Source organism: Stomoxys calcitrans, chromosome 3 (genome assembly GCF_963082655.1).
Source record: "Stomoxys calcitrans chromosome 3, idStoCalc2.1, whole genome shotgun sequence".
Taxonomy (NCBI): domain Eukaryota; kingdom Metazoa; phylum Arthropoda; class Insecta; order Diptera; family Muscidae; genus Stomoxys; species Stomoxys calcitrans.
In genome coordinates, this window is record NC_081554.1 from 17,837,110 (window position 1) to 17,950,736 (window position 113,627).

Here is a 113,627-nt window from a genome sequence, read left to right on the forward strand (position 1 = left end):
TTAAATTAAATTAAATTAAATTAAATTAAGTTAAATTAAATTAAATTAAATTAAATTAAATTAAATTAAATTAAATTAAATTAAATTAAATTAAATTAAATTAAATTAAATTAAATTAAATTAAATTAAATTAAATTAAATTAAATTAAATTAAATTAAATTAAATTAAATTAAATTAAATTAAATTAAATTAAATTAAATTAAATTAAATTAAATTAAATTAAATTAAATTAAATTAAATTAAATTAAATTAAATTAAATTAAATTAAATTAAATTAAATTAAATTAAATTAAATTAAATTAAATTAAATTAAATTAAATTAAATTAAATTAAATTAAATTAAATTAAATTAAATTAAATTAAATTAAATTAAATTAAATTAAATTAAATTAAATTAAATTAAATTAAATTAAATTAAATTAAATTAAATTAAATTAAATTAAATTAAATTAAATTAAATTAAATTAAATTAAATTAAATTAAATTAAATTAAATTAAATTAAATTAAATTAAATTAAATTAAATTAAATTAAATTAAATTAAATTAAATTAAATTAAATTAAATTAAATTAAATTAAATTAAATTAAATTAAATTAAATTAAATTAAATTAAATTAAATTAAATTAAATTAAATTAAATTAAATTAAATTAAATTAAATTAAATTAAATTAAATTAAATTAAATTAAATTAAATTAAATTAAATTAAATTAAATTAAATTAAATTAAATTAAATTAAATTAAATTAAATTAAATTAAATTAAATTAAATTAAATTAAATTAAATTAAATTAAATTAAATTAAATTAAATTAAATTAAATTAAATTAAATTAAATTAAATTAAATTAAATTAAATTAAATTAAATTAAATTAAATTAAATTAAATTAAATTAAATTAAATTAAATTAAATTAAATTAAATTAAATTAAATTAAATTAAATTAAATTAAATTAAATTAAATTAAATTAAATTAAATTAAATTAAATTAAATTAAATTAAATTAAATTAAATTAAATTAAATTAAATTAAATTAAATTAAATTAAATTAAATTAAATTAAATTAAATTAAATTAAATTAAATTAAATTAAATTAAATTAAATTAAATTAAATTAAATTAAATTAAATTAAATTAAATTAAATTAAATTAAATTAAATTAAATTAAATTAAATTAAATTAAATTAAATTAAATTAAATTAAATTAAATTAAATTAAATTAAATTAAATTAAATAAAAAAATTAAATAAAAACAAAATAAAAAAATAAAATTAAACAAAAAAATAAAATAAAATAAAACCTAAAAATAAAAAAATAAAATAAAATAAAATAAAATGTAAAAAATTAAATTCTTAATTTCTAATTTCTTTAACACCTACATAAGGTTATAGACTGATTCATATCTTACTTGGCACTGTTGTTAATATCTACTATCTTAAACACCTACAGGAAGCAATTCTCATCCAAATACATCAAAAATTCATGGGGGATTTCTTTAAAAGAAAACACCCACTTTCAAGTCATTTCTTGCAAATGTGGCCACCTCACAAGTATGGCTATAGTTAGTTAACCATCAGAGCGCCAATGGTCTCTTGACAGTTTAGTTTGCTGTCGGAATGTGTTTCAGTTTTGATTTTAATCGAGTAAGTTAAACTTTAAAAGCACAAACCCTTTAAGGCTTTAGTCGTTGGCAATAGCTCGCTTGAGACGGTTGTGTTAGCGCTTAGTTTTGCGGTACGTGTTTAACTTGAATAAACAAATAGACGAACGAACGGTAGACTTAGTTCAAAAATATATTCATACTCTTGAGTTATGAGTATAGCGAGCGAGCGACGGACGGAAACAAATCAGCAGTTTTTAATTAATCAAAACGATAGAAGCGCGCGCGATTATTCACTTGCTCACTCAATAGAATAAAAAACAATAACAAAAGAAAAAAGGCAAAAAATCAAAGAAAAAATAAAAAAGCAAAAAAAAGAGAAAAAACAAAACCAGAAGTGCTTTCAATCAATTCCATAGCAATTAAAGAATGATAAAAATTGTTGGCACTTTTTTTTTTGTATTGTTGCTTGGTTTAAAAATCAAAATAGGAAATTAGCATAAAAGTGCTTAAATTGAAATAATTAACAAGTATTTCTTTAGTTGTTCTTGTTGTATGAAACAAATTGGCAAGTGTTTTTTGTTTTGTCTTCAAGTAGCGGCACATGCGTTCAAAACATAGAAATCATTAACAAAAAAAGTTTGTGTTCTAAGTCTTTTGTTTTGCGTAGAGCATTTCGCTTTTGAAATAAAAAGTGCTTACCCAAGAAATATGCAAAAAAATTGAAAATTTTGTGTTCAAAAATCCCAAAGCTAAACTAGAAAATGTCACTTACAAACTTTTCCTTGCCCTTTGGGGCCCTAACGCAGTCTTCGGTGCCATGGAGTCCCACGGTATCACCATTGCATCCCATACACCATCAATTGGCAGCAAGTACAAATAATCTTCTCTACTCTCCGGTGGATCATCAACAGCAACCCGATGATGGGGCAGCACCGCCAGCTGGTTCAGATTTCTATAAGAATAATCCCTATGCCCCACCGCAACAGACATCGTATCAGTATAGTAGCAACAACAATAACAACAACAACAACAACAGCAATGGTAGGCGTAAAAATACATACTTACCACCAATACCACCACCAGGTACTCGTAATACCCAATATCATCATCAAGCGCAGCAACAACAGCAGCAACAGTATCATCAACATCCACCACAACAATTTAGTCACATTAACAGCCATCAGCAACAGCAGCAACAAACACAACAGCATTTAGCACCGAATAACCAAAATGTGGTTTACAAAACTGCAGTCTCATCCACGTCATCGTCATCCTCCTCCTCTACGGCCACATCGATAGCTTCAGCACTAACCTCCAACTCAGGTAGTTCGAATACTCGCACTTATGGCGAGGGTAGTTATTCGAGATTTCCACAGCCTCAAAATAATAATAATAATAACAACAACAATAACAATCAGCAACCACCACCATTGCAACAGCAACAACAACAACACCAACAGTACTTTAATTCATTTGCCTCATCTAAACAAAATCATCAACAAACTCGTATAACTGCAGGATCTTCACAGGGTGGTGTCGGTGCCAATGGTGCTCCAACAAATGCAGCCACTAATTATGGCATAACTGGTCCCAATATTGAGACGCCTGCTGCCACATATGGTGTTGCTGCTGTTGGCAATAACGCTGATAATTCCGCTACTCAAAATCCTGCTGACAATTCAAATGATCCCTATCCCGATAGACCACCAGGCTTTACCAGAGTCCAAGCTGGCCAAGGTTCTAGAACGGGGGTACATGCTGTTTTGGATTATGATCTGGAAGAGGGCGAGGTAGAAGATGAAAATTATTATGATGCTGAAGATCATGGTGAGGCGGTGAAAGGTAAGTTAAAAATTATTAAGGGTTTTATTGCTTTGACTATAAAAGAGATTTCGTGTAAAAACACGTTGCAAAAATACAAATTTGGATGAAGTGATTGCACTGTACACCAGCCAATATGGTAGTTTGATAAATATCAATATGATGCTACTATGCTCATAGCTGTTTGAATTTAACTTTTCTCTTACTACGCTATAAGAAGAGGTTAAATTTCAAGACCCAATATCTCATTCAATAGGCATGTTTCAACCATTGCACTGCTCACTAATTAGTGAGTAGGTGGAAGCATGTAATCTTGTGGTGGCATAGCAGCCTGATGAGGCCTCTGGCAAAGGTCGAAATCGCGATCATTGCAGCCCGCCCCTTGATACATTTAACCCACCACAAATGCAGTGACTCTTTAAAGGGTTTTTGTTGTTTTGTTTTGAAATAGAAGCAAGAAATAAAAACACATTGGTCTAAGCTGGTTAAACCAACAACAAAATTAAATACTTTAAGAAAAAGTTAATTTGAATTTTGTTTAACAGAAATTACCTTTGATATTTCGAATTTTTCATTTAGAGTAAATTTTATTGCAAGTCTTTCTTTCAAAAAATATCACTTACATTTCTTTTTAAGTTTTTTGAAATTGAAAAGTAGATTAAGATGAAGTTTCATTAAAACTTTTTCTTAAGGCAAATTTTTTTTGGAATCTAAGGGAAAGGATAATAAAAGTAGCCTTCCCCAAGGGGTCCCCAAGGGAAGGGGTAATAAAAATACCCTTACCCAAGGGAAAGGACAACAAAAGTAGCCTTCCCCAAGGGAAAGGGTTATAAAAGTACCCTTTTCAAAGGGAAAGGCTGATAAAAGTAAACTTCCCCAAGGGAAAGGGTAATAAAAGTATCCTTCCTCTAGGGGCAAGGTTAGTAAAAGTACCCTCTCACAAGGGAAAGGGCAATAAAAGTACCCTTCCCCAAGGGAAAGAGTAGTAAAAGTAACTTCCCCAAGGAAAAGATTAATAAAAGTACTCTTCCCCAAGGGAAAGGGTTATAAAAGCACCCTTCCACAATGGAAAGGGTTATAAAAGTATCCTTTTCAAATGGAAAAACGTACCTTCTTCAAGGAAAAGGGTAATAAAGGTACTCTTCCCCAAGGGAAAGAGTAATAAAAGCCTCTACCATAGGGAAAGGTTAATAAAATAACCTTCCTCAAGAGAACAGGGTAACAAGAATACCATTCCCCAAGGCAAAGAGTAATAAAAGCACCCTTTCCATTGGGGAAGGGTAATAAAAATACCTTCCCCAAGTGAAAGAATAATAAAAGTACCTTTCCCAAGTGAAAGGATAATAAAAGTACCTTCCCAAAGGGAAAGGGTAATAAAAGCACCCTTTGGGGAAGGGTAATAAAAGTACCTTTCCCCAAGGGAAAGGGCAATAAAAATACCTTCCCCAAGTGAAAGGGTAACAAAAATACCATTCCCCAAGGGAAAGAGTAATAAAAGCACCCTTTCCCTTAGGGAAGGGTAATAACAGTATCCTTCCCCAAGGGGAAAGGGCAATAAAAATGCCTTTCCCAAGTGAAAGGGTAATAAAAGTACATTCCCTAAGGGAAAGGGTAATAAAAAAATGGGTAGTACAATTGCCTTTCCTCAAGGAAAAGGCTAAAAAGGGTACTAAAGGTACTATTCCTCAAGGAAAAGGGTACCAAAAGTGCTCTTCCTCAAGGAAAAGGGTACTAAAAGTACCCTTCCCCAAGTAACAGGGTAATAAAAGTACCCTTCCCCAGGAGAAAGGGTAATAAAAGCACCCTTCCCCAAGAGAAAGGGTAATAGAAGTACACTTCCCAAAGCAAAAGGTTTATTAAAGTTTCCCTCCCCAAGAAAAAGGGTAATAAAACTATCCTTCCCCAACTGAAAAAGTAATAAAAATTCCCTTCCCTAAGGAAAAATTCCCTTCCCTCCCCCGATGGAAAGTTTAATAAAAAGACCTTTTCCAAGAAAAAGGGTAATAAAAGTATATATCCCCAAGGGAACGGATAATAAAAGTACCCTTTTTCAAGCAAAAGGGCAATACAAGTTCCCTTTCCCAAGAGAAAGGGTGATAAAAATATCTTCCACAAGGGAAAGGGTAAGAAAACTATCCTTCCCCAAAGGATATGTTAATCAGATTACACTTCCCCAAGATAGAAGAGAAAACTATCCTTCCCCAAGAGAAAGGGTAATAATAGTACACTTCCTCAAGCAAATGGGTAATAAAAGTTCCCTTCCTTAAGAGAAAGGGAATTAAAAGTTCCTTCCTCAAGGGAAATGGTAAGAAAAGTATCCTCCCCCAAAGGAAAGGTTAGTAAATTTACCCTTCCCCAAGGAAAGGGTAAAAGTAAAAGTACCCTTTCCCTTGGGGAAGGGTACTTTTAATAAAAGTAATACTTTTAATAAAAGTAATTAAATAAAGTAAAGTTAATAAAAGTACCTTTTGCCAAGGGAAAGGTTAACAAAATACATTTTCCTAAGTGAAATTTATGGAAAACTTCACTAAAGTTTCTCGCCCAAGGAAAAAAAGGGTAATAAAAGTACCCTTCCCCTAATTAAAGGGTAATCAAAGTACCCTTCCCTAATTAAAGGGTAATCAAAGTACCCTTCTTCAAGCAAAAGGGTAATAAAAGTTCCCTCCCCCAAGGGAAAGGGTAATGAAAGTACTTTCCCCTAGGGAAAGGGTGAGAAGTGTATCCTTGCCCAAAGAAAATGTTAATAAAAGTTCCCTTCCCCCAGAGAAATTTAGAGAAAATTTCATTAAAATTATGTATATTTGGGTAAATTTCATTGATGATTCAATGAAATTTGGTTTCATGGAAATTTTGCCTTTAGAGCAAAATTTTTTTAAAATGTCGTCCTAAGAGAAAATTAAATTAACATTTTTTTTGTCCTTAAGGCTGGTAGTACGTACGCTTTTTGCCAATTATTTTTTTAAGGTAATAGCTTTCAAAGCAAAAAAACACGCTGATTTCATTCCGTAGGACATTTCCTCATTAGTTATGATAGAATTTCTATGTTATCATTGATATCTGTATAGTGTTCCAAAAAAGTTATAGCGAAAAACATGAGTTTTCAAAGGTGAAAAACGAACGTAGCACCAGGCTTTAGGGAAATTTGCATTGACAAAATTTTGTTTTTACAAACAATTTTACTAAAATTTAGCTTTAAGAAAATTTTGTTGAATTTGAATTTTACCATAATTTTATTTTTATTGAAAATTTTATAAAAACTTTTTCTTTGAAGAAGATCTCCTTGATATTTTTTTTAAAGAAAATTTCATAGAAGTTTTGCCTTCAGGGAAAATTTCATTAAATTTTCTAAAGAAAAATGTTTCCATAGTGATGATATTTTTTTCTGAGAAGATTTCGCAGAAGTTTTGCCTTCAGGGAAAATTTCATTAAATTTTCTAAAGAAAAATTTTTCCATAGTGATGATATTTTTTTAAAGAAAATTTCATAGAAGTTTTGCCTTCAGGAAAAATTTCATTAAATTTTCTAAAGAAAAATTTTTCCATAGTGATGATCTCTTTGAAATGTTGTGTTTAGAGAAATCTTTATTTAAAATTTTGTCTTCAATGAACATTTTTAACAAAATACTCGTATTGTCTGTAGACATTATTTTTAACAAAACTTTATCTCAGAGAAAAATTTATAAAAATCTGCTTTTAGAAATATTTTTTTTTTCAAACTTTGTTCTGAGCGAAATTTTGTGATTTATATTAAAATTATTGTCTATAAAACTTAAAACTTCACAAAAATATTTTTCTTTCCCATCAAAGCAAATATTTTTCTCACACTAACAATAAATCGCTGTAAGATATCAATCTCATTGACATTTAACCAAAGAAGATGCCATAACGATGCGTGATTTCATTTGATGATAACTATCTGTCAATATGTTGCTTGAATGTCACCTAAAGCAAACTTTTTTATGTGAGTTTTGTGTGTGACAATTTGGTTTTATTTTTTTTTATTTTATATTTTGCTTTTAACACTTGAATGAATGCCGCCATTATATTCAGCATTCATTTAAAACATTTTAAAACATAAATGGTCAAAACCACCAAATGACAGGCGATTTGACAAAAAAAAAACTGAAATTGATTATTGAATGAACTTAAATCGAGAGATGTGTATATGCATGTGTGTATGTACAGAGCGCAAAAATTGTATTGTTAAAAACCTTTTTCATTGACAAAAAAAGGTTTTGCTTTAAGAATAGTACCAAAAATTGGGGTAAAATTTTGTATTGTACCCATAATTTAAGGAATATGGCGAAGTTTATGTTTTTTTCATACCCTCCATCATAGGATGGGGGTATACTAATTTCGTCATTCTGTTTGTAACACCTCGAAATATTCATCTAAGACCCCATAAAGTATATATATATTCTTGATCGTCATGACATTTTAAGTCGAACTAGCCATGTCCTTCCGACCGTCCGTCTGTCTGTCGAAATCACGCTAACTTTCTTATTAGTATAGGTCGGTTGAGATTATAAATGGGCTATATCGGTCCACGTTTTGATATAGTTGCCATATAAACCGATCTGGGATCTTGACTTCTTGAGCCGCTAGAGTGCACAATTCGATCCCATTTGTCTGAAATTTTGCATGAGGTGTTTTGTTATGACTTTCAACAACTGTGCTAACAATAGTTCAAATTGGTCCATAACCTGATATAGCTTCTATATAAACCGATCTGTGGTCTTGACTTCTTGAGCCACTAGAGGTCGTAATTATTATCCGATTTAGCTGAAATATTGTACAACGGCTTCACTTATGACCTTCAACATACGTATCGAAAGTGGCATGAGTGAATGAAACCGATCTCCCTATTTTACTTCTATAGCCCCTAAAGTGCGTAATTCTTACTAGATTTGGCTGAAATTTTACGCAATGACCTCTACTATGGTCTCCAATATTCAGTTCAATTATGGTCCGAAATGAACCATAACTTGATATTGTTCCAATAACATAGCAATTCTTTTCTTTTATCCTTTGTTTGCCTAAAAAGAGATAACGTGGCAAGAGCTCGACAAATGCGATCCATGGTGGAGGGTATATAAGATTCGGCCTGGGCGAACTTAGCACGCTTTTACTTGTTATTTCTTAACTATCTCACATGTATGGTTCTTCTTGCCACGTGCAAAACACAAAATTATTTTTTTAAAACTACCACCGCACTTGCTGATCGGCTAAATCATGATAAAAACCCGTAAGGAAGGGCAAAAGTCGGGCGGCGCCGACTATATAATACCCTATTCCTACCCTATAAGTACAATGTGGGGCTATATCCAATTCTAAACCAATTTTGATGGGCCTCGGCTGATGTTTTCAGATGACTTATTAAACAATCCGTATCACATTTCGAGCACATATGTTCAAACTTAAATAACTACGGTTGACAAATGACAATATTATTGCAAATTAGCCAAAATTTGATGAACATATATATGGGAGCTATATCTAAATCCAAACCGATTTTGAGCAAACTTCTCAGATATAGTGGTAGTCGTCGAGGAAAGCGTTGTGCAAAATTTTGGCAAGATTGGTCAATAACTGCGCTTGCACTGGCTTTAGAAGTGACAATCGGACGATATACATATATGACAGCTATATATAAATCTGAATAGATTTCTATGAAACTCACCAGTAATATTAAAAGTCACAAGAAAATCCTTCCTGCCAAACTACGAGAGAATCGGTTAACAAATGAGCACTTTATGGCAATATATCTCATAACCGGACGAACATGGGAGCTATATTTAAATCTGAACCGATTTCAAGCAAACTTCTCAGATATTGTGGTAGTCGTGGTTGTTTAAAATTTCGGCAAGATTGATCAATAAATGCGCTTGCTGTGACTATAGAAATTAAAATCAGGCGATATATATATGAAAGTTATATCTAAATCTGAACCGATTTCCATGAAATTCAACAGTTATGTCGAGAGTCAAGACAAAATCCTTTCTGCCAAATTTCGAGAGAATCGGTTAACAAATGACCATTTTATTGCATTATTACTGCAAATCGGACGAACATATATATATGGGAGCTTTATCCAAATCTGAACCGACTTTTCCAGTTCTAATAGGCTTTGTCTCTAAGCCGAAAAACATGCCTATACCAAATTTTTAGACGATCGGTTGAAAACTGCGACCTGTACTTTGTACACAAATTAACATGGACAGACATACAGACAGACGGACTTCGCTAAATCGAGTCAGAAAGTGATTCTGAATCGATCGGTCTACTTATCAATGGGACTTTCTCTCTTCCTACTGGGTGTTACAAACAAATGCAAAATGAAAATTTTGCCCATGAATATTCCACTAAGAAACAGGGGCAAACTTCTGACATATCAATGAGTGGAGTCCGATTCAACTTTAAGCTCAATGATAGGGAGCCTCCTATCATCGAACGCCGAGTTCGAACGGCGTGCCGCAGTGCGACACCTCTTTGGAGAGAAGTTTTTCATGGCATAGTACCTCACAAATGTTGCCAGCATTAGGAGGGAAAAACCACCGCTGATGGTCTCGCCAGGATTCGAACCCAGGCGGACATGTTAACCTCTGCGCTACGGTGGCCTCCACAAAGCACTATGCACTAAGTTATAATACCCTGTACCACAGTAGTGGTGTAGGGTATAACAAGTTAAAGCGTGCTACGTTCGGCCGGCTGAATCTTATATACCCTCCAACAGGGATCGCATTTGTCAAGTTCTTTGAATTGTTTTTTTTTTCAAATAAACTGTACTTGTCATGCCTGCAAGTCATAGAAAAGTATCAACTCGAAAATTTCAGTCAAATTGAGTAATAATTGCGGCCCCAAGAGGCTCAAAAGGTCAAATTGGAAGATCGGTTTATATGGCAGCTATATCAAACCATGGACCGATTTGACCTATTTACAATCTCAACCGACCTACACTAATAACAAGTATTTCGGCAAAATTTCAAGCGCCTATCTTTAATTCTTTGAATGTATGGGTGCTTCCGACAGACGCACTCCTCATATTTCGAAGTGTTACAAACGGAATGACGAAATTAGTATACCCCATCCTATGGTGGAGGGTATAATAATGCATGAAAATCCATACTCCACATTCTACCCTAGTCTCAAGCCAATATTTTTATACCCTACCCTATACCCTACCCTACCCACCATAGGATGGGGGGTATACTAATTTCGTCATTCTGTTTGTAACTACTCGAAATAATCGTCTGAGACCCCATAAAGAATATATATTCTTGATCGTCGCGACATTTTATATCGATCTAGCCATGTCCGTCCGTCTGTCTGTCGAAAGCACGCTAACTTCCGAAGGAGTAAAGCTAGCCGCTTGAAATTTTGCACAAATACATCTTATTAGTGTAGGTCGGTTGGTATTGTAAATGGGCCATATCGGTCCATGTTTTGATATAGCTGCCATATAAACCGATCTTGGGTCTTGACTTCTTGAGCCTCTAGAGTGCGCAATTCTTATCCGATTGGGATGAAATTTTGCACGACGTATTTTGTTATGATATCCAACAATTATACCAAGTATTGTTTACATCGTTCCATAACCTGATATAGCTGCCATATAAACCGATCTTGGGACTTGATTTCTTGAGCCTCTAGAGTGCGCAATTCTTATCCGATTGGGATGAAATTTTGGACGACGTGTTTTGCTATGATATCCAATAACTGTGCCAAGTATGGTTCACATCGGGCCTTAACCTGATATAGCTGCTATATAAACCGATCTTGGGTCTTGACTTCTTGAGCCTCTAAAGTGCGCAATTCTTATCCGATTGGGATGAAATTTTGCACGACGTGTTTTGCTATGATATTCAATAACTGTGCCAAGTATGGTTCACATCGGGCCTTAACCTGATGTAGCTGCCATATAAACCGATGTTGGGTCTTGATTTCTTGGGACTCTAGAGAGCGCAATTCTTATCCGATTTACCTGAAATTTTGTACGACGGATCCTCTCATGACCATCAACATACGTGTTTATTATGGTCTGAATCGGTCTATAGCCCGATACAGCTCCCATATAAATCGATCTCTCTATTTTACTTTTTGAGCCCCCAAAGGGCGCAATTCTTATTCGAATTGGCTGACATTTTACACAGGTCTCCAACATATAATTTAATTGTGGTCCAAACAGGACCATATCTTGATATCACTCTAATAGCAGAGCAAATCTTTTCTTATATCATTTTTTGCCTAAGAAGAGATGCCGGGAAAAGAACTGACTAATGCGCTCCATGGTGGAGGGTATATAAGATTCGGCTCGGCCTAACTTAGCACGCTTTTACTTGTTTTTTTTTAAAGAGGGTTCATTGCTTAAGTCTTTTGATATCGAATGACCATATCAGGGATATTGGAAATGTTTATCCGACATCATGTTTGCTTAGATTTATGCAAGGATATGGTATCAAGGCAATAAGTGTGCAGTAAATTTTAAAAATTGGATATAAAATACTAAGTTCTTATTTCTTAAAAGGTTTGTATGTTAAGTCTTTCGTTACTAAAACACAGTTTTTCTTTACTTGCTTTAAAAAAAAACAAAATTTTTGTAAATTGGGGTTAAAATTTTTGAATTATGTCGAATAATTTCCTAAAAAATTAATTGCAATTTTCCAGAAAATTTTACATATTTTCTTCATTGCAAGGCCCTGTTTTTACTTAAATTTTCTTAAAAAGTATTTCCATCTATCTGTGGATGATGATTTCACAATTCAATAAAATGTGTAAATTAAACTTTATACATATGCCACTTTAATAGTTTCAATAACTTTGAAATGTTAAAATTCAGAAGTTTTCCCCCTTAAAAGTCATAAAATGTCCAATCACTCCAACTTCTAACAAAGCATTTGCATTCATTCCACACAGCATCAGCAACACTTAGCAAATGGTTTGAACAGAATAAAAAAAAAATTTTAAAACAAAAATAACAAACACAAAGCACACGCAAGGTTAAAGGCCTATAAAATAATACTTGAGGAAGGTCAAGACAAGACAAGCCAAGAAAAGATAAGACAACATCTTCGATATGTGTCAAAAAGCAGAAGACTTGGTTCTTCCCAAAAGCAAAACCCAAATAAACACAAGAAGAAGAAGAAGAAGAAGAAGAAGAAAAAACCCAAAAGCAAAAAAAAACAGTTAACACAGTGAATTGGGTTAACTTACACGCGAGTGCGAGTATCGGTTTGTGGGTTTGTACACTCTTGGTCTATAGCACAAAAAATCACAAACTCACTAACTTCTACAATCATCAATTTCAGATGCTGATTGATATCGTCTGTGACTGAGTAATGTTTTCTTCGTTTCTTTTTTGAGATTTTGAAAGCCTGCACGAGCATCTCCGCTGGAAGATGTATTGTTGTTGGCCACTGACAGAGAGTCAATGTTGACAGATATACCGAATTTGTGTTCTTTGATTGCTGGTTATCTAAAAAGATTCAAAATAGAAGAAGTAAAGAAATAAAAAAAAAATATATATATATTAAAAACAAACCGCAACATCATCAGCTACGAAAGCCAAAAGACCGGTATAACCACAAGCCCCCAAGCCGCATAGACCGGAATTAATTTAGCATCATTGCTTAGATCTGGTGTCTTGAAGAAAATTGAAATTCGTTAATGAAATTCTAAAACATAATCGTTTGTACTGCAAGTGACTACATTAGTTTTGCAATAATTTTGGTTTATACCCTTCACCATAGGATGGGGGTGTACTATCATCCTCATATTGTTTGTTACTTATCGAAAAAATGATTTGGGCCACAACAAAGTATATACATTTTTGAGCGTCTTGACAGTCTATTTCGCCATGTCCGTCCGTCTGTCTGTATGTCGAAAGCATGCTAACTTTCGAAGGAGTACGGCTAGGTTGGGTCAGGTTAGGTTGAAACAAGTAATAGCGTGCTAAGTTCGGCCGGGCCGAATTTTATATACCCTCCACCATGGATCGCATTTGTCGAGCTCTTGCCATTGTATCTCTTTTTAGGCAAACGAAGGATAAAAGAAAATAATTGCTATGTTATTGGAACAATATCAAATTATGATTCATTTCCGACCATATATGAACTGAATATTGGAGACCATAGTAGAAGTCATTGTGAAAAATTTTAGCGAAATCTAGTAAGAATTGCGCACTTTAGGGGCTGAAGAAGTGAAATAGGGAGATCGGTTTATAGGAGAGCTGCATTAGGCTATAAACCGATTCATGCCATATTCCACACATATGTTAAAGGTCATGAGGGAAGCCATTGTACAAAATTTCAGCCAAATCGGATAATACTTGCGCCCTCTAGTGGCTCAAGAGTCAAGACCCCAGATCGGTTTATATGGCAGCTATATCAGGTTATAGACCGATTTGAATTATTCATAGCACATTTGTTGAAAGTCATAACAAAACACCTCATTTAAAATTTCAGCCAAATCGGATAATAATTGCGTCCTCTACAGGCTCAAGAAGTCAAGACCCCAGATCGGTTTATATGGCAGCTATATCAGATTGTGGACCGAATTGAACTATTATTATCACAGTTGTTGAAAGTTATAACAAAACACCTCATGTAAAATTTCAGCCAAATTGGATAAGAACTGTGCCCTCTCGCGGCTCAAGAAGTCAAGACCCCAGATCGGTTTATATGGCAGCTATATGAGTTTGTGGACCGATTTAAATTATTCTTAGTACATTTGTTGAAAGTCATAACAAAACACCTCATGTAAAATTTCAGCCAAATTGGATAAGAATTGTGCCCTGTAGCGGCCCAAGAAGTCAAGACCCCAGATCGGTTTGTATGGCAGCTATATCACGTTATTGACCGATTTGAACCATACTCAACACAGTTGTTGGAAGTCATAATAAAACACCTCGTGCAAAATTTCAGCCAAATCGGATAATAATTGCGGCCTCTACAGGCTCAAGAAATCAAGACCCCAGATCGGTTTGTATGGCAGCTATATCACGTTATCGACCGATTTAAACCATACTCAGCACAGTTGTTGAAAGTCATAATAAAACACCTTGTGCAAAATTTCAGCCATATCGGATAAGAATTGTGCCCTCTAGAGGCTCAAGAAGTTGAGATCCCAGATTGGTTTATATAGCAGCTATATCAAAATATGGACCGATATAGCCTATTTACAATCCCAACCGACCTACACTAATAAGAAGTTTTTGTGTAAAATTTCAAGCGGCTAGGTTTACTACTTTGAAAGTTAGCGTGCTTTCGACAGACAGACGGACGGACATGGTTAGTTCGACTTAAACGATAAATGGCGATCAAGAATATATATACTTTATAGGGTCTTAGACGAATATTTCGAGGAGTTACAAACAGAATGAACAGACTGAATGTTGCCAGCAACGACTTTCTCAGAAGCTGTGAGGACATCGAAGAAGAATATACTATAGAACACCTTCTATGTGTGTGTGCCGCACCAGCAGTCATAAGGAGTTCCACTTTAGGTTCTCATTTCTTTGAGAACCTGTCTGATTTAGCGAATGTGAACATTTGCAAGTTATTGGGCTTTTTTAAGCGATCTGGATGGTTCAGCGATAGGAATTCTTTGTTTTGTTACTGTGGTATCACGTCTAGGTGAGTCTGATGACAGACTGCCAATTAAACCTAAGCTAATCTTCCTCGATACCTACCACAAAATATAAGAAGTTTGGCCAAAATCAGTTCAGATCAAGATTTAGCTCCCTTATATATGTTTGTTAGATTTAGGGTATTTTGTAATAATGTTGCCATTTGTCAAACGTAGTTATTACAGTTTGAATATATTTGCGGATTTTGTAATAACTCAACTGAAAACATCTGTCGAGGTCCATCAACATTAGTTCAGAATTAGATATAGCTCCCACTTTGTACTTATAGGATAGGTATAGGGTATTATACAGTCAGCAACGCCCGACTTTGACTTTTCCTTACTGGTTAGCACACACGATTTGACATGTTGAGGTTAAAAATGCAGCTAATCTAGGACAATGTTATAAAATAATTTCCCATAAAAAACAATTCTCCGGATTTGATTTCTTTAGCCCCAAGGGAGCAAAAATATTATCCGATTTTGGTGGTGTTCTATTGGAACTTTCAAAATGTTTAAAAGTCAATAACCTATGCACAAAAATGAGGGCTTCCTAATTGAACGTGGAGTGGGGGTTGAGAGATCGCTTGTGGTTGTGGAGGTGTGAGGCGATAACGCCACGAAGGGAATTCCCCGTGGATGCTGAGTGGACTGTTATTTAGCGGCTGGTTTAACTTATTATTCCTCGTACCCAGGGGAATAATAAGTCAAATTAGAAAATGAAGTATCGCAAAACGAGAAGTACAAATGAAAGACGGTTATTGTCGGCTTTGGAAATGTACAAGAGTTGGGGTTTTTATTGGGAAAAAGAGAAGGGTTAGATGTGGGTGTTGCTCACCGTGCTGTGGTTGAAGAAGAAGGGAGATTTTATATTGGGTTGCCCAAAAAGTAATTGCGGATTTTTTAAAAGAAAGTAAATGCATTTTTAATAAAACTTTGAATGAACTTTAATCAAATATACTTTTTTACACTTTCTTTCTAAAGCAAGCTAAAAGTAACAGCTGATAACTGACAGAAGAAAGAATGCAATTACAGAGTCACAAGCTGTGAAAAAATTTGTCAACGCCGACTATATGAAAAATACGCAATTACTTTTTGGACAACCCAATACTATACAGAAAAGACAAGTGACATGTCGTACTAAAATGCTTCTCACTAACAATTCACAATGGTCTTACAATCAATACCAGATTAGTACGGATGGCCAAAAGGAACATATCTTATACAGTGTACAATTCATAGTAATTCACAATATAATTCAATGACATACATTGTACATTGTACGATATATTCTTAATACTTTTCTGTTTTTCCTTAATTTAAAGGGACAAATTAAAATTTGTCCAACCTGATACAGCTTCATAGTTATAATAACTGAATTCCACAGCACCTTCAGGCCAGAATACCTAACCAAATTGAATTCTACGCCACTGTGTCACTTTCGATACAATTTGATTCTAAAAATAAGCTTATTGACAAAAGATTAGTAGATTATAGCAGAAAACATTAATGAATTCCGTATGTGGTAGTATGAAACATTCACTAATCCCTACAAGTCTTTGAAATAATAATTTATATATTTTTGGTAGAACTTCTGGTTTTCGCTATATTTACAATATTACCAATATTTTCTAAAGTTTCCTTTTTTAGTAATCCCAAAAGCCTTTTAAGACATAACATGTTATTAACGTCATGCTTTTAACAAAAAATTTAAATTAATCCCCCATATTTTGTGTGTTAAAAAAATAACCTAATTAAACCATAAATAAAATCTTGCATATTCCCAAGAGATAATCTCAAAAAACAAAAAGAAGAAGAAGAAGAAAACAAAATTAAGATCACTTTATGGTTGAATTATGATTTCAAGCTGGGTGTAAGAAATGGAAACATTTATTTGGTTTAAACAAATTGTTATTAACACTTGAACCATTTTTTGTGGTTGTTGTATTTTTGGTTGGGATTTTGAGCAAGGTATTCATCAAATTTTGATTGATGGTGAGTTTGAAATGAGATAAAAATCGACAAGAAAATAATTTTGATGTAAATCATGTAAGCCGACTTGTTTATACCCTTCAACATATTGTGAAAGCAACAGGTTTTGCTGAGATTCAGGAAAAAAAATTTTAAGTAATGGGTATAGCTAGGTAGGAAAATGTAAATAATGCAAAGTAAACAAAGTTTTATCGATTTTCTCTTGGTTAATACAAAAATCTATTCTATTCCGTAGCCGCTCATGGTTCAGGTTCATCTAACATTGATCTCTAGTTTTCACGCTTGTCTAGCACACAAAATGCCTGAGTTTAGCCCATTAATACCTGGCCCTCTATTCCGATTTTTATGAAAATTGATGGATTCATAATTTAGAGAATTTATATTGACGTAGCTATTATCTTAAATTTTTTCAACAAAGACTATTTTTGCCTAAGCTCATAACATTGATGATTGGCTGTGCAATTCGCCAAAGAACACCGTTGATAAAGGGTTGAAATACCAGAAACTGCAGTCCGGTTAAGCTTTCGATCAAATTTTTGATTTGATTTTAAAATCACCCACGGTTATTAACTAATAAATAAGTTAGACAATAGTTGGTTTAGAAGTTCTCCCGTGATAAATGCCAGCCGAAAATAAACTGATCTTGAACTAGAGATGTGCATGTCAGTGACATTTCACTCACGCTCAGGCACGACTTTTTTATATCGACTGACGTTCACGCACACACATTTTACTCACGCACGAAAAAATTGCGACTCAAGAGAAAAATCACGACTCTCGAAAAACTTGCGAATCACGGTAGAAAAAATATTTTTCCATCAAGCGATTAATAATATTTTTCGCAAACGTCTGCAAAAATTTTGTATTTTGATTATGGTGAGGAAAATGGTAAAAATATTATAGTGGCAATCCTTGAAACCATTATGGCTATCACTGCCGGCATCATTTTTGTTAATTTTATTGGTTTAAATGGTTACTTTTTTTTCTTTCCAAAAAAATAAATTATGATAAAAACAAGTAAAAGCGTGCTAAGTTCGGTCGGTCCGAATCTTATATACCCTCCACCATATCCCATTTGTCAAGTTCTATGAATGACTTTTTCAAACAGAAAAACACCAGTCATAGAAAAACACCACCTCCAAAATTCCAGGCAATTTCGGCCAAATCGGATAAGAATTGCGCCCTCTAGAAGCCCAAGAAGTCAAGACCCAAGATCGGTTTATATTGCAGCTATATCAGGTTATGAACCGAAATCGATTAATAATTGCGCCCTTCCAAAGTTCAAAATTCAAACTGGGATATCGGTTTATATGGCGGCTATATCAGGTTATATACCAATTTAGACCATACTTAGAACAGTTATTGGAAGTCATACCAGAACGACATATGCAAAATTTTAACCATATTGGATAAGATTTGCGCCCGCTAGAAGCCCCAGAAGTCTAATCGGGAGATCGGTTTATATGGTGATTTAGACCATACTTGGCACAGTTGTTGGAAGTAAAAATAAAACACTTCATGCAGAATTTCCGCCAAATCGGATAAGAATTGCGCCCTCTAGAGGCTCAAGAATTCTAATCGAGAGATCAGTTTATATGGCGGCTATATCAGGTTATGAACTGTAGACTATACTTGGCGCAGTTGTCGGAAGTGCTACCAAACACACCAAGTGCAAAATTTCAACCAAATTGGATACGAATTGCGCCCTCTACAAGGTCAAGAAGTCTAGACCAAGATCGGTTTATATGGCAGCTATATTAAAACATGGACCGATTTGACCCATTTACAATCCCAAGTGACCTACACTGATAGGAAGTATTTGTGCGTGCTTTCGACAGACGGACGGACATGGCTAGATACACTACATAAATGTGGCCTAAGACCCTAAATCGGCTGATCGGTCTATATGGGGGCTATATCATGATATAGTCCGATATAGCCCATCTTCTTACTAAATCTGCTGGGCAAAAAAAGAATCTGTACAAAGTTTCAGCTCATTATCTCTATTTTTATTAAAGGCTGTAGAGTGATTTCAATAAACAGACGAACGGACATGGGTAGATCGTCTAAGATTTTCACGCTGATCAAGAATATATATACTTTATAGGGTCGGAAATGGATATTTCGATGTGTTGCAAACGGAATGACAAAATGAATACACCCCCATCCTTCGGTGATGGGTATAAAAAGGAGGCCCCTTATTGTGTTAGATAGAACTCATTGATATGAGAGATATATCTTCGCTGCTCCATAATGGAATTTTCATTGGGGAAATTTGGCATTGATCTGATTTCAGACTGCCATTGTACCCTAACATAACCTCGGTATATCTGAACCCATTATTTGAGATTGTTGTTTCGAGCTGGACCAACAACAGACCATCCATCATATGATCATGTTAAGAAGTGTTACAAACGAAACGACTACTTTCAAACACCACCCTCTTTTATGTGGCGCAAAGTATTAAAAGTAACAGTTTGTATTGTTTTGTTTGCAGTCCAATCCTAATGTTTGGCTTGCTTCATATCAACACTCGTGACGATCAAATGCTTTTGTAGCATCCAAACAAAGCGCTTGCGGTTTAGATGCGATAAAAGCTACGTTCGCTGTTGTTTCCTCCACCCACATACAAATGGTGGTGACTTGGTCGATATGCCGATATCTCACTGCTCCCAATTGCTTGACCAAACAGTCACAATCGCTAAAAAATACTATTAAATAATAATATTGTTCAGACTCATTACTGTGTCAATAATTTATACACGAGCAATCGGCTCAAAAAAAAATCAATACAATGAGATCATTATGATGAACAGTGATTTGATTGGCCAAAAGTTAATGAAAATCATACAGTAATATTTCCAAACCTAAACAACCATAGCCAACCATGGAGGCAATCGTGGCGCAGAGGTTGGCATGTCCGTCTGTGACGCGTTGCACCTGGGTTCAAATCCTGACGTGAACCTCCGGAAAAAAATTCAGCGGTGGTTATCCCCTTACTAATGCTGACTACATTTGTGAGATATGCTGCCATGTTAAAACTTTTCTACTTAGTGGGGTCGCCGTTCGGACTCGGATCTTAAGCTTTAATCAGACTACACTCATTGATATGAGAGAAGTTTCCCCTGTTACTTAGCGGAACGTTCATGGGAAATTTAGTTTAGTTATCAAAGCAGATAATGGAGGAAAGTAAGAACTTGAGAAACAAATCGGATTGAACATGAGAACTGTATGCGCAAAAGAATCGAAAAATTTAATATCATCGGTCTACAATCGGTATGGTATATTATAACAGAAAGTGCAATGTACACCACTGTGTTCGAGCACACTGCCCACATATTATTAGAAGGTGTATTCTTCCGTTGCGTACCCATCTGGCTAAATGTGTTGCTGTAACCACAAAAACGTCATCAGCCAACTATTCAAGTTAGCAGCCAGCCTTAGCACTAGACTTCACTTCGATTTCATTTAAAATAACATGGAAGTGTGGATGCTTATGGCAGTTGCATAAAATATTTCTATTCTAAATTCAATTTAATTATTACTACGACTTTTATTTTCAATATGGAAGACTCATTCTCCTCCCTAGCGATGATGAGCAGTGAGCTTCATAGAACAAAAAGACACATCTGTCTGTATTTAAATTTTCTCAAATGTAGGAAAAAAACTATTGTTGTTGTTTAATCTTCACAGAACTTTGCATACTTAAGGAAAATAATTTAAACATTTATTCTGAAACTGGTTATCGATGTTTTAACAAAAATGTTATGTCTGGCTGGCTGACTAACATTGTCATCACAATGGAGAAGGTGTTGCCGGGCTTGGTTTGACTACATTCGATGATCATTATGGGCATGCAATGTCTCAGAGACAATTTTCATTCATTAGTTCGAATTATACTTAGTTAATAAACACACATAAAAAGTTTAAACATAAAAGATTAAAAAATATATTTAAAAAATTAATACATTTAATATAAAAATTTTATGATCAATATTGGATATTAATTAAAAAGGAAGGGTTTTTAAAACCCCAGCAAATAAAACAAAAACTTAGTTTAGTAATTTAAAGTGAATAAAAATGTTAAAAAAAAAATTAATTAAAATGTTATTCTTTTTATGACTAACCCCACTCAAAAGTTTATTTTAATCTCAATTCGATCTTATTTTGTTTTTGGCATCTTCTAAGGTGTGACTTCATAAAGTGTTAAATAAAACTAAAAACTGCATATAGTTTATGGTTTAAACCTAACTCATGCAATAGCCATTGGCCAGTGAATTATGACCTTTGCTTTGTGGTATATCAATTTTCTCATCTTCAGTGTGTCATTTGCAACATTTGGTAATCGAAACCATTGACAAATGTTCATGTTTGTCTGATAATTAGCTGTCTGCAATCATTGGTAAGTTAGAGTTGACATTTGAACACAATTTTTGGGTCAATTGAAAGCTAACACATTTTTAAGAATTTTGTAAAAGGCAAAGAAATACAAATAAATGTGGATATAATGGGGGAGATGTGATATCTTGAAGGAATATAAAAATCATAGACAGTAAGTTAGACTAAACTAAGGAACTTTTTAAGCAGAAAAGGCAGTATACGCTCTGGTATATGTACTAGAAACACACGGCATTACCGCGTCATAAGAAGGTAGAGGTGTCACAATAACAGTGAACGGTGAACCTTCTTTTGAAAAACAAAAATATTATTCTCTCATATGAATTAATAATGTTCGATCCTTGATAGTAATTTTTGTAGTATCAATAAAGAGAGTTTAATCCAACTTCTTAAAGCCAATATCGTTGACGTATTCTCTGAAGCATTGGCGACAGATGTTCTAGCCATATTTGCGGATCAAACCAAAGATTAGAAAGACCCATGTTGGCTTTATCACGACGTAGAGGCAAAAGCTTAATAGAGAAGTTTTCACACTGCTGGACCTCAAAAATGTTGAGTTGAGTGTTGAGACTTTTTATTAAGGGGAAAATCACAGCTTCAGCGCCATAGATGTAAATGCCAACCTCTGAGCCACGGTGGCCTCCCATAATCCAATACCCCGATTATACTTCTCGAGTCTCTAGAGGGATAAATTTTAATCGATAAAGCTCAAATCCGAATCATTAAAAAACCTAATATAGCTCACATATAAACGATATTTCAATTTAATTTTTTGAGCACCTATAAGCAGCAGAGGCTAACTGATGCATGGTGGAGGGTAAATAAGACTCGGCGTAGATAAATTTAAAATGCTTTGTACAGGTGCTTTCCTTGTCGACTTCAGTCCAAAATAGAGTGCAAAGACTCCACTACACCCTAATCTACTCTACTCTTCCGCACAAAACTGTGACTTTTTCTGGACGCATTGGTAGCTTTTGCAATGCTTCTGGCTGATCTTCACTACGAAATCGACAATTCTGCTTATTAAGGTACCCATTGCGACAAAAATGAGCTTCGTCGATGTAATGGAAGAAGTGCGCGATGAACTTTCTTAAGAGAGAAAGCATTTTGGTAATCAAATTCAATTATTTTCAATTGTTGTTTATTTTTACGACGAATCATTGTTTAATTATAGACCAAACTGAAAATGTTTGACAGTGAAACAAAACAAGAAACGTGAGTGAGCTGTTTAATTCAGTGTTGCCATAAAGATAATATCTCAAAATTTACCCTTTACTATACTCCAACTCTTCTCCTATTTTACTCCAACTCTACTCCTGATATACACCTTCTCTACTCTACCTACCTACTCTATTCCTAATCTACTCTACTCACACTTTTCTCCTACCTTTTTCCTACTCTATACATGATCTACCCCCACTCTATTCTTACTCTACTCCTACTTTACCCCTACCCTGGTCCTACTCCTTCTCTATTCATACTCTACTCCTTCTCTACTTCTACTCTACTTCTACTCTACTCCATCTATACCTTTACTCGAATTCTACAGTGATCTCACTCTACTCCTACTCTTCTCCTTCTCTATTTTTACTCTACTTCTACTCTACGCTTACTCTGCTCCTAATTTACACCTGCTCTACTCCCACTCTACTCAAACACTACTCCCACTAGTCTCCTTCTCCTACTCTACTCCTACTTTACTCCTACTCTACTCCTAGTCTGTTCCTACTCTACTGGTGATCTACTCCTACTCTACTGCCGATCTACTCCTACTCTACTTCTACTCTGCTCCTAGTCTACTCCTACTCTACTCCTACTCTACTTCTACTCTACTAATATCTCTCTCCTACTCTATCCCTACTCTACTCTATTCCCACTCTACTACTAATGTACTCCTGCTCTAATCCTACTCTACTCCCACTCTACACCTACTCTCCTCCTTCCCCACTCTTTCTTTAATCCCACTCTACTCCTACTCTACTCTACTCCTACTCCACTCCTACTCTACTCTTACTCTACTCCCATTCTACTCCCGCCCTACTCTTGATCTAGTCCTACTCTACTCCTACTATACTCCCACTATACTTCTACTCTTCTCCTACTCTACTCCAACTCTACTCCTGATCTACTCCCACTCTACAGCTGATCTGCTCCCATTCTACTTCTGCTCTACTCCTGATCTAGACCCACTCTACTTCTGCTTTTCTCCTACTCTTCTCTGACTCAACTTCTACTCTACTACTACTCTACTCCTTCTCTACTTCTACTCTAATTCTACTCAACTCCTACTCTACTCCTACTTTATTCCTACTTTACTCCTACTCTACTCCCACTCTATTCCAACTCGACTCAAATTTAAATTCTACTCTACTCCTGATCTACACCATCTCTACTCCTACTCCACTCCCAATCTACTCTTCTCCTTCGATTCTCCCAATCCTACTCTACTCAAACCCTACTCCTAATCTACTTTACTCCTGCTCTACTCTTTCGCTTCTCCCACTCTACTTCTACTCTATTCCAACTCGACTAATACTCTACTTCCACTCTACTCTACTCCAACCTTACTCTTACTCTACTACTACTCTACACCAACTCTACTTCTACTCTAATCTTACTCTACTCCTACTCTGCTCCAACCCTACTCCTTATCTACTCTACTCCTGCTTACTCCTGCTCTACTCCTTCGCTTCTCCCACTCTACTTCTACTCTATTCCAACTCTACTTCTACTCTAATCTTACTCTACTCCTTCTCTACTCCAACCCTACTCCTAATCTTCTCTACGCCTGCTCTACTCTTTCGCTTCTCCCACTCTACTTCTACTCTATTCCAACTCGACTCTTACTCTACTCCTACTGTACTCCAAACCTGACTCCTACTCTACTACTACTCTACTCCAACTCTACTTCTACTCCAAACTTACTCTACTCCTACTCTGCTCCAACCCTACTCCTTATGTACTATACTCCTGCTCTACTCCTTCGCTTCTCCCACTCTACCTCTACTCTATTCCAACTCGACTCCTACTCTACTCCCACTCAACTCCTACTCTACTTCAACCCTACTTCTACTCTACTCCACTCCCGCTCTACTCTTACTCTACTCCCTCTCTACTCCCTTTCTACTCCTACTCTACTCCTAATCTACTCCTTATCTACTCCTACCCTACTCCTACTCTACTCGCACTCTTACATACTTTACTTTAATTGGCTATGACAGAATATTTGTTCCTCAATCTTCTGCACTCATTCTAAATAAAATCACTGACACCAAGTTTCGTGGGGGCCTCCCACCATTTGATCTTTCCGTGTTTGCCTTCAAAAGACTTCTTTGCTGAAGCTTCTTCATCCATTCTGATAACATGACCTAGCCAACGCAGGCGTTGTATTTTGATGCGTGTAACTATGCTATCGTCTACTCCTAGTCTTCTCCTACTCTACTCACACTCCTTTTCTACTCCTACCCTACCCATTCTCTGCTCCTACTCTACTTGTACTCTACTATATTCGTATTCCTTCTCTACTCCTACCCTCCACTCCTATTCCTTCTCTACTCTTACCCTACTCATTCTCTACTCGACTTTTGCTCTACTCCTACTCTTCTCCTACTCTACTTCTATTCTACTCTTATTCTAATCCAACTCTACTCCTACTCTACTCCCACTCTTCTCCTACTCTACTCCCACTCTACTCCCACTCTACTCCAACTCTACTCCAACTCTACTCCAACTCTACTCCAACTCTACTCATACTCTACTCCAACCCTTCTCCTACTCTACTCTTACTTTGCTCCAACTCTATTCCCACTCTACTCTTATTCTACTCATACTCTACTCCTACTCCTACTCCTGCTCTATTCCTACTCTTCCCCTACTCTACTTTTACTCTACTCCGACTTTACTCCTACTCTACTTCTACTCAACTCCTGCTCTACTCCAAATCTGCTCCTATCCTACTCCAACTCTACTCCTGATCTACACCCGCTCTTCTCCTTTTCTACTCTACTCCCACACCTACTCCTGGTGGTATTTTTTTTTTTTTTTTTTTGGGGAAGAGATCATGTGTCTTGGTGTGGGGCGGTCCCACATATACTTGGTCCCTTGTTTTAATATCAGACTCATACTTTGCTGTCATAAACCTTTCATTTTCATTTGAGTCCCATTTTGTCTTGATCGTTCTGTTGGGAGGCTTTGAGGGTGGGGCGGTCCACTAGATGCTTTGTCCCAAATATTTATACCAGTTTCGTTGTTTACTCTTTAAGACCCTTCCTTTGATACCAATTTTGAATCATTGGACATATACATATGTATGTCCGTTTTGGGGGTTGGGATGCTTCTCAGACTACTTGGACCATATTTTTTTGAATCAGATTTGTAAGCTTTTCAAAAATACCTTTCATTTGGTATCCATATTACCCCAATCGGAAAGCACATCCTGTTGGTTTTTTTTAAAGGGGACGGTCCACCAGATACTTGGGTTAATCTTGTTTACCAGATACGTACTCTACTCTTAAATAACTTTCATTTGAGGTACATACATCTCTGAAATTTTTGGTTTTTTGGAAATTGGATCCGCCCATCCCCCTCCCCCTTTTTTACCGGGTGAGCTAAACTCTACAATTTGTGAATTTGCAGCTTCCAGGGGATCAAGATATCAAATCAGGAGATCGGTTTATATGGAAGCTGTATCCAAATCTGAACCCATATGGCCCATTTGCAATCTCCAAAGACCTACATAATAAGAAGTCTATGTATATTTTATAGGGGCTAGTTGAATTCTTTGGGCTATTGCAAACGAAATGAAGAACTTATTTTATAACAAATTGTATGTTAAAAAAATATTTTTTTTTTTATTTCTGAATTCAAATTTAATGATTGTTATAACTGCTTCTTGCCACTGCTCTTGGGTACATTAAGTAACATTTTTCCAAGATACAAAATTAGCTCATTTAAAATAAACAGAGAATATTTCATCTGCTAATCGTGTGCATCCATAATAACTTAACAGCAATCAATCGAACTACTTAATTGATGCCTCAACTTCTATAAATAGATTGATGAGTAGTTCCATTCATTCCATACGCTGTCAGTCATCAGCTATAACTACAGCCAGCCAACAACAATCAATCGAAAGCGAGTGTAGACATTAAAAGTAAAGAATTGTTAATTGCATATACCGTTAATACAAGACCAGAAAATAAGCATAAACAGAGATATTATGACAAAAAGAATTACAGCTTGTAATTAAGAATCTGAGAAAAATATTTCTTAACTATTCGCTGCCATTGAAATATTTCTCTAGGGGTCTAGTCCAGAAACATGCGTTTGTGTCTTAAGTCTTTTGTTTTGCTCTAAACTAAACAATGCGGCGGCGACAGCAATGGCGACGGCGTCATAATGTCGTCACAAAATGCCAACAACAATATCTGAAGTATATACAAAAATAAAACACGTTTATGCTACTATCTATCTTCCTTTGTTGTATTTGTGATCACCGATCATATATTTACCATTAAAACCATTTTGAATAAACAAATATTTAACATTTTGAGATAGAAAACCTAAAGCAAAAAAAAAAAAAAATATATAAACAAATGTAATAAACGTTAAAAAATGAATTGCTTGGCAATTTATAAACACAGCTATAAATGCAAATGAGTGCAGAGCTGTAGAGCAGTATTTATCGCCATGATCATGCTGCCCTGCCATCGATTTAATTTATAGAAAATATTTTTCCTTAGACAAATGTCTAAGGCAGCGATTTAGAAAGAAGGGGGTGTACAGAGGGAGTATGTTGCGGTACTACTAAGTATTAGCATATGCTTGTTAATTTAGCGGGAAAATATTGAACGTTCTTTTACCATAGAAACTTAGTTGTAATTAAAAACGGATAAATAAAAGTTCATAGCGAGACATATAGACTAGGCGGTTGGAGCAACTGCCAGACGGACAGACAGTCAGGGAGACTGTTAGTTTAAGGCAATTAAATTTTAAAGCACGTCACAATTTTCAAAGATTACCTGACTCTTTATGTTTAACGTTATTTTTTTAATGAAAAAAAAAAAATAGAATATTTCATTTTAATTCCAAAGAACAGCAGTTCATGCTATACCACATCACATCATTGGTTTCTGCAAAAAAAAAGAGAACATGTAAATAATTGTTGTACCTCGTGCATTAAACTAGATTTACTATGACTATATACATTGCTTGACTGAGTTAGCATGAGAACAAATCATGCTTTTGGAATGGCATCGCTTCAAAACGCTAGTGGTCCATAAAGTACCCTACATTATTGGCTAACAACGAGTGACAGCATACAATGTCTATGAAATTTTAGATAATAAATTAATGCCTACGAAGAAATGCTGGCAAGATTATGGCCATTATAAATACAAAGTTTCGAGTTGAAATCAACCAGCCATGTGGGAAAGTGAGTTTGAGAACAGAGAACAAATGAAGATAATATTTTATAATAAAATAAATTCAATGGATTTTAAATATTGACTATGGTGGGAGATTTCGGTGTTTGAGAATTTTAAAAATGATACTCTGCATTTTTTAATAACAAGAGAAATATTTAACCTTTTCTAGAAACAAAACACCTACGTTTTAATAAAAATATTTAATTTCCTTTTAGAGGGGCATTCATACTTTATACGACCCAACCTGAAAAAAGGCAAATAAAGGAAATTTCTTTTGTTCCATAGTTCAGATTGGATAATAGTCCATCACAACATTTGGAAGGAAACAACTCCAGAACTTCTTAACCAAACTTGCTGCCATCTTAGCTGCCGTGCGGCTTTTCTTTCGAAAAATTTTGAAGAAATGGTCACAAAAATTTCGATAAAAATAAAAAAATAGCTTTTAAAATGACATTGGACATATTTCGCTTCAAAGACCAAATATTGAAAAATTTTCAATAAAAATAAAATTTGAAAAGACATAAATTTTTTTGCAAAATTTTCTATTAAATAAATTTTGACAACAATTTAAAAACAAAATATACAAAAAATTTTTTGCAATAAAAAAAATTTTGACACAAAATTTCTTAAAAAATAATTTTTTAGCAAAATTTTCTTTAAAAATAAAGGTTTTACAAATATTAATATATAAAAATTGAGTTTTAAAACAAAATTAGAATAAAATGTTAAACTTTTTTTTGTTTCTCTTTCGAGACGAGCTCAATGATCGGAGATGCAAATGGAAAAAGAAAGCCAAAGATAGCAACATACACCGACCACTATGGGACGCGTTTCGTCTTTGGTTAGAAGACTTTTCAACCATGTTAGGTATGATGGCTTCAAGGGCCTGCGTTGGTATATTGTATTTGAATCGAATTAATTGCGAAAACGCATCTATGATACAATTACCAAATTAACCAAGCTCGCCAACCTTGCTTATTAGCTGTACTTTTTCCAATGCATTTATTTTTGTGTAATAGCAGACATTGTGTCTGTGGTAAATTACACTTTTTCCGTACCACACATGATTTTGTTCATCTGTTGGAAGTTGTATTGATGGCTTCAAATGGTAATCCAACAATACAACAAAATTGTGACAAAAGTTTCTATAACAAGTAAAAGGAGTTAACTTTGGCCGGGCCGAACTTTGAATACCCACCACTTCGGGTATATATGTAAACCACCTTTCGTTAAAATTCGGTGAAAATGCATACCTTATGCCCCATAGCAGCTATATCGAAATGTGTTCAATTGTGTATAACAAAATATTGATCTTTTAAGTAGCTATATTTAAAAATAAGCCGATCTGAACCATATATGACACGGATGTCGTAAAGCCTAACATAAGTCACTGTGTCAAATTTCATTGAAATCGAATTTTAAATGCGCCTTTTATGGGGCCAAGACTTTAAATCGAGATATCGGACTATATGGTAGCTGTATCAAAATCTGGATCGATTTGAGCCAAGTTGCAGGAAAATGTCGACGAGCCTAAAGAAACTCACTGTCCCAAATTTCGGCGAAATCGGACAATATATGCGCCTTTTATGGGCCCAAAATCTTAAATCGAGAGATCGGTCTATATGGCAGCTATATTCGAAACTAGACCGATCTGGGCCAAATTGAAGAACGATGTCGAATGGCCCAACACAACTCACTGTCCAAAATTTCGGCGAAATCGGACAATAAATGCGCCTTTTATAGGCGCAAGACCTTAAATCCAGAGATCGGTCTATACGGCAGCTATATCCAAATCTAGACCGATCTGGGCCAAATTGAAGGAGGAAGTTAAATGGCCCAAACACAACTCACTGTCCCAAATTTCATTAAAATTGGATAATACATTTGGCTTTTATGAGCCTCAGACCCTAAATCGGGGGCTATATTAAGATGTAGTCTGGTATAGCCCATCTTTGAACTTAGCCTGCCTATGTACAAAATAAAAGAAGCTGTGCAAAGTTTCAGCTCAATTTCTGTGTTTTTAAAGACTGTAGCGTGATTTCAACAGACAGACGGAAGGACGTGGACATAATCGTCTTAGACATAAATACATGTTGTGAATAGGTATCCACTGCCCAGAAGCCTTAAGGTAGATCTACATGATCTAGAGCGTGAGGTTCAGCGCTACAAGAGAGAACCTTTAGATCAAGCTGCATATCATGTGGGTCTAGACAACATTCATGCAGACACGGTAGCAGATGCGGTAAATAGCTATGGAGTGAATTTCGTCCTTGGAGAACGAACGCCTCCAGTTGCACCTGAAGAAATTGACCTCCCCCGGCAAACCAGAGTAATTCTGGCTCAATTATGTTCCGGCAGTTGCAGCCGCCTCAATTCCTACAGAGCTAGGATTGATGCAGACGTGCAAGATGCATGTCCCAATTGTGACCAGACCCAGGACGCACCCCATCTTAGTCGCAGAATTCCTGGATCTGGACAGTCAACAAAATCAAGCAGACGAAAGATAGAACACAACGATCAAAGTGGATACTACCATGTAATGCAAACGGAATGACAAAATGAATATAGCCCATCCTTCGGTGGTGGGCATAAAAAATTCAAAGAAATTTAAAATTTTTGTTTGTTTCTCTTTCAAGACGAGCTCAATGATCGGAGATGCAAATGGAAAAGAAAAGCCAAAGATAGAAACACACACCAACCACAATGGGACGCATTTTGCCTTTGGTTAGAAGACCTTTCAATCATATTGGGTGTGATGGCTTCAAGGGCTGTGCTTTGGTATGTTGTATTTGAAGCATATTAATAGCGAAAACGCATCTATAATACAATTATCACATTAACCACGCTCGACAACCCTGTCCATTAGCTGTACTTTTCCCAATGCATGTATTTTTGTGTAATGACAGACATAGACATAGTATGTCGTCTCACCCCCAAATGCCCAAGGAGAGTGCTCTTGAACCGAACGGGCAATATGGGGCTCAAATAAAAGGTTATTGTGAGGAGCGCATGAATCTTTAATGAGAATTGGGCGTCAAGAGATAAAAGGGACTCATTTGAATTGTTTAAGTGGTAATATTCTGGTAGGGACACCGCATGGAGATGAACTGCGGATTTTTAAAAATGTTGCCGGAAAATACCCCAATTGATACTGATGTGAATTATAACATGTAAAAGCGTGCTAAGGTTGGCCGAGCCGAATCTTATATACCCTCCACCATGGATCGCATTTGTCGAGTTATTTTCCCGGCATCTCTTCTTAGGCAAAAGAAAGGATATAAGAAAAGATTTGTTCTGCTATTAGAGCGATATTAAGATATGGTCCGGTTTGGACCACAATTAAATTATATGTTAGAGACCTGTGTAAAATGTCAGCCAATTCGAATACTAATTCCTCCCTTTGGGGGCTCAAGAAGTAAAATAGAGAGGTCGATTTATATGGGAGCTGTATGGGGCTATACACCGATTCAGACCATAATAAACACGTATGTTGATGGTCATGAGAGAATCCGTCGTACAAAATTTCAGGCAAATCGGATAATAATTGCGACCTCTAGAGGCTCAAAAAGTCAAGACCCCAGATCGGTTTATATGGCAGCTATATCAGGTTATGAACCGATTTGAACCCTATTTGACACCGTTGTTGAAGGTAAGAATAAAATACTTTTTGCAAAATTTCAGCCAAATCGGACAGGAATTTCGCGCTCTAGAAGCTCAAGAAGTCAAGTCCCCAGATCTGTTTATATGACAGCTATATCAGGTTATGAACCGATGTGAACCATACTTGGCACAGTTGTTGGATGTCATAACAAAATACCACGTGCAAAATTTCATTCCAATCGGATATGAATTGCGCACTCTAGAGGCTCAAGAAGTCAAGACCCAAGATCGGTTTATATGGCAGCTATACCAGGTTATGGACCGATTTGAACCATACTTAGCACAGTTGTTGGATATCATAACAAAATACCTCGTGCAAAATTTCATTTAAATCGAATAAGAACTGCGCCCTCTAGAGGCTCAAGAAGTCAAGACCCAAGATCGGCTATATCAAAACATGGACCGATATGGTCCATTTACAATACCAACCGACCTACATTAATAACAAGTATTTGTGCAAAATTTCAAGCGGCTAGCTTTACTCCTTCGGAAGTTAGCGTGCTTTCGACAGACAGACGGACGGACGGACGGACATAGCTAGATCGACATAAAATGTCGCGACGATCAAGAATATATATACTTTATGGGGTCTCAGACGAATATTTCGAGTAGTTACAAACAGAATGACGAAATTAGTGTACCCCCCATCCTAGGGTGGAGGGTATAATAAACTGGACAAATTGGGCGATGCAATCAAACAGAATATGCCAACTCTTATCAAATTGTGTCGACAAGTCTTGGACCTATGGAGCTCTTATATTGATAGACAAGAACAATGTGAACTGAAATAAAACCTTTTTCAAGTTAGAACAATAATCTCCATACCCTTGATCGGATATGTAGTGCGAACAAGACAGTATATGAATTGGATGAATTTTATTGGGAAGTTGAATACAAATTCGATAGCAAAATGTGGTTAAGTCTCGAGCAGTCGCCTCAATCCCAAAGTTACCATACATATTAAGCCCCCTGCAAAACTTAAGATTTACCATGGCAACCTAATGTTACCAACACCCCATTTAACTGTAAACACCAAAAAACCCTATTCAGCTTATATGCCTGCCAGATTGCAGGAACATGTGTGTATATTAAATTCAAATTTATCAAATCACAAAATGAAAGGTCTCGATTACCTTGAATTCATATCTGCAAATATTCTACAAGCACACAAGACATAGATGTCTTGAGACGTTTTACAACAGTTAAAACCCCAAATGAAATACACAAAAGCAGACGAATAAATAGAAATAATTAACAAAAATGTTACGAAATCACGTACCTATGATGCTTTGGCTTAGATCTTCTGACAATATATGCCGATGACGATGTCGCTGTCGTAACACTGCATTAGTAGTCCGCCTAACAATAAATCCTTGGCATCACATGTAGCCTACTTGGCTATAGCTTTTGATTTGCTACATTAACAAAGTAATTGTTATTGGTTTTTTTGCCTGTAATAAATTCGTTTAGTTTATACCACATTTTTCTGAAATATGTTGGTATTAAAATTATTGCACGTTTTCTTTTTTATGCGACTAGCACTTATATAGTCAATAATAAATTTCTTATATGACTGACTAAAACACAATAATTATAGGTATCACTTGCTATTATTTAATACTCGTATTACTGCAGCGAGTATGTGGGACAGCACGTGGTTGGCTTAGCATCGCTTGGAGCCATTTATAGCCAATATTACTGTTACAATAAATTACTCACAAAAAATTTTCAATAGGCAACAGAATTTATAAAGCTTGCAAAAATTTATACAAATTGCAACCTTCAATTTCAGAAAATTCTAGAAAACATGAATTACGTATATTTTTTCCTAAATGGATTTTAACAGCATTTGTTTTAGGAGGAACCTTTAAAAAATGATCTATTGAAAATTTAGATGAAATTTTATTTGAATTAAAAATTTTGTTAAAACTTAATTTCTTATGTGGATGTAGAATTCGTTCGCTACTCCCAGATAGCTTTCATTTGATTTTGATCATGGATTGGGGAAGCCAGAGCCTTTGCCCCGAAAGTAGATATCAGATTTGTACTGCTAATGCAAATTTGCCCATGAACATTCCATGAAGGTACAGAGGCAAACTTCTTACATACCAATGAGTGCTGTCCGATTCAAGTTAAAGCTCAATGATAAGAAGCCTCCTTTATGTAGCCGAGTCCGAACGGGATAACAACCACTGAATTTTTGTTCTCGCCACGATTCGAACCCAGGCGTTCAGCGTTGTAGGCGCACATGTTAAACTCTGCACTACATTGGCCTCCATACTCGTACCATTCTCACAACTAACTCTCATTTGAGCCACATATTGGCATGATCGGTATTCGTTTTTGTACCCACCACCCAAGAATGGGGATGTATTCAATTTGTCAATTCGTTTGCAACACATCGAAATATCCTTTTCCGACCCTATAAAGTATATATATTCTTGATCAACGTAAAAATCTAAGATGATCTAGACATGTCCGTCCGTCTGTCTGTTGAAATCATGCTACAGTCTGTACAAATAAAGATATTGAGCTGAAACTTTGCACAGATTCTTTTTTTGTCCATAAGCAGGTTAAGTTCGAAGATGGGCTATATCGGACTATATCTTGATATAGCCCCCATATCGACCGATCCGCCGATTTAGGATCTTAGACCCATAAAAGCCACATTTTTATCCGATTTTGCTGAAATTTGGGATAGTGAATTGTGTAAGGCCCTTCGACATACTTCGTCAATTTGACCCAGATCGGTTCAGATTTGGATATAGCCGCCATACAGACCGATCCTCCGATTTAGGGTCTTAGGCCCATAAAAGCCACATTTATTATCCGATTTTGATGAAATTTGGGATAGTGAGTTTTATTAGGCCCTTCGACATCTTTCGTCAATTTGGCATAGATCGGTTCAAATTTGGATATAGCTGCCATATAGACCGATCCTCCGATTTAGGGTCTTAGGTCCATAAAAGCCACATTTATTATCCGATTTTGATGAAATTTGGGACAGTGAGTTTTATTTGTCCCTTCGACATCCTTCGTCAATTTGGCACAGACCGGTTCAGATTTGGATATAGCTGCAATATAGACCGATCTCTCGATTTAAAGTATTGGGCCCGTAAAAGGCGCATTTATTGACCGGTGTCGCCAAAATTTGGGACAATGAGTAAAGTTAAGCCCCTTAACATACATCTGCAGTATGGCCCAGATTGGTCTAGATTTCGATATAGCTGCCATACAGACCAATCCCTCGATTGAAGGTTTTGGGCCCATAAAAGGCGCATTTATTGTCTGATTTCGCCGAAATTTGGGACAGTGCTTTGCGTTAGGCTCTTCAATATTTTGGCCCAAATCGATCCAGATTTGGATATAGCTGCCATATAGACCGATACCTCCATGTAAAGTCTTGGCCACATAAAAGGCGCATTTATAATCCGATTTCACTGAAATTTGACACAGTGACTTATGTTAGGCTTTTCGACATCCGTGTCGTATATAGATCAGATCGATTTATTTTTAGATATAGCTACTTAAAAGACCAATATTTTGTTATACACAACTGAACAATGACTTGTACTTATATGTACTTGGTCCAAATCGGAACATATTTCGATACAGCTGCTATGGGTCATACGGTATGCATTTTTCACCAGATTATGACGAAAGGTGGTTACATATACACCCGAGGTGGTGGGTATCCAAAGTTCAGCCAGGCCGAACTTAACGCCTGTTTACTTGTTTTGTTTCACTTTTATTTTGGCTTTCGTTTTAACCATCTCCTTATATTTATCTTCGCATTTCTTGTTTTTAGAAATTATTAAATAATACTCAAAACTTAATTGAACTGGTTTGCAATAATGTTTCGCAGCATGACATCCTTTTTGGGCCAAAACAAACTGCATGCCTGTTGTCTGTGGCTTCGTTTTGTGCCCCACATTACAAGTAATTTTCTTTATATTCAGGACAAGTTTGGCTATGCCAAAAGGGCTGGTCTGCCATAAGTTAGTCGCAAAAAAAGAGAAAGTTGGTTGTAATACGGATAGCCATGTACACAAAGCCAAAGGCTATATACGGTAAAGGGACTTTAAACAGCCACAGACTGAGTCATGAAGATGTTGGAGTTGCCATGGATTGTTGATTGGTTAACTGGTTGTGTTAACCATAAACAAGACATAGTACCAATGTTAACAAGGCAAAATTTGGAGCAATTGACTGCAATTCCAAAAAGACAAAAATTGCCATGATGGATAAAAGGCATAAAAGCTTAAAAATTAAAAAAAAATATATTTTTTTTTCAGGTAGGATTTACTGCTTTATATTTTTGTTTTTTTGCTGTTTTTTGAGAATGCAAAACATTAAAAATGCATTTTTGTATGGTTTTGCGGTTCCAACATTTTCAGCACATATTCGTGCAAAAACCTACAACAACATTTTACGACGTGCGTTTAATTGTCATTCAGCGCAGCACCTGAATCACTTGGATGGTTATAAAATTTAATGAATTCTTTTGCGTCCATTACCATGGCAAAAGGGATTTTTGAGTATTTTCACATAAATGCGATATTCGAAATAATTGATATGGATGTTGTTGTTGCTGGCAAGCATTGTTGATCCAATAAACTTGAGTAAGGATTTAAGTGCACAGGCACATAAGAAGAAAAAAAAAAACATACTCTTAACCTCAAGGTTTTGGAAAATCCAAACATTCCATCTCTGAAGCTAGTCAAACCATGGTGGTGACATTACCACGCATTACCAAGAGAATACTCAAAGCTAGAGTAACGTTTTGTAAAATAACAAAAAAAGGGGGCAAAAAGTGTCGTAAACTGAAAATAAGAATAGCGAAACAGTTAGCTAAAATAAAGGCTTTGTTAGTTGCAAGTCAGTCATCAACAACATCATCATGATCATAGGTAGCCATGCAGCTCTACTACCAACCAGGCAGGCGTTTGGTGTCAACAATATTTACACATTGGCATGCAAATAAACAAGTTATACGCCTTCAAAATTACCCAAACATAGCCCAAACTATTGTAGCTGGCCGAGTATCCATACATCCATTCATCCATCCATCTCCCAAGATGGATCTGTAAGATAACAGCATACGAACGTTGGTGTCGTACATGTTGTCATGTCGTACAGTAGTCGATCATGTTGTCGTAGCTCATTCTTAGCCATGTGCCATCCATCTACACAGAGGGAGGAAGTTGGCTCACCGAATGGACGGACATAGTGACAGATGTGCTACTATTCATTTGTTTTTATCCACTGCCTTTGAGGTGTTTATGCCTGAAATCTATTAAAACCGCATGAGATTGCTTAATAAGAAGTGACTTTAGGTTAGAAGGCGATGCAAAGTCATGTTGTGTTGTTTTGATAATCAACAATGACAGATAAAATGACAATTTCTCAAAAACGAAATTTAAATTTCGTAAATTAACATGTCTTAGGCAAAAGGGACCATGAAACATGAATTTAAGAAACTTTATTTCTATGGAAAATGTGCTACTGAAGTTTTCTACAAAAGTAAAATATTTATGTTGGCAACAATTTTGATAGAGATAAAATTTTGAAAAATTTTTCTATAGAAATAAAATTTGGGAAATTATTATAAAAAAAACAATTTTAATAAAAAAACATTAATACTATATAAATAATTTTTTTAAAAAATGTTGAATTTCATTTAAGCAAAATTTTGGTATAAGTAAAATATTAAAAAAAAATGTTTGGAAAAATTTTAATGAAATTTTTTTTTCTACATTTTTTTTATAAAATTTTTTTTCCCAAAAACCTTAAACTTTGAAAACACAAAGAGAAAAGACAATTTTAAAAACTCTTTTTAAAAGCCTTATATATGTAATACAAATTTTAATTAAAAAAACATCTAAAAGTTTGGAAAGTTCGGCCTGGCCGAATCTTATATACCCACCACCAAGGATCGCATTTGTCAAGTTTTTTTTCCCGATATCTCTTTTTAGGCAAACAAAGGATAAAAGGAAATAATTGCTATGCTATTGGTTATGGTCCGATTTAGACCATAATTAAATTTCAGCCAATTCGAATAAGAATTGCTCCCTTTAGGGGCTCAAGAAGAAAAGTTGGGAGATCGGTTTATATGGGGGCTGTATCAGGCTATAGACCGATTAAGACCATATTTGACACGTATGTTAAAGGCAACATTTCAGGTAAATCGGATAAGAATAGCGCCCTCTAGTGGCTCAACAAGTCAAGATTCAAGATCGGTTTATATGACAGCTATATCAGGCCTTCAACCGATTTGGACCATACTTAGCACAATTGTTGGAAGTCATAACGAAACACGTCATGCAAAATTTCAGCCAAATCGGATAGGAATAGCGCCCTCTAGAGGCTCAAAAAGTCAAGACCCCACATCGGTATATACGACAGCTATATCTGGTTATGGACTGATTTAAACCATAATTAGCACAGTTGTGGGAAATAGCCTAATCGGGTAAAAATTGCGCCCTCTAGTGGCTCAAGAAGTCAAGATCCAAGATCGGTTTATATGGCAAGTATATATCAAAACATGGTTCGATATGGCCCATTTACAATCCCAATTGACCTACACTAATAACAAGTATACCCGCAAAATTTCAAGCAAAAGTTAGCGTGCTTTCGACAGATACACGGACGGGCAGACATAGCTAGATCGACGTAAAATGTCATGACGATCAAGAATATATATACTTTACTAGCCGAACTGGACCCGCTCCGCTGCACCTTCTGTAACTCTTTGCTATCTTTTTAGGGTGGGTACACTTCGCCCTGAAGCGGATATCGAATTCGTGCCATTGTAGCCTATGACGCTGAAGGCGTTCGAATCCTGACGAGAAGATTCATCGGACAAAGCGGTTTTTATCCCCTCTTAATGTTGGCGACATTTGCGAGGTACAATGCCATACATGGTCATTTAAAAAATTTTCCCCAAAACAGTGGAGATGTCAAAATCATTCTTTATTCCCAACAGAAATGAAGCTCAGCTAAGGGGGTGCTTTAGGGCGTACCCCAAAACACTTGGCTCCAAAATTGGATATTAAATTCGTTGTCTACTCTCAAAAACCTTTCATTTGAGTCCCACATTGTCATAATGCGTCAAATAACCCAATTGACTTATCTTTAAGAGGAAGAGCGCCACCTAGACTTAAACGCAAATTTTAATGTCACATTCGTAATTTACTCCCCAATACCTTACATTTGAGTCCCATATAGCCATGGTCGGCTAATATGCCCATTTGAGGGTATTGGGACCTAATGTTTTATGCCATATTTGTAATCTACTGCCTAATACTTTTCATTTGAGTCCCATATTGACATGAACTTCGAAAATATCTGTTTAGAGGAGTTTTAGGGTTGGGTGTCCCGCTGGGTACTTTAATACCATATTCGTTTTCTGGTCTCCAATAACTTTCATTTGATACCCTAATTGTGCCCATCGGACCACTTTCGGATATGGGTGGCGTTTTTGGAGTATGGAAGGGTCCGCTTCCACCCGATATCAAAAAATTATATAGCCTATGTAACTACGAAAATTTTAAGTAAATCTGTTCAGCCAAGTATCATATAGACATAATGGGTCTAATGGCGTTTTTTAAAGGGTGGCGTGACCCCCTATACTTCGATCTAATTTTGTATGCCAGATTCGAAATCTACTGCCAAATACCTTTAAGCCTATACTTTGACATGAATTTGTATGCCAGATTCGTTATCTCCTCCCGCATACTTTTCATTTGATACCCATATTGTTCTCATCGGTCCACATTTGATTTTGGATGGTGTTTTTGGGGTAACAGTGAAGGGTTCGCCGCCTTCAGTTATCAATAAATTATAAAGCCTATTCCTACTTCCTGACCATATTCGTAATCTACTCCCTAATACCTTTCATTTGAGCCCCATATTGGCATGATCGTCAATTAAACCTATTTTAAGGGGTTTTGGGGCTAGGGCGGCCCCCCAGGTACTTGGGCCCACATTTTATTATGAAATTAGTACTCTACTCTTGAATACCTATCATGTGAATTCCATTTTGCCCCCTCCCGATATCAAAAAATTATATAGCCTATGTTTCCTTCCAGACCAACTTACAGAATCAATGAAAATTTCAAGGTAATCGGTTCAGCCCTTTTTGAGTCAAACGACAAACAAACAAACACAAATTGAATTTTATATGTAAGAAGAAGATACCAAACTTCTGTCACACCTGCAACAATTAAAGCTTCTAGGAACTGAACAAGGATGATCGAGAGACCGGTTTATATAAAAGCTATATCAGGTTATAGACTAATTTGAATCGTAATAGGCACAGTTGTTGGAAGTCATAACGGAACACCGCATGCAGAATTTCAGATAAATCGGATAAAAATTCCGGCTGTTAGGATGGATTTATATGGGAGCTATATCAAGCTATTGACCGATTCGCACCGTATTTGGCACAGGCAAATCGGACAAATATTGCGGCTAAAAGTCAAAACGGGAAATCGGTTAATATAAGAGCTTTATTAGGTTATAGACCGATTTGGATCGTACTTAGCACATTTGTTGAAAGTCATAACGGAACATTACGGGCAAAATTTCAGCCAAATCGGAGAAATATTGCGGCTTCCGGGGGCTCAAGAAGTTAAATTGGGAAATCAGTTTATATGGGAGCTATATCTATATCTGAATATAGCCCATTTGCAATCCCCAACAACCTGCATCAATTGTTAGTATCTGTGCAAAATTTCAAGCGGCTAGCCTTACACGGTCGACAACTATCGTGATTTCGACAGACTGACGGACATGGCTAGATCGACTCTGAACGTCGTGACGATTCAGAATATATATACTTTATGGAGTCTTAGATAAATAATTCTAGGTTTTACAAACAGAATGACTAGATTAGTATACCCCCATCGTATAGTGGTGGTTATATAAATTAGGTCCTAGTAATAGGGGCCGCCCAACCTATCTAAACCTCTCCCAAGATACGAATATAAGCCGATCATTGGTTTCACCTGAATAGTACTAAATTACGAATAGGAAATTAAAATTTGTGTTCAAGTATCTACCCTCATCTGCCATCTACCCCCAAATAGGTTAACTGACAAATCATGGCACCACATTGGATCAAGTGACAGATACTTTTAAGTAGAATGTGAACCTTAGGAAGGAAGGGGTGGCGCACAATCCCGGCCAAGCAAATGGTACTGGGTAATTATATATGACACAACGTGATTATATATGATACATAGAAGGCGCAACGAATGAGGTCGGTTTTTGCTAGTTTTCTATGAAAAACTTAGCAACATTTTAATATGGTTGGTAGTTACCTTAAGGATAACAACCAAAGCAATGGTTGCCCAGCATATTTATTAGTTTTTTGTAGATTAGTATTGTCCCAAGGCACCCTTGGCAAGGATGAGGTTATTCCATCTTGACATTGTCGATCAAGCCATGGCCGACCGTCCGTCCGTTTAGCGCTCGAACGCGGAAAGTTTGCCGCATGAATTTTGAACAGATACTTCTTCTCGATATAGGTCATTGGGGATTGCAAATGAGCCATATCGGTTCAGATTTCGATATAGCTCCCATCAGGGACGTAGCCAAGATTTTTTTTTTTTTTGGGGGGCGGCATTACACAACATTGCCCCCCACAACAATAATAAGTACTTTTACTCGCCAGCATCCGAACAACAGGAATTTTGGAGGGGTTTCGGGCTCGATAGCCACTCTTCTGGCTACGTCCCTGGCTCGCATATAGAGTAGTCCTTCGATTCATTCGATTTAGTTGAAATTTTGCAGTCAGTGTTCTGTTACGACTTACAACGACCGTGCCAAGTATGGTCCAAATCGGGGTATAACCTGATATCGCTCCCTTATAAACCGATCTACTGCAATGTTTTTCCGATTGGGCTAAAATCTTGTACATAGTGTTTCGTTATGACTTCCAGCAATCGTATATAGCTCTCAAATAAACCGATCTCCCGAGATGACATCCTTAACCCCTGCGAGACGCAACTGTTATTTAATTTGGCTGACATTTCGTACGTAGTATTCTTTTGCGACGCCAAACGTGCGACGTCTATAAGCTTATATAAATAGCTTCCATATAAACTTCCCAAGTTGATGTCTTGGGCTCCTGGCAATCACAATAGTTGTCCGATTTGGCTGAAATTTTTGCACTTAGTGTTATGTTTTGACTTGCAACATCCATGAGAGGAATTGTCCAAATCGCTCTAAAACCATGTAAGCCAATCTCCTAATAAGCCTCCTACGGTCCCTGGTAGAATTAATTTTTGCCTACTTTGTCTGAAATTTGGTATGTAAAGAACAACTATGCCCCTCAACTAAGTGCACTTTGTGCAACTTTTAGCAGAATACATGGTGGTGGATTCCCAAGACTCGGCCCAGCTGAACTTAGCACGCTTTTACTTTTTGTTTTTACTGTTTGATTGCAATTTTTTTTGAACTGTAGCGTATACAAATTGTTAAAAGAAAAGCAGTTTTCTTAAGAAATCAAAGCTGAAGAATAGCAATAAATTTTATACAAAATTTAATTTTATTTATTAATTTACATTGCATTCTATTTTCGTATTTTTCCAAACTTTTTTGCAGTGTATTTTCCCTTTATTTTCTTAACAGTTTTAGCAAAACCTCAAGTTATTGTTTACTGATTCCTTTTTGAAATGTACTTTTTTGTTCAATTTTTCAGATGGTTCCCACAAATCATCACCAATGCCTACCGTCACACCAATTCAAGGACCAATTTACCTCAAAAACGGCACCGTACCTGTGGTGCCACTCTTCCATTATCCCACGTTCAATAATGGTTCATTTGTACAGATACCAGTAAGTATCGATTAATGACAGCCACCCGTCATAAAAGAATCGTAAAACCCCATGATTAATGATATCGTAAAAATTAGTTCGCACAATAGCCGGCAAAAGTTGTCCTCGGTCGGCTCCACTGAAACTGCGGTCAATGTTTAGATGGCCAACTTAAAAGTTCCTCCATTGGCATCACCGTTGGAACTTGTTGAACTTTAATAAGCCATAATAACGTAATACTCGTACGAGTATCTGCTCACAATTCACTTGCAAATCCAAAATATAATCGCAATGTTCATTCACTCGCAATTCCTCTGTCCGTTTGATTGAGATAATTCAATAAATGCCAGAAAAAAAAACGGCAGGCAAATATAGCCACTGTGGTTTATCATGTTGCTCACTAGCTGGCGCTGTGCCGCCACACATTACAACTTAATTTTATTATACAAAAAATGTCTCTGTGCTGCAGGGAGCCGGTTGTATAAACCCTCAACTGGGCAATAATTCATTTGGGCTGAAGTAACATTTATTTTTCTACTTAATGGCCTTATTTTTCCGAAATGATGTTTTTTTTTATTTTTTGGTTTTTTAGGCTAATAACAATAAAGATGTATTCGTTTTTATATCCCAACTGACTTTGATAAGAATTGATTTATGGTTTGGAAAAAATTAAGGCTTTTAATATAAAGCCAAGGAGAGAAAACACGCCACTGGTTTTATTGCCATTTAGTTACGTGTGAATCAAAGTGCTGTATAATATCCGATTTTAATTCTCGAAAATTGCCAGAAAATTGTCTAAAACCTTGTTTGACTCTCATTGCATCGAATAGTTTTTTTTCCTTTTAAAACGGAGGGTTAAAGATTTATTAGGATTCAAAACTACCAGACATCTCTATATGCCTTTAAACGTATAGGGTTGTCGAAAGCTCATTTTTATCGACCTATAAGTAGATGTGGTCGATCTATGTTTCTTGGTCATTTCTAGGATCTGGGGAGGCATGGAGTAAAAAAAATATGCAAAATGGTTTAAGCTGATCTTTTAATCATAGCCTATATTTTAGGTTAGGTTGAAAAGTTGGTTAGGTTAGGTTTAAGTGGCAATCTGCCATCAGAGTCACTTAGACGTTTTCGTCCATTGTGATATTACAGAAACAGAAGAAGTTCCTACCGTTGAGCCATCCAGAGTGCTTTAAAAAGCCCAAGAGCTTACGAATATTCACATCCGCTATATCAGACAGGTTCCCAAAGAAATGAGAACCAAAAACTCCTTCTGGCTACTAGTACGGGATACAGAAGGTGTTCTATAGTCTCTTCTTCTTCGATTTTCACAGCTTCTGCAAAAGTCGTTACTGGCAACCTTCAGTTGTCAGCAGGAGAAGTCATTGTGTCCGCCATCAAAAAAAATTAAGTCGGGAATTCCCTAATTGTTCTCCATACCATACCTCAAAGTTGGTTCATGTCCGGTATTGTGTCCCCACCTAAGTGATATAGGAAATGCTCCAACGTTTCATCATCCTCTCCACATGCTCTACAAATGCTATCAATTGCCGCACCGAATTTGAATAAGTGAGCTCGTAGTTTTGAATTCCGTTATGATACCAAAAGCTTTACCGACCCCCTTTCTACTTCCTTTCAGTAATAGCCTCGTCTGGATATCCCCATTTGGATTTTGGTCTTCCTACCCACCGTTTCGCCCAGGGTTAGAAACACAGGGTTACATGTGTTTGTTGCCCACGCCCTTAACTCGGACTGCGTCGATCCGAAAGGTTTCAGGTTAACCAAGTTCATTGACGGCAGTTTTCAGGCCTTCACTGCCAAATCGTCTGCTCTTTCATGTTTTAATTAAACCATTTTTTTCATAAGTAGCTGGACTCTTACTGCCTTGACATTTTTGGATGACTTCTATTCTGCATGATTTCTACTACTATAGAATACCGATAGTTGTAAAGATATTGTTTTTATATTCCACACGCCTCCATATCTGTCATTAAATTGCTTTATGTCCTATCATTAAAAATGTTTAGTAAAATTTTTGGAGTTCACTCCCACCCTATAAGCTTTGATTTTCTCTTTTTTTGGGTCTTCATACGCAGGAAAAGGTTTTGCATTTCTATCACCTTCTCAAAAATCAATTACTTTACTTGCTTTAACTTTAATTGGCCATTACATCCAAGCGCTTTGATGGCCATTACATTATATTTGCCCTTCTTCTCCAATCTTGGTCACTTCATCGGTGTTTTGCTCTTTCCCTTTTGAGTATTCTATTATTCATTGCTGGAGCTTTTGCATCCATTCTGACAGCACTGCCTAGCCAACGCAACCGTTATATTTTGATGCGTCGACGCCTATATTCTCCATTAATGCATACTCGTCCATATAATTTACGAAGGATTTTTCTCTCAAACACGCCAAATACTTTTTCATCTGCTTTCGCAAGTACCCATGCTTCGGAGCCATACAACAGCATGGGTGGTATCAGTGTCTTGCACAATGTAATCTTCATCTGTCGAGAGGTGGCTTTGCTCCTCAGCTGCTTACTCAATCCAAAGTAGCATCTGTTAGCCAGTATTATCTTTCGTTTTATTTCAAAACTGGTTTCATTTGTTTCGGATATGGCGATGCCGTGCTATACATAAAGTTGCTAACTATCTTAAAGTTGTAGTTCCCAACTTTCTCGATGTTCTTTATCTACTCGGGTTTACAGGGCTATGTTTGAAGTCGATATCACCCGCTTTCGTTGATTCCCTCTCGATACTTTCAAAGGCTGCAGTTACTACTTCCGGTGACCGACCTATGATATCGATGTCGCAGACATAGACGAGCAGCATGTGTCCTCTTGTGAGTAGTGTGCCATGTCTATTCACACCTTCTTCTCGTAAAATCTTCTTCAGCAGGATATTAAAGGGATCACACGACATGCTGTCTCCTTGTCTGAAACCTCGTTTGGTTTTGAACGGTTCGGAAAGATTCTTTCCTATTTTGAACTGAGGAGCGTCTATCATCAAGCTTCATCCTGCAAAGTCGTAGCAATTTTGCAGGAATACCAAACCCAGACATGGCTTGAAATACCTTTACACGTGTAGGGCTGTCAAAGGCGGCTTTGTTGTCAACAAAAGTATGGTATGCATTGATTTGTCCTTCTCGGTTTACCAGGTTTAAAGCCACACTGAAGGGGCCCAATTATTCACGCATTGCGATGGGGAAGTGACGTCTTGTCTCTATTCTTGTGTACGAGACATAGTATGCTGAGGTTCCAATCATCGGGTATGCGTTCTTCTAGCCAGAATACGCAGGCGAGCTGATGCATACGCCTTATCAGTATGTCGCCTCCGGTTCAGTTCAGCCCGCAACCCATTGGCAGCTGCTGTCTTATTGTTTTTCAGGCAGATCATTTCTACGTGGACCTATGTTTATGTTTACTTCTTTGGTAGATTTTTCAGACATCGCGTTGCTACTGACTGTAAGGTTGCGGCATACACCGCATTCTTGGCTCAGTTTTTGGCACTCCTGGTTGTATAATGGGTTCCTTGGGGGAGCCTCCCATTATGGTACCGAAGTACGGATTTTGCGGCTCTTTCCATGGAGAAGGCAATGGTTTGTCATTGCGCTGCTATACTATCGGGACAGGGGGTGCTTTCTTCAAGTAATGGGGTGAGTCGAGTGGAGTTTGCCGGCATCATCTGTTATGTTTGCAGCTTTCGATGTCTAGCTACCGTGCAGTGTCAGTTCGTGCGTTTCTCCCATACCGTGTGATTATATGCTGCAACAAGGTAATGATCCGAATTGATGTTCGCTCCTCGAATCGATCGTACATCTAACACGCTGGTTGATTGCCCTACATCTATCACATGCAAATGCAAATTTGCCCATGAACATTCCATTAAGAAATTTGGGCAAACTTCTCATCACATGATCTATTTTGTTTATCGTGTTTTGATTGGGCGACAGTCATGTTGCCGTGTGATTCCTTCGATATTGAAATCTGGTGCGGCTAACTACCATGTTCATTGCCGCGTCGAAGTCTATTAGCCTTATTTTCAGAAGTTCTTCGTGTAGGCTTAATTCTCCGACTGTTGGACCAAAGAAACTTTTTTTCGCTATTTTCGCATTTAAATCTCCCATAAAGGTTTTAAAATCATTGGCGGGACAGCGGTTATGTTCTCTTTTTAGGCTCTCGCAGAAAATATCCCTGGTCTGTTCGTCCTTGCCTTCCTCCGGGGCATAGGCACAAATAAAGCTGATGTTGAAGAATTTGACTATTATTTGGATTGTGGCTAGCCTCACATCCACAAGTAAACCTGAGGACAAGTTGTTTCAGTCTTCGACTAACCACAAACTCACAGCCAAATTCATGCCTCGTTTAATGGCAGCTATAATAAAGGGCGTCACCTCTCGGTGTTGTTGTTCCCGAGCCATCGCACTTCCTGTATGGCGGTAATGTCTACCCTGCATTTATTCAATACATCCGCTAGTGCGTATACTGCACCCTCTCTATAAAGAGCTTATCTAGGTGCAGATAAGCGTTCATGGCCCTTAAAACGTTTGCGGGGGTCATCAACTTAGGGTGGATCCATTTTTAATGTCCTTCGTTTTTTTAAAGTAATCTCTTCAAGACTACTAACCCCCCAACTCATCCTTTTATACCCTCCACCATAGGATGGGGGTGTACTAATTTCATCAATCTTTTTGTAACTCCACGAAATATTCATCTGAGACCCCATAAAGTATATATTGGGTTGCCCAAAAAGTAATTGCGGATTTTTCATATAGTCGGCGTTGACAAATTTTTTCACAGCTTGTGACTCTGTAATTGCATTCTTTCTTCTGTCAGTTATCAGCTGTTACTTTTAGCTTGCTTTAGAAATAAAGTGTAAAAAAAGTTTATTTGATTAAAGTTCATTCTAAGTTTTATTAAAAATGCATTTACCTTCTTTTAAAAAATTCGCAATTACTTTTTGGGCAACCCAATATATTCTTAATCGTCATGACATTTCAAGTCGATCTAGTTATATCTGTCCGTCTGTCTGTCGAAAACACGCTAACTTGCGAAGGAGTAAAGTTAGCCGCTTGAAGTTTTGCACAAATACTTCTTATTATTGTAGGTCGGTTGGAATAGTAAATGGGCCATATCGGTCCATGTTTTGATATAGCTCCCATATAAACCGATCTTGGATATTGACTTCTTGAGCCACTAGAGGGCGCAATTCTTATCCGATTTGGCTGAAATTTTGCCTGATATATTGGGTTGCCCAAAAAGTAATTGCGGATTTTTTAAAAGAAAGTAAATGCATTTTTAATAAAACTTAGAATGAACTTTAATCAAATATACTTTTTTTACACTTTTTTTCTAAAGCAAGCTAAAAGTAACAGCTGATAACTGACAGAAGAAAGAATGCAATTACAGAGTCAGAAGCTGTGAAAAAATTTGTCAACGCCGACTATATGAAAAATCCGCAATTACTTTTTGGGCAACCCAATATTTTGTTATGACTTCCAACTTGTGTGCTAAGTATGGTTCAAATCGGTACATAGCCCCATCTGAGATCTTGACTTCTTGAGCCTATAGAGGGCGCAATTATAATTCAATTTGACTGCAATTTTGTACAAGGGATTCTCCCATGACCTTCAACATACGTGTCAAATATGGTCTGAATCGATCTACAGCCTGATACTGCTCCCACATAAACCGATCTCCCGATTTTACTTCTTGAGCCCCTTAAGGGCGCAATTCTTATTCGAATTGGTTTCGAATTTTCCGCAAAGGTTTCTACTATGGTCTCCACCATTCAATTCGATTATGGTCTGAATCGATCATAAATTGACCATAATAAAATAGCATAACAATTATTTTCTTTAATCCTTTGTTGGCCTAAAAAGAGATGCCGGGAAAAAAACTCGACAAATGCGATCCATGGTGGAGGGTATATAAGATTCGGCCCGGCTGAACTTAGCACGCTTTTACTTGTTATCGTTCTATAGGTGAACTCTAGGCACATTTTAGCTCACTACCTTTAACGGACGTTTATGGTAGCTACCCAGGAGACACCACGGGGAGGTTTGTGCCCACATTTGAGATGAAGGAAGACTAAGATAAGCCAGAATTTTGCCAAGTTAAAACCAATCAGAACCGTTTCTTGGTTTCCAACTAGGAAACCAAAACCGTTATACCCTATTACACAATGCTGATGTAGAAACTATTTATGATCTTTTCTTCGTCCCATACAACCCCACTAGCGAAAGGCCTGTATAAAACTCAATCATGTATAGCTTCTTATGAGTTTTACCTCCCTTATCTCAGTGAAAGATGGAAGGAAACACATTTTGCACATTATCACCCCCCTAGCATTTCATATGTACGCTAAGGCTCAAACCCTCTTATGTTGGCAGTGCTCACACACTCTTATATTCCTAAACGCCAATTCAGTTGAGTTTCAAAACGTAGTTACGCTGCCAAATGTTTTTTTTTGTTTGCAGGTTAGCATACTTGGGCACTCACTCCATTCTAATTTATGTTTTGGTTGCCTTTTCCTGTTTGTCCTTTATTCCTTAGAACTTACATAAGGTATTAAGCACGAGGACCTTGTGAAGCCCGGGTAGCTCAGTCGGTAGAGCATTGGACTTTTAATCCAAGGGTCCAGGGTTCAAGTCCCTGCTCGGGCGTGTTCGTAACGGATATCAAATTGATCCATCTCCTTTTGGTAATTCAAGCTTTAATGAATTTTTCTATACCCTTCACCACCTCTGAGGTACAGAGTATTATAACTTTGACCATGTGCTTGCAACGCTAAGAAGGAGAAGAGATAGACCTATTGATAAATATAGTAATCGGCTTAGAATCACTTCCTGATTCGATTTAGCTATGTCCGTCTGTCTGTCCATGTATTCTTGAGATCAAGATACAGGTCACTTCTTTGGCCCAAGGATCGGTTCAGATTTAGATATAGCTCGCATATATATCTTCCACCCGATATGTACTTTTAAGGCTGTAGCAACCACAATTTTTGTCCGATCTTTACAAAATTTTGCGTGAGATCTTTTATTTGACATCTTAATATGTATACCAGATTTAATAAAAATCGGTTGAGATTTCGATATAGCTTCTATACATATCTATTACCCGATATGGAATTTTAAGGCTGTAGAAGCCACAATCTTGTTCAGATCTTTACCAAATTAAGTGTGAGGTGTCTTATTTGACATCGTCATATGTGTGCGAAATTTCGTCAAAATCGGTCCGTGGGTAGATATAGCTCCCATATATATCTTTCATCCGATATGTAACTTTAAGGCTGTAGAAGCCGCAATTTAGGTCCGATCTTTGCATGAGGTGTTTCATTTGACGTCCCAATATGTGTGCAAAATTTCATCGGTTTAGATTCAGATATCTCCCATTGATATCTTTCATCCGATATGGTCTTTTAAGGCTGTAGAAGCCACAATTTTGGTCCGATTTTTACAACGTTTAGCATGAGGTGTTTTATTTGTCGTGTCAATATGTGTGCAATATTTCACAAAATTCGGTTCGGAATTAGATATAGCTCCCATATATATCTTTCATCCGATATGGCCTTTTAAGGCTGTAGTAGCCACAGTTTTAATCCGATCTTAAAAAGATTTGGTACGAGATGTTTTATTTGAAGCACACCAATATGAGTCCGAAATTTTAAAAATTTAGGTTCAAATTTAGATGTAGCTCCCATACACATATATCATACATCCGATATGGCCGTTAAGACTGTAGAAGGCACAATTTTTGTCTGATCTTTATAAAATTCCATTAGACGTTTCATTTGACGTCCCAAAACGTGCGTAAAACTTCAACGAAATTGGTCCTGATTTAGATATAGCTCCCATATATATACTTCATCCGATAAAGTCTATATCGGCTGTAGAAGCCATTATTGGCGTCCTATCTTACAAGGTTCTATTTAAGATTTCAATAGTATGCAAAATTAAAGTCTGACTGAGATTTGGAGATAAGTTCCATATATTAAAAGTAGTACGCAGACACGGTGGTGTAGGGTATTATATTGTCGGCTCCGCTCGACTTTTGCCTTCCCTTACTGATTTATATTTATCTTCTTTTGTTAAAAAAAATACCAATTGCATCGGCCGGGAATCGAACCCGGGCCGCCCGCGTGGCAGGCGAGCATTCTACCACTGAACCACCGATGCTTCATAAGACAGATTTATTTTAAAAACACTGAAAATTAAGGCAGATTTGAGATGCTTTTGAAAAAAAAACGTTAAAAAATGTTTTTGAACTATATAAAATAAATCTTAAAATTTAAAAAAAAAAATGTTAAATATTAAAAAAAATTCAAATTTAAAAGAATTGAATAAAACAAATTAAATAAAAAAAAATAAGAATTTCACAATCATCAAATTTTGGCCAATTTTATAAACTTCAAATATTTTATGAAAATTTTAAATTTTTTTTAAAAAAAATTTTTAATTTTTGAAAAAAAAAATTCAAAATTTATACGATCATCAAATTTTTGGCCAAAATTGGACAACTTTAAATTTTTCAAAAAAAAAAAATAATAAATTTTAAAATGGAATTTTTAAGAAATTTTATACAATCATTAAATTTTGGTTAAAACTTCTTTTAAGATTTTTTTTTTTTGAGAAAAAAATCAACATTTGTTGAATATCTTAAATTTATATTCCCCCCTTCCTATGATGGTGGCTTTAAAAACACTTGATATGGCATAGCCTGGGCCTAGTCAGCTAATTGATTATTCCAGTTGCAATTTCTGTCCAACTCTATCCTCTCTATGCCTAGTTGAATTTCAAAACAAAATCTTGATTTTAAAACATAATCTAGATTTCTTTAAATAACAAATAACTCAAAGTTCGAATGTCGCTGGCCTGAGATCATCATCCCTCCTCGAAAAGTGATGTACGAGGACATCTAGTGAAAAAGAAACACATTCCCCCCTTTAATGCCTTAAAAATCGAACACACCAGTCATATATATGGCTAGCATGACAAGTGTTTAGAATAAAACATAAATAATTCAAAAACTAAAGCAATTCATAGCTTGCTTTTGTTTAAAGCGCTATTTTGATATGGACGCTTGTTTATGTTGTTGGCTAAAAAAAAAATCACCAAAACAAATCACGTTGTTAGGTATTTGTTTTTAATAGAAATTCACACGCACTTATCATTCGCTAGCATCGGCGTTGGTTAGCAACGACGTTGGTTGGGGTGGAGCGGCGGCGGAGAAGGCGGCGACTGCTATGTTTTGAGTACCACTGTCATTTTTTATGTTTTTTTTCTAAGTTTCGCAACCTGTTTTCGGCTTTGCGAAAAAGCCGGCTTTCCATGTGTTAGGAGAACTTGTGAAGCGCTGTTGCTGTTGGTGTTGTTGTTTTCTTCTTTCCACATTTAATTTATCGATCTTCGATTTTTTTAATTTTCGATCATGTTTTGCTGTTTTTATTTTATTTATATTTGTGGTCTTGTTGTGCGGCGGCTGACTGGACTGGCTTACGATTGCGGAAATAATTTGATTTGTATGTAGTTTTTTTTTTCTCTGAATGCATGAAGGTCACTCCATCGTTTGCTTCATTAAAGTCGTAAAAAGCCCATAAAATTCAAATTAAAAGAAAAGAGAAAATCACTTTGGGAGCAGGAGGTAGGTGGGAGTCGTAGGGGATTAATCAGTGTTTGCCAATATCGCAAACGTGTTTGACATACATAAGTTCTGAAAATGTCAACAATTTCATATTGCATTTTATTCGGAAATGAAATGTTTACATATGGGGGTAACACTGGCATAAATAATTTGCTACTAGGCTTTTGCCATCGACTTGGAACTTTCTAAAGAACAAAGGAGAAAAAAGTAAAGAACGCGGGAGTTTTTTTATAATGTAAAGTAAACCTTGTCTGATGCAATTGTTTTCATAAGTTACAATTCTACTTTACTTGCAACGAAAGCAGGAGTTACAATTAAGAATTTAATACTTAAAATTTCTTTGAATTGAATTCAATACATTTTCAACTACATGCAAAAAGAAGATTACTAAAACTTCAATATATTTTCCTCATTCCTTGCATCACGGATAAAATTGTTGCGAGAATCAAGTACTTTCTCCTCTATTATCGCAAGTACCCATTTAAAAATATAACACGGGTAATACCAGTGTCATGTAAAGTGTAATTTTTAAACCATACACCAATACTGTGGAAAAGGGTACAATGAAATTGTTTCCCCCACCCACGCTGATAAAAAAACAGTAATTTGTCAATCTTTTCTGGTACTACTTTACTCACATTAATTTTAATACCATTTGGTATTAATTCAATACCAGATGAAGAAGACTATAAGGAATGGACGGCGTCACTTTTAAAGTTTTTTTTCAATAGTATTTTTAAAATTCATTAGGGGGTGGAATATTTAAGAGATAGCTAGGATGATAACAAAACAATCTGAGTTTGCCATTAATACTGTGGTATTAAAATTAATAACAGTTTCTCAATTGCAGAACCTGTTCGTGGTTGCTTGTTTTGATACCATACGGGGTTGCTTTGCTTTCAATACCGTGTGGTATCGAAATAAGCAAGTTTGGTATCAATTTTTATTTTGATATATGTTTGATGCCAAAGTCGTCATAGAGCTCGTGGTTCATACGACGCCGTTATTCTCCATTAACGCAGTTGGGCCATACGTTATACGAATAATCGTTCTCATACAATCGGTTATTTTCCGGCTGCAGGCCGTAGCGTTCTCTGTTTCTATTAGAAATATAACAAAGTAAAAGTGTGCTAAAGGCACGTTTACATTTATGTGCTAAATTTTGTGTTTTTTGCAGGTTTTATTATGCAAAAATAATTCCCATCATGCATAATTTCAGCCAAATCGGATAATGATTGCGCCCTCTAGAGGCTCACGAAGTCAAGATCAGAGATCGGATTATATTGGAGCAATATCAGGTTGTGAACCGATTTGAGCCATACTTTACAAAGTTTTGGATGTCAAACCAAAACACTTCATGCCAAATTTCACTCAAATCGGATAATAATTGCTCGCTCAATGGGCTTAAGAAGTCAAGATCCGAGATCGGATTGCATGTTAAAAAAAAGAAACACTTCATGCTAAATTTCAGCTAAATCGGATAATAATCCCTCTAGTCAAGATCCGTATCACTATTACTATACCAAAACATGAACTGATTTTGTCAATTTACAATCCCATCCGATCTGCACTAATAAGAATCATTTATGCAAAATTTCAAGCCCCTGGCTTAACTCATTCGATAGTTAGCGTACAGACAGACAGACGAACATGGCTAAATCGACTAACAATATCAAGACCATCAAGACTATATATACTTATAGCTGGGTCTCAGATCAATATTTCGATGTGTACCCATATCCTATGGAGGAGGGCATAAAAACAACAAGTAAAAGCGTGCTAAGTTCATTCGGACCGAATCTTATATGCCCTCCACCATGGATCGCATTTGTCAAGTTCTTTGAATGACTTTTTCAATATTTATATGAGCTACATCAAGATATTGACCGATATTGGTCGTACCACCTCCAATATTGCGCTCTCCAGTGGCTCAAAGTGTCAAATTAAGAGATCGATTTATATGGCAGCTATATCAGGTTATCAACCGATTCAGACCATACTTGGCACAGTTGTTGGAAGTCATACCAACACGACATATGGAAGATATCAACCAAATTGGATTCATATCCAGAAGTTCAAGAAGTCTAATCGGGAGATCGGTTTATATCATATTATGGACTGACTTAGACCATACTTGGCACAGTTAGTCGATGTCATTCCTCAACGATACGTGCAAAATTTCGGCCAAATCGGATTGCGTCCTCTAGAGGATCAAAAAGTCAAGACCTAAGATCGGTTTATATGACAGCCCCCAGATTTGGCCCATTTACAATTCCAACCGACCTACACTAATAAGAAGTATTTGTGCAAATTTTCAAGCGCCTAACTTTACTCCTTCAAAAGTTAGCGTGCTTTCGGCAGGCAGACTAACCGACATGCTAGATCGACTTAAAATGTCATGACGATTAATAATATGTAAACTTTATGGGGTCTTAGACGCATATTTCGAGGTGTTACAAACAGAGACGAAATTGGTTACCCCCATCCTATGGTGAAGGGTATAAATTAACTTATTTTTTGCCCACCACCATATGATGGGAGATATACTAAGCTAACCATTCCGTTTGTAATACCTCGAACTATTGATCTGCGACCCCATGAAGTATACATATTCTTGATCTTCACGTCATTCTGAGTCGATCTAGCCATTTCCCTACGTTCATCCCTCCGTATATGGTAATCAAGATGGCGGTCAAACGCGTAATACTAGCCTCTTGAAATTTTGCACAGATACTTCTTTTTGATGTAGGTCGTGGGGGATTGCAAATGGGCCATATCGATTCAAATATAATCATTTTTGTTCGATTTGGGAAAATTTTGCACGTAGTTTTCTGTTACGGCTAGACCTGATATAGCTCCCATATAAACCGATCTCCGGATTTGATATCTGAAGCGCCCCTGGATTTCGCAAATTTTGCCCGATTTGGCTAAAATTGTGCGCGTTCTGTTACGATTTTAAACAACTGTGCCATGTACGGTCCGAATCGGTGTAAAATTTGATATATTGGGTTGCCCAAAAAGTAATTGCGGATTTTTTAAAAGAAAGTAAATTTTTAATAAAACTTAGAATGAACTTTAATCAAATATACCTTTTTTACACTTTTTTTCTAAAGCAAGCTAAAAGTAACAGCTGATAACTGAGAGAAGAAAGAATGCAATTACAGAGTCACAAGCTGTGAAAAAAATTTGTCAACGCCGACTATATGAAAAATCTGCAATTACTTTTTGAGCAACCCAATACCTCCCATATAAACCGATTCCCGATTTGACATCTTGAGCCCCTGGAAGCCACAATTTTTCCCGATTTGGGTTAAGTTTTTCACGTTGAGTTCTATAACGACTCCCAACTACTGCGCCGCGTATGGTCCAAATCGGTCTATAACCTGATATATCCCTCATATAAACCGATCTCCCGATTTAACTTCTTGAGCCCTGGAAGCCGCAATTCGATTTGGCTGAAATTGAGCATACGGTGTTCTGTTATGGCTTAGAACAACTGTGCCAAGTACAGTCCAAATCGGTGTATAACCTGATATAGCTCCCATATAAACCGATCTCCGGATTTGAACATCTGAAGCGCTCCTGGATTTCGCAAAGTTTGCCCGATTTGGCTGAAATGTTGCACATAGTGTTCTGTTATGACTTCCAACAGATGTGCCAATTACGGTCTAAATCTGTATATAACCTGATATAGCTCCCATATAAACCGATCTCCCGATATGACTTCTTGAGCCCCTGGAAGCCGCAACTTTCATCCGATTTGCTTGAAACTTTGCACGTGGTGTTCTCTTATGACTTCCAATAACTGTGTCAAAATACGGTCTATAACGTGATATAGCTCCTGTATAAACCGATCTCTTGATTTTATTTCTTGACCTCCGAATTGGCTCAAATGACTTCTACTATGGTCTCCAACATCTAAACCATGTGGGGCCCCATTCGTTCCATAACAAGTTATAGCTCCAATAGTATAGCAATTCTAATCCATTAGCCTTTGTTTACCTATAAAGAGATATAGAGTAGAGAACAAATGTTTTCCATGGTGGAGGGTATATAAGATTCGACCCTGCCGAACTTAGCCCGTTTTTGCCTGTTTTATTTTGTTATTTAAATAAACAACCATATAAACTACCACTTTCAGAATCTATTGCGTAACTTTCGCAGAAGAAAAAATCCCCTCCACACCTGCGGCAAACCAGAAATGTAGATTCTTGAGGTCTCTAAAAAGCAGCACAATATTTATGCTATTATTTTTTAAAGAAGGTGGTGCCTAATAAAGACAGTTTGTTGCAATTATGTGCGGCAATGACAGCCACAAATTGTCACACCTCTTTTTTTTTGAAGATCATAAAATTTAAATATTTTAAACACTCCAGAGGAAAAACAAGAAAAAAAAGAACCAAAAACGCAAACAAATTTATCATCAATCTTCTGTATGCAAATGATGAAGAAGGCTTTGCATCATAAATGAGTGAATCTAAATGATTGGAAATTTATTTGAGCAGCAGCTACAAAATACTTGTTTTTGTTAATGATAACCAAAGATTGCTATAAACATGGGCCAAGCATAACATTTAAATTTATTTGAAAAAATACACCAACCGATTTAGTAAGTTTTGTTTAAAACACACAAAAAATGCGATTGCATCGGCCGGGAATCGAACCCGGGCCGCCCGCGTGGCAGGCGAGCATTCTACCACTGAACCACCGATGCTTATACAGATTTCCACTGAAATACCCACCCCAGCATTGTTTTTACTCCATACCCCCTCTGAAGAGATTTGTGATAAGAAAACGCTTCAAAGTTTCTTCGCAATTTATTGTTTTTTTTTTTTTACTCATGGGGTTTTGGTTAATGCGTCTATTTATGTTTCGTATAATCTGCCCCCTCAAATGGGGTGGTGATCTTTGCATTCATTCACCCAATTTTTACAGCTCTAAAATGTACATGGGCATGTATATACATATGTGTGTGTGTGTGTTTCTGTGTTTTCCCCTTCGTAATTATTTTGGCATTTGTGAAGACAAACGCAAAACGTTATGCGACTTGCCTAAATGAGTGACAGGCGGCTCATTTGTCATGTTGGTCCCTTCACAAAATGATTGTCAAATGCCTTAAAGTTCTCCTATGACATTTTGCAACGACAAAGGTGGTGGTGGTGCAAACTTTTAACCTCGATTATGTCAAGATTTTTAATTGGCAGTGAGCGAGCAATCATGCTTATCGCGCAATTCTTAAAGGTCTTCAGAAAGGCTTGAACTTTGGGGCAAATTTTATTACTTCTTGGTTGTCATACAGGGTGGCTGATGAATATTGCTACAATGATGAATATTGCTACATTTTTTTTTCGGTGTATGGAATACATTTTTCTTTTATTCATGTTAAATTAAATTATTAAATTAATTATTAAATTATTATTAATTAAATTAATTAATTAATTAATTAAATTAATTATTAAATTATTATTATTAAATAGAAAAAAAGTTATTACATTTTTTTTTGGTAGCGGCTTTCATCAGCCACCCTGTAGAACATTGTAGACAATTAGCTTCATATCCATTTAAAATTAGTTTTTTTGTACATATTCTGATCGTGGAGTAACTATAAAGATAAAATTGAATATCACTAACCGAGACAAAAAACCAGACACATGCAGAATTATGAATTAAATTTTTAACACAAAAGCAAATGTTTTAAGGTTCCAAATTCAGGCCGAACACAGGCCTTGAAATGCGCTAGCTGGTGGCCCAATTTCTGATACCCAAAAAAAATCTCGAATATAGGTCAGTTAGAAAAGAATTGCAGCTTGTATATATATTATTCAATGAACTTTAACAGGGTAGCTGAACAAAGTTTTACCAATTCAAACGACCACTTTTTTTGAGTGCAAAAATTTTTGATTAATTCAAATGACAAGAATTTTTGGAAGTAATCAAAATTTCAGATTCCATTCCCTTTTGCTCGATATGACTATATTATGCCTTGACATTTGCTCTGAATCTGTAAAAAAAAGTGTTGCAAGCTGCGAAAATGTTGTATGCCGGTATTTTATACCATTTCGATACAAAGGCTTGCTTCAGCGCATCTATACCGGCTTATTTTTTATACCTACCAGCATAGGATGGTGGTTATACTAATCTAGTCATTCCGTTAGTAACTCCTGGAAATATTGATCTGCGACACCATAAAGTGTATATATTCTGGGTAGTTTCGACATTCTGAGTCGATTTAGCGATGTTCGTCGGTCCGTCAGTCGAAATCACGATAGCGGTCGAACGCGTGAAGCTAGCCGCTTGACATTTTGCATAGATACTTCTTATTGATTTAGGTTGTTGGGGATTGCAACTGCGCCATAGCGGTTCAGATTTGGATTTAGTCCCGATTTGACTTCTTGAGCCCCTAGAAGCCATAATTTTCAGCCGATTTGTCAGAAATTTGGAACAAAGACCTGTGTTATGACTTCCAACAACCATTGAATTTCTGGATTTCTTTCTTCCAAGCGTGTTGCAACTGACGGCAAAGTTGCCCCGTATGCCGCATCCTTGGCTTCAGTAGCCACGCAGAAAAAAAAAAATCACGAACATATTTAGAAAAGAAATGCCAAATGAAAGCACTATAAAAAGAGTATGATACGAATCGGCCTATAAACAGATATAGCCCCCACATAAATAGACCCCATATAACAATTCCCCAGATTTGACTTCTTCAGCCCTTAAAAGCCTACATTTTTACCTGGTTTGACTGAAATTTGGCCCAAAAACCTATCTTATGACATATAACATCAGCACCAAATTTTTACCGAATTGGTTACTATAATGATAGAGGCCCCCTTAGTCCGATATGCCGATATGATTTCTTCAGACCAAAATAATTCAAATACAAACTCAGTTAATAAGGGTACATTTCATGCGGAATCAATGGTGGTGGGTACCCAAAATTCGGCCCGGCTGACCCGGCACGTTTTTAAACCGATATCGTATCTTGACTTCATGAGTCTCCAGAGGGCGCAATTGTTATCCGATTTGGCTGAAATTTACTTTGACTTCCTACAACTCTGCCACGTATGGTCCACATCGGTTCATAACCTGATATAACTCCCAAATAAATCGAACATATTTAGAAAAGAAATGCCAAATGAAAGCACTATAAAAAAGTTTAGGCAAAATGTAGTGTTGCAAAATGCTTTGAGCAGGCACAACAAATGTATTGAAATTTAGGCTTTAAAAAATAATTCGATGCAGACCTAAAACAGGACAAAAGTTTTTCTTTAGAGAATCTTTCACTGAATTAGAGTATTTAGAAAAAAATATTATTTAGTTTTAATTTTATTAATTTTTATGTTTAGAAAAAAAAATTATAAAAATAGTGTCTTTATAAAAAATTTAATAAAAATTTTGTCTTTAGAAAAAATTTAAAAAAAAACAATTTCGACGGGGTCAGGCCCTGGCTAAAGTTTTGCCGTAATAAAAAATACATTAAAATTTGTTTAGAAAAAAAATTTTAAATTAAGTTTTAAGTACGAATTTCGTTACAATTTTATCCTTAAGAACAATAATTTTGAAGCGGTCCTGGCCTGAGCGATATTTTGTCTTTACAAGGGGTGATTTTTTAGTTATTGTCTTTTTGACAACACTGGTTTAAACAGATCACGCACCATTCGTATTTTGTTTCACTGTTAAACATCGTCAGTTTGGTCTATAATTTAACCATAATTTTCAAGCAACGCTTGAAAATTATTGAATTTTATTATCTAAATGCATTCTCTGTTAAGAAATTTCATCGCGCATTTCTTCCATTCCGTCGACGGAGCTAATTTTTTGCTCAATGGGAACGTAAATAAACAGATTTGTCGATTTGGGAGTGAAGATTAGTCAGAAAAATAGATGAGCTACCAATGCATGCAGAAAAAGTCACAGTTTGGTGCGGTTTAGGTGTTGGTGGCATCATTGGACCGTACTTCTTCGTAACGTATCGGTGAAGGGTGACCGCTACCGTGAGATGATATCCAACATTTTTTTTTTTTTTGCCCAAAATAGAAAAGCTGGACTTGAATGACATGTGGCTTCAACAAGACGGTGCCACATGCCTCACGGCAGGCGTAACAATGGACTTATTGAGAGGCGAGTTCGGTGAAAATTTTATTTCACGTTCGGGACCGGTCAATTGGCGGTCAACAAAAAATGGCGCGAACTAGTAACATACACAAAATCAGAGTTGCACCAATAACTAATTTGACAGATAGTGCACTCAGTATTTTGTTGTTGGGCAACTGCCACTACCTGTAAATGAATGTCTATACAGACAAGGCCGCTAAGCGGATGGACCATTTAAGACGCAGTCACGGGAAAATTTTCATGAAATAAACTTCTAACATTCAATTATTTGGACCGTACAATCGACTCAAATCAAGATTTCATACATTTTTCTGAATTTTATGTGTTTGTTTTTAACTTTCCTATAGCTCTTAAAAAATCATACTTTAGAATATTGAACATTTGTTCTTAAAAAAAATGTTTACTAAAATTTTGTGTTTTAAATAAATTTAATTAAAATGTTTTTCTTTCGACAAAATAATGATGGGAATGGGCTCGGTCCCGAAAGCGCCCTCTGGCTACGCTCCTGACCTCATGCAAAGTGATCTTATTATCCGATGGCTAAAATTTTGCACATGAGTTCTATTTACTATGATTTCTAACATTCGTGCCAAGTATAGTCTGAATTGGTTGATAATATGATATAGCGGTTTATATAACCGATGTTCCGAATGTACTTCTTTAATCCCAATTCTTAAATGATTTTGCTGAAATGTTGCACATTGACTTCTGCTTTAAACTCCAGCATACATGCCAAATAAATCTTCAATCGGTCTATATCTTGGAATAGCTCCCATATAAACCGATATTCTGATTTGAGGAAGATTCATATCCGATTTGGCTGAAATTTAACACAATGACTTCATGTTGTTTGAATCGGTTTATTATCTGGTATGAACCGATCTCCCCTAAACAGCGCAATTCATATTCGATATGGATGAAATTTTGCACATTGACCTTCAATACGTCAAGTATAGCCCCAATCGATCCCTAACCTCATACAGCTTCCATAAAAACTTTATCTTGATTTAATATCTTGAGCACCCAAAAGAATTTATTACTTAATCTATAACGCGATCCATGGTGGAGGGTATTATTATTAAAAATTTTGGAAAAAATTTAGTAAAAATTTTAGAAAAATCACTTAAAACCTGCCTTTTTTCACAAGAAAAATTGTTTAACTTATTTCATGCATCCAACAAATTAGTTGTAATTTTAAAATTTAATACAAAAAATCGTATGCATCGGCCGGGAATCGAACCCGGGCCGCCCGCGTGGCAGGCGAGCATTCTACCACTGAACCACCGATGCTTCGTATCACCTTTTTAATTATAAAAATTCAAATTCAAAAACACATCACCATCGCAAAAACATCTCCATTGCCAGTTTTCGAGCTTCAGACAATCTAAAACTAAAAATAGAAACTAGTTTTGAACCATCTCCAGGCACCACAAAGTCATTAAGTGCATCAAATGCTTAGGCGATTCATTCGATAAATGCATCAGCATCCATCCTCTATGCACCAAAAGCATGTGGGAAAGACACATGACGTATGGCGACATCATTTAAAACAAATGTTCCCTGCCTACCTCCTCATCAATGACTTGGCTAGACAAAGGCCGAAATTCCTTGGGGGTCTTGAAAAATCTAAGCTAGAGTCTGAATGCTTCATTCAGTGGGAAGCCAGTCGACTTAAATTACAACTGCTTATCAATCATACCGCAATTATGAATGACTGACTGAATGAATAAAGTTCGGAAGAACAGGCCAACAAAATAATGGATTCAACAAATTCAATCCATGCAATTATTATTCATTCATAAATATTCCATGCCAGCCGGTGTTTGTGTTTCATTTTTTTTTTAATATTAATAGCACAACCGTGGCGGCAGCGTACTAAGCGCTAGCGACGTTATCAACAAATTTAATACGATACCCCCTGTTCATTTCTTTTTGACGCTGTCACTCTCTTCTCTCCAATGGCACGTGATCTGTTGAAAACGTTGTTGGAATTTAATTATCGGCGTCAGATTAATAAAGAACACTTATCACTTCTGTATATTCTGTATGAAGACATACAGTGCGCGTAAAAAGTATGAAGACTTACATAGCAAGTGTGTTACAAAACTCAATAATAAAAAAATTTAGATCGATAAAATAAATGAACTGAATAATTGAACGATCTAGTTCAGTGAACTAAAATGAGCAGATACCTTCTAGTTCCGACCCCTGAACTAGCCAGATCGCTTTGAAGAGCCTAATAACTTGCGAATATAAGAACCTAAAGTGGAACTTACTTACGCTAACTTGGTAGACGCTTTGATCAGAAGTCGGATTGCGAGAGGAATGTTTCAAAGAGGAGTTTTCTGGTTTGTCAATAAGGCGCAAAATAAACTATTCAAGGACTAATTTTTATTAACTTTTGTCAAATTTAGTTTATATATATGATTTTTTTCCAAAATTAGTCTTCGCAGAAAATGTTCCCAAAGTTTTTTTTTGTTAAATATTAGATTTTTTAATTTTCAGAGAAAATTGTGTTAAAAGTAAAAATTAATAAATTTAACAAAAATTAAAAAAAAAAATTTTTACAAAAAATATAGTTGAATCCTTATTTTTAAAGAAAAGTTTTTCATAAACTGAATTCCAATGCGATAATCAATTTCGTTTGACATTGACTGTATGTTTTTTTTTTTAGGATAGATTCGTTTTTAATCTTCACATAAATGCCTGGTTATTGACTTTTACAACAAATGGGTTCAAAAACTTGTTTATCGTCGTAGATATTTTTTAATTATAATTTTTTTATATATTCTTCTCTCTCTCTTTTTTTCTATTATAGATATGGTGGACAGCACTATCAGTGGCTTTGGGCCTCGATGTACGCGGCGATCTGATAAAAGGTGTACCCTGCATAAAACGTTATCATCAACTCTTCTGTCCGACAGCTGGCAACAGTTATCCCATGTAGGTATTGATTTCTTCCCGTTTATTTTAAATTTTACGAATTTAAAGTCAAACCAATTAAACCAAAATCTCTGCATAAAAATCAACGAAGATGACCTTAACCTTATGTGTTGAAAATTTGATAAATAGTGTTTTTGGATTTTCATTTTGTCTATGGGTGGCTTGTTATATTGTTGTTGTTTTTAATTTTTGCACATGGCTACATTTAATTAACTTACAAATTAACGAAGTTCTGCAAAAGCGATACTAACTGAAAAATAATTCAATAATTGGCATAGCCGTAGAAAATATTGTATAACATTTTGTGTGTGTGTGGACAACAAAAATAAAATAAAAACAAATAATAATTATCGCACATAAAATTGACCCACTAAAAGTTTTCAAGGTTTCACAAGAAACACATGGAATGCGAAAAGAGAAATATATACACTTAGAAAAAATTAAATATTCTAATTTGTATATAGTACATATACAGTGTGAAAGATTTCAGAGTTCCAACCCGCGTTGTGCTCATAGTCATCCCGTAAAATCTCAATCGGGCTAAAAACAGGGAGAAGTTGTAAAATATTAGAAGTGAATAGCATTATTCGTTCAGAAGATAGATTTCCTGGAGAAGGACCGACATCGCTAGATAAAGTTAAAATGGTGTGGGCGAACCAGTATTTCTAGTAGAATGGGAAGTAAAGTGGCGCATAGATTAGCATACCCGCTTAACGCCTCGATTCCTTCACCAACGATGACAACCTTTTTGAAAATCCCTCAGCCATATAAACCTTCTCTACAAAGAGGTGTCTCTCATCAGACGTTGCAACTCGTCTATAAAAAGGCCGACAACACTCATTGATATCAGAGAAGTTTCCCGCAATTCCTAATAGCTAGAGATGGGTTTCTAGCGGTTAAATATTCAATGCTTGGGTATTTATTAGGTAAATACACAATAAATACTTAATTATACGCTACGCCACTAATGTGGTACAGGGTGTTATAACTTAGCGAATTTGTTTGTAACACTCAGAAGGAAGGGAGATTGACCCATTGCATACCCATAAGTATACCGATCGACTCAGAATAACTTTCTGATTCGATTTAGCTATGTCAGTCTGTCTGTCTGTTCATTTTAATTTGTGTACAAAGTACAGATCACAATTTTCATCCGATCGCCTTCAAATTTGGCACAAACATTTTCTTGATGACGCTCCCTATTGAAATTGGAAAAAAATCGGTACAGATTTGGATACAGCTCTCATATATATGTTCGTCCGATTTTAAATTTTGCACGAGAGGTTCTCTTATAAGTCTCGACATTATTGGAGAAAGTCATAGAAATCGGCGCAGATCTAGCCCCCATACATATGTTCGTCCCATTTGGACTGAAATTGCCATTATATCTTTATTTGTAAACCGATTCTCACGAAATTCTGCACGATTTTTATGATATTCACTACTAATGGCGAGCATTATAACGACTTCTCGACATTATTGGCGAATTTCACAGAGATCGGTTTAGATTTAGATATAGCTCCCATATGTATGACCCACCGATTTTGACTAGTATTGTAATAATTTGGTCATTTGTTAACCGATTCACATGAAAAGGATTCCCTTATGACTCCAGGTATTGCTTTTGAATTTAATAGAAATCAGCTCAGATTTAAATATAGCTTCCATATATATTTTCGTTCGATTTTTAATAATGCTCAATAATGTAGTAATTTGTTAACAGATCTTCACAAAATTTGGCACGAAGGTTTCTCTTATAACTCTTCTGATGACTGATGAATTTCATAGAAATTTTTTCAGTTTTAGGTATAGCTCCCATATAATATATGCATCTCCCGATTTTGACTTTTAACGCCTTTGCTTACCCCTTTTATTAATCGATCTTCTCAAAAAATCAAATTTAAATTCGACGACTTAGTCGGCATATCAAAGGTCGGCTTTGGCCCCACTTTAGACCGTCCTTACTTGTTTGGGTATATATTTGGGTATTTATAAATTTTCGGATAGTTTGGTAATTGAAATCAATTTCCACACAATTTTTGATGATTTCGTATTCTTTGTTTATAAACCTGACTCTCTGATCTCATAAAATCGGAATTTAGTTACATATAGCCGCTATAAAGGCTGATCTCCAGACTTAAAGTCCTGAGGCAATAAATTGGTAACTTTTTATCCGAATTCGATCAAATTCGGCGCAGTGAATTCTGGTAGACCTTTACCCATTCCTGTAAAGTGTTGTTCAGATCGGACCATGTATGGATATAGCTGCCCTATAGACCGACCGTCAACAGTAAAAATTAATTACTGCATCGGCCGGGAATCGAACCCGGGCCGCCCGCGTGGCAGGCGAGCATTCTACCACTGAACCACCGATGCTATATGGAGGCAGATTTTAAAATAATCGGTTATGGTTTGGATTACAATTTATAGTTAAATTAAAGCTAGAATAAATTTTGAAAATTGAATTTGATTTTAGTTTAGATCGACAAGAGTGGCCGATTTTAACCTTTTTCATGTCACTTTTGGCATATATCTAAATTAGTACCATATCTCAAGTGCCGAAACATGCGAAAGAGGAATAATGGCTTGGGATATTTAAAGTCTTCTCGTTTTTACCACATGCCCTACAGGCGCTGTTGCTTGCCTCCCCTTTTCCTCCTTAGTATGATCATACCATTTATCGCATAATGGTACTGCAATAGGCTTGCACAATTCCCCATGGTATTGGCCTAGGCTAGTATCCACGCTTCTCTATAATGGAATGTTCAAATTTGTATTAGACTAGTGTTCTCACAACTCGTATATCCCCATATGATTACCTTCACGTCCTTCCAACCGTTTAACTGTTTCGCCCAAATTGGTTTTGGGTTCCCTGGAATTTCGTATTCACCAATTTCATTAGTGACCACTATAAATAAGTCGTATGCCCATTCGTTGCGTTTTAATCCGCTATGGCATGGCAATCAAATGATATGGATTTAGAAGTTTTCAAGGTAGGCGTAATCCTTTCTTAAATTTCAAAACAGTCAGTCTGTGTTATTGTCCTAATGGCTAACTTACTGTTCCTTAAGTTGTTTAGATTCGTCTTGCGGTTATACTAGACCACCATACGCGCACTTTGATTCCCTATATTTTAGCCTAAAAGACCGTGTGTTATGGTCGGGCGGTAGAAAGCAGAACTCGGATTCTGGTTCCTTAATCTAAAAGCACTTAGTTTTCTTCTCTTCCATAAATTCGATCAATCTGTGCAACATAACTTACCAACAAGATGGACTGTGTGCCAGGTAAAGCTTTCTCAAGTATCCGACTTGAAAGCACGTTCAATCAGTCAAGTTTCCTATCTACCCCGCAATGGTATCAGAATTACATTCACTCTATGCAGACAGTTTTCCTATCGATAACGAGAAGGAATCAGATAAGGTTCCAAGTTTTACATAATTGCATCCTGTACGCGCATATATAACATCGATCAGTATTTCAAGACTCCTAATTGCCCGGGTAGCTCAGTCGGTAGAGCATTGGACTTTTAATCCAAGGGTCCAGGGTTCAAGTCCCTGCTCGGGCGATGCATATGTATTTTCCCATATATATATTAAGCAGGAATTTTATCTGGACTTTACACGGGGGGAGCACTTAAACGATTGAAATTTCATTTCCTTAATGATTTATTCCCACTCACTCTGTTCTTATACAAAGCGAATTAGTGTTCAATTTTTAAAAAGGTGATCATTGCATCGGCCGGGAATCGAACCCGGGCCGCCCGCGTGGCAGGCGAGCATTCTACCACTGAACCACCGATGCCTACATAAATTCCGCCAAAAATTTTAAAATACATATAATCGAGTAATAAGTCGTAATAGCAGTTTATTTCTCTAACCGCTTAAATCTCACACCCTAAGAAGAAAGATCTTTATGAAATATAGGAAATATATTAGGGTATGACAATTGAGTGAATTGATTAAGTCTACCACGTTTCATGAAGAATCATTTGTTGCAAAGTTTCTTGGTCTAACTAGGCTTTGAGTGAGTCCTAGATCTGAACTATCCGAAACCTTGCATGCCAAATATAGGGCCCGGGTAGCTCAGTCGGTAGAGCATTGGACTTTTAATCCAAGGGTCCAGGGTTCAAGTCCCTGCTCGGGCGATGCTAATTTTTTTTAAACAATAAAGCGACAGCCAAATGTAGTAAAAAATTGAATCAACGACTTTAATTAGTCAATGAAAAACGGATTAATCTAAAAAAAGTCATATTTAATATTCTATAATCCATCCAATCCTTAACTACGCTTTATTGTAGCTTTAATTAGCTTAATACAATTTTAAAAGAATTTTAATGCATCGGCCGGGAATCGAACCCGGGCCGCCCGCGTGGCAGGCGAGCATTCTACCACTGAACCACCGATGCTTCATAACGGTTCCAATTTAAATATCTAGCTTAGCTTAACAATAGCTATTTTTTTTTTCTTTTTCGACTGGCCGGACTTTAACTGGAATGCATTCTAGATTCAAGAAACCTTGAATCCTTCCACCATTTGCCCTGGATCGATTTTATGAAGCCCGGGTAGCTCAGTCGGTAGAGCATTGGACTTTTAATCCAAGGGTCCAGGGTTCAAGTCCCTGCTCGGGCGATAATAATATATTATTTAAAATTTTTGCGGTAGCCGAATGAAAAACAACTACAACTACATTTAATTAGGAAAAACGGATTGTGTTATTATTTATGCTTAATAGCTTAGGATTTCAATATTACAATCTTTCTCAATTCTTTTAAAATTACGCGTAATTTAGTTTGTAAGCGATCGTTTCTTTATTTTTCTTTTGTAACATTAAAAGATCTTCGTTGCATCGGCCGGGAATCGAACCCGGGCCGCCCGCGTGGCAGGCGAGCATTCTACCACTGAACCACCGATGCTACATGATCACCCCAAGTAAAATAAATATATTAGCAAATGTTTTAAAATATCCATTTTAAAAACACTTTGGGCTATTTTTTCGACAGTTTTTTCTGTTTATTAGAATATATACACAATAACATTCCACACTGCAAGATACTGTCATAGCTCATTTAATGATCGAAGCATTTCTTTTTTCGTGTTACCTATTTAAAGTGGCTAGGCTATTTTTTATAGTTAGACTTGAAATTGAATGCAACCTTGAATCCTTCGACCATTTGTCCTTGATCGTTTTTATGAAGCCCGGGTAGCTCAGTCGGTAGAGCATTGGACTTTTAATCCAAGGGTCCAGGGTTCAAGTCCCTGCTCGGGCGAGAAACTTTTTCCATCTATCTTATTATCCTATGGAATGGAGTACAAAATCTCTTGTTACTAAATAGGATAACAAAGGACGATTTGTTGTTGACCCGCGATAACTTACTACGGGTTATAGCTTATCCTTTGCATTTATTAATTCTGTTTCCATTATTTTATATTGATTTAATAACACTAAAATAATGGATCTGCATCGGCCGGGAATCGAACCCGGGCCGCCCGCGTGGCAGGCGAGCATTCTACCACTGAACCACCGATGCTATGCAAGAATTGCTTGATAAAGTAAAAGTTTGAAAAATATTTAATTTTTCGCGATATTTCCATCATATTACTTTAAATGCAAATATATCCATTAAGTTTTGAGTGCTGTACAAAATTTCAAATCAACACCGATTTTAGAAGAAGCAAGTTAAAGGATATTTTTAACCCTTATTCATATTTTTATCGTATAATTTTAAATTCAAATATATCCATTGGGTTAGGAGAGCTATAAAAATGTTATATTACAACCGATTTTAGTAGGTTCAAGTTGATGAATGATATTCCTTTGGGCTTCAGAACCTACAAGATATTCCCATATTCCTGATTTCCGTGCCGAAACCACTTTCGAAGACAAAAGGTTGGAAAAGGACATTTTGGAGCCGCAAATGACGTAAATAGGACCAAATATAATAGCACATTTACATCATAATTTTTTTGATGTGGATTTAACTATAACCAAAAACGAATCTTGTCCGTTTTTGGGGATTTAAGTGGCATGCACATACATGAATGTGTGTATACATGCGTATACATGAATGTGCATATCACACACATCCACACACACTTCTTGAAAACAGTTGCATATTTTGATACTTTTATCGATTTTAAGCCATGATATCAGGTTTATTTGGGATTTAAAAATGAATCCTTCAAAAATGGGATTTTTATATTCTTAACCCCTTAAGAACTGATTTTTATCCACCAAATTAATTTGGTGTTTAACTTTTCATAACCGAGCTTTAATTGACCATAACGCACTAACACATATGCATACTATTTCAAAGCCCATGGAATTCGATTAAATGAATTCTTGGGCACGTATACACTAACATGCAATAATCTACATATGTGTGTTTGCCCAACACTGTTTTAAACTGACGAAAATCTTGTTGCTGATTTAATCCAGAGTTACAAAAGTTATAAAATTACTTAACTTTTGTCTGTTTGCACTCTTTTTTATTATTATTTAATTTTGTAAAAAAATCCTTTATACGTATCCGCTAGCCCGGGTAGCTCAGTCGGTAGAGCATTGGACTTTTAATCCAAGGGTCCAGGGTTCAAGTCCCTGCTCGGGCGTTTAACCTTTTTAGACCTAGATCAATGAAAGGCTCTAATATATCAACTTTTAAAAATCGCCAAAATCTAAATTAAAAAGAAATCTGCATCGGCCGGGAATCGAACCCGGGCCGCCCGCGTGGCAGGCGAGCATTCTACCACTGAACCACCGATGCTATATAACGGAATGTTCCCCAATGGCGTCGCGAATGGCAAATAACGGTACCATTAAAATGTTGTTTGCATAAACAGAAAATTAACAATTTGCCTTGAAGAACGTGCATAGCCGAAATTTAGGCAATTGCAAAAAAAAAAAAAAACTAAAAATGTCTGAAGTTCGGCTGGGTCGATTCTTATATAACCTCCACTTTGGATTCCATTGGACACGTTCTTCGAATGACTTTTTCAATTATATAGTAGATGGTTCTACAGATACAGATGAACCGTACTTGAACCGTACCACGTTTAAAATTTCAGTCAAATAATTGCGTGCCTTAGAGGTTCAAGAAGTCAAATCGGGCGATTAGTTTATATGGGAGCTATATTAGGTTTTAAATCTATTTGGACCATACTTGGCACGGCTGATGGAAGTCATAGGAAAACTTTCAGCAAAATCGGGTGGTAATTGGGCCTTCCAGAGGCCCAAGAAGTCAAATCTGAAGATCGGTTTACATATCCAATTTCAGCGAAATCAGATAAAAATTGTGCACTCAAGAGGTGTAGTGTAAGAAGTCATGATCCGAAATCGATTTATGCTTTATCCAAACATGGACCGATATGTTCCATTTACAATGCCAACCGACGTACACTAATAGAAAATAATTTCAAGCACCTAGCTTTACTCCTTCTAAAGTTAGGGTGCTTTCGACACACAGATGGTTGATGGACATGGAATGTCACGAGGATCAAGAATATTCAGTCGAAACCGGATAAGTCAAAGTACTTATAATGTATGAAATAACTTGAGTTGAAAAGAAGCAATGTTCAGTAGAACTTTTTAAAAGTCATAGATAACCATAAGCTATATATTAAAATTTGTTTTTGCGAATATTATTGATAACGCGATTTTTTTTTTAATTTGAGATTGTTTTCCATAGATATAACTTTTTCACTTATGCGTTTTCAGTTTCATATAAAAACAGAATTTTTCAGTTTAGCGGAGTTTTCAGTTAAGCAATTTTCGCTTAAGCGAACGCAATTGCATTGAATAACATCAAAAATAAGAAGTTCTTTCCATCAAGATTCACTTAAGCGGTATTTTTAACTAAAACGTATTACAGTTATGAGGTTTCGAATGTATATACATTGTTGTATCTCAGATCCACATTTTGATGTGCTACAAACGGAATGGCGAAACAAAGGTATAAAAAAATATGAAAATTCCAAAAGAAGTCCATAAAATTGTAGGAAACGTTATTAAAATTTTTTTGCCTATTCCTGAGTAATACGAGAAAATTGTTATACAGTGGACCAAATTACAACCTCAAATAAAATCTTTCTACAACCTCAAATAAAATCTTTCTTTCTAAGTTTCGAAGTGGTTTTTTACATTATGATCTAACCATAGAAATTTCGGTCCTAACTGTTGTCATAAACTATCCAAGTGAAGCTCCGATTTGGAAAGAATTTTTCATATTAAGTATCGTCTATATTCATGGTACTCAAGGGAAGAGTGCTTCATATGAAGTAATTAGATACATCTTTAATCCGAAGATCAGTTCAGTAGTTTTCATATCTATTGGACTATTCAGTTCGGCAGGACTCGTCAGCCCGGGTAGCTCAGTCGGTAGAGCATTGGACTTTTAATCCAAGGGTCCAGGGTTCAAGTCCCTGCTCGGGCGAATTGTTTTTTATTTTTGAATAATAATAAATAAGAACATTAATGAACTATATTTCAAAGTGCTATTTCCCGTTTACCGATTAATATGTGTTTAAATATATATAAAAATGAATAGAAATCTCATATTTTGGGATAATAAATGCACTGAAGCAAATTTGTGGTCATTTAGTACTCTCTAGGCTCCTAGATTCATAGTTACTTTTTGCATTTAAATACCACACACATTAATATGGAATAAACAAGGAACATTAAAGTTAATTTTGCAGATAAATACCGCACACACATTAATATAAAATAAACACGAAATATTAATAATCTTGCGATTAACTAAAAAAAAAATTATTGCATCGGCCGGGAATCGAACCCGGGCCGCCCGCGTGGCAGGCGAGCATTCTACCACTGAACCACCGATGCCTTGTAACGGCTCTCGACACAGTTGCCACCGCATTAGCATATGTTGCCACATTGTTTTGTTTCTTGGGGAGGGTTATTTAAAAAGAACGATGTTTTAACAAAGTGATCGACTCGATAATCAAAAACAAAAAATGGTTAAAGCCACATTGTTAACTGTTTTCCGGTTTACTTTAGCAACTGCTTACTGGACTTAATTTTTGTCTGATAAGTTCGTTGTGTAGTTGATAAGGGAGGAAAATCGGACGTCGGCTAAAAATTTATTTCCTAATTAAAATTTTAGGCGTTCAAGAGAAGGGAAGTAATCGCTACATTAAGAATGCACTCAGAAAAATTTGTTAGTAAACACAGCAAAAATGTGTGCTGTAACAACATAAAGAGAAATCAAATCTGTAGTACTGGTCAAGAAGTCAAATCAGTAGAACGGTTTATAACTAACTCGTGCCAAATTTCAGCTCTGGACTAAATAGGGTACTTAATTTTTTGATTATCGAAGTTTTAAAAACACCAGATCTCGAAGATGGGTGCACCGATTGAAGCGAAATTTCAATGATTTGCATATTTATGGTAATCCAACCCCGAAATTAGTTTAAAACTTTGGGGGTTTACAAACTGGGGGTATGCCCCTGCCCAAAACCCACCCTTACAAAGATGTTAAGCAATTGGGATAATATAGGTGTGAAAGGCACTTGGTAGTAGAGTACGAATCAGATATAAAAGTTGCGCTCCAAGTATCGTGTTGAGCGCCCCATCTCCAAAAACCCAGCAAAAGGAAATTTGTATCGATTAGGTCAGTATGGGTATCAAATAAAAGGTATTTATGGGTATAGTACGAATATAATTCAAACATTTTACCCCAAGTGTTGTGTTGGTCGCCCCAAAACGGACATAGTTTTCCAACGATAGAAATTGGGTCGCAAATGGTATAAATATTTGGGGCCAAATGTCTGGAAACCGCACACCCTCAAAACTCCTCCAACATTAAATATAGGCCGATCGGCATATTAGCAGAATGAAAAGAAAGGTATTTGATAGTAGAATACGAGTCTAATATTAATGTAAGGGAAGAAGTATCTGGTGCCCCCGACACCTACAACATCCTTAGACTGAACATGTAGAATAATAGGGACAACATGCGAACTCAACAAAAGAATTGTGACAGTAATGTCCAATTCAATATTTTTATTTGGGAGTAGGTGTAAGGGAGACTCTCTCTCTCCTAAAAATAAAACCCGAACGGACATGTAGATTATATGGAACCAAAATGAAAATTCAGGTAGAGTATGAATCGGATATCGAAATTAATTTCAAGTGTTTAGGGTCATTCATAAAAAACCTTAAATAGATATGTACGGCGACCGGGACAAATAAAAGGGCTATTGGAGTAGAGTATAAATATGATATTGAAAGTTATCCAAAAAAACCCCAAACTCATTTAAGCAGTAGAGTACAAAATACGAATGTAATAAAATGTCTTTGCTGAACGAGTAACATTCTTGCACTCAAATTTTGGATGAAGAAGGCATGGGCAGGACCTGTGGCACGTGCATCCTACGTGGTATCTTTAGGATACGTATTTAAATCTTTGATTTTGAATTTAAAAAGGACCCATACAGGCCTGTTCTGGCTTTTGAATTGGAAAACGAAAAAAATTTTTTTCTATATTTTCTACGCGTACCTGGCTACCTATTTTCTGTTAAGCACCATACAGCATTTTTTAAAGTGGAATAGGTCCTTCGTTGTTCAACCCTAGACAGTTTAATTCAAAGTCGAGTATCAGATTCGTTCTCTGCTCCCAAGACCTTTCGTTCGATTCCAATATTTTTTCGATCGCCTTAGACATTTTACTTAAAACTTGGGTATAGTGTTCATACCCTACTTATGGTGATTTGATTCTGAAAAAAAATATATTACACTTATGGTTACACTTATAACAACATTTTGACAACGTCGCTTCAACCCTTTCATAGTGTTACACTTTTTACATTTTCAATCAAACATGTTCATATGTCCATATGTTGTCATTTCGATCAAATAATACGGTAAAAATCGCATAGCTGAATAGATCGCCATCACTTTTGCATTTTTGTATATTTCTTTTTAATATTTTGCGGCTTTTTTCCAAACATTCAACAAGTTTTGTCCTAAATATTCAGTGAACACCTTTATTTTAGTGTAGGTGCCTATTGTATAATAGAAGCTGATTTAAAGTGCGACATTCTACACCGTAGACTTGGCACGATGTAGGAAATGCAACATTTTCCACTCTCTGTCCAAAAAAATTTAACCCCACCATCGGGTGTAGTTTTCGTTTAGACGAAAATTACTCCCGGAAGTGGGGTGTCATTTGTTTGGACAAACGAACACAAAATTTCGATTTCAGTGCGACATATCGAAAAAATGTTATTCTTTTTTACACAACGGATGTTACCCCGATCACCAGGGGGTGGGGAAATCCCCTAATATTTTACCAAAAATTTGATTATCACATTAGTAATCAACTCCTAATGATCTTTCATATGAGTCCCAAATTATCCCAGTTAATCTACATGTCCGTTTGGAGTTTGCTTGGAGATTGAGTTGCTTGATTCGAAATTTGAATACCAGCTGAAAAAGTTAAATCGGAAAATCCATTAAAATGGGTTAGAACCAAGATATAGACCATTTTCGAACTAAAGCTGTCTATATTATATTATTTGTGCCTAGTTGCAGCTCTCTGTCTTAAATTTTAAAGACTGACTGTATCCCAGTTTCGCCAGGTAGCCGTATATGGCCGGATATTTATTTACATTGGAATATCGGAAATGGGTGTTTCGATGTATTGGAAAGGGAATGACAAAATGAACCCAACCTTCGGTTTTGCGTATAAAAATGAAAAAGAAAGATGCATTTTACCAATTTAATAAAAGTCGGCATTTTTTTGAGTAAAGATCGGAAAATCGGGACTTTGCTCAAAGTGGATTGAAATAACAGAGAAATTTGTGTGCTCTCAAAATTTTAAGCAAATGTCAAATATGTATCGGTAAATTTTTTATTTTTCATCAAAGAAAGAAGCTCGGCCCAAAAAAATTTAAAAAATTTCATTTACAGCGAAAAGAGAAGATTTGAAAGAAAGATATGCATATATTGGAAGCTACGACTGCCGAAACAATACATACGTGCATTATGGCTTAGTTTCCTTCATGGGAAAGGAAAAAATGCATATTTAGCAATTACAAACGACGCAAACTGCATGCCATTGAGAGCAGAATTCTCCTTGCGGCGTGTTCTTAGATAAATCTCATTTATCTGTATGCACTAGACCCACCCACCAGTCTACGTGCGAAGTTCAAATTCTTTATCTATATATCATTTATCTATGCTTTACTATTTTTGAAACTAAAAATCGGTTAATCTGGCAACCCTGGGTACCACAAATATTTGAGAACAAGAAAACAAAAAAATATATTTCTCACTCGAATACAACACATACCTGTTTCTCTGTTATTGTTGAATGAGTACGCACAAGCAAAGCCATACATACCATAACTGCTGCACTTATTCTCTCATTTATACCAATATGTTGTTGTTGCTGTAGCAGTGTATTGTACACTGAGGCGGCAGCCCTTGCCGATGAAGGAATCGATCGGGTCAATCCGGTACGTACTGCCATGGAATTGGATTGGACGGTATATCCGTTGCTTTTACACTGTTGCACGACTTTTATTTGTAAATCTGATTCCAACATTACACCCAAATACCTTTTGTGCAACGTTCATTTTATCCCAATCGGTCTACTTAAGCGAACGGTATGGAGTGGCTCCCCAACACAGATGTTTATATCAAACTCGCAAATATCTTTCTTCAAAGACTCGATACTTTTTATTTAAGATCCAAAATTGTCCCAAACGCCCTACATTTGCGTTTTTGTGGTTATTGGTTATATATGGTTATTATTCCAAAGTTGATTGATTGTGTGCTTATCCTATGGTTTCATAGATAAACTTCGAATACCGACTCAAAACACCAAAATTTGTAGATTGCGTCTTTTACATTTCCTTGAGTTACAAACACTTTAACATCCATATTTTCATTAAATTCCTTCACTAAACAGCCTTTATTTGGGGACTTTGACTGTTCTTGTTTTATTCTCACTTCCCAACAGGTCTTACTCTCTCTTGCTCTCTCGCACACAACTACTGCATTGCTTTGTTGACATTTGCAAATTTGCCACGATCTGTTGGTTGAACAAGCAATAAAAGGCTTTAACACAGCATTTCAAGACTATTTTATTTAAATGGTATCACTTTGTTTCTAATTTTTCTATACAAAATTAAATAAACTAAAGACTAAAACCAAATTTGTAATAGGTTCAACACTATAACCGACTTTTTAAACCTTTAAATAAATCCAACGCGTCCGATTGCAAATGAACTCAAGCGCAAACTAAAGAAATGAAAGAGGCAGGGTTGCCACTACAGCTTAATCGCTACAAAAGAGGTGAACGAAAAAAGATGGTAGATATTTTAAGGTATTAAGGGGCTTCTATATCCTCCACCAAATAAGTCTATATTTCCACATATTACTCCCTTATAAATCATTTCTCAATTTGACATCTTTAGTATCTGAAAGCCACAATTCTTATCTGATTTAGTTAAAATTTTTGCGAAAATGTTCTGTTATGATTTTCAACACCGCCAAGTCTTATAGCGCTATTTTGTTATAACCAGACGTTAAAAAATTCACTCTATTTCAATGTTATCCCATAAAGCCTATAATTAAATGAAACTCATTATTGTCATAAAATAGAAATGTAATCACATAACGTAGATTGCCACAACACCTTCAATCGCTTTTGTTGACAGTTGTAATGAATGATGTTTAAATCTAAATTTTCCCCTTTCGGGTGGGTGTCACTTAAGTGTTAAAAATTATCATTAAAAACAATTTGTATTATTTTTAAATGAAATGCAGTTTTTGTTATGAATGAATGACATTTACATTGAGTAAAATTACAAACAAGCATGCATTTTACAACTCAATGTGTAGTGTGTTTCCTCTTGAAAACCGCCCACTTAGCCAATAAAGCAATTTTTTTTAATTCTTATTTTAAATGTGGTGAATAATGTATGTTTGTTTTTGATTTTTTTAGTGAGAAAATTGAACGTTTCATTGATGACAACAAGGCCTTAATGCGGCGCATGTATGGTGATTTTGAAATGAACATGGATAATGGTGGCCCCAGACAGCAGACTAAGAAGCGAAAAAGACGTTTCATTGATGAACCCGATATTTTCTTGCCACCTGGAGCCTTTCCTTCCTTTGTGGCCGACGATGAGGTGGAACCACATGCTGAAGAACATGGTGAAAGTTATTTTGGAAAATTGCGCAAAAAACGCCAATCGAACCAGGGAAATCGAAATCAAGGCAATCGTAATGCCAAGCAGTCAAATGGACCTGGTGGTGGAGGAGCTTCGCCGACAGGAAGGTAAGTATGGAACTTTCCCCAAAATCTGAAACTAAAAATTGGGGTCAAGCATCCTGGGAGAACACCGCACTCAAAATTTCTCTAAACCAGTGGTGAGCACACTAACACATGTGCATACTACTTCCAAGCCGATTAGCTTATATTACACCTACACAATAATGTGGAATAGCGTGCAAGTTAGGCGTATTCAATAAAAGGTATTCGGTAGTAGAGTAAGAATTTGATATATCAAGTGCTGTCGCAGGCATTCGATCCGAAACGTCTTGCAGTACAATTTTCTATCTTCCATCAAAATTCTTTCCTTTGACGTCGTAGTAGACGTCATAGCCCTGCTTATGCCAAGACAACACGTTCTCTGAAACTGTTGCAATGTCCTGATGTTGCAATCCATCGCCTACCACCATACTAGCGAGATGAAAGATTGGCCTAATCACACACTAAGCAATGTAAGGTATCCAAGTGTGTCATTTATTGTTCTCGGAAAAGTCTAGGAGAAATTCTTTCAATACTCTATGATTGCTTCATATCGAAACTAAGGTCTCATGATGGTAGGGTGTACTAAAAATCTGTCCAATACTGAGCAATCTACATATCTCGGTCACTTATTGGTTAGTAAATTCAGTTCCCTTGTCGGTTTCAAACACTTAAAAGTTCTATAAATTTTTATAAAATTTTTTTACCAAAGCCTTTGCAACTGTCTTCGCATCCTTCATCTCGGGAACTGGGAGTGTTGGATGACCACAGCTTCTCTGATCATCGTTGTATTAGTTTCAGCCTTGGAAAAAATACTGCAGAAGTGGTCCCTGGGCTAATAAACAGAAGAAAGGCGGATTGGGATAAATTTCGGCACAAAGTCTGACGCTTTTGGAGCAGAAAAGGAAGTGGCCACTGCAGAGGATGTAGAAGTGGAAAATAGCGGCCGCCGTGGTGGACCCCATAGCTGGTTGGTCTAAGGAAGGACTGCAGAAAACTCTTCAACAGCGAAAGTCACAAGAGCACCACGCTATTGGGACATCTATAAGGCTGAGCTAAGAAAATATAATGGCGAGCTGAGAATGGTTCAGAACAAATCCTGGGTAGAATTCTGCTGCTCCGTGGAGGATACATCTGAGGTCTCTAGGCTGGGGAAGATTCTGTTCTCGAGACCTACTGTGTATGAACAATGTCTGGTGAGAAAACACTCCTTTAAATCGCCAGGCGCTGATGATATATCACCGGTTGAATTACAAGCTGTGTCTGATAGACTGGTACCTTGGCTTAGGAAGAGCAGGTCATATATACCTGTGGGATGGAGGGACACGAAAGTAATTTTCATTCCGAAAGCTAGAAGACCATACCACACGAAGGCGAAAGATTTTGGTCCTATTAGTTCGTTATCCTTTATGCTGAAGACTCTTGAGAGGTTGATAGAAACATATCTTATGGCAAAGATCCCTTGAGATCGCCTGTCTCGGCAACAGCATGCATATAGTAAAGGCAAGTTCACTGAAACAGTAGTTAACGACCTAGTTGACTACAAAGAGGATTCTCTCGCTTTCAAGGAATACACAATGGTAGCATTTGGCTTGACTTGACATTGATGGCGCTTTCAATAATGTAAAACCAACGTCAATCATGAAGGAGTTGGGACAGCAGAGAAACACCTCAAGGAGGTGTACTGTCTCTTCTACTTTGGAATATAACAATAACAACATAGAAAATGTGTAAAAGTGGTCGCGTATGCGGAAGACGTGGCAATTGCAGAAAGGGAATGTTTCCCAGCACTCTATAAGATATACTTCAGAATGCTCTACGTGCAACAGCGAAGTGAGCTACCGAAAGTGGTCTAGGTGTAAATCCCTTCAAGACAGAGGTAGTTATTTTCAGCAGGAGATACAAGTAGCCTACAGTGGCACCTGTCTCCTTGGGAGAAGGGAATGTTCCATTTACAGAAAGCGCAAAATACCTGGGTCTTTTGCTGGACAGGAAATTGAACTTTAAATCCAACATTTTGGAAAGGGCAAGAAAGGCAACTATTGCCCTATACACCTGCAAGAGGGCCATTGGCAAAAGTTGGGGTTCTATACCACTCGTCATGCATTGGGTATATACTGCAGGTGTTGCGGTCTGGTGGACGCCGCTTCAAAAGTCCACCTACAGTAGACAATACTCAACCGGACCCAAAGGATGACTCCGATGTTCCAGGCAGTGTGGATTACACCCTACGCTTTAATAAAAAGTACTGTACCACTATTCCTGATAGGACCGGTTGGAACTACGTTATCCCTGGTAACAGAAGTTACATAGATTTCTATACGGATCTTTCGAAACTAAACGACCAGGTGGGCTTTGGGGTGTACTCTAAAGATCTAGAACTGGTCATATCGAAAAGGTTACCCGACCACTGCAGTGTGTATGAAGCGAAGATCCTTGCAATTAAGGAAGTGGTGGAATGGCTACTGTCATAACGACGATTGGCATAAATATCTCTCAGACAGACAGGCATTAAATCCCTGGAAAACGTATTTCTGTACACAAAAACCGTCCTCGACAGTCGCATATCTCTAAACGAGATGGTTGAACAATTCAAAATTCACCTATTTTGGGAATTGTAAAGCGGACAAACTTGCGAGACTAGGAACTTCCTCACACATTCCGGGGAAACTTGAACCTGTGGGTATATTTCTAGCGACATGTAAGCTAAGTTTTCAGGACCAGACCCGAAGGACAAAGAATGACATATGGTAACAAAGAGTGGGCTGTGAGCATTCCAAAACTATGTGGCCTAATCTAGACGTGAAGAGGTCTACCGTATTGCTGCCGCTGGCTAGAACAGACGTCTTAATCTTTGTGTCCGTCATGACAAGTCACTGTCTAATCGGATTACAGATCCCAAATAAAACAACGAAATCAACTATACAACCCTGTGGTGACGGTGGCACAAATTCCCACTAGGCTGTCAAATTTCTGGACACTTCCTAATTGACATTCTCCTGTGTAGCAGCCACAAGATCAAAAGATTTATGATTAAAAACGTGTAAATTATAAATTAAAACAATTAAAAACATTTAAAATCCAAACCAAGCATTTGACATTCTAGTGGGATTTGAAAACAACTCTAGAGTTAGAAATTCCATCAGCTGGGCAAGTGAGCCAACCTTGTTAATTCAACCATGCTCCGTTCCAGTACTTTTCCAGTAAAAATTTGTCATGAAAAATTTGCAGGAGAATAAGAGCCATTTTACTCTTATTTGCACAAATTTTTATGTTTCCGAACAAAGATATTTCGTAAACAAATATCTATTTCTTAATAGGTGTGTAGTGATAAACAGCTGGTCCAGCCCAGGGTATACTCATGGAGGTATCGATCGATCGATAACAATACAATAGCTAAAGGGTGATTTTTTTGAGGTTAGGATTTTCATGCATTAGTATTTGACAGATCACGTGGGATTTCAGACATGGTGTCAAAGAGAAAGATGCTCAGTATGCTTTGACATTTCATCATGAATAGACTTACTAACGAGCAACGCTTGCAAATCATTGAATTTTATTACCAAAATCAGTGTTCGGTTCGAAATGTGTTCAAATTTTGAAAAATTTTGTTTAGCGATGAGGCTCATTTCTGGTTGAATGGCTACGTAAATAAGCAAAATTGCCGCATTTGGAGTGAAGAGCAACCAGAAGCCGTTCAAGAACTGCCCATGCATCCCGAAAAATGCACTGTTTGGTGTGGTTTGTACGCTGGTGGAATCATTGGACCGTATTTTTTCAAAGATGCTGTTGGACGCAACGTTACGGTGAATGAACACATTTCGAACCGAACACTGATTTTGGTAATAAAATTCAATGATTTGCAAGCGTTGCTCGTTAGTAAGTCTATTCATGATGAAATGTCAAAGCATACTGAGCATCTTTCTCTTTGACACCATATCTGAAATCCCACGTGATCTGTCAAATACTAATGCATGAAAATCCTAACCTCAAAAAAATCACCCTTTATAAAAACTAAATATGAATAAAATTTTCTTTAAAGACAAAATTTTTATGCATATACTTGTAAATTTTTCTTTTATTTTCTTATTTTTTCTCGTTTACCTATTTTCTTTTTTTTTTTTTAGACTGGATGCCTGTGAATCTAAGGTTGAAATTGTCACCCCATACTGGGCATCAAATTCGGCTGGTAAAATAAGGGCCATAGTAAATACACAACATTTTGAGCAGGCAATACATCAGGAAATATGCTCGTAAGATAAGACAACAAAATTGTTGATACATAATAAAAATATATATATATATTTATATGTTTTTAATTTTTCTTTTTTTGTTACAGGAAAGCTCAAACGCCTCGTTGCGTAGGTGAATGTGGTTGCGAGCAGAAATACAAATGGCATCGCCTGCTGGCCTATGATCCCGACAATGATTGTAAGGGAATTTTCATGGATTGGTTCCTGTTTCCTTCATGTTGTGTTTGCAGATGTAATCCTTAAGCTTAAAATAATAATAACCACAAAAAGATGAAGAAGGGGGAAAACCTCTAAATAGACTTTAAATAAATAAAAACATGAATACTTATAAACTATTAAAATTAGTGTTGATTTATTCCGATTTTGTTGTTGACTATGAAAACAGAATTTTACTTTCTAAATGATTTTAATAATTTTAATGTTTACCTAAATTGCTTTGATTTTTTTTGTTTAGAATAGAACCTTGTTTTATTGTTTTCTTTCTTTTTTCAACAGTTAAACATTCTTAGAGTTTTCATAATGAATCACATACTTTGTTTAATGCTGATTATAATATATTTTAAAAATTTAGTAGAATTACCTAACAAACATATACCTATATTGCTTTGATTCTTCTTTTGTTAAGTTCTTATATCACAAAAAATTTTATTACAGTAGAACCTCGTTTTATTGTTTTCTTTTTTTAAACAGTTCAACATTCTTAGAGTTTTTAAAATAAATCACATACTTCGTCTATACTGATTATAATATATATTAAAAATTTAGTAGAATTACCTATTTGTTATTAATTTTTAATAAACAATCAATTAAATCTAAGCCCCTACGCACAACATAAAATCGAACAAACACCTGCATACAACATACATTTTAACTGTAGTTTTATACGTTTAGTTTTTTTTTTTTGTTAAATTTAGGCACATTTTTCCAATAAAACTGATTCTAAACCTATAAAATTTTCTTTAATAAACTCAGTTTTTAATATGTTCTAGATTCTAGAACTAGCCGACGTGATGAGCTCAAGTGCTAGCTGTTAGCAAGGCCCGGGTAGCTCAGTCGGTAGAGCATTGGACTTTTAATCCAAGGGTCCAGGGTTCAAGTCCCTGCTCGGGCGAAAGGTTTTTTTTTAATTTTTTTTTTATCAAATTTAAGGTGAGTATTTTTTTTTTAATAATTAAAAAATATTGAACATTATAATTTAAAAAAATTAGTTGCATCGGCCGGGAATCGAACCCGGGCCGCCCGCGTGGCAGGCGAGCATTCTACCACTGAACCACCGATGCTCATGCAAAGACGTGTTGTTAAATGAAGTTTTGGAGAAATTTCAATTGCTTATACAGTATAATTTTATACAGTACAAATACAAGCACTTATAGTAAAGCAGAGAGGGTACAGTTGCCTTAACACACACTCTCATTGATTATGATGCAAAACGAAAATAAAAGTAGACGATTGAGTCATTCGATGCCGTTGCCGAAGTACAAGGTCCACAGGGACTTGTACATTTTGTATGGAATTTTATATGAAAACGCTTTTTGTTTTGGAATATTTAGACATGAATGAAAAAAAAAAAAGATTCCCAGGTTCTCACCCGCCGGAGGTTTAATTTAAATGCAGCGGTTTTAGGCCTTCCATCCGTGATATAATGACCAGGTAGCATACAGCAAAAATCTGAGTACAATTTTTGTTCTCGCCAAGTGCAACGAGTTTTGGCTGTGTGTGTGCATTATAGTTAAGAACAGTGTTGCCGTATTTTGTTGGTTCCCACAAAAATTGGTAGCTTTTTATTCTTTAGGTAGGTTGGTCAGGATTCACTAATAGAAGGTTAGGTCACATGCAAAAACACAAAGTGGATAGGCCCCATAAACATCATTAAGGATGTCAAATCTGACGATTGAAAATGTCATCATATAGGAGAAAACGTAAACAAAGAATGAATGTAAAAAGAGAACAAGTTGACATCCTCAATGCCAAGTACTGCCAAATATTAAAAAAAAGTATATCGGCTGATCGCTTGGCTTAACCTTATTCAGTGAATCCTGTAGGTTGGTAGGCTGACCTCAATTTTTGGTAGGTTTTTCCAACATGTAAATACAAGATTAATTACTGAAAAAAACGGCGGGGATAACTCAAAATTAATTCTTGTCGTTTCTGTACATACGTTAAGAGTGCAGAATAAAACTATAGATGGTGATGGACCAAATTCAATTACAAGGGGACTCACTGATATTTCTTACCTAGAATTTCTCAAATTCTGGGTAAGAAATACGGGTTCTGTGCGTCCAATGCATTCAATCGGAAAATAGGGCAATGCAGCGGATGCACACAAATATGGTCAGATCTTGTCCATACTTAGATGATGAGGGGTGCATGCAATCCACTGTTACGGCGAAAATTGGTAGCAAACCGAATTTTTCGGTTCAAATACTTAAATCGGGAGATCGCTTAATTCCAACTCGACAAAGTTGTCATTGAAACCGGGGCAAAAATACGACTTTATGAACTCAAGATTTCATATGGGAAATCGATATAGAGGGTTCTACATGAAGATGAAGGCCATCTTTGAACTTTTGGATGTAGAGGTGTTGTTGTTGTAGCCACATTTTGCTGTGGGTGTGGCGATCCTCGTCAAGCTCCTGTGTGAGAAAGTTCGCCGCGGGAGCAGCAATGCACCCGGCCTCTCACTAAGACTCTCCGCTCGAAACCGCTGATTGTCTGTGACTGCCGTTGAAGCTTTTCCGTATGGAGCATTCCACTATCCGCAACCTGTGGACGCGCCCGGTAGCTTGCATCTAAGCTTCTCGTTACAGCAATGAACACCACACAGATCGGACCTCAATGTTCCAGCCTATGTGGTGCTTACAGCTATACCGCGCCGGGAGGCTGTAGAGTGATTTTAACAAACAGACGGACGGAAATGTCTCGATCATCTATTAAAATTAAACGAATATCTAGTGCTTTGTAGCGTTGAAAATGTATATTAACGTGTTGCAAATGGAATGGCGAAGTGACCAACTCTTCCGTGGTGGGTCTAAAAACATATGGGCCATATTTTTGGCTTATAGACCTTTTGGTAGGTTTTGGTAGAATTTTTCTTAAATTTTGGTAGGAAAAATTTTTTTGAGTGGTAACACTGGTTAAGAACCATACCACACGCAAACAACAAAAAATGGCGCGAACTAATAATAAACACAAAATCAGAGTTTCACTAATCACCGATTTTGACAGAATTGATTTTGACAATCCCTGTTAGGTAGATGTGAGAAAGTAAAGTCAAAAGCCCAACAACAATGAAATCAACGATACAATCTAGTGGGAATGGGGGTAGAGATTCCCACTTTTCTGTCAAACTTGTGGATACTGTCAAATTAACATTTTAGTAAAATTGACATTTACGTTCTTATTTGCATTGCCACGCGCAGTAGCCAACAAATTAAGAGACTTTTTATTACGAACGTATAAATAATTAATAAAAATATGAAAAATAAACAAAATGTTGAAGAAACTTTAAAATCTAAACAAACCATTTGACATAAGAGTGTATTTGGATACAACTCTGAAATTGAAAAATGTTACCAGCTGAGCTTATCAAGTTACCTTCTCAAATCTACCTGGTGACTGATGGTGACTACGTCCATATAAATGTAAATCGAGTGAAATATACAGGCAGCTACATATTAATCTGAGCCGTTTTCAAGCCTGACATCGGCTTGCAAATCGGGTTGTCCAGTTAGGAGGCCAAAAAGGAAGGACAAAGGGTGGTGTAACCCAGACCTTTGAGTACGAAGGAAGGATGCCAGGGCCTTCAATGCAGCTAGTGGAAGTGGAAGAAGAGAGTTATGGAATTTCTATAAGGACAGTTAAGAGTATACAAGAAAGCATAAAGAAGGTCTAAAAGAGGACTCTGTCAAATTAATTAAAGAATTATCGAGCGTGAAGAATACATCAAGACTGAGGAATCTGATGGCCAAGGACTTCCCTTATACTGGTAACTTAAGGAAGCCAAATGAGGAATTGGTGGATTATTTACCGTAAGATGTTGTAGGAGACTTTTGAATATTTATCAGACTGGAATGTGTTTTTTCGGACATTTACAAGACTATCTTATGTGCCCCAGTCTTGGAAGAGTGCCAAGGGAGAGGCTGCAATATAGTGCGCCCAAGGATTTCAGACCGATTAGTATTTCTTCCTTTTTCGTTAAGACACTGGAGAGGATTCATTTGCATATTAGGAACAAGCTGGGTAAGGATTCACTAATAGAAGGTTAGGTCACTTGCGAAAACATAAAGTGGATAGGCCCCATGAACATCATTAAGGATGTCAAATCTGCCGATTGAAAATATCATGGGAGAAAACGTAAACAAAGAATGAATGTAAAAAGAGAACAAGTTGACATCATCCATGCCAAGTACTGTCAAAAATTAAAAACAATTGTATGTCGGCTGAACGCTTGGCTTAACCTAATTCAGTGAATCCTGAAGCTGGGTGTGTCATACTTACATCAGGAGTAGGTCAGTCGACTCCGCTTTACAAAGCGTTTTTTTATCACCTGGAAATGTCTTCCGAGTACAAGGATTTTACCTTGGCGGCCACGGTGTTGTAGCCACATTTGCATGTGGAGGCGGCGATCCTCGTCAAGTTCTTATAGGCGAGCAAGCTCGTTCCGGTCTATACGACCGATCGCCGCAGGAACATGATGGCCATTGGTTATTTAAAGGCGCCAATATCTCGCCTTGTCGTATTGAGATTCATAGGTACTCAGTATTAAAGCAAGACTCGGTGCTACCCGGCCTCTCACTGAGACTCTCCACTTGATACCGCTGATTGTCCGCGACTGCAGTGGCTGCTACTGGAGCATTCCACTATCCGCAACCCGTGGACACCTTCTCGTGATAACGAAAAACACCCACAGGTTGGAGGTCCAAGTTCCAGACTGTGCGATAATTTGGTCATTTGCTAACCGATTCTCACGAAATTGAGAAAAAATTTTTCTCTTATAACTCCCAGCATTGCCGTTGAGTTGCACAGAAATCGGATCAGATTCAGATATAGCTCCTATGTTTCATTAGATTTTCACTTTAAGAGCCTTTGTCAACATATTTACAGCAACAAATTTACTTTAACTTTTGCACAATATCATCTTTTATGACTTTCACTATAGGTACCGATTTGGGTTGAAATCGGTTCCGATTAAGATAAAGCTCCCATAAATATTTTCATCCAATTTTGACTAATACTAATACATAGGTTAACCACCCCCGAATGACACGAGGATATTTTTTATGGGTTTTCAGATCACAGGAGAATTTCATAGAAATCTGTTGAGATTTGGATAGAGCTTCCTTATAAATATATCTCTCGATTATCGCTTCAAGGAACTTTGCAAAAGCATCTCTCATCCATCCAATCCTGCCAAAATTTTGCACAATTATTTCCTTTGTGACTCCTACAATACGTACGGATTTTTGTTCAAAATTCTACATTTCAAATTTAAACAAATTTTAATTTCGACGAGATAGTCTGCACATCCAATGTGGAGTAGGGTATCAAATACATGCCTTAGCCCGTCAATACATGCAATTTTACCCTTCACGGCTTGACTATCCAATACTAAAATGAAACAGCAAATATTCTTTCTTCATATAATATTCTATCCGATTAATACCCAACTCATACATTGGGTATTTATGCATAATCCCATTTAAATGTATTTCCCATTGTATTCATATGTTTGGTTACTCATGGGCTCATTTATTAATGCGATTTTAATAATAATTAATATCCGCACTCTCTTTTTCAAATAACCTGACCAAAAAATATATTTACAAAAAATTGGCTCGCCCGAGCAGGGACTTGAACCCTGGACCCTTGGATTAAAAGTCCAATGCTCTACCGACTGAGCTACCCGGGCTATGGATTGCCGGGAACTAATGCAACACTTAAATACCATAAAAAATAAAACTAATCCTCTGTTTAAGCAAAACAGCTGTTAAATTAGAAGGTGTGTTCAGTAGACATAAATTAAAACACCACTATAAAGGTTTGTGTCCACAATAAAACATACACACTCTTTAGTAAAGCATACTTTGAGGTGCTTCATATACCAACTACAGGGAGAATAAGTACCTCTTTTGTCTCCAGAGGGCAACAAAGTAGTTTATTGTTCATCTATTTAGCTTCATTAGTATGTTTCAATATTTTCATTTATTATATCCTAATTATGTTATAATTTCAATATGCTTATGTCATGGAAATACATTTGATACATTTTAAATAATACATTTTATTTAAAATTGTTTTTTTTTTTTTAATAAGTTTCTTCAAAAAATTTTGCCTGTTTCCGCCCGGGATCGAACCGGGGGCCTTCCGCGTGTTAGGCGGATGTGATAACCACTACACCACGGAAACACATATGGAGGCTGCGGTCTTATTTTCTTGTAGTAGAGAAAATAGTAATCCAAACACGTGTTAATAATTTCTTTTTCTTTAGACTTGCATTCCAAATAAATTGAAAAGTAAACAAAAAGAATAATAATATGGTACGATCTAAATAGTTATTTTTACCTTAAACTGCTTATGAAGAAAAACAAAATCGCACTTAGCAATAAATAACACATATGTTCTTACATACATAATGTATATACATATGTCCATATTCCTACAATTAGCCCGAATAACCTAATTTCAGTTGGAATTATTGAGAATCAATCAATTTCGATGGCAGAAAGTAATATTTGTAAGATCAATGAACGATTGGAAAGAAGTGTGGCAATTCGTTCATGAAGAAGAAAGGTATAAGCAATTTAAAATTTAACTTTGTGATACACTCTGAAAAATGCGGTTCACTGAATTAAAAAAAAAATATATATTCCAATTAAGTAAGTCAATTGTAATATAATTTGGTTAAATTTTACATAAAACAAGGAAAAATTGATTGTGTTAAATAAATTTTACACATCGCTAGTTACACTGATAGAAAAATGTTGGTACTTTTCTAATACCGCCTGGTATTATTTTGCTCGTGTCATTGGCAGAGATTTTTAATACCACTTGGTATCAATTCAATATTAGACAAAGGAGGCTATTAAGAATTTACGGCGTCACAGAAGTGTTGTTGAGATTTGTACTTAAAATATTAAACAAATAAATAAAATGTTTTAATACAATTTGAGTGCGTAAAAAAACCTGTCCAAATACTCTAAGGCGGTAAAAATGGAAATAATGGAACAAATTCTAAGGACATTCTACATTAAAAACATGATAGTCTCTTGTGTGGAAAACGTTGCTGTGTTGCTGTATTCATATGAAAACAACGGAAACGATTTGAAGGTGTAACATTACTTATTGTTTTTTTATTATTAACATAAATAATCGAAATAAAATTCGAAATAATAATAATAATAAAATAATCGAAATAAAAAATTATTTTCAATGGTTTTTTTTGGTCAAATAGGGGTGGAAACATCAATAACGGCCTGGTACTAAAACCAATAACAGATTGGTATTAAAACCAATACCAGACCACACTTTGTGATCTTCTCTGGAATTCGTGTCATGACGGACACAATGACTGAGACATCTGTTCTAGCCAATGACAGCAAAGCGGTAGACCTCTTCGAGTCTAGATTAGGCCACATAGATTTGGAATGCTCACAGCCCCTTCTTTGTGACCATCTATCATTCGTTGTCCTTCTGGCCTGGTGCTGAAAACTTAGCTTACATGTCGCTAGAGGCATATCCACACATTCCAGTATACCTGGAATGTGTAGGGTTGTTCCTAGTCTCTCAAGCTCGTTCGCTTGAAGATTCTCTGGGATATCTCTGTGGCCCGGCACCCATAACAGGTGAATTTTGAACTGTTCAGCCATCTCGTTGAGAGACCTGAGAGAGGGCGGTTCTTGTGTTCAGAAATACGTTCTCCAGGGATTTAATGGCTGCCTGGCTGTCTGAAAAGATATTTATGCCAATCGTCATAATGACATAATATCTTAGCCATTCCACCACTTCCTTAATTGCAAGGATCTCGGCTTGATACACAATGCAGTGGTCGGGTATCCTTTTCGCTTTGACCAGTTCTAGATCTTTAGAGTACATCCCAAAGCCCACCTGGTCGTTTAGTTTGGAACCATCTGTATAGAAATCTATGTAACTTGTGTTACCAGGGAAATCGTAGTTCAGGTAGGGTGTTATCCGCACTATCTGGAATATCGCAGTGTCCGTAGCCGCCACATGACTAATGAGAAAGCTCCCTTAACTAACTGTTTGCTGTAATTTGTCTAGCCACACTGTCCAGAGGCATAAGATGTAGCATTAAATTCAGTACACCAAACGCTTCGACATCCTTATTTAATTTGGATCGGTTCAGATTTGGATATAGCTGCCATATAGACCGATCCTCATGAACCGATATGGCCCATTTAAAGGGTGATTTTTTTGAGGTTAGGATTTTCATGCATTAGTATTTGACAGATCACGTGGGATTTCAGACATGGTGTCAAAGAGAAAGATGCTCAGTATGCTTTGACATTTCATCATGAATAGACTTACTAACGAGCAACGCTTGCAAATCATTGAATTTTATTACCAAAATCAGTGTTCGGTTCGAAATGTGTTCAAATTTTGACAAATTTTGTTCAGCGATGAGGCTCATTTCTGGTTGAATCGCTACGTAAATAAGCAAAATTGCCGCATTTGGAGTGAAGAGCAACCAGAAGCCGTTCAAGAACTGCCCATGCATCCCGAAAAATGCACTGTTTGGTGTGGTTTGTACGCTGGTGGAATCATTGGACCGTATTTTTTCAAAGATGCTGTTGGACGCAACGTTACGGTGAATGAACACATTTCGAACCGAACACTGATTTTGGTAATAAAATTCAATGATTTGCAAGCGTTGCTCGTTAGTAAGTCTATTCATGATGAAATGTCAAAGCATACTGAGCATCTTTCTCTTTGACACCATGTCTGAAATCCCACGTGATCTGTCAAATACTAATGCATGAAAATCCTAACCTCAAAAAAATCACCCTTTACAATACCAACCGACCTACACTAATAAGAAGTATTTGTACAAAATTTTAAGCGGCTAGCTTTACTCCTTCGGAAGTTAGTGTGCTTTCGACAGACAGACGGACGGACATGGCTAGATCGACATAAAATGTCACGACGACGAAGGATATATATACTTTATGGGGTCTCAGAGGAATATTTCGAGTAGTTACAAACAGAATGACGAAACTAGTATACGCCCCATCCTATGGTGGAGGGTATAAAAAGTTTATTTCTAAAACCACTTTGACAGTTCAATTTACGGCATTTGTCACTCAAGGTAGTTTCGTTAGGGGTAGATTTTTGTTGTGCTAATGACGCTACCTCTTAGTTGTACCATGTCAACTGTTTAAGCTCAACCCCGTTCAACAACTAAGGTTATAGCGTCAGTCTGAATCCAAGAATATTTCAAAAAAATCTGACAATTAAACAAAATTTTGTGGAATTTTAAATTCTGATTTTTTTTTAAATTTCCCCCATTTGGAATTTTATGAAAAAAATAATCCAGACTGTCTGATTCTGATTTTTTCCCTCTTTCGTTAACATGCAGTTTTGCGAAAAATTTTATTGAAGATTGATTTTCACACAATATTCTCCAGTTTTATTTCTGCTCCTCAATTTACTTAAAATTGGAGTTTCTTCTTTAAGCGCCTTGTAAAATGTTAAAAACAAATCAAATGAACATTAAGACGATTGAACATTATCGTTTGAGCATTATGGTTCTTGGAGATAAGTGTCAAACTCGATTTAAGTGCCCATTGACCTTCGAAGAAAGTAAAGAAGACATTATTGACTGCATTGGCAATGTTATCGACAGCCAAACCAGACGGACTCTACTCAAGTGATATGGAATTGAGATAAAAGTCAAAGTCATGGCTAATATCAAGCCAACAAGCAGCAGTGGCAGCAGCAGTAGTAACATCATCAGTGTCAATAAGAAGGTCTAACCAACAGAAAGACAGAGTGGCACAAACTGGATGACATCAGGATGGAGGACATAAAAGCTTTTATGAAGTTGGCATAAGGCAGAGATGAAATTTAATAAACTACAGCACTCTAAGCCATCCATCTATGGGACGGATGAGACTTTCACTTCTAGCAAAAGTCATCGATTAAGGATTGTTGTTTGCTGCCATGTTTCATGATGATGGCTGACAGCCCTACTAAAAGGAACAAAGCATACTCATGCATTGAATTTGTAATAGTTTTGATTGACGCAACAGATAACCAAAGGTCCTTATCTAATATATGGGACTAAATAGTGGGCGATGACACGCGCAGGATTTTGGACAAAAAAAAAAAAAACATTCGAAGAGATATTGTGGGTAGCTACAATAATGGATATTTTGCTAATTGTCATAAAGAGATTATCATCAATTTCTAGGAATATGAAGGCTAAGGTCCGTCCTCGAATGGCAAAAACTTTTTGAAAAAAAATCAAGTCCAATAATGATGAAAAATGATTCCTAATATGGTAAGGTAATATAGGAATATTTCCAACTTATAATTGTAGGCACACAAATTTGCCATATGTAATTAATCAGCCATTAAAAGAAAACAATGACTTTTTTAACAACAGCATTATTTCCGGGTTTTCTCTGTGCTTATGCCTCCTATCTGCTTTAATTTGTTGCTGAAAATCGAAGGATGTTCTTTGAAACCTTTTTAATGGCTTTTCCTTTGGCATCCCTTATTACTTGCTCGCTTTGCTGCCATCCTTTATGCTATCTTAAGGGAAATTATTTGTACGCCTGTCGCTTTCGCTGGCCTTATCAAAAAAGCACAAAATATGCGTTTCTTCACAAGAAGCATGGTCAGTGCATTTAATAGCATTATCGCTTAGTGTGGTGCAGTGGAATACGCATTCTAAGCGAAAACTCCATGGCACAGTGTTTTGAAGCTTCATAAAGGTAGATAGAAAGAATTTAAAACAAATTTTGGTCCGATTCGGACCATAATGGAATGAATGTTGAAGACCACAGTAGAAGTCATTCTGTAAACTTTCAGACAAATCGAATAAGGATTTTGCCCTTTAGGGGCTCAAAAAGTAAAAAAGGGAGATCGTTTTATAGGGGAGCTGTATAAGGTTATAGACTGATTCTGGCCATATTTGACACGTATGTTGAAGGTCATGGGAGAAGCTGTTGTACAAAATTTCACCCAAATCAGATAATAATTGCGTCCTATAGAGGCTCAAGAAGTCAAGATCCCAGAACGGTTTATATGGCAGCTTTATCAGGTTATGGGCCCATTTGAACCATACTTTGCACAGTTGTTGAAAGTCATAACGAAACATGTCGTGCAAAATTTCAGCGAAATCGGATAGGATTTGCGTCCTCTAAAGGCTCAAGAAGTCAAGACACCAGATAAGTTTATATGACAGCTATATCAGGTAATGCATCGATTTCACCCGTTCTTGGCGCAGTTGTTGGAAATCATAATAAAACACCTCATGCAAAATTTCAGCCAAATCGGATAAGAATTTCGTCCTCTAGTGGCTCAAGATGTGAAGATTCAAGATCGGTTTATATGGCAGCTATATCAACTTATGGACCAATTTAAGTCATGACGAAACACATCGTGCAAAATTTCAGCCAAATCGGATAAAAATTACGCCCTGTAGTGGCTCAAGAAGTTAAGATCCAAGATTGGTTTATATGGCAGCTATATCAAAACATGGACCGATATGGTCCATTTACAACTTATAAAAAGTATTTGTGCAAAATTTTAAGCGGCTAGCTTTACTCATTCGAAAGTTAGCGTGCTTTCGACAGACAGACGGACTGATAGTCGGACGTGGGCTAGATCGACATAAAATGACATGATGATCAAGAATATATATACTTTATGGAGTCTGAGACGAATATTTCGAGGAGTTACAAAAAGAATGGCAAAATTAGTATACCCCCATCCTATGGTGGAAGGTATAACAAATTCAGTTAGGCCGAGATATGATAAGGCTATAGGAACGAGTCAAGATGTATGGGATCTCGACCGGCGATCAGGTCACTGTCATGCCAGAAGTAGTCCGCGAAAGAGCATTACTGTAGGGGATATTCCGTCAGAAATTCCTTATATTCTTCTTTCCACCATAATTTCTGGAAAACTTAGAAGACGAAATATGACAGCGACAACAGAAGTCACAGGAGTTATTGAGAGACTATATGCTAGCGATGTAGAATCTGATGAACCGTGAGAATTTTAAAGAGGGAGCTACCGAGGCATGCCACCAAAGGCATCTAGTACCTATAGCGTCATAGCATTTTCTCCGATAAACAACAGGTAGAGGAAAATTTTAAGAATGTCTGTGGTACATACGTTAAATGAATTTTTCCAACCCAGAGGTGGCCGAGGATTTGTAGGGCAAACCGGTCATGGCCATCGTTGCCAGAGATCTCCACCATTGAATGAAGTCCAAACATACCAAGAAGATATTTTAGCCAGTTATAAACCCTGCCACCATTTGCCAAAAATGAGGTGAGGAGGAATGCTTTACCGTGGTATATCACAACCCAAAGAAATTGGGAATGCTGCCAAAAATGGGAATGCAGGTGCAAACCATGTAATTTTTTCGGACACCATAGAGTAACGAGCATCGGGCCCACATGGAGGTACTCCTTAAAGAGCAAGAAGAACTACAATATATTTCACAGACTCACACCTAATAGTCAGGAATGATAAATGAGCTTTGAAAATATTGGGTTGCCTAAAAAGTAATTGCGGATTTTTCATATAGTCGGCGTTGACAAATTTTTTCACAGCTTGTGACTCTGTAATTGCATTCTTTCTTCTGTCAGTTATCAGCTGTTACTTTTAGCTTGCTTTAGAAAAAAAGTGTAAAAGAAGTATATTTGATTAAAGTTCATTCTAAGTCTCATTAAAAATGCATTTACTTTCTTTTAAAAAATCCGCAATTACTTTTTGGGCAACCCAATAGTATAAAATACAAGTCAACAAGTAAAAAGGCGTTAAGTTCGGCCGGGCGGAACTTTGGATACCCATCACCTCGGGTATATATCCGTTGAAAAATTCATAATTTATGCCCCCATTTCAGCTATAATAAAATATGGTCCGATTTGGACCAGATTCGGCACCGTCATTGAGTGGTTTAATAGGTACAAGTCATTGTTCAATTTTGTCGATCAATATATTTTGGTAGCTATATAAAAATATAGACCGTTCTGAACCATATATCATACTATATGGCAGCTATATTTAAATCTGGACCGATCTGAACCAAATTGCAGAAAGATGTCGAAGAGCCTAACACAACTCACTGTTCCAAATTTCGGCAACGTCGGACAATAAATGAGTCTATTATGGGCCCAAAACTTTAAATTGAGAGATCGATCTATATAGCAGCATATATAGCCAAATCTGGACCGATGTGGGCCAAATGGAAGAAGGATGTCGAGGGGCCTAACACAACTCATTGATTGAAATTTCGGCGACATCGGACAATAAATATGCCTTTTATGGGCCGAAGACCTTAAATCGAGAGATCGGTCTATATGGCAGCTATATCCAGATCTGAGCAAAATTGCAGAAACATGTTAAAGGGTCTAACGCAACTCACCGTCCCAAATTTCTGCGACATCGGACAATAAATGCGTCTTTTATGGGCCCAACCCCTAAATCGAGAGTTCGGTCTATATGGCAGCTACATATATCCAAATCTGAACCGATCTGAGCCAAATTGCAGAAATATGTCAAAGAGCCTAACGCAACTCACCGTCCCAAATTTCGGCGACATCGGACAATAAATATGACTTTTATGGGCCGAAGACCTTAAATCGAGAGATCGGTCTATATGGCAGCTATATCCAGATCTGGACCAATCTGAGCCAAATTGCAGAAAGATGTCAAAGGGCCTAACGCAACTCACCGTCCCAAAATTCCGCGACATCGGACAATAAATGCGTCTTTTATGGGCCCAAATCCTATATCGAGAGTTCGGCCTATATGGCAGCTATATCTAAATCTGAACCGATCTGAGCCAAATTGCAGAAAGATGTCAAAGGGCCTAACGCAACTTACCGTCCCAAATTTCCGCCACATCGGACAATTATTGCGCCTTTTATGGGCCCAAGACCTTAAATTGAGATATCGGTCTATATGGCAGCTATATCCAAATCTGAACCGATCTGAGCCAAATTGCAGAAAGATGTCAAAGGGACTAACGCAACTCACCGTCCCAAATTTCGATGAAATCGGACAATAAATGCGCCTTTCATGGGGCCAAGACCCTAAATCGAGATATCGGTCTATATGGCAGCTATATCCAAATCTGGACCGATCGGGGCCAAATTGAAGAAGGACGTCAAGAGGCCAAACGCAACTCACTGTCCCAAATTTCAGCAAACTCATATAATAAATGTGGCTTTGATGGGCCTAAGACCTTAAATCGACGGATCGGTCGATATCAAGATATAGTCCGATATAGCCCATCTTCGAACTTAACCTGCCTATGAACAAATTACGAATCTGTTAGAATTTCAGCTCAATATCTCAATTTTTAAAGACTGTAGTGTGATTTCAACAGACAGACGGTCAGATGGACGGAAATGGCTAGTTCGTCTTAGATTTTTTTGACGATCAAGAATATATTTACGTTATAGGGTCGGAAATGGATATTTCGATGTGTTGTGGTGGGTATAAAAAGGTACTTTTTTATGTAAAAAAGTACAGTTTTCGCAACAGAATCGTAATCCCCGCTGTAGGCCATCGTTGCAGATAGGTAGATATAGGTGGGTACATACACACCCCCTACTGCACATTTACACACATGCACATTTAAACCCTAAATTCCCAAACAAACAAAAATACTATCACTTGCAACAGTCTTACACCCAGATAAAGTTGATACCAAATAATACCATACGGTATTAAAGCATAATACCATACGGTATTAAAGCATATAAAATGGTTAGTACCGTTTGGTACTAGTCTTATGGCCGCACTGGTATTGGTTTTAATACCAATCTGTACTGGTTTTAGTGCCAAACTGAAAAGTGGTTTCACATTAACACACCAACACAGCATCGTTTACCTCACAAGAGACTTTATCTTGTTTTTGATATGGATAACGTCCTTATAGTTTGTACTATACTATTACCATTTTCACAGCTGTCAGGTAATCAAACACGTTGTTACACACACAAATCTTATTGAAACATTTTATTAAATTAAAACAAAAATTTTAAAATTGCGTTCATATTTTAAGCAGAAAACTAAACCAAACATTTGCAGCAGCGACATGAATACAAATTTGATGCCGTGAATTCTTAATAGCCTACATCATTTGGTATTAAATGGATACTAAATGGTATTAAAAATATTTGCCAATAATGGGAAGAAAATAATACCAGCCGGTATTGACAAAGTATTGTGGATTTTCTATCAGTGTACTAACTGTGGACCAAATCGGTTCATAACCTGGTATAGCTCCCATAAAAGCCACCCGAGGGCGGTTCATAACCGGTTCATAACCTGGTATAGCTCTCATATAAGCCTCCCGATGACGCCATTTGAATCCGATTTAGGATGGTGACTTCCAACAACAACCGTGCTAAGTATGGTCCAACGATCCTCTGTATTAAAGTGCAATATAAAACACTGTTCCGTTCCAGTCACTGTGCCTAAACAGACCACTACAGGGTGAACCATACCATTTAATTCAATTTTTTTTCATGAATTCATAGTATTTCCCCTGTCTTTAGATAACTCGACGTCATCAATGATAAAAATTTCATATTTCTAATAAAAATTCTGATTTATTTATTTTTTCTCTTTTGTTCCCTTCTCCCTTATCAGCAGTGTAACCAGCAGACAATTGACGACGGATTGGCTACCCACTGGTTAATTGCACTACCAGACAATATTTTCTGCAATTTGTTGACTTTATGTAGGGTTGCATGCATTTAAGCTACCATTTTAGGTTGGCATTAATAGCTCAAACACCCACTCACTCACCCATAACGCTCAGCAGATATGAATGTGGTGCTGGCATAGACGTGGCGATTGTTGGGCACCCACTCCCACGTGGCTTGGCTTTATGCTGCGTGCCTAAGTGTGTGTTTGTTTTACTCTTTTTTTAATGTTTTTATCAGTCCAAACTCGACAGATTTTCCGTTTTTTTTTTCGTCCTGCACAGACTGCTGGTCTGCTTTGTGGTAGGACTATGATGATGATGATGGCGTCGACTGGCAGTCAGACATCCAGAGGGAGCGTGTCAAAGCCAAGTGTTGTCTAGTGGTTGGCAAGCATTACCACAACCAAAGCGAGGGGAGTTGAAATATAAATGCATTATGGAATCGAGTTTTTCCGGACAGCTAAAACCCCCCTTTATAAAGAAAGAAGGGAAAGGACTCGCAAAAAGCACAGGGGGGGAGAAGAGAAAAGAGTATGAAGATGTGAAAGTGAATTCTGAATATGTGACCATTGGCCACATATAGCCATCACCCTACTCAAGAAAGTGTTGGGCATGTTTTTGTATTGCTCTTCTTCTGCGATTCCCCCCTTGTTGCAAATGGAACATTTGCAAGAAATGCTTCCTTGGGGTTGGCCGTTGTTGTTCGGTGATTATTACAACAGCATTGAAAATTTATATTTTTAATACTGCCATAAAAGAAAATCATTTTACATTGCCATGGCATTTGTCCATAACAAGGACGTGAGGGTTCTTGCTTTTATTCTTGGTTTTCGTGGTCCGGTTTTTTTTTGACCAAATTTAAGCTTTCTTTAGGAGACAGTTTTATGAGGCTTTCAATTTAATGAATTTATTCTATTAAAGATGGGGAATATTAAAAAAACAAATGTAGTGTCATTTGTTGCTAGGGTAGGGAGAAAATACGGATATTGGGATATACCTCCTTGGGATAAATTCCTTTAAAAATAACCAAAAACAAGTTAAAAGGCGTTAAGTTCGGGCGGGACGAACTTTGTATAGCCACCACCTCTTGCATATATGTAAACCACCTTTCGTCAAAATCCGGTGAGAAATGCATACCTTATGCCCCTTAGCAGCCATATCGAAATATATTCCGATTTGGACAAAATACTAATAAGTACAAGTCATTGTTCAAATGTGTATAACAAAATATTGATAATTTTAGTAGCTATATCTAAAAGTAAACCGATTTGAACCATATAAGACCCGTAAGTCACAGTGTCAAATTTCAGTGAAATCGGATTATAAATGTGGCTTTTATGGGCCTAAGACCCTAAATCGGCGGATCGGTCTATATGACAGCTATATCTAAATCTGAACCGATCTAGGCCAAGTTGCAGAAAAATGTCGGCCAAATCGGACCCTGCCCCCTTATTGACCCACAACCTTAAATCGAGAGATCGGTCTATATGGCAGCTATATCGAAATCTGGACCGATCTATGCCATACTGCAGAAGTATGTCGAGGGGCTTAAATTAATTCACTGTCCCAAATTTCGGCGACAACGGGCAATAAATGTGCCTTTTATGAGCCCAAAACCTTAAATCGAGAGATCGGTCTATATGGCAGCTGTATCAAAGTCTAGACCGATCTGTGCCATATGGCAGAAGTATGTTCGGGGGGCTTAACCTAACTCACTGTCCCAAATTTCGGCGACATCGGACAATAAATGCGCCTTTTATGGGCCCAAAACCTTAAATCTAGAGATCGATCTATATAGGATCTATATCCAAATCTGAAGCGATCTGTGCCACATTGCAGAAGTATGTTCGGGGGCTTAACCTAACTCACTGTCCCAATTTTCGGCGACAACGGACTATAAATGCGCGTTTTATGGGCGCAAGATCTTAAATCGAGAGATCGGTCTATATGGCAGCTATATCCAAATGTGGACCGATCTGGTCCAAATTGAAGAAGGGTGTCGAAGGGCCTAACACACCTCACTCTCCCAAATTTCTGCAAAATCATGTAATAAATGTGGCTTTAATGGGCCTAAGACCCTAAATCGGCGGATCGGTCTATATGGCAGCTTTATCCAAATCTGGACCGATCTGGAGCAAATTAAAGAAGGATGTCGAGTGGCCTAACACAACTCCCTGTCCCAAATTTCGAGTGGCCTAACACAACTCACTGTCATAAATTTCAGCAAAATTGGATAACAAATGTGGCTTTTATGGGCCTAAGACCCTAAATCGGCGGATCGGTCTATATGGCAGCTATATCCAAATTGAAGAAGGATGCCGAGTGCCTAACATAACTCACCGTCCCAAATTTCAGCAAAATCGGATAATGATTGTGGCTTTTATGGGCCTAAGACCCTAAATCGGCGGATCGGTCTATATGGGGGCTATATCAAGATATAGCCTGATATAGCCCATCTTCAAACTTTACATGCTTATGGGCAAACAAAGAATCTGTGCAAAGTTTCAGCTCAATATCTCTATTTTTAAGGACTGTAGCGTGATTTCAACAGACAGACGGACGGACATGGCTAGATCGTCTTAGATTTTTACGATGATCAAGAATATATATACTTTATAGGGTCGGAAATGGATATTTCGATGTGTTGCAAACGGAACGAAAAAATGAATATGGGGATATATTCATTCCTTCAGTGGTGGGTATAATGAAGAAATTCATTTTTTTAGAAGAAATTCATTGAAAAGGGTGGACACAAAAAGAAAATAATAATAAAAATTTGCAGAAAAAAGTCAAAACTCCTAAACTAGTGATTTTGAGGTTTTTGAAATGTTTGAAAGGGAGGAACAGGCTTTCAGAAACAAGTTTTCATTGCTTATAACTTTTTGAAATGTTTGAAAGGGAGGAACAGGCTTTCAGAAACAAGTTTTCATTGCTTATAACTTTCGTAATTGTTTGTACGAATCCCAGTTTGCCCGCCCGCTATTATCCCCCATGTGTCAAAGTTAAGTTTTCGTGTTTTAAGTATGTTACCCTACATATACTACGCCTTCAACTTCCTGAACACCTCCCTACACTTTCTTTAAAATATCTTTTCGATAAATTTTCATATGATATCAATAATTTATTGCAACTCTATGAGCATTTAAGTGGGCTTCATTTAATAAATCCTTCCCCCTTTTTTTGGGTTTGTTTGCCAACAATTCAATCATTCAATGATGGCCCAGAAGGCTGGCTTTGTTTTCCTAACTCTACCGCCAAACAAAACCAAATCGATTTTCTCAAACCAAACATACCCTATCTCCTAAGAGCCCTCATTCATCCCATCCATCAATGGTGGGGGAAGTGAATATGAAATATTTGCTTAAATCATTTTATCACAAAAGGACTCTTGCATTCATACATCCAGGATCAACAATAATTTGATAGGCAAGAGTGGCAACAATGGCACCAGCATCCGTATCAGCTACTAGACGCAAGCCATTATTATTATGATGATGTATTTGAATTCATCCTATTACAAATAGACCGACTGACTGACTGTCTTTAAAGAGAAATTTGTAGGCAAACAAACCACCCATGGCACAATTGAATGGCATTTTTCAAAAGGAAAAATCATTGCAGCATCCACCATCAATAAATGAATGAGCGCTGGTCGAATGCATGAATCATTGATTTTGCGATAGGGTGCACAATGGGAGGTAAGGACACAAGCAACTTTTTGTAATGCAGGAACCATGTTTTTGCTAGAAAATAAAATTTCCATAAGATAAGACATTTAGTGAAAATATTCATGAACATGAACCCTATATGCAATTATTTTAACAAATTAAAAATTCGACGTCATACTATTTTAAAAAACTTGTATGTAGAATGTAGAGTTTGAGCTGTCCTCATAGAAAAAGGTTTATTTTTCTAAACAAAAATGAGGCGGACCTTCCCCCTTCAAAAATGCTACATCGCGGAGATGGGTACACCTATCCAAGCTAAATTTTAGTCTGCTCCCTCATGGTTACCAAAAAACACGAGTCAGTTAGAAAACAAATTGAATTCTAGTCACTAGGGGGAACGCCCCATCCAGAACACCTCGAACGGACATATGACTCAATCAGGACAATATGGGTATCAAATGAAAGGTATTGACAAGTAAAGGGTGATTTTTTTGAGGTTAGGATTTTCATGCATTAGTATTTGACAGATCACGTGGGATTTCAGACATGGTGTCAAAGAGAAAGATACTCAGTATGCTTTGACATTTCATCATGAATAGACTTACTAACGAGCAACGCTTGCAAATCATTGAATTTTATTACCAAAATCAGTGTTCGGTTCGAAATGTGTTCATTCACCGTAACGTTGCGTCCAATAGCATCTTTGAAAAAATACGGTCCAATGATTCCACCAGCGTACAAACCACACCAAACAGTGCATTTTTCGGGATGCATGGGCAGTTCTTGAACGGCTTCTGGTTGCTCTTCACTCCAAATGCGGCAATTTTGCTTATTTACGTAGCCATTCAACCAGAAATGAGCCTCATCGCTGAACAAAATTTGTCAAAATTTGAACACATTTCGAACCGAACACTGATTTTGGTAATAAAATTCAATGATTTGCAAGCGTTGCTCGTTAGTAAGTCTATTCATGATGAAATGTCAAAGCATACTGAGCATCTTTCTCTTTGACACCATGTCTGAAATCCCACGTGATCTGTCAAATACTAATGCATGAAAATCCTAACCTCAAAAAAATCACCCTTTAGATTATGAAAAGCAAGAAATACTCCACATACAGACATGTAGGTCCCATATGACCTAATACTGTAAGCAAAGCTCCCCATACAGACATGTAGGTCCCATAGGACCTACATGTCTGTATGGGGAGTATAATTGAAATGCCTTTAGGTGTAGAATACAATTTTGATATTAAAATGCGGGATGTGTCTGGATGGTTTCTTCTCCCACATTGTCCGTTAAAGGTAAAGCGGCCGACTAGACACGTTGTCCCTATTTTAATATCAAATTTGTATTGCACTCTAAAGACCTTCCCAAACCTGTGATACCCAAGGGTGAACATGTATCCACAGTGTGAGCCAGAGAAACATCTATATTTGAAAAAACTCCCTATCGGTGAGTTGGGCTGGAGAAGGGGTCGAGAGGGGGCACATCTGGAAGAGGATGTTCCCAAGTTTATTTCTATCTCCAGTCAGTTGCCATCATGCTCTGGTCTGAGGAGCAGCGAGCCTTCGCCTTCGAGATCTTCTTTTCTAACGGTCGCACCTGCCTTCGCTTTAAAGTTGTGTTCGAAAGTCGCCTTTCTTTCAAAGCATCTGAAAGACCCATAGAAATTTGATGTAAGTCAATAAGTACAACTCATAGCTTTTCATTGTATTTGATTAGTACGTCTCCCCACCGAGGAGCATCGTTATATTGTAAAATTACTGGCCGCCCTCCAACACCGATGCCATTTTTGCAAAGCATAGAACTTGAAGTGCCTGTATCACCTAAACTTAAGTATTTTTTCTTCCTATAACTTAAAATGGTTGTAACCCGGGTAGGAGTGCCGTTACAGGTCTACAATGCATGACCCCGCCATAATTGAGACACCAAGCAGCAGTCCAGCAAAGCCCCAGCACTGACACGAGCATCCTGTTCGAAGGTGGACCAACCGACCCAAATCTTCGCCAAGCCATCGTCCAAACCATTGTGGAGCCTTTCATGGAAGTTTGGTGGTTAGATTTGATATATGCGCAATATAAGCATAGTCTATGTATTCTTCCTAGTTGTTACCTATCCTTCTTCAAAAAGTCTAATATGGGCTTGGCCAATATTGGATTACCTACCAGAGCGCGAGCAGTCCATAACCTCAAAACTTTTATTTTCAACCTGGCAATATTCTTCAATTCAATTCAATTCTTCAATTCTTCATTAGAGTCCTCTATAAATATTTCGCTGATGGTTCGAATTGCATTTTTATAGAACTTAAAATGATTGTATCACCTAAACGTAACTGTTTTTATTTCTATAACTAAAAATGGTTGCATCCCGTTAATTTATATGCTTCGGTAGTCGAGAGTACATGAAGTTTGTTCGGATTACAAGTGCGTAGTTGTATGTTGTCTCAAACATCCCGCTAGAGAAAACTCTTCGAAACCTCGATTGATAGCCCTTAAAACTATTGTTTTCTGGCATACATGAGAAGAGAGATGAGAGCTTTGTCCAGTCAACCCCTTCAGGCTTGTAGAGCAGCCCAGAAAGACAGGAGGGGAAGTAATACAATTGCTCGATCGTTGCCAACTTCTTTCCATCACGAAAGACCCTGTAGAATTCCGAATCCCCTTGTGTCCTGTTAGACTTTAAATACCTGACGTTGAAATGACGGGGCGAACTCCTATCATCAGTCCAAGGTTATGCTTCCTTAGCTTCAGCATAAATTATGTCCTGTTCCGCGTAATACTCTGCCACAGAGCTTTGGTCATCCTGCAATCTACAGCATCAGCTCATACCTCATTTGGGTGACCGAAATGAGAAAACGTGCGCCTACTGATAAGCTCGCACAGGGGAGGGTTCACTAATTCAGTACTACGTACTTACTCTGCTCCAGGATAAATGACGTCCTGTTCCTCGTAATACTCCGCCACAGAGCCTTGACCATCATGCAGCCCACAGTATAAAACCTCGTCTCGTTCGCGGTCAGCGTAGACAGCGACCATTCTATTAGAGGCTCGAACAGGGGAGGGTTCACTGGATCAGTAACACGATTTGCGATCAACACATATCCATGCGTTGATCTCCTCGTTCCACCAAACCCTTGATGGCCCGAGACTTAGAGCCTGATAGCCTTCCCTATAGAGCTGGTAAAGTATCGATGGCACTATCAATATTTTTGTTTATGGCTGAATATCGATTCATATTTTACCCATGGATATTATCTGCAAAGTGTCACTATTTTCAAAATTAAACAATAAATAAGTAATTCGATCATGAATGTATACCAATCGTACATTTTTCAATCGTCCTTCTTTCCTTTCTTTTCCTTGTTTGGAGATGTCGATGAATCTGTTTATACCTCGAAATTCTTCCCTTTTTGCTCGAATTGCAGTTTATAAGTATCGTTCGAACCGGCCCATAGCCTGATATAGTTTCGCTATTAAATCTCCCGATTTTATTTATTGAGCCCATAGAAGGCGAATTCATTCGATCAGGCTAAAATTTTGTACAATCATATCTCTCATGATTTCCTATTGACTTTATTACATTTGGTTTTAATCGGTCTATATATTGAAATTGTTTCTATATAAACCGATCTCATAGTTTTTACTTCTCATTTTCTTTTTAATATAGGTGATAGGGATTTAACGATATATCGACGACTTTATTACATTTGGTTTTAATCGGTCTATATATTGAAATTGTTTCTATATAAACCGATCTCATAGTTTTTACTTCTCATTTTCTTTTTAATATAGGTGATAGGGATTTAACGATATATCGACGATATCGATATTTATTATTATAAATATCGAATGCAGCGAATATTGATAGTTTGCCAGCTCTACTTCCCTCGCCCACATGGCCTGACGTCAGAACCCTCTGCGTAGATTGGCTGTCCGACTGGGCAACCGCTCCTACATCGACATTGTCTCCAGCGGTTTCAGGATAGCGAAAAACTAAGCCAAGAAGACGTTACACCCGTCAAAAGCCCATATGTCAAATTCGAAAAAAAGCAATTTGGCCCGTCTATGTGTATACGATAGTAGCTCCAGGATATGGGGGAACCCAACCTTGAGCTTACTTTTTTGAAAAACGACATCCAGATCCTCAAACAGGATATATTTTTTTTGGTACATAATTTGTCACACCGCATATAGGTTGCTGCTTTGTCGCTTGGCCAGCCTTCAGCAGAATAAAACTTTGTCCAAGGTTCCATAAACGTCGTATTCCCGAATCATTTAGCAATCTTTGTTGCCGCACACTCAACACAAAATATAGAGCATGCCATTCAAAGCCTCTCTCGGGGCACTCCCGTTTGCTTGATCGCCCTGCGGAGGGCATAGGGCAAATAGATCCAGCATAGGCCCTCAACTTTTTCCTGTTGAGCTGCGACAGCAGTAGAGCGCATGACCCTTTCCTCGATGTTTCTTCTCCAGTTTCTGTCAAGAATCACCTGAGCTTAACTCGTTAACTTAAAATACCTGTATCTTCTTAATATTTAATGGTTTTTTTTTTTGACATCCGGTTTCCTTCAAAAATATCCGAATCAGACAGTCCTCGTTAAATTTTTCCAATTTGAATTTGGCTTAACAAGTTTGAGTAGTGCTTTCTATAGGACATTCCCGTATGCTCGATCATCCTGCGGAGTGTATAGGGCATAAGTGTGCAGAGCCAAATGTCATTCTAGATATCCAGCATAAGCCCTCAACTCTTTCCTGTTGAGCTGCGACAGTAGTAGAGCGCATACTGACCCTTTCCTCGATGTTTCTTTTCCAGTTTCTGTCCAGAATCACCTAAGCCTAACTCGTTAACTTAAAATACCTGTATCTTCTTAACATTTAAAGGTTTCTTTTCGACAACAGATTTCCTCAAAAAATCCGTATTAGAGAGTCCTCGGAAAAATTTTTCAATTTGAATTGGCTAAACAACTTTGAGCAGTACTTTCTATAGACTTGACAGATGACAAAAATTTTGGTAAAAATATAAAAAATGTTTAAAATTTTCAACCTTAGACCCAAGATATTCCCCAAGGAGCATCAGCCAAAATAAATACTCTCATCTCTAAAATCCAGAGTCCTCGTAAAATTTTTCCAATCTGAATTTGGCTAAACAACTTTGAGCAGTGCTTTCTATAGACTTGGCAGATAACAAAAATTTTGGTAAAAATATAAAAAATGTTTAAAATTTTCATCCATAGACCAAAGATATTCATTCCCCAAGGTGCATCAGCCAAAATAAACACTCTCACCTCTAAAATCTATGCCGAAATTCAACCCTTCTCGAACAACAAATGGTCTAGTATTAAACTGGAGCAGATGCAAATATTTCATTTTTATTTGCAAGTCTATGGCAGAACAAAAGTTAACAAATTTTATGTTCACTTGTTTGTTGTTGTATTTTTAAGGAATTTTTAATCAAGCACAGATGCTTTGAAAAAAGAACAGACTATCATAGAGAGTCAACAAAGGTGGCTTGTTATTATAACACCACCCAAAAAAATAAATTAACCCCGGTACAACCTCCTTTCTCTTAACTATCCATGTTACTAATCAGCTACCCTTTATTGAGGGTAGCTATTGCGACTTAAAGTGACTGACTGACTGAATGACTGACTCTAGGCATGCAGCACTTGTTCTGGATACGATAATGATGATGATGGGTTTGAACTCCCAATGAGCTCAAATTTGCGATAAAAACAGTTACAACGCAAGAAGCAACAATATACATATAAGGCTTCAATGTCAACCTTGGGCTGGTTGGTGGTGTTCTGCTGTAGGCAATGGTATCAGAAGAACGAGGTTTTGCTTCAACGAGACGATTAAATTGTTAAAACATTTCTAATTTCAAATTACATTGCACATGTACTCGCACTCGTACACGTTCACCCTTGTTATTACACATTGGGACATGACCATTAAACGTAGTCATAAAGACTCGCTTTTTTGGGGGCATTAAAAAAGGGGTAGCGAAAAGAAAAAGGGCTCACTGCAACGTATAAACGAATGTTTATTTAATCCTTGTTTATGGTTTATGGAGATTTGAATTTCAAACTCGAGCATTTACGAGTATTTGATGCTTATGTTTGGCCCATCGTCTAAACATTCTCAACTAGGGTGTGGGCTTGAGCTCTACCATTTGAAGGTGGAAGTGTTTGTTTATATTTGGGAAATCTTTTGAAAAACTACCTTACTTTGAGGATTGTTTGTTAGCGAAGGGATTAATGAAGTTAAAAGGAATAAGGGCTGCAAAAGGCACACCCTTTATTTGAAAACTTTTTCAAATAACATGCAGTTGTTAAAGTATATTCAAATTTTGTTTTGTTTGCCTATTCGTCAGTTGCAAAGTGTCATTGAAAACTTAACAAACAATTGGTTAAGAAAAACATTTATTTCAGTTAATTAACAACTGGGGATAAACTGAATATCGTATAACCAGAGGGGGGAAAGCCTTTCGACATATTAAGTTTGGTATTGTAACAAGATTGAAATTTCTTAAATGTCGTTTAAGGAGAGCTTCAACAATGTAGCATACTTTTGGGGGATTTGAGTAAAATGCTGAAAGGGGAAAATCTATATTGTGCCGCATCTGGTAGCCATGATTTCACTGCAAGGCTGAGATTAACAAACACTCCAAATGCCCGGAAGGGGGCAAGGGTAGGTTAGATTGGAGGAGGATGGTACCAGTCATAAGATTTCTTCTAACTTATCCTAAGACCACCTCAGTCACTCAAATAAGTGCAATGTTTAATTCATCTCCTGCAAAAATAATAAGCCTATCATTTCCTGTTACATCACTGTTCAAACTTGCCCATGAAAATTTCATTAAGGAACAGAGGCAAACTTCTCTCATATTAATGAGTGCTGTCCGATTCAAGTTTTAAGCTCAATGATAAGGGCCTCCTTTTCAAAGCCAAGTCAGAACGGCGCGCCGCAAGTACGACACCACTTTATGGGGAAGTTTTTATAAGGCTGCATTACCATTTCTTCAAATGACATAGTTCCTCACAAATGTTAACATTAACAGCTGCCTGACTATCAGAGAACAACCGCTTGGTCAATGTCACGGCCTCCGCAGCCCTGAAATCGCAAAGACATCCTTTTGCAATATGCTGCAATAGGGGCTCATACGAAAAGTAGTAGTGGTGGTATAATCTATACTACCGTTTGCACATACGCCGTTGACATAGACATAAAACTTAACCGACTCTTCTGCCACTCCATCAATTTGGATACCAGCACATGCAACCTACTGTCCACAACCGCACCTGCAACCTAGGCAGATAGTCAGTCTATAGGTACTCTGCTACATCTAGCCAGTAACTACCGAACTGGTCAAGTTGCAGCAATCAGAGTAGATTGTCGCGGCGAATCTAGGATTTTAAGATCAATCGATTTCACCCCCAAAAGTACCTAAGAGTACCAGATAGTACTATTACCCAAAATGTGTCCATTGCCTTGACTTTTTTCAAGAACCAATAACTTTCCTCATATACTGTAAGATTACAGCCGGGAAAGTGTCCAAAGCATAGCCTGATGACTCAAATCAATGTCCGCCTAGGCTGTATCCAATTATAGGCATATTAGACCCATTTGCAATCTGATTCGTTTATAGCCATGTCTTCTTTAGGCACCAAGGCCCATCCCACAGCCAGGAAAATGTATCTCCAACAGATAAAACAACGGCCTAATCTCCGCTTGGCCTCCTTGATAATATCGAGGTATTCTCAACATTCGACAGATTCTCAAAATACTCCCTTTTATACTTACTGGATTTTTTATAAACTTTCAGTTTTTCTCTATAAATTTTCAGTTTTTCTCTATAAGCTTTCAGTTTTCTCTAAAAACTTTAAGTTTTTCGAATAACTCCTTTCTACCACTTGAAACGTGGTCTTATGTACGGCTGAAGTAGGCGAGCAGTCGTCCAGGCTTTATGTTTCAGTACCCATAAACCTTAAATAATAACACCCTTTCCACTTCAGTTCTTACAACTCAAGTTGGTGTTCTAAGTTCTTCGTTGCAGGTAGGTTTGTGTCAGTCAGTGAGGCGCTTTTAGCCAGTAGGTGCCTGTTCTGGGGCCGGGTAGATTCGGTAGATTTCTTAGGTATTCGAATAAGTCGGAATTGTGAAACTTTTTGGCGGTTAGGAATGACTCACTGTTCTGTTGTCTAAATTCCTCTTACTAAAAATATATGTATTTATGCAAAGCTTGCTTCGCTTAATACTTCGCATACCAAAGTTCAACCTAAGGTAAAGTCCAAAACCTTTTTCCTATTCGAAATCTCGAAAGTGGCATCCACCACTCTGTTATATGTATATGAACGGTCCATTCTCCAAAATGAATTCCATATCACATTTCGCTTTGTGGTTCATATCAGTGTTTACCCAGAAATCCTTATGGAGGTTGGCGTCAAAATCTAGTATCAAATCGTTATTCCTTTCCTTACATAATATCCAATAGAAGTGGCAACACACGATCATCATTCGGGAAGTACGCAGAGATGATGCCGTGTACCTTGCCAAAATAAGACAAGGCCAAGGGCAGAATTGGTTAAGATATAAACACATCAGATTCTTTTTTGTCAGGATACAAATCTAAAAAATCAAATTGTAATGTCTAACCTCAATACTCTGTATTGTAACTCTGTTAATCCGTGGCTTCTGAATCAACGCTAAAATTGCAAATATGTTGTTTAGGGGCCGCTATTCTGTGATGGAAATTAATCAGAATATAACTTATCATCCTGAACATATAATGGTTATATACCGAACCTTTGTGTTTATGATATCGGTACATAAATCGAACTTGTGATACCAATACTTGTTCGATGCCCGTTCTTTAAGAACCTTTCAACAGTTTCGTCGTTGCATGCCGCAAAAACACTTCTTCCAGCTTCAGAGGGAGGAAACATACTAACGATTTGCCAGTCCGATAATCAACAATTGGGTTGGAATGATCATTTCTAGTCTGTCCCTTGGCGAAACTGGTCCTGTGGTGAAAACCCTTATTTAAGGTTTCCTGAGAAGATACTCTTCTCCTTAAGCGAGTCTTAGTCGACACAAGCCCTTATTCTCCATGCATTCCAAAAGCCAGTCAAACTATCCACAAGAGATGAGCATGTGAGTGACTTGAGTCGTTACTTGTTTCGTGAGTCGTGATTAGCGTCGTGAACATGATTTGGCTCACTAATGCTTAGGTACTAAGAATTTTAGTCCAAACACTGTCACGCACGATCCCGTGTTTGGATTTGGATCTCAGTTATGAATCACGACTCGCGTGTACATACACCTTGTTTCGTGATATTGGCCAAGAAAAGTCAATATCCTAATGCTGTTCAACACCAAGAACAGGAGCTTGTTCTTCACCAGTTTCCAGCGATCATCGCTGAGCCTTTTGTCCGACCTCGATACATTCATAATGTCTACACGTATGCCGCTTCAATTATAGGCAAAGGGTTTCCGATCCATCTTTGGTTTGTTAGAGACGATGTTATTCACTAAAAACGTATCATTGGACATATAGCGTTTAGAACACCCATGCGCCTCGTATTCAAGGTGGAGTGGCCATTCCTCTAAAGATACACTAGACCCAATATCAGTTTCCTCTGAATCCAAAGATTCCATGATTTATAAATTTAAGGACCAGCACCACTAACACTTTGTCACTCGTTTAGTTAGCCAATACTACAAGCATTGCATAATCACCTGTTTTGTCTCAATAAAATCAGCTGATTTCGATTAGTTGGCGAACGAATCGAATGACAAAATCTTAGTGGTCCTGGCCCTTAGATTCCATGAAAGTTTAAGGCCATATTTGGAAGTTGTTTTTTTTGATTTTTCAATTAAATTGAAAATCATAGGACTATTTTTATACAATAATTGCTAAAGCTACAAAATCACATTAGTTTTCACCCTGTTGCTACAACAATAAAAATGTCAGCACGTGTACTCTGCATCTGCCGTTGGTCGACCCATCAACACCCAACCCAAAATGCAAACAATGCTCTTTTTATCTTCAAGAAAACCATTCATCCCCTTGATGTATTAGATTTTCCATAATACATAAATGAAAATAAATTTGAAAATGTGATTACAAGCAAATGCCACCAACTGTGATCCTTTGCGATGCCTTGCACTGCGTTCACTAAAAAAGATTAAAAATTACGGCTATTGTTGGTTATCAGCAAATGTCACCGTCGTCTTCGTCTTCTTGTGGACATGGGAAGAACAATTTGCTAGGGCATTACAAATATGTAATAAGTCCTATGGATGGCTAAAAATTCAGTTAAAATTTGTTCTGAGTTGCATGTACGTGGGCAACACATGAACATCTTCCTTGATTATAGGACTTAGGACTGGGAGCGGACGTAAGACTTCTGGTTCTGTCCCATTATCAAATAAATGCCTTAGCAAACAAGTGTTTGTTTTTTTCGCTTTGTGTAGCTTTGGACACAGTTACATAGGTATACAAGTTTTAGGGGGGTCGAAGGTCGCGTGGTAACCACATGCAGCACCACTTGAAACAAATTGAAGTGGGAATTTTTAGGTAGGAAAATGAGTGAAAGTGGCACGTGACTCAAACGTCGTCTGCACTCTGAAATAATGACAACATGCACATAAAATTTAAAATGCTTTGTTTAGTTCTTAGCATGTTGCAGAAGAATGAAATTGTAGAAGAGAGGAAATTTTAAGAAAATAGTCTAAGCTTTGCTTTAGATTGTTTGTATGTTGTTTATATTTGCAAACAACATGTAAATCAAATAAATCCAATGTAACACAAATACCAAAAATGTATCCCTTATATGATAGAAAAATAAGGTTTCATTCACGTCAATTTAAGTCAACATAGTAAAATTTTACATCATTCAACCTTTTTCTGTACTTGATTTTAAATTCAAATCATTTTTCATTACCCTTTGCATAATAACGCCTAAGTCTATGCTACTTTTTTGAATAACTGGATTATTTAACAGGGTGATATGAATAAAATCGATTTTATTCTTCTGTAAACATTTTTTTAACACCCAGTGTTACCAACTCTATATTGTCAAAAGCTTTGACTCGGTCGACCACGCCATTCTGTTCAATGACATTATTGAGTTTGATCTCCCGAACTCGACGGAGAGGTGGATTGTGAACTATATGTGGAGCCTGCAATCACTTGGTCAACTGATTACTCCCTAGTGTATAGTTTGATATACACGCCGATGGACAAACGTTTCCAACGGTGAGACACCCAACAATTTTGGGAGTAACCCTCGACAAATGCTACTCAATGTCGACCCACGGTACTACGATCTGCGAAAGGGCAGGGAACACGAGCAGAGTCCTCAAAACTTTGGTTGGCAGCACCTGGGGAATGGACGACGTATAAGAGACGACGAAAAAATCCAATGGCCCCAATGTCACCCTGTACACAAAGCAAATCAAATATTTCGCTTAAAGGGCAGTAAGCACCTTTGACGAAATTTTCGTCATTTTGCTAGCAGTTACGTAGCTCATATGAAAAATTCTTTGAGTAACAGGGTGACATAATAGCCATTGGAGAATTTATAGGCCCATGCAACATGAAATTAAGTTATTTGCAAATAAAAACGGTTAATTATGCCCTCCACCATAGGATGGGGGTATACTCATTTAGTCATTCTGTTTGTAACTCCTCGAAATATTCGTCTAAGATCCCATAAAGTATATATATTCTTGATCGTCATGACATTTTAAGTCAATCTAGCCATGTCCGTCCGCCCGCCTTTCTGACGAAAACACTCTAACTTTCTTATCACGGATAGGGCTTAGCTCAGCGCAGAATTGATTTATCAATAGGTTGTTATAACCTTTAGATGGGAGGAATTTTGGATATTGAGTGACAAGTTTTAACAAGAGGCTAAACCTAGGGCAACTATGAAACTAAACCATTTCATAGTTGCTTTTAGGTAATTCTGATAAGAGGAGATCAAAGGCTTTGATCGACCTGGTAAAACGGATTAAAGTGTAAAGTTGAATATCCTTGCAAATAAGTGGTTCAAAAGATGCAAGCAACTTTCATAGCAATGTCTAGTCATAGGATCTGGCTAGGGGTATGAGAGATTTTCTTAGGTGAGACCTCATTTCGGTTTTAACTGCAATGAGGGTACTAAATAAAGAATCAATGAGAAAATATTGTACTTCACATGAAAACAATCAGTGGACAGCAGGCAGTAAAGATAACAAGATGTATAACTGAGAAAAGGACTAAGGACGAAAAATCATCCTCCCCTTCCCTTCCCTTCAATCTAACTTTAACTTACCACTAACTGTGCGTACCTCACTGCTCATTAACTCTCTTTTCTTCCAGTGTACCCATGGTTATTTACTACATCCCAATTGATAGTTATGACCTTGCGCATAGCGCTGTGTAGCATCAGCGTGGAGACTTACAACCCCACAATTTGGGAGTTCCTAATTGGGT

At 36.8% G+C, this 113,627-nt stretch overlaps 1 protein-coding gene and 21 non-coding genes across 23 annotated transcripts; 9 read left to right on the forward strand and 13 right to left on the reverse strand.

The window, feature by feature from the left end:
• The first annotated feature begins 1,693 nt into the window (after window positions 1-1,693).
• LOC106080952 (protein spaetzle 3) lies at window positions 1,694-82,002 on the forward strand. 2 transcript variants are annotated; one of them, XM_059365845.1, is made up of 7 exons: window positions 1,701-1,730; window positions 2,192-3,441; window positions 42,222-42,358; window positions 62,911-63,035; window positions 77,002-77,337; window positions 81,438-81,563; window positions 81,650-82,002. In XM_059365845.1, the coding sequence occupies exons 2-7, from the start codon at window positions 2,361-2,363 to the stop codon at window positions 81,804-81,806; spliced, it is 1,962 nt and encodes a 653-aa protein (XP_059221828.1). In that variant the 5' UTR covers window positions 1,701-1,730; window positions 2,192-2,360; the 3' UTR covers window positions 81,807-82,002. The 2 variants fall into 2 exon arrangements, with proteins under 2 accessions (XP_013098035.2, XP_059221828.1); XM_013242581.2 differs by having other exon boundaries at window positions 1,694-3,441.
• Window positions 48,925-48,997, forward strand: Trnak-uuu (transfer RNA lysine (anticodon UUU)). The gene has a single exon. It is a non-coding gene; the product is annotated as a tRNA-Lys (tRNA).
• On the reverse strand, window positions 50,442-50,512 carry Trnag-gcc (transfer RNA glycine (anticodon GCC)). Its single transcript has one exon. It is a non-coding gene; the product is annotated as a tRNA-Gly (tRNA).
• Trnag-gcc (transfer RNA glycine (anticodon GCC)) lies at window positions 56,621-56,691 on the reverse strand. The gene has a single exon. It is a non-coding gene; the product is annotated as a tRNA-Gly (tRNA).
• On the reverse strand, window positions 61,312-61,382 carry Trnag-gcc (transfer RNA glycine (anticodon GCC)). The gene has a single exon. It is a non-coding gene; the product is annotated as a tRNA-Gly (tRNA).
• Trnag-gcc (transfer RNA glycine (anticodon GCC)) lies at window positions 65,341-65,411 on the reverse strand. The gene has a single exon. It is a non-coding gene; the product is annotated as a tRNA-Gly (tRNA).
• Trnak-uuu (transfer RNA lysine (anticodon UUU)) lies at window positions 66,528-66,600 on the forward strand. The gene has a single exon. It is a non-coding gene; the product is annotated as a tRNA-Lys (tRNA).
• On the reverse strand, window positions 66,766-66,836 carry Trnag-gcc (transfer RNA glycine (anticodon GCC)). Its single transcript has one exon. It is a non-coding gene; the product is annotated as a tRNA-Gly (tRNA).
• On the forward strand, window positions 67,107-67,179 carry Trnak-uuu (transfer RNA lysine (anticodon UUU)). The gene has a single exon. It is a non-coding gene; the product is annotated as a tRNA-Lys (tRNA).
• Trnag-gcc (transfer RNA glycine (anticodon GCC)) lies at window positions 67,370-67,440 on the reverse strand. The gene has a single exon. It is a non-coding gene; the product is annotated as a tRNA-Gly (tRNA).
• Window positions 67,591-67,663, forward strand: Trnak-uuu (transfer RNA lysine (anticodon UUU)). Its single transcript has one exon. It is a non-coding gene; the product is annotated as a tRNA-Lys (tRNA).
• Window positions 67,877-67,947, reverse strand: Trnag-gcc (transfer RNA glycine (anticodon GCC)). The gene has a single exon. It is a non-coding gene; the product is annotated as a tRNA-Gly (tRNA).
• Window positions 68,229-68,301, forward strand: Trnak-uuu (transfer RNA lysine (anticodon UUU)). The gene has a single exon. It is a non-coding gene; the product is annotated as a tRNA-Lys (tRNA).
• Trnag-gcc (transfer RNA glycine (anticodon GCC)) lies at window positions 68,492-68,562 on the reverse strand. The gene has a single exon. It is a non-coding gene; the product is annotated as a tRNA-Gly (tRNA).
• Trnak-uuu (transfer RNA lysine (anticodon UUU)) lies at window positions 69,568-69,640 on the forward strand. The gene has a single exon. It is a non-coding gene; the product is annotated as a tRNA-Lys (tRNA).
• On the reverse strand, window positions 69,725-69,795 carry Trnag-gcc (transfer RNA glycine (anticodon GCC)). The gene has a single exon. It is a non-coding gene; the product is annotated as a tRNA-Gly (tRNA).
• Trnak-uuu (transfer RNA lysine (anticodon UUU)) lies at window positions 71,388-71,460 on the forward strand. Its single transcript has one exon. It is a non-coding gene; the product is annotated as a tRNA-Lys (tRNA).
• On the reverse strand, window positions 71,803-71,873 carry Trnag-gcc (transfer RNA glycine (anticodon GCC)). The gene has a single exon. It is a non-coding gene; the product is annotated as a tRNA-Gly (tRNA).
• Window positions 82,003-82,601: 599 nt separating the features above from the next.
• Window positions 82,602-82,674, forward strand: Trnak-uuu (transfer RNA lysine (anticodon UUU)). The gene has a single exon. It is a non-coding gene; the product is annotated as a tRNA-Lys (tRNA).
• A 98-nt stretch (window positions 82,675-82,772) lies between these two features.
• Trnag-gcc (transfer RNA glycine (anticodon GCC)) lies at window positions 82,773-82,843 on the reverse strand. The gene has a single exon. It is a non-coding gene; the product is annotated as a tRNA-Gly (tRNA).
• A 4,555-nt stretch (window positions 82,844-87,398) lies between these two features.
• On the reverse strand, window positions 87,399-87,471 carry Trnak-uuu (transfer RNA lysine (anticodon UUU)). The gene has a single exon. It is a non-coding gene; the product is annotated as a tRNA-Lys (tRNA).
• A 424-nt stretch (window positions 87,472-87,895) lies between these two features.
• On the reverse strand, window positions 87,896-87,968 carry Trnav-aac (transfer RNA valine (anticodon AAC)). The gene has a single exon. It is a non-coding gene; the product is annotated as a tRNA-Val (tRNA).
• Between the last annotated feature and the right edge of the window lie 25,659 nt (window positions 87,969-113,627).

What these genes read in the sequence shown, in the direction of transcription:
- LOC106080952 (XM_013242581.2), top strand. Translation starts at nt 2,361, where the DNA reads ATGTCACTTACAAACTTTTCCTTGCCCTTTGGGGCCCTAACGCAGTCT. An exon ending in GTTCATTTGTACAGATACCA is followed by an intron (nt 42,359 to 62,910) that starts GTAAGTATCGAT and finishes TTTCTATTATAG; the next exon opens with ATATGGTGGACAGCACTATC. An exon ending in GCTGGCAACAGTTATCCCAT is followed by an intron (nt 63,036 to 77,001) that starts GTAGGTATTGAT and finishes TGATTTTTTTAG; the next exon opens with TGAGAAAATTGAACGTTTCA.